Source organism: Rana temporaria, chromosome 1 (genome assembly GCF_905171775.1).
Source record: "Rana temporaria chromosome 1, aRanTem1.1, whole genome shotgun sequence".
Classification (NCBI taxonomy): domain Eukaryota; kingdom Metazoa; phylum Chordata; class Amphibia; order Anura; family Ranidae; genus Rana; species Rana temporaria.
The window spans coordinates 250,804,585-250,948,763 of NC_053489.1; the positions used below are offsets into that span (position 1 = coordinate 250,804,585).

The following is a 144,179-nucleotide window of genomic DNA, read 5'->3' on the forward strand; positions in this document are numbered from 1 at the left end:
ATTCCACCCTAAATGTAACATGTTCCAAAGGTGAACTTAGCCTTAAAAACTTAATGGGTTGTTTTACAAGGTATGGGTTCACATATACTTTAATCCCTTTGTGGATAAGGGTAAAAAAAATCTTAATGCCTAAGCCCAATTTTGCAACTTTGACATGTGATAGTAAAACCACACATATCATCACAAATACTTTGTGCATCCAGGTAGATTATACCTTGTTTTTTTTTTTCAGGACAAATTTAACTTTCATTTGGTGGTAAATGGTAATGGATATATCCTGATTTATTTTTTATTTTTTTATTGTTATGAAAGGAAAATAGGCCCAAAATAGTAAAACAATTTTTTTTTTTAAATGTAGCTGTTTATTTCTTGCTACTACCATAACCTATCACCAAAGAACAACCCAAAATAAAGTCTCCTTCTTCTAACGATTGCAGCGATACCACGCGTGTATATAATTTGTGGTTAGTACCCGTAATACAGCCCAGAAACCTGTCCAAAAAAAAAAGATCCTGACTATTACCTAAACACTAACCCTGCCACAAACCTTGATGTAGGTGTTTTTTTTTATTAATATTATTTATTTAAGTATTGATTTTTTTTTTCTTTCTCTGCAAGGACAGAGAAAGATACAATGCATCTTTTTTATTCATTCACATAGACACGAGGGCGGGCTTCTCTGTGACTGATCACTGCTATAGGCAATCAGAGGCTATCACAGCGATCAGATGACCTGGGAATCTTGAATTCCATGTTCTGATTGTTGTTACGGGGTCCAGAGTTTCATGGTGAGACCCCAGTCTCTGTGCTGGTAGCGCATTGTGCAGCACGCTCCTGACACAAAGGGAGAAAGGCAAGTGTGCACTGTGCAGCCCCACAGAAAAAAAGCCCAGTCAATATTTGTGTGACATCAGTGCCAAGGGGATAACGCATCCAGAAGTGATCTATGAATGGAGGATGGCTGATGATTGCGAGTCTACCATACATAAATTATGTTTCATTCATAGAAACTTTAGTACAGATTATATGAATGAAGAAGCTTAGCAAAATGGACTGGCATAGTCAGGCATAGTCACTTGATGAGAGCCTGTGACAGCTCCCTCAGTTCTTTTAACCCCTACCACACTAAAATATCATGGTAGTGGGGGTGGAGGGGCATCAAAGGAGGAAGATTTCACCTAAACTAGGACACAGCAGTAGTAACATTCCTTGTGCTGAATGTTTATTTATTTTTACTAAACCTAAGCTGCTCCAACACACCAAAATTAACATGTTATGCAGCATTTACATGTGACCCTGGGGGTATTTACTAAAGCCAAATCCAGTTTGCAATACAAGTGCAAACTACAAGTGCAAAGTGCACTTGAAATTGCACTGAAAGTGCACTTGGAAGTGCAGTCGCTGTAGATCGAAGGAGGACATGCATGGAAAATAAAAAACAGCATTTTAGCTTGCACATGATTGGATAATAAAATCAGCAGAGCTTCCCCTCATTTCAGATCTATCGTGACTGCACTTCCAAGGGCACTTTCAGTGCAATTTCAAGTGCACTTTGCACTTGTAGTTTGCACTTGTAGTGCAAAGTGAATTTACCTTTCATAAATAACTCCCCCTGCATACCCATTATTTTTTTATAGCTTTGCCAGTGGACAAAAAAAAAACACACAGTTACATGGGCATTGAATGCAGGCCATGTATATAAGCCCAGTAGTTTTTTATAGTCCTGTAATTCTGTACCTCTTCATTTGACAGATTTCTGCTTAAAAATTGCTTAAAATTCCTTTTTTTCTATGTGAAAATTCCACAATTTCAGTGCTCTCTGCTGGCATAGCTGAGTGACAGCCACACCCCTCACCAGTAGTGTATTTATATAGATTTGCATCTCAGGGAAATACAGGGGTGTCTCTGACCAGGCAAGTTCCTGGGGGTGATTACTGAGTGCTGTGGATGGAACTTTTACTGTAAAACCATATTTGGACAACCTGCACAACTACTGTAAAAGGAAAGTCTAAGAAAATAGAGGTCGTACGTAAGCTGCCTGTCTGTCACGTATCTATTTCTGTGACTTCAGTTGAACTTAAAAATGTTGATGGCACTTTTGGCTGCATTTAATTCAGAGAGTGTTCTAAACCACTAACCTCTTCCTTTCACAAGGATACAACGTTTATGTTAAATGATACATAGCTGTGTAACAGCAAGCTCACTTTTGGAAAAGGAACAAAACTAACTGTTCAACCAGGTAAGATCCAGTCACCACATGTTTGTATAGATATACAAATTTATGTAAGCAGAAATAACACTTTTGGGTATAATATAGCAGTGTTTTTGTATGTTATCAAACTATATCAATGACCCTTTGTTATAGCAAACATTTACCACTTACCTCCTGGTGGTATGTTTATCTCAAGTTCTTGTATAGAAACTGCCATGTGTCTCTGTACTTTTCAAGAATTTCCTTTTTTTTTAAATAACATTTCAATTAAAAAACTTAATGTTATACTGAGTTTGGCATGCCAAAAGAGAAGCAGGCTTGGGGGGTATACAAGCAGCATATGTTGATAATATTATATTAGTCCCTAATATTAAGGACTTAGTGCAAGAGTTTAATATTATATTAAATATTATATTAGTCCTTAATATAAAAAAATATTGTATTAGCCCTTATTGCAGCTTACTTTTATATTAGTGATAACTACAGCTTCCCTGTACTGACTGTTTTATAAGTAATGTTTAGAAAATGTTAAAGCAGTGAGGTATTGTTAAATTTAATTTGTTACATTTGTATTATTATTCCATAATTTACACAATGTATTATATCTTGCAAGCTTGTACAGAATGCCATAAGAATTTAAACATATGTGCAATGATTTCTACTTTGCTTACTAGCCCTGTTTTCATCCTATCTTTTACCGTTGATGGTTTTAACACTGATTAATACTGAGTATTAGAAGACCAGTAAAGTACTATGGGGGTTATCCACAAAGCCTTGGCGCAACGTAACTTTTCTGATTTAAGTTACTCCGCCGCAAAATTCCCAAGTTAGGTGCCGATCCACAAAGCACTTACCTGGAATTTTGCGGCGCTGTAACTTAAATCCGTCCGGCGCAAGGCGTTCCTATTCAAATGGGCGAGTCCCATTTAAATTAGGCGCGCTCCCGCGCCGGACGTACTGCGCATGCTCCGTCGGGTAAATTACCCGACGTGCATTGCGCTAACTGACGTCGCTCCGACGTCATTTGCTTAGACGTTAACGTAAATGGCGTCCAGCGCCATTCACGGACGTCTTACGCAAACGACGTAGAATTTAAAATTCGACGCGGGAACGACGGCCATACTTAACATGGCTTAGGACAACTAGGGCTTAGCCCTAGTTTTACGCGGCGGAACTCGACGTAAACGACGTAGATTTAGAGCGTCGGGCCCGTCGGAGCGTTCGTGGATCGCCGTAACTGGTCATTTGCATATTCTACGCCGGCCTCAATGGCCTCGCCACCTAGCGGCCGGCCTAGAATTGCATCCTTAAGATCCGACAGTGTAATTCAATTACACATGTCGGATCTTCGTCCTAACTATGGGAAACTGAGTCTGTGGATCAGTTCCATAGTTAGGACCAGGGATACGACGGCGTAACAGCAGTTACGCCGCCGTATCTCTTTTGAGGATCTGGCCCTATATATTTAGGGAAATAGAGCTATTCTAATAGCATATGCTAGATGTGTTGTTTTCAACTTTTAGCAGTTACTAGGATATATGGTATATGCTATGCCGTAGTATAATCATTATAGATATTTATCAAAAACATTTATTTGGCTCTGCCCATCTATGCAGTGCTTTTCATACTGTACATTCAATCAGTCCCTGCCCTCAAAGAGCGTACAATCTAAAGTCATCTGCAAATAAATATGTAATTTGATGACCTACTTATTAATTAAATTAATTCAGCTTAAAATTTGACAGTACATGACATGCAATAAGTATGAAAATTACAAGTGTTTGCACCAGTTCCAATATACCAGAAATTCTGTATTTTATTTGAAAGTAATAGCCTTGTATAATTCTTGTTGACTATCCACAAATACATTCATTTAAACAACAAGAGAATGTATTAAAGAGAAAAAAGTTATTGCAGATAATAGTGGTTGGAGTACAGTGTTTTTGCTCTGTGTCTGTATTCTGATGCTTTAACTTTCGGAGCTGGAACAAAGCTATCCATTGTAGCTGGTAAGTAAAGATTCTCAAAACCACATGCCAATCAACATGGTACTGCAAAATATAATTATAATAATATGAAAAACAATATACAAGAGTTATATATACTGTATTTATTGGCGTATAACACTCACTTTTTTACCCTGAAAATAGAGGATATACTGTGCCTGCTTGTTATACGTAGGGGTCTGTGGAAAGCTTTTTTTCCCTGAAACTTTCCTCTTAAAGTTAGGGTGCGTGTTATACGCCAAAAAAACTGTACTTTTTAATATAAATTATGAATCCTACTGTACAATTGAGACCTAAACATGAAAAATAACCTACACTATGCAATATTATATTGCCTCAAGCTAAACAATTTCAGATTATTTATACTACTATTTGCAATGTACTATTATTATTTTAAGTCATTTGTATGCCACTAAGCAGATCTTTTCTGTAGCTGTCTTATCCATTAATTCTTCTAATTCTCAGGTGTCTTCTAATTTCTACAGTTACAATATTGATTACAGGCATACCCCACTTTTAAATACACAATGGGGTTTACAGGCATACCCCGCTTTTAAGTACACAATGGGGTTTATTTACTAAAGCTGGAAAGTGCAAAATCAGGCTCACTTCTGCATAGAAACCAATGAGCTTCCAGGTTTTATTACCAGACTTAATTGAACAAGCTGGGGTTAGAAGCTCATTGGTTTCTATGTAGAAGTGAGCCTGATTTTGCACTTTCCAGCGTTAGTAAATAAACCCAATTGTGTACTTAAACGTGGGGTATACCTGTATTTACTAAAGCTGGAAAGCACAAAATCAGGCTCACTTCTGCATAGAAACCAATGAGCTTCTAACCCAGCTTGTTCAATTAAGCCTGGTAATAATACCTGGAAGCTCATTGGTTTTTATGCAAAAGTGAGCCTGCATTTGCCCTTTCCATCTTTAGTAAATAAATCCCATTGTGTACTTAAAAGTGGGGTATGCCTGTATGTGTTTTATAATTTCTTTTTAGCAGTAGTGTAGCAATTTATTCAAAAGGACCAGCAGCCACGGCAAAATACTGCATTTGATGGTATCTTGACATTTCGTCTTCTTCCGGTAGGTAAAAGGGATCCTTCCACTCCCTCTGTATTTCTGTTAACATCTACAAAAGTCTCTTCAACATCCTGCCTTGCAAAGGATTTCTACCCCAAGGATGTGGAGTTCTACATCAAATCCAACAAGTCAGAGGCCAGTACTGTTGAGGTGAATCCGATCCTGACTAACAAAGGCCTTTACAATGCTGTCATTGTAAAGAATACACAATCAACAGAGTGCCGAATTAAACACCAAGGAAAATGGGTGACAAGCCAGAAAAGTTTACTAGCCGGTGAGGATATCTATCACCTTCTTATTTCAAATATGAGTTTAATTGCTTTTTTTTTTTTATTATTTGTATTTAACTGACATTACTATTAGTCTTTTATCCATTGGTAGCGTGGCACTGTTTTGTTATTTACATCATGATTATACTTTTACTTTTACTACAGTAAACTAAGAAAGAATAGCTTTTTATGGCTAATAAACTTTTTTTTTATACTGCATTTTGCAATGTCTTATATAACAAACCCTGATTTGTGTGTAATTTGGATAAAAACCGAAAACATTTGGAGAGTAATGTAAGATGGAAAGGACTTACTGACCATGCTGGAAAATATGTTGATTAGTTGATTAGTCACATAACATGACAGAGGTCCATGCTGATCTGTGCTCAAATAAACTGCATGACTAAATCACCTCCAAAGAGTAATCAATATATTTTCTGCACATCTTTTTAAATCCTTTTTTGTCGTTTTAAAAATATTTTCATATTTCTTTATGTTCACTTTGCATATGTACAGTAAAAATATGGTGAATTGTACATTGAAAAATTAAGCATTAGGGAGACATGGAATAGTTTAATACTTTTTCTGCTTTGTTGAAAAATAGTTTTTACAATATTACGCCATTACCTGATCTGTGCATCAATTCATATCTGTTTATAACAGATAAAAAAATAAAACAACACATTTATTTCTTAAAGAAGCGGATCATGACATTCAAGCCACTGGAATAGAAACTACTTATGTCGATGATGAGAACTGCATAGAACAACCTGCTGCAGTGACTGGTAAGTGTGTTAACCATTTGGTATCAGTATCTGCTGTATTATGTTGTTCTTGTGTTTTGTTTTTTTGCTATAACATTGGAACAGGTATACTTTAAGACAAAGTAAAAACTTGTAGTAGTGGTCTGATCTTATTTAGTATATGAATTAAGACTAAGCTCTTGCAAAGAGTTACAATTTCCTTGAAAAACAATCAAAATAAGTTTACTATAAGTTATTTTTATATTTATTAACTACCACTTCAATTGTAATGTAATACAAGCCTTATCTTAATAAATAGTGATGTCTGAATGAGTTTTTAGGCTACCAAGGCACCAACTTAGTTTACTAGCATCACATGTGTATGTGTAAAATCCAGTTAAACAATTTAGTGTTTGGTACCGCTGACAGATCAATATTGCTAAAGTGTAGACTAGAGTGAAAATTCCTGACATTTATTAGAACAAGTGCTTACACAAGCCCACAAATGCCCTCAGATAGCATTAGTCCATCTAAAATATATCACACTCTACATGGTATCAGTCTACACATACTGTACTAGAAAGCCATTATTGATTAGTAGACAACCCTGTGTTTAGTATACAGGCATACCCCACTTTTAAGTACACAATAGGGTTTATTTACTAAAGCTGAAAAACGCAAAATCAGGCTCACTTCTGCATAGAAACCAATGCGCTTCTAACCCAGCTTGTTCAATTAAGCTTTGGTAATAAAACCTGGAAGCTTGTTGGTTTTGTGCAGAAGTGAGCCAGATTTTGCTCTTTCCAGGTTTAGTAATTAAACCCCATTGTGTACTTAAAAGTGGGGTATACCTGTATAGGACAAGTATTCTTAACATTCTGAAATTGTTACAAATGTCACACTGTGTTCTGTTTTACAGATACTAATATTAATTCTCTTTCTCTGACTGTGCTGGGAATGAGAGTGCTGTTTATCAAATTATTGGTCTTCAACTTTTTACTGAGTGTAACAGTGATTTATCTATAAGGTGAGTGCTTTTAACATTTTAGTCCTGCTAGTGATCTTTAAATAATTGCTCACAAAATTATGAATTTCCAGTGCTTGTTTCCCCTGCATCATTAAAGATGTGTACTCTTCACTCTTCCAGTTTCTCTGAATTGGTGAAATGTAGCGCAGAAAACATGTGATTAGAAATTCACAAATCTTGCTAAAGTCTATGATGCAGGGGCAAATCTTTTAATTTAATTCTGTTCATCTGTGGAGCTCATGAGTACGCTATTGTCAATGAAAAGGCATGGAAAGCCAGGCACTGTCATGAATTTTTTTCTCTCTCTCTCTAAAAATAATTTTTAGCTCACCATAACGGCTCAACACATACTAACAAAATGGCTGCTGTGAGCTCATAGTTTTCTAGAAAGTTGGCTGAGTTTTATATCCTTTTAAAAGAGGATATGCAATACATTATATGTTGTTTCTTATTTCTGTTGGAAAACCTGCAAACTTTGCAAATCCCAGGGATTCACCAAAAATCTGAACCCTCGTCTCTACATTGGTAAAAAGGGTCTTTATTTCATTATTCTGAATAATAGTGTTTTCAGCCCTTTACAGCTCTAGAAGGGGCAGCTCTCAGCTAGGACACATTTGGGTAGTCGGGAGTAGATAATTTTACTTTAGGAGACAAGGCTTCATAGACATTCCTTTTTAATAATGTAATACTGAAACCATATATTAAAGATAAACTTCAATAGCATGCACTGCACACTGTCTTCTTCATATGTTTATGGTGTTAAATGTGTTCCTTATTGCAGATACTATACAAGAAGGATGCTGTATCTCAAGACCTTGTGTTTTTTTAGTAACAGTCTCAAGTCTGATACTGTTTTATAAAAAACAAATCTTTGCTCAATTCTTTTACTGCACTGTCTGCATCCACAATGTGTTAAAACAAACAATATATAGGAGTTCAAACATTAAATGCAAGAACTATATAATATAAATGAGCAATAACTAAGATCCTGTTATGTAGGTATTTGTTGTATATTATGTTTGCTTAAATTGTTCATATATATTTTCTTTAATTGCATTGCATATTTGCTTAAATTGTTAATATATATTTTCTTTAATTGTATCACATATTTGCTTAAATTGTTAATAAATAATGAATTGTGAAGTGATGTCTCTATACTTTCTTTATATTCATTTCTTATTAACCTCTGTACCTATACATACCAGAGAAAGATGGTTCAAAAATACAGCAGGGCAAAAAAATAAAAATGCAAGCATTTTTTTTTCCACACTGAAAACTTCAACAACTTTGTCAATTTTGTAATACTTGCTCTATTAATCTCAGTTTTCAGAAGTTAACATGGTAACATGCTTATGAATAATGTCACTTCTCTTTTACAACAAGAAGATGTGCCATGAGAAGCAAAGAGAAGGGAGGTGGGTGCCCATAATCGTACAAGATCGTGGGCTCAACTACTTCCCATTGTAAAAAATATGGTCCCAGGTTCATCATAACATGTACTGTTAAAAGAGATAAGACCTTGCAGTATTTATAATTAATAAATAGCTGCGCAAAAATAATGTTCAATTTTACTAAATTCAAAAATATACAGAAAATGAACACCAGCAAACATGTACGAAATGAGGAAACCTATTACGATGGAGTGCAATAATATACGGGATAGAATGCACCATGTATCAAATGTTAACACCAATAACTGAGTGGAAAAACAAATGATGCAAATAGTCCCACTATAAGATGGAAATCAAGCAAACTTCATAGTTAAAAAGATGGATGCCAGCATATCAAAAACTTGCAGCAAGCAGAGCACACGTTTTCACCCTGAAGGTGGGAAACGCTTAGTCACTAGAATATCGCTTTTATAATTCACGGTATATTGCAAAAGTCACGCAGAAGCATCACTGCATTGTGATCTCTATTACTTACATAGATCTTGGAACTTTTCAGTATACACCCATCTGCACACCAGTATCACCTGCTCCCTATCCAGAGTAGGGCTTATATATATATATAATTTTTATTTTTTACAATACATTTTTTATTGGGTTACGCTATGTTGGTTTCTATCCTTTCTCAATGGGCCAATACCACATTGTCTATCCTGTGAGAGGAACTGGTGATATACATGGATCGATTGCAGACATCTGCCAGCGGCATATAGAGACCAAGGCTGGAATACATCTTGCGAACATCGATCCCCTACAGGGATCTTAGTTTCTGGTAAGCGGCAGTGGTTTTAGAGGTGGATGATCCATTTTCTATCCTAACAACACTGTTCTTGGATGAATTGCGGCTTGATGTCACCAGACTATCCTTAGGAAGACTCCATGTTTTTGATATACTGGCATCCATCTTTTTAACTATGAAGTTTGCTTGATTTCCATCTTATAGTAGGACTATAGTGGGACTATTTGCATCATTTGTTTTTCCACTCAGTGATTGGTGTTAACATTTGATACATGGTGCATTCTATCCTGTATATTATTGCACTCCATCGTAATAGGTTTCATAATTTCATACATGTTTGCTGGTGTTCATTTTCTGTATATTTTTGAATTTAGTAACATTGAGCATTATTTTTGCGCAGCTATTTATTAATTATATGTCCTTATTGTGTGTGTCTCACATGTTAGTTGCAGCACTTTGTTCACCTATTCAATCCTTTTTAGGATTGTTTCAATTGACAGCGCAGTACTACACATTTTTTCTTGCAGTATTTATGCTCTTTCATAAAAGCTGTATTTTACTGGATCTGCGAGCAATGACAGAGGAAACAGAGGAAGTATTTCTTCTACTTACTCTTGAAACACTTTTTCTCCACTCTACCTACTATCACCACCTCTTTGCTAGTGAAGCAGGGGAGGAGATATTTTACACCACGGACCAGTTAAGTGTATTTATATGGTAGGTGAATTACTGTATATGGCGTTTTTTACATAATATATATATATATATATATATATATATATATATATATATATATATATATATATATATATATATATATATATTATAGTATATTATACAGATAAACTGTATGAAGAGAGAAAAAACAGGAAACATATACCCATATACTTTATGGTAAAAACAGGAAACATACACATCACAGATACTGGATAGAAAGAGAAAATACAGGAAACATCGTGCAACTGTACAGTGATGCTTCAAGATAGTGGTTTCCATACAGACTGAAAGACCGTAACATGAGGTTTTCCGCTGGTTTATTGCTTCTAAGTTGAGGTTTACCACATTTACAAACATAGGTGTGCACAGCCTATTGAATTAGGGTTTGCACACCAAAGCTCAAACACACATGCATGTACTGTATATGTGTGTATATATATATATATATATATATATATATATATATACACACACATATACACACTCATGTGCTTCTATAAAGAAATGTAAACAAACATTTAAATGTATTAAAACATGTTTTAATTGAATAAACACTTATCAATGTAACAAAATAAAAAATAAGAAACTTTAAAATGTATTAAAACATTTAATTGTTCACACTAGCAGTTTTTGGTGCAGTAAAACCCTGCTGTTGAGCCGTGCTTTTACCACCTCTTGACCACTACCATCGTTTAGCTGTAGAGGCAGTAGCTGGACATCTTCACATGCTGCAGCTGCAATTATAGCTCCTGTTGCTTTCTGCAGGTGTAGCACCCACTTACCGTGACCCATTCAAGTGAAAGGCGGTATCTTTCATGCAGCGTGGAGTTCAAGGGATTTAAGCAGTTTGTGTGGAGGTAATGCAACTCTCAAATGCTCTCTGCATGCACAGGAATGACGTCATCATGCCTCCAGCCACTCATACAGCTGGAGGCCCGCAAACCTGGAAGGAAGACAGGGGAAAGAGGTAAGCCCTGTCAGAGTGCTTCATTTTAAGGCAAGTTTTTTTATAATGTGCTAGTATGCAATGCATACTATCACATTATGTAACTGCCTTACAGGAGAAAAGGGGGACTTTTTTTTACTGCCGCAGTTTACAACCGCTTTAAGTTTTTATACATGCACAGGTTTTTGTTCAGATTGCCACCTGACAGGTTCTTTCTTCTACACAAGCGATGTGGGTGCAGGAATACCCCCTTGCTAGGACATTGTATTCTGGCAGCGGGGACTCTCCACCTGCAAACCTGCAATGTTTCCAGCAGTACTGTTTAAGAGAAGCTGATATAATGATTGGCTTCTGTCTTACAGGGAGGCCTACACATAGACTGAAATTGTGCCAGTCTCTGCTGAACTGAACAAATCTGTGTGTACCCAACATTACCTTATTCCTTTCTGTAAGTTACTGGCTGTGGTCATACTCCAGCCTCCCCATCAGACAGGGTAATATCCTTGTTTAATGTCCCTGTATGTTATGTGCTGTCAAGGGTTTGGGTGAATAAAGAGAGCTTGGAATCAGGTAAGTGAAAGAGGATATACCCCCCCCCCCCACTCACACTAACACACACTGCAAGGGTGGACTTTTTTTACTTTCCTGAAGTTGGGCTATATTATGGAATTCTAGATCAGATCAGTGCCCCATTGTAGAGATTCCCTTCACTTCCTGTCCCATAGCCAAACAGGAAGTGAGAGGAAATCCCTGCAAATTAAGGGAGTTACTTGGGGACCCCCAGGTCACTATAACTAATGTCCCCATTGGAAGATTTCCCCCCTATTACTTTTCTGGGGACAACCCAAATGTTGGGATCTTCCTAATAGGGGCACAGACAGCATTAAAAACCTGACAAGTGTTCTAATCCCTCTCCACGCTATCCAAAACTGAAAAAATTGCCTTTAGTTCTACTTTAAGAATTACTGGGTCTTCTGAATTGCTACATGGATGTATTGCACATATATACTATATCTTATTAAAAAAAATATGATTTTAATACGTTTTAATGTGTATGTTGATTACATGTATGACGTAGAAAGATAATACTGCGCTGTATGAGGTGGAAATAGGTGAAAATTGCTGTATGCACCATATTAGAATGTGAGGTGGTGGTCGGTCAACCAAAATAAATAGTAAACATATGCAAAATAAGTAAATCCTAAAATAAATGGACTCTAAAAGTGAATAACACTCCAAAGTGAATAAAATCCAAAGTGGATAAAAACTTTTCAGAGAAGTAAAGTGCTAAGTGCAAAATGTGATATAATGCAAACGTGCACTGTTGACAAAAGTCCTCAAAAAATGTTGCCTCAAAAAACAAAGTGGCTAAGTACAAGATAAATATGATATACAAAAAATAAATAAAACGTTGATCAGTGTTCATGTGCAAACAACATAAGTAGCTGATTGGAGCAATATAAATGTAAGTGCTGGTGCTTGTGCCAGGTTTCCAACGTGAAGTGTTGTTATTAGAGGAATGGGAGAAGATTCCTGTTTCCAATGTAATTGATGATGAGGGTGTCCCCTTACCTTACTGCTGTAAGAAAACAGCATATAGAGATCTCTCTGGGTGAATCCAACGTATATTCCGGACGCTTCCTGATATGGCGTCTCCTAGTGTTATCTGACCTCTGTCTGAAAACAGAATCTCCCTAATGAGCCTCACAGAAGGGAGATGAATGCGCCAATAGTGTAGTATGTATATAAATATTTATTGGCATAAACACAAATAAGGGTACTCACATAAAATGCATAAAAAACAGCATATAAAAACGAGCAGCGAACTCGCACGTGTCATCTCTGTATTTTTTGCTAGAAAATTACTTAAAACCCCCCAACATTATATATATTTTTTAGCAGAGACCCTAGAGAATAAAACTGCGATTGTTGCAATATTTTATATCACACAGTATTTGCGCAGTGGTCTTTTAACCACTTCAATACAGGGCATTTTCACCTCCTTCCTGCCCAGGGCAATTTTCAGTTTTCAGCGCTTTTGCACTTTGAATGACAATTGTGCGGTCATGCAACACTGTACCACAAATAGAGCTTTATTTTGGTGGTATTTGATCACCTCTGATCAGCGTTTACAAAATAGGGGATATATTTATGTAATTTTTATTATTATTTTTTTTACTAGTAATGGCAGCGATCTGCAATTTTTATCAAGACCCTGACATTGCAGCGGACATATCGGACACTTTTGACACTATTTTGGGACCATTCACATTTATACAGCGATCAGTGATATAAAAATGCACTGATTACTGTATACATGTGACTGGCAGGGAAGGAGTTAACACTTGGGGGCGATCAAGGGGTTAAATGTGTTACCTAGGGAGTGATTCTAACTGTAGGGGGAGGGAACTCACAAGGGGAGGAGACCGATCAGTGTTCCTCTGTACTGGATATATAGAGATAAGAATGAAGCTTGACCAGTAAAGCAGCAATTCCAATTTTGGCCAATCACATCCCGGATAAATTGAAAGAATGAAGAAGGAATGCCCCTGGGATTGTGCGGATTGGACTTTAGTAATATGGAATGCCAAGCAAGTATATAAAAAATAGAAAAATATTTTATTGGTTACAAAAATAAACATATCATAGAAATAGAAAATAATATTCATTAAAACTAACATACAATTGAAATTGCCATAATACAAAAAGACAAACACCAATGTTGACACCGAGTCAGTATACATGGGAGTTTATTAAAATATCGACATGTTTCGGAGAACTGAATTCGTTGTACAGCACATATATATAGCTCCTTCCTCAGGATTGTGTATAGGCAATAGACAATAAGATTTTTCTATTAAGAAAGAGAAATTGTATATAGAAATTATACACAATATACACAATTTCTCTTTTCTTTCTTAATAGAAAAATCTTTCATACGGTCGGTGCAAAGGGGTTAAGCTTTGTTTTGTGGAAACATAGGGCATAGGATTGTGGGCTCTGGTAACCACTAACTTCTGTGAGCACTGCAGCCCCCAGCTATGGCGAAAGCAGGCAGGATCTATCCCATGCTGCCTCTAAAGTTTCATCTACAGCATCCCTGAGAGCAGATGGCGGGTTGGTTTTTAGCTGTCAGGGATGCTGTAGCCGGAACTACAGAGGAAGCATCAGAAAATGCCTGCACACACCGTGCGCATGTCTATGTTTACAAATATGTGAGTATTTGAATGATGTAACACTGTTAAAACATTGATAAAATGTTAGGAATCCTTATGTTGCCACAGAAGGTTTACAATCTGCTAGAACAAGCATGAAGAAACATTACTGCATTGCAAGATGTAAATTTCCAAATATTTTATGGTCCTGGAGATGTTCTGTCAATAGCATTTTACACAGTTGTAGTGTTAATTTTTCTAAAGCCCTCTGTAACATAGTTGTATTACCTGTTGATCCTGCAAGCAGATTGATTGATTTTCCACTTGATGTAACAGTGTGACAAAGGTACTTGAACAGTGTAATAATCACCTTGTGCACCATTTGTCTTAGATGGATATGTAGGTTTGGATGGACTTTAACTTACCAATAAACAAACTAAATCCTAACACCAACCAACATGGAAATAGCACAGATGAACCTGGAAATCAAGGGCACCTACATCCCAAATAGTACATATAAGATTGATTTGTAAACAAAGGGACTTTAAAGGTGCCAGAATACACATATGATACAAAACTATTTCTTTATTATATATTGGTATAAAAAACAGCATACAAATACAGTTAAATTTGCTAAAACCAACAAGGAATATCCAAGTAAGGTTTAATATGCAGTTCAAATTTGCTCTTTGCTCAACATGTTTCACTAAAATAGGCTTCTTCAGGAGCTTCAAAACACTACACATTGATACAAAAAGGAAATCCAGGGTTATGATCATCAGCAATCACAGCAAGCCATTCGAACCCCCACGCCCACCGGCAGATATTAACCACTTAAGGACCGAGCCTCTTTCTGAGATTTGTTGTTTACAATTTTTGCTAGAAAATTACTTAAAACCCCAAACATTATAAAAAAATTCTAACACCCTAGAGAATAAAATGGCGGTCATTGCAATACTTTATGTCAATCCGTATTTGCGCAGCGGTCTTACAGGCACACTTTTTTGGGAACAAATTCACTTATTTTAATTAAAAAATATGACAACAGTAAAGTTAGCCCAATTTGTTTTATATTGTGAAAGATAATGTCACGCTTCAAAATTGCGCCCACTCGTGGAATGGTGACAAACTTGTACCCTTACAAATCTCCATAGGCGACGTTTAAAAAAATGTACAGGTTTCATGTTTTGACTTACAGAGGAGGTCTAGGGCTAGAACTATTTCTCTCACTCTACCAATCACGGCAATACCTCATATGTGTGGTTTAAACACCGTTTTCATATGTGTGCGCTGCTCACGTATTCGTTCGCTTCTGTACACGAGTTTGGCGGACTGTCAGACACTTAATCCTGTCCAGGAAGAGAGGGAGTTAGCTTGGGCCCCCTTCCCTGAACCATACCGGGTCACATGCCCTCAACATGGGGAGGTGCCTTGTTGATGAGGACAAGGGCCTCTTCCCCAGAACCCTTGCCCCGTGTTTGTTGGGGGCCTGCGGGTGGAGATCTTTCTAGAATCAGGAATCCCCCTTTAATAGTAGGGGGCCCTCGATACAAACCACCCCCCCACCTCCCATGTGAATGGGTATAGGTTACATATTACCCCTACTCATTCACAAAAAAAGAAATTGTAACCTAGAAATAAAGACCCTCAAAGATTTATATAAAAAAAATGTCCCTCACTGTCAATGCCCATATTTGGGCAGTGGTGTCATGGCTATTCCCACCCCTTTGCTTAAAAGTAGTTGGGATTCCTTGTTGTGATGTCAGTTGTTCTTAGTGGTTGGATACCAGTGACAGCAGGAAGCTGTCATAAATAAAAGTAGTAGACATAACGTTTCTATATATTTGATGCATGGCTTCCACCAAGCAGCGGGCTGAATAGGCTAAAGTTCAGGTGTCCGTTTGCATCCCCACTGGCCCAGCTGTGACCAGAAAATTCCCCAACCTGCAGCTGCACATAAACATAAGGTTTGGGATGCTCATGACATCACTGGATAAGTGGCCATCTTAGGTCAATGTGACATGCAGTTGCAGGGCAGAGAATGGGAAGGTGGATGAGCATTCATGTGACAGCTTCCCACAAGTTTGGAACAAACCCAGCTTATTACTGGTCCCAACCCTAAAACTGCCAATTTTGGCCCGTTAAAGGAAGTGAATACAAATAGATTTTCTGTGAGCCCAACAGGTAATAAAACTGGTACAGCAGGAAAAATATATGCATCATTTTTATGATAATTTTAAATGGGTCCCTAGCACATAAAATATTTGACAATTTCCATCTTGCAATGCATTAATGTGGCTTGGTGTTTATTGTAGTAGATTGTAATTCTGTACTGGGGTGGTGTGCCTCCTAAAGTGGTAATAAAGGCTGTTTTATAAAAAAAAACTATGGAATGGAATTGTACAGAGTGGCCCCGAACCTCTTTTTCTGGGGTCCACCGCCGGTGCTCTCTGCTCTTCTACTTTTGCATCTGCAACCAAAGCAAGCCGTTTTCTATGGGGCAGACATTCAGGCTCCCTCCTGAGTCATGCTGTGTATCCATTAGACATGTGCATACTGAAATATTTTGTTTCGGAATTTCGTTTTCGTCCGAAAAATACATTTATTTAGTTACTCCCGAAATTTGTTTTTATTTATTTTGTTTTTCGTAAAAAATGGCATTAATTAACCCCCTTAGCGGTATCCCCGAGCGTGACTCTGGGTTGTTTTTCTATGCTAAGATCGGTACCCCAGAGTCACGCTCGGGGTAGATGTGCAGAGCGTGCAGCGGCGCGTCTTACCTTTCGCAGCATCCACAGACAAGTTACTCACCTTGTCCCTGGATCCTGCGATGCCTCCCCGCTGTGTGAGCAAGCGGGACCTCGCTCGATTCACAGTGTCCCCGTGTGCCGCCGATCTCCGTTCCCTGCGACGTTACGACGCACGAGGGCGGAGAACAGCGCCAAATTCAAAAAAGTAAACAAACACATTACATACAGTATACTGTAATCTTATAGATTACAGTACTGTATGTAAAAAAATACACAACCCCCTTGTCCCTGGTGGTCTGCCTAGTGCCCTACATGTTCTTTTATATAATAAAAACTGTTCTTTCTGACTGCAAACTGCAGATTGTCTAAAAGTGTCCCTTTATGTCAAAAATGGTTTTATAGCAGCTAGAAAACAGCGATAATAAATTATAATCACTTGCAGAATTGAGCGATAGCGATTTGTGGGGAAATTCGTCATAAAAAAATAAAAGTAATGACTGCGACAATTCTGCAACTGAGCAAATTTCAGTGATTTTGAGTTGATTACATTATTCAATAATTTTTATTATAATTATATTATTATTTGTTATAATTATTTATAATTATTTATTATATTATAATTTATAATTTTGTTTTTAAAAAAAATTCATACCCGGGATGCCTACTAGACTCTTGTTTGGTCAGATTTAAATGAGTTATTCCTAAGAATTGCAGGCCTACAGTATAAAACGCCAAATTTCCTTGCAAAATAATTGTACCGCTTTTGGTACACAATTCCAGACAGAATCATACCGCCAGGAAGGTTAAGGTAGACTCTGTCATTGAAGGCTTATGGTGTCTGTCGAATGTTCAAAGAAGATTTGACGGGGCAGCTAAACTGTTCGACGCCATAATCGTACATTTCCTGTCGAATGTTCAAGCTACAAGCTAACTATAGTAGAATTCTAATGTTGTATGATTGACTAGTAATAATTATATTTATTAATTATTATTACTAGTCAACCAACATTAGAATTTTTCTATAGCCTATGAGCGTCGTAGAGTTTAGCTGCTTGTCAAATCTTCTTAGAACTTTCGACAGACACCATAAGCCTTCAATGACAGATTCAACGTTTGTATGTTTTTCACTGCTTTGTCAAATCTTTGTTGTTCATGTTGAGTAGCAATCGTAAGTGAAAGAAGTTGGCTCTACATGTGTACTCAGTTCTAGCTATTTTACTGTTCCTCCTTTTTGGTTACAATCAGCCAATAACATTCATCATCATCATTATTTTGTATTTTACTTACCCCACCCAATTCCAGCAGCGATCTTTTGTCTCTATGTCGAATCTTTTCTCTCTATGTCGAATCTTTTCTCTCTATGTAGAATAATCTCGGACTAATAGAGTTAAGGTTAGGCACATTCAACCACATGTTTGATAGACACAGATTGTTATTGTCAGCGTCATGTCGAATCTCCTATCTATATCGAACTGTTGTCGCAACAAAAATGAAAATAAAGCATTTGTTTATGTCGGATCTTTCGGTTTTCGGATTCTGCGCTTTCGTTATCGTTTGTTAAAACGATAACGAAAATACCTGAAATTCGGACGAAAATGCATTCAGATGAAAACTAATGCACATGTCTAGTATCCATAGACACGCACCCATAATGTAGCTTGGCCCCACTCTCCGCTCACAGGGTTTTACTGACAGAAGCAGGAATCATTGGCCTCCCTGTCTTGTTAAAGCAGGGAGAGAGGAGAGAGCTAATACAGGCAGGCACGGTGCTGGATCGAGTGGTGATTCAGGTAAGTATTCATGGAGAAGAAGGCATACTGCTACTGAGACATTTTTTTACCTTAATGCAGGGAATGCATTAAGGTAAACAATGTTATGTGTTTAGAACCACTTTAAATGATGTGGGGAAAAAACGATCTCCTGTCATATTACCAGGTGGTAATCTCACAAGATGACTCGGAAAAACAAAAACTGCTCTGTTAATTCCAGTGACAGACTGAATAATAGATACTATGCATATTAGATCACTTATATTGAGTAGTTACAATTTAATCCTGTTTACATGGAACATGTGGGAAAAGGATCAATCCTTCTAATATTTATCTGTATGGCATAAGGGGACCACATGCTCCTGGATACCAAATTAGGTATACTCCTCCTTTAAATAATAATACTTCCTTGTATTTGTTTTGTACTTAGCAGAAACAAAACATCTATCCAATACAGCTTGATAATATGATTGAATTCAGATATCAGTAAAAAAAAATAAAGAATCAAAACTTCTTTCTTACATGACAAATTTGAAAAAGTAATTCTCCTATTAGTCACTTTTTGGAGAAATGCTAACATTTAGCGCCACCTAGTGAAACTGGTTAATAAGGAGATAAGCATGAGGGAAACATTCAATGAAACTTGTGCTGAGCGAAACATGTCTGTTCTTTACCTTCTAAACATTCTAACTGGCTTCATTGCAGATCCACTTCAATATTTTGTATCACTGTTACATTTATGCATATAAGATCTGATTTTACTTCATTGGCTGTATACCTCTTGTTTAGTGGCTCAGAAAGTGTTAAAACGCTCAAGCAACTAACATTTCTTAAAGTAATTACGCTGTTTGGGGCTCTGTGTTATCCATATCCAATACATTTTTTGGGTTAATGCTTTTCTGTACTTACCATCATATGTAGTTCTTTCTTGTGTTTGTATGTTGTAACAATATTACAAGTTGCATATTGTTTGTTTCCTTAAAATATGCTGTTTATTGTAAGTCTCTAACTCGGTTCAAGCTCAGGAATATGGGGCCAGATCCACAGCCAGCCGCCGTAACTTAAATATTGCCATTTAAGTTACACTGCCGCAAAATTTCTACCTAAGTGCCCGATCCACAAAACACTTACCTAGAAATTTTCGGCTGTGTAACTTAAATCCGGCCGGCGCAAGGCGTTCCTATTCAAATGGGGCGAGTCCCATTTAAATTAGGCGCGCTCCCGCGCCGGCCGTACTGTGCATGCTCACGGCGTCATTTTCCCGACGTGCTTAGCGCGGTTTTACGTTGCGCCGGGTTTTGAGAATTGCGACGGGCGTAAAAAAAAAATACGAGTTGCGTCGGGAAAAAAAAAATTTGAAAAAAAAGACGGCGACGCGGGATAGAAGGGTCTACTTTTACAAGGCCTAAACAGTTTAGGCCTTGTAAAAGCAGCCCTAATTTTACGATTGCAAACTAATACTTACGGAGAAAAAACAAAGCGTAAAAGCTTTGTGGATCTCCGTAAGTGCTAATTTGCATACCCGAAGCGGCATTTCGACTCGAAATGCCCCCAGCGGCGGATGCAGTACTGCATCCTAAGATCCGACAGTGTAAGTCCCTTACAAATGTCGGATCTTCTCCCTATCTTTTGGAAACTGATTCTATGGATCAGTTCCAAAGATAGAAACAGGGATACAACGGCATATCAGTAGATACGCCGTCGTATCCCTTTTGTGGATCTGGCCCATGGATCCTTTTTATGGTTTTCTCGAGTCAGGAATGTATACCTTTCTCTGTATATGAACCCTACCATTGAACCATTGTATACTCTATAAGAAAGTTACAATACATTTGCAACGTGTACCAATATGTTTTGTAAGTATTTCTTTCACGTTGTTTCCTATTCTATAAATCCTTTATCTGATAATCTGTAAACCTTTAATAAAAAAGAGATTATACATAAAGTGTAAGTGTATTTACTGTATGATGCACTAATGCTTAGTGTGCTTCCCCCCTCTACACCATCATTTTTGTCAATGCAGATGTCTGAGAAGGTTCTTACTTATCATTTACCATCATAGCAGATGCTAACCTGTAACCCCATTTAAGGGTTCTATAGATGTCAGATTGTAGTAACAAAAATGATAGAGGAGTTTTATCATGTTTTTTTATTAGTCCTTTCTTGTATAGAAATGTGTGTGTTACCTTAAGGCCGAGTACTCACGACCAAACATGTTCGCTCGAAATGTCCGACGGGCTGTTTCCGGCGTACAAGGCTGTTTTTTCATTTGGCCCGCTGGCTTGTACACACCAGCGGACCATATTTCCCTGCGGACCTGAACGCGTGCACGTAATCCATGTTTGACGTCACTATAAAGGGAAAGGCCAAAGTCAATGGCGACGCCCTCTGTTCCGCTTTTGCTAGTTACGGCTTTGCTCGTGTTAGTGAAGGTTTGGTTAGAGCTGATTCGCGCTTCTCGGTCTCCAGGCTTTAGCAGGTAGTATTTTCTCGTTCAGTGCGTGTGCTTGTGGGTACGTAGTTGGCATTCGGGTACAGGCGTGCAGTTCGTTCTGCTTTGCAGATTCGTACTGTGCGTTCGTATCTGTGTGTCGTGCGTTCTTTGCAGGTACCGCTGGATTTGATTGTGCTTTCTGTTGGAGTGTGTTCTTGACTGACCAGCCGGCCGGTTTGAAGCCATGATGGAGCAGCAGCGTCAATTTTCGCGAGTTGGTGCTGTTTATGGGATGGCTGCTGGATATGTTCATTATTCCAGTACTTTGGCCAGAAACAGGGGGCGGAGGCGTTTCTGGACCAAGAATTGGTTGCGCCAGCGTGACCAGTTCTCACATATGCCTCTGCTTAGGGAAATCCAGGAGAATAATCCTAATGACTATAGGAATTTTCTCCGCATGACGGACCCCGTATTCAACAGTCTGCTGGAACTTCTGTCCCCCTATATCACGAGGCAGGACACTGTGATGCGCCAAGCCATCACGGCCGAGCAGAGGCTTATTGCCACGTTGTGGTACCTGGCGACTGGGAGGAGCCTGCAGGACCTCAGGTGCTTGGGGTCATCATACCGGACACGTGTGCTGCCATCATTAAAGTTATGCACGAGGAGTATATGAAGGTAAGTTTCCTCATTTTAACCTCACAATGTGTCTTTAATAATGTGGCAAACTAACTTTTTATTTTATTTCCCAGATATGCTGTGTGTTTAACTAACGTTCCCTTTTCTCCCTATGCATGTTGATATCAGCTTTTACATGTTCTTGTTATTTTGGCCTACCTGCATATTTTGATCTTACCCAATATTAACCTGTCCAGCATGCTATCTTCGGGCCAACCCCCACCTTGCCACTTTTTTTTTGTTTTTTTGTTTTCTAAAAACAGTTTAAACACCCCCCACCCCCCCTTCAAAGTGTTTTTGTCCCCATCAGAGGGCTGTGGAGTGTCTTATTAATTAAGTGGGCCTATATATTTGTGCCCCGAAATTCTCCCTTCATAATTTGAAAATGCTATTTTAAAAATGTAAAGTTGCACAAGGATGCTTGTAGGATTATGTTTGCAATGTTTATGTGCCAAAGTACTAAATCTCTTTTTTTGTTTGTCCCCACAGCTACCCTCCACACCACAGGAATGGCAGTCTGTGGCTTCCCAATTTGCCGAGCGGTGGGATTTTCCTAACTGCGGTGGAGCAATAGATGGGAAACACGTCCGCATTGTGCCCCCACCCCACTCGGGGTCCTACTATTATAATTACAAGGGTTATCATAGTATTGTGTTGATGGCGGTGGTGTCGGCACAGTATGAGTTTCTATATGTGGACGTGGGGAAGAATGGCCGGATGTCAGATGGGGGAGTGTTCGCACGGACTGATTTCTATGATCGTCTCCAAACTGGTGGTCTGGCATTGCCACCAGATGAAGATAATGTGGAAGGACTTCCGTTTGTGTTCCTAGCGGACGAGGCTTTCGGGCTTGGACCTCACCTAATGCGGCCTTTTCCCCAGAGGACCCTCACCTTAGAGAGGAAGGTGTTCAATTTTCGGTTGTCCAGGGCTCGGAGGGTAGTCGAGAATGCCTTTGGGATCCTCAGCAACCGGTTCCGCCTGTTCCTGACATCGATACATTTGGCGGAATATAAATTGAACACCATTATATTTGCCTGCTGCATTTTGCACAATTTTCTACGCAGGCACTCCCAGACGTACCTAGCCTCCATGGGCTCTGAGGCAGGACTACCCTCAGAGAACATTCCTGGCCTGGACACTGGTCGCGCTGGCTTGGCCCCCCAATCTGCTCGTGAGGTACGCGACAAATATGTTGAGTACTTCATGGGTCGGGGGGCCATTGCTATGCCAGATCATATTTCTTTCTAATTCGGCCCCCCAAAGAAAGGAATATTCTCACAACTAATAAATAATTAGACCATTGGACTTTATACAGTTGTTTGTCATTACTGCTTTTTCTCTATTTTTCTGTCTTCCAGGTTCTCTACAAAAATAGTGCACTTCTAGTGCCAAATTTACTTACTCAGATGTATTAACTAACCACATTTGCACATTATTCACTCATCTACTAACTGGGTATTCAGTCTAGAAATAAGAAGCCACTCATTTTGCTGCTTTTGATGTCACAATTAAATTTTTTTATTTTAGTCATTTTTCAACAAGAAATGTGTATTTTTTTGCTGAAAACATTTCCTGCAAATTTTTGGTACAAAATATTGGCTTTGAATTATTTATTTTTTTGTCTTTATTGACAGTGATTAGCAATAATACTGATCGAAACACAATGTAACAATAATTTCACTGAAACTATACGCCAGAATTTTTGGGCTTGTCTCCTATATATCTATCTCTAGAGATATATATATATATATATATATATATATATATATATATATATATATATATACACACTTCTAAACATAAGTTTTTTAGACTTTGGTTCAAAATTAAAGTTATTATTTAGTTTGGTTTTCAATAACCCAGAATAATTTCTGTAGAAATTTTTTTGGTTATTTTTTAATGTTTTTATTTTTTTTTATTTTATTTGTTTCGAAGACATTTATTTACATTTAGAAATGTTTGGGTATTGTTTTTATACAAAACATTTTTTGGCTTTTTATTTGTTTGTGTCTAATTTTTTCTAAAAGATTTTAACACAACAAAAATTTTTTTTTTTTTTAAAGAAAATTCGTTAACTTATTTCTTTAGGTGAGATTTCTTGTTCGTTTTGTGATCTGAAACTGTAAACATTTACAAACCAAAAAAGATCAACACCAAACAAAAAATTAAAAAAAGAACAGCAGTCAGTCATGGATGGTGTGCTTTCACACTGGAACACGCCAAAATTTCTAAATGCACACATTCAGTGAAAAATCGCCAAATGTCATTGGTTAAACAGACAAATGGCCACATGTGCTATCTGACATCATGGGTGATCAATGTCTGTGTTTTGTGGGAGCAAACCCTTCTTCCTCTCAACTACTTGAGGATCGAGGAGGGGTTTGTACCCACAAAGCACAGATAATAGATAGTCTGTGATGGCAGATAGCACATATTGGCACACTGTGTGTGCATTTAGAAATTTTGGCGTATTATAAAGTACAAAAATTAAAAAGGGTTTTGTGGGCGGGGGATGGGCGGGGGATGGGCTTCTGTGGTTCAGTCTTTGACACGGCCCATCATGTCAATGATATTTTTGTAATTCTGTTCGATGACTAGCATCCTTTGGCGCATGTTGTCCATTTCCGTGCTACACTCTGAAATGACATTTCGCACATTCTGCTCCATGACTAGCATCCTTTCCCGCATATTGTCCATTTCCGTGCTGCACTCCATTACTTGCTGTACAATTATAGAAGCACTTGCACGTGAAAAATGTGCTACACCATCTTCATCCCCTAAAAAAAAACAAATTGGCATTCAAAATATGTAAATAGTTTCCAGCCTATCTGCATATGTTTGGCCCTATTAATATAGGGGTGACACTGACCTGATGGCCTGATAATTTCCACATCCCCAATTTCTTCATCTTCTATCACTCCTCCTTCTTCCACCACCTCCCCATCATCTTCTATCACTCCTCCTTCTTCCACCACCTCCCCATCATCTTCGACTCCTCCTTCATCCATCAATCCACCTTCTTTCAATTCGCCAAATTGTTCTTCCGCCACTTGCCCTTCATCTGCTATAAATTCTAAGTCCAAAATTACTTCTTCCTCCTCTCTTCCTTCCTCCTTTCTTCCTTCCTCTTCTCCTTCCACATCCTCTTCTCCTTCCACATCCTCTTCTCCTTCCACATCCTCTTCTCCTTCCTCTTCTCCTTCCTCTTCTCCTTCCACATCCTCTTCTCCTTCCACATCCTCCTCTCTTCCTTCCACAGCCTCCTCCTCCTCAACATGTGGAGGTGTTTGATTTTGTGGGTGTCTGGCCCTCTCTGCCTCCTCCAATTGCTGGCGTCTTCTTTCCCCTATAAGAAATAAGGAAAAACAAAAGGTATACTCATCAGCACACAGATATTGGATATCATAAATCGCACACATTGCATAGACGATACATTTATGATGATTTTTGTTTGTTTATTCTTTCAGCAATCCTCCATTTTTGGCGTAGTTCTAGGCCAAGCTCTGATCCTGCCCCTTTTTTGCAAAGAAGTGACACACATGGATGTCCCCCCAAAACATTAATTCTCGTCGACCCTCCAAATAAATATACTTTGATTATTGAGACACAGGTGCTTTGCATTTCCAGATGTTAAAACATCAGCTTTATTTGCATTTTGGAGAATGAATCTTGTTTGCCTGTCACATGCACTCAATTTAATTTCGGTGATTTTGCTATTCAACAATGTTGGAAAACCAAGTTTGGGGCCAGTCAGCCATGTCCAGGTGTGTTGTTCCTGGAGTAACGTCGCATTTTTGCAAAACAATGTCATATTACGCGTGTTTACTATTTCACGAAATTTGGTAATGGTTGTTATTTGACATAAACACAATACAGTATCTACACGTGTTCAAAAGTACAAGCAGGCCAAGGAGGCAGATGTGAAAAAATACATGTCAACACATTATTGCAGACATTCCCCCCCCCCCCTTAAATAATATGGACTTACTTTTACGCAGAATTTTGAGGATCTTCTTCATGTGATGTGGCTCCCTCAATTTTAAATCGGACCAACGCTTCCGGAGTTGCTCCTTTGACCTGGTGACACCAAACATTCTCCTCATTCTCCTTGCCACCTTGTCCATTATGTGAGACTTTCTACGGTTCGGTGTTTTGTAGGGCCCACATTCACCATCATAATCCTTCCTCCTCATGATGTAAACCAACTCCACCATTTCTTCAAACGCCATATTAGTGGCTTTATATCTTTTAGGCCTGGATCGGGACGGTCCTGCCTCTGTCCCTTCACTTGCGCCATGAGAGCTCCGTGCCCGCTCGTGTGACATCGCCATCTTTCCTTCCCACAGAGATTAGGGGCGTGGAAATGAGGAAATGTCCCGTCAGAGTCGGAGATGAGGGCGGGGATTCTTGCATATGCGGAGTGTCGCGAATGCCAACAACGTATTGACGTAGGTTACGCGGAGAATATTCGCGGGATTCCAGAACATACACAGTTAACGCCATATTTACTTTTTCAATTGATTAGGGGCATGGCAAAGGTGACGAGGGCGGCGTTTCATACATACGCGGAGTGGATAAAAGGCGCTTGACGTGATTACGTAGGTTACGTGTTAATTCAGCGAGCGTAACAAACGAGGATTTTGAGAGAGGCAGGTAAGAAATTTAAACATGGGATCAGCAGCGGGCTCTAAAATGTAGAGCCATGGGATGGGGGTTTGGTCTGTTGGTTGCACAGTTTTATTAAGCTATTATGTCTCTTGGATACCAGAATGTGATTTTCGTAACCAAATGCTTTTGTAGACATCACAAAATAGAGAGGTCAAAAATGCTGTGACTCATTATCAATTATGTAGGGTGTATTCAGATCAGGCCAAGTATTGTTCTGTGTTGGTTGGACAGAGGTCATTAGGAAGTTTCTTTCATGTAATCAATGCTGAGGGGCAGGATATCTACACATGCAATAGTGCCTTGATGAATGCTGTCATTTGTAATAATTGTGTATGGTTCTAGATTTCAATTATTTACTGCAATGTAACCAAAGGGGCGGCATGTATAAAAATAATGTTAGCTACAACCAACCAATGGGGCCAAGCTGGCCAGCATTTTCTAAACAAGAGACACTGTGTTTGTATTTCTATATAGGTACTACTTTTTAAACAACATATTCTATCAATGTAAATGCTGAGGCTTTTTTTAATTGTGTTTTTGGTTTCTTTTTATTTTTTCAATCTAGAATAAAAATCATTAAATCATCATTTCCCAATGGATCTCCTGCAGACCCAAGAGATTATCCAGCACTTGCTGGATAAATTTAGGGAAATGCCCATCCTGTGGGATTCAAAGCAGCCCACCTACCATAACAAGGACGTACGAGCGGCAGCACTTGAACAGCTAGCAGCATACATGAGGACATGGGTGCCAGAATGCAGTGCCAACATGGTGAAGGATAAACTTGCCAACCTCAGGGGCACATATAGGAGAGCGTACAAAGCTCACCAAAAGCAGCTAAGATCTGGAGCAGCAGCAAGACCACCAAAGGAACCCAAGCTGTGGTATTACAGCCAGATGTCATTTTTGCGGGATCAACTGGAAGGCAGGCCATCAATGTCAAGTCTGAATCCCAACCTTCCCTCCACGCTACCTCCCAGCGGGACTTCCCCAGATCACAACAGCCCTGCAGAGTCGGATGAAGAGGGCCTGGCTGACAGAGAGGCAGATCTGCGCCTCTACGATGATGAGGTATAGTAGTTTCATAACTATTTATGTAATAATATTAATTATTGTTTGATTCTTGACTTGATATTGGTTAATAAAATACAAGCTGGGAAGTAAAAATCTAAAGTCGTGGGCAAACAAATAGGTGTCAGGGATGACAACTGCAGGGGTCAGAGGGTGAGTCTGTTTTCAAGTTTAAATTCAAGGCAAAAAATAAGATTCAAGCATGAAAATGTGAGTGATTATATTCCTAAATATATTACAACATGTCCCTTTTTTTAACACAGGAAGAAGAGACCAGCCAGGAGGTGGCAGATCCTCTCCTCACTGACAGCCAGGCCGAAGGGGTCAGTGGCAGCCAGGAGGAGGCCGGGCCCAGTGGCGTTCAGCAGCTCCCCAGGACAAGCACCACCAGCCAGGCTCCTCCCCTTTATATTAGGCCACCAGGCCGTAAGAAGAAATTGGGGGCAGTGGAGGAAGCCAGCCTCCAAATGATTAGGGAGGCGAGTGCCATCATGAGGGCCCCCCTCAACCCCACTGAGGCCTACAGTGCCTCCGTGGCACATGATCTCAATAAAGGCACGGAGGAGCAGAGGCAATTGGCCAAGGGCATCATCAACCAGGCCCTTTGGTGGATGCAGAGGGAGCTGCTGACCCCAGACACTGGGCTATGTGACCCGGCCCGGCTTGCTGAACATCATACTCCTGCTGCCACATCATCCCCACCTGCAAGGGCCCAGGGAAGACCCGCTGGAAGGCAGCCTGGAAGGAAGGTTGCAAGGAAGAGGAGACGTTGATGCCCTGCCTTCCATTTGATCCCCCACAAATGGCATCTTGTTTGGACTACCACAGCTTGGGTTCCTTTGGTTATGTGCTGCTGCTTCAGATTTTAGTTCGTGTGCCTCCTGAGGTTGGCTAGTTTAGCCTTCACCATGTTTGAAATGCAAGTTTGCATGTATTTTGCTAGCTGTTCAAGTGCTGCCATTCTGTTTTTGTTCCTTTTTATAATTTGCTAAAATAAAAGCCTTTTTGTTGATTTGAAAAACGTGCCTATTGTTTGTAATACTGTGGGTATTATTTTAGGCATCAAACATTACAAACAAATAAAATGTTTAATCTAAAATATTCACTAACTCATGGGGGGGGGGGGGGGCATTTGGTGTGCCAACATGGTAGACAATTTAAACAACCTTCAAAATAATCCAGTTAAATATACAAACAAAAGCAAAATCAAAACTATTTCCTATTACAATATTCTAAATGGTGACATAACTATAAACACATAAATAAAGTGGGAAAGATAAACATTAAACATTAAAAGCAAAAAATGAGACATGTGGAGGACCACTAAAAATATGATACGTCGGGCCAAGAAAAGATTGCTAAAATCTTACTACATCACAGCTAACAAATTTCACTTTTCAGTATGGAACAACTCAGTTGAAATAACATGAGCTAAATAACTGATTATTTATAGCAAGAGAAGAATGAATAAAACGACGGCATCAAGCGTTGTTTATTGTGTGGTTTGCTTCAGTGTTCTATTGCTAGAATTAATGGGGGTTATCCTCAAAAGAGATACTCCGACTTAACTGCTGTTCAGTCTGTGTGTAACTTTGGAAACGATCCTCAAAAGGCTTTTTCCAAAGTTACACAGAAGATCCGGCATGTGTAATTGAATTACACTGCCTAATTTTAGGATGCAGTACCGCATCCGCCGCTGGGGGCATTTCGAGTCGAAATGCCGTTGCTAGTATGCAAATTAGCACTTAAGGCGATCCACAAAGCTTTCTAGCTTCCTTTTTGCGCCGTAAGTGTTATTTTGCAAGTGTAAAATTAGGGCTCGTTTTACAAAGTGTAAAGTTAGTCACACCTTGTAAAGGCCCATTCCAGCGACGGCATTTGGTATGCTTTCCCGAGGGAGAACTCCACGTCAATTTGTAAAAAACAAAACCGGCATGGGTTCCCCCCCAGGAGCATACCAGGCCCTTAGGTCTGGTATGGGTTGTAAGGGGACCCCCCCTACGCCGAAAAATCGACGTAGGGGGTCCCCTACAATCCATACCAGACCCGTATCCAAAGCACGCTACCCGGCCAGCCAGGAAGGGAGTGGGGACGAGCGAGCGCCCCCCCCCCTCCTGAGCCGTGCCAGGCCGCATGCCCTCAACATGGGGGGGTTGGGTGCTCTGGGGCAGGGGGGCGCACTGCGGGCCCCCCCACCCCAGAGCACCCTGTCCCCATGTTGATGAGGACAGGACCTCTTCCCGACAACCCTTGCCATTGGTTGTCGGGGTATGCGGGCGGGGGCTTATCGGAATCTGGGAGTCCCCTTTAATAAGGGGGCCCCCAGATACCGGCCCCCCACCCTAAGTGAATGGATATGGGGTACATCGTACCCCTATCCATTCACCTGGAGGCAAAAAGTAAAAGTTAATAAACACACAACACAAGGCTTTTTAAAATATTTTATTATTCTGCTCCGGACGCCCCCCCTGTCTTCGTTATTAGCTCAATTACCAGGGGGGGCTTCTTCTTCCACTCTCCGGGGGTCTTCCGCTCTCCGGGGGTCTTCCGCTCTCCGGGGGGGCTTCTCCGGACTCCGGGGGGGCTTCTCCGGACTCCGGGGGGCTTCTTCCATCTTCTCCCCTCTTCCGCTCTTGACTCGGCGAACCCCGGTTCTTCTGCAGCTCTCCGGTGCCTTCTTCTTCAGCGCTGGCTGCCTGCTATGTTTGTGTGTTAGCTCGATTTCAAACAGGCAGCCGGCGCGGTCTTCTGTGACGCCAGGGTCTTCTGTTCTTCCGATGTTGCCTCGTCGCCTGTTGTCGCTGTAATGATGGAAGCGCGCCTTGCATCACATTTATATAGGCATCACCGTCCCATCATGCTCCGGTAGGTACCCACGTGGTGGGTGCACGTGGGTAGGCACCCACCACGTGGGTACCTGCCGGAGCATGATGGGACGGTGATGCCTATATAAATGTGATGCAAGGCGCGCTTCCATCATTACAGCGACAACAGGCGACGAGGCAACATCGGAAGACCAGAAGACCCTGGCGTCACAGAAGACCGCGCCGGCTGCCTGTTTGAAATCGAGCTAACACACAAACATAGCAGGCAGCCAGCGCTGAAGAAGAAGGCACCGGAGAGCTGCAGAAGAACCGGGGTTCGCCGAGTCAAGAGCGGAAGAGGGGAGAAGATGGAAGAAGCCCCCCGGAGTCCGGAGAAGCCCCCCCGGAGTCCGGAGAAGCCCCCCCGGAGAGCGGAAGACCCCCGGAGAGCGGAAGACCCCCGGAGAGCGGAAGACCCCCGGAGAGTGGAAGAAGAAGCCCCCCCTGGTAATTGAGCTAATAACGAAGACAGGGGGGGCGTCCGGAGCAGAATAATAAAATATTTTAAAAAGCCTTGTGTTGTGTGTTTATTAACTTTTACTTTTTGCCTCCAGGTGAATGGATAGGGGTACGATGTACCCCATATCCATTCACTTAGGGTGGGGGGCCGGTATCTGGGGGCCCCCTTATTAAAGGGGACTCCCAGATTCCGATAAGCCCCCGCCCGCATACCCCGACAACCAATGGCAAGGGTTGTCGGGAAGAGGTCCTGTCCTCATCAACATGGGGACAGGGTGCTCTGGGGTGGGGGGGCCCGCAGTGCGCCCCCCTGCCCCAGAGCACCCAACCCCCCCATGTTGAGGGCATGCGGCCTGGCACGGCTCAGGAGGGGGGGGGGGGCGCTCGCTCGTCCCCACTCCCTTCCTGGCTGGCCGGGTAGCGTGCTTTGGATACGGGTCTGGTATGGATTGTAGGGGACCCCTACGTCGATTTTTCGGCGTAGGGGGGGTCCCCTTACAACCCATACCAGACCTAAGGGCCTGGTATGCTCCTGGGGGGGAACCCATGCCGTTTTTTTCTTTGAAAATGGGCATGGAGTTCTCCCTCAGGAATGCATGCCGCTGTCATTTTTTTTATCCCCGACGCAACTTTAAGCCGTCGCGATCCTCAAAACTCGGCGTAACGTAACTTCGCGCATGCGCAGTACGGCCGGCGCGCATGCGCAGTACGGCCGGCGCGGGAGCGTGCCTCATTTAAATGGGACTCGCCCCATTTGAATAGGAACGCCTTGCGCTGGCGGAATTTTAGTTACACAGCCTGAAATTTCTAGATAAGTGCTTTGTGGATCAGGCACTTAGGTAGAAACTTTAAGGCAGTGTAACTTAAATTGGATTTTTTAAGTTACGTCAGGTTTTTGTGGATCTGGCCCAATCTTTCTATTGACGAATGTGCCATATCCCAAACAAACTTGAGTTTTACCTGAACGAGCGCTCCCGTGGCCTCATTTAGTCTGAGCATGCGCGGGGTTTTTGTACGTTGGTTTTGTGTACTCACCACCAAACATGTCCGTTCGGACAGGATTTGAGCGGACGGTTTTAAAACAAGTTTGCAAATAAATGTCTGCTGAAAAACGGCCCGGCGGGCAAATGTACGGTGAAATTCTGTACGCTCGTAACTACACACGACCAAACATGTCTGCTGAAACTGGTCCGCGGGCCAGTTTCAGCAGACATGTTTGGTCGTGAGTATGGGGCCTTAGGCTCCTTTCACACTTGTGCGACCTAAAAGTTGCACAATTTTGGCACGATTTTGCAGAGATTTTGGCAGGATTTTGCTGCAACTTTGATGCAACTCGAAGCAATGCTTTTGTAATCTTGAGGTCTATGGACCTCAAGTCGCATCAAAGTCCGACCAAAGTCGCTGCGGCTTGAAGACGCACAGATATGAATGGTACTAATTGTAAATCAAGGGGTACGACTTGTCATGCAACTTTGCAGTCAAGTCTCAGGACAAGTTGCACAAGTGTGAATGGGGCTTATCTGTGCTTATGTACTTCCCTCACCCATGAAAATGTTTCCATATTTTCTCAGGATAAATTTAGGCTGAAACAGGGCCAAATAGCCTATATTGGGGCATATTTCTCTGCCTGGTAGTGACAGCTAGTGGTTCATACAGCCGCAATGACAGGTTGGCTAAAGTCAGGACCATATAGGTATATACACAAATCCCATTGTCTAACGCCGACCCTTTGCATTCTGGACAGTATGTAAGTACCAGTACATAAGAAAAACATTAGGAGTTTTGTATATACCTATACAGCCACCAAGGTCACCAGAACTTGTTTCCCTATTGGAACATCACCCCCCTATTCCTTTTCTGCTGACCACTAAAAATTTGGGATTTTCTTTCTGTTTTGGTGATAAGGGTCACCAGGACTAATCCCCTTTCACTTCATCTAAAACTAAAAAAAAAGTTTTGCCTGCAGTATTTAAGACAAACGTACAATAGCATCTATGTGAAAATGGCTGCATTTGTTCCTGTAAGAGGGATGATTACAGGGGTAGAGAGGATACTATAAATTTCAAATTTCTGGATCATAAAATAATGTGATGTATTTATATTTAACCTCCCTGGCGGTATGATTCTTTCTGAAAAAAGGTGCTGAAAGCGGTACCATTATTTTGCATGGAAATTTGGCGTTTTAGATTGCAGGCCTGCAATTCTTAGGAATAACTCACCTAAATCTGTCCAAACCAGAGTCTCTAATAGACTATGACAAAGTTTGAAACACAAAATCATAAATTATAATATAATAAATAATAACAAATAATAATTTAATAATAACAATAGTTTTTATTCAATAAATTTTAACAAATAATATATTCAGATACTCTGATTTTTTGGGGGGTCAAACAGGGGTGCAAAATGATAATTCAATAAATGTCTCGGGTGTGGAAATCCTTAAAGCACGGTATGGCGCAAAGTCCAACATCACAGTCGAGACAACAGTAGCGCGTTTCTTTGCGAATTTTCCTTCCACTGGCGTCGCGCTTGGAGCAGCAAACCACACACATCCGTGTGGGTGCTGCTTTTTTTGGAGTGGGTGGTACATATTCCAAAAAATGACGACCAGTTAGTCGCTCTGGATTTACAACCCCAGAAGCCCGTCGTCCAGAACGGTTTACCGCCGTTGGTGTTTGGTTTTTGAGGAAAATTTGTTCAGCCACCTTCCACATAAAGTCCGCATGGACGATAGACCTGACATTTTTTTTTTTGAGCAGGATGAAAGAGTTCCAAAGACATTGCTCCAAAAGATGTCGGAAAATCTTTTTATAATATTTTTTTTGCTGCTTTCTCATTGCAGGGTAAAAAGTCATGGCCTGGTCAGCCCTGTCCACACCTCCCATCGTGTGGTTGTAGTCCAACACCACCTGTGGCTTTAGAACGTCTTTCCCACCTTTGGTATGGACCATGGTGGTCGAGGTGTTGTGGACCGTGCTCAAAAGGGAAACGTCCTTTTTGTCCCGCCACTTCAGAGCCAACATTTTCCCCTTTTGCCATGCAGCTACTTGTCCTTTCCCGAGCTTTTTGTTTGGAAATCTTGACGGCATGTCACGCCGGTTAGGCCTCACAGTCCCATAAGCGTCTGTCCTATTCAGAAGTAGGAACTTGTATAGTTCTGGGGACGTATAGAAATTGTCCGTAGTGATACAGTAGCCCTGGTTGAGCAAGGGCTCTATCAATGAAAGCACTGACGCGGTTGCCATCCCAAAATCACTGAATCTCGGGGAGAATTTGGTCCCTTTGCCAGTATAAAGTACTGAGTTCCAAATATATCCCGAGCTGGACTCACATAACATAAAGGATTTTATCCCAAAGCGAGCGTGCTTAGACGCAATGAATTGAATCCAGCTTAGGCGACCTTTGTAGGCCATGAGACTTTCGTCTATTGAAATGTCCCTCTCAGGTATGTAGGTCCGCTGGAAATTCTGCAGGACCATTTGGTAAATATCCCAAATTTTTTTAAGCTTTTGAGCTGGATGAGACCGTTCGTCAAATTCCTCATTATTTGCAAAGTGCAAATATTTCAATATTCGGACATTACTGTTCCAAAAAAAGGTGTGGCCAATAATTTATTTGTGGTCCAGTACCACTTTTGGAGTGGTTTTCCCACCACTCCCTGCAAAATTAGGAGGCCAAGGAATTTCCATATATCCTCGCTGGTCACAGGCTCCCATTTTCTGCGTCTTGAAAATAACTGCTGGGTAGCAGATTGCTGTTCTTCATACCGATTGGTCTCCAAAACAATTTTGTCGATCACCTCATCGGTCAAAAATAGTCGGAGTTATTCTAAGGGATTGTCATCCTCTATGTCCACTTTTATTCCAGGTGATCCTGTGAACGGAAACCTAGGGGGCGCTACGTGCTCCGTAGCGCAATCAATTGCGCACCAGGTCCGCACGTCGCTGGGCACAGGTGCAGGATCGTCAACCACATCACTTTCTGCATCCGACGATGAACTTTCCCACGCGTCGCTGTCGCTCAGCTCCTCCGCAATGGATTCGGCATCGCTGTCGCTGTTTGGCAGCAAGTCGCATAATAAGTTTGATGCAGAGGCGCGCTTTGCCATTATTGCTGTGCAATATACAGACACTGATACAGTAATTCTGCAGACAGGGCACTGGAAAGCACTGGGGGGGCAATCAAAGGTCACTGTATTTTTTTAAAATTTTATCCAATGATATCAGTGTGTTTTTACTGTGTTTTACTTTGTTTTACTTTTTATACGTTTGAATTTCCCGCCGCCCCCCCCTCCTTCCGCCCCCTGCATCGCGACGCTCGCAGGGAAGGGAATCAGGGGAACACACAGCATCGAGCGGACATCCGCCCGCCGTGCACTGCGAGGATTCAACGCTGGATCGCGGAGAAAAGGTAAGAAAACCTTTTTTCTGCATCGAGCGAGGCATGCCCGAGTGTGACTCGGGGTAACCATTCGCAGCCTGAAAATCTCACCCCGAGTCACACTCGGGAAGACCGCCAGGCAGGTTAACTAATATTTTAAAAATTTTATGAACTTGTAATGAATAATACAATTGAGAGGAAAATACATATTGATAAAAAAAGTACTTTAATTAGGACCGATTTCCAACAAAGTAGGGTGTGTTCACTTTGGAAACTCAATGTTCGTTTTATTGATTCAATCATGTCCAAGAAAAAACGATTTTTTCAAGCTTTCTTTGCAAATGATTAAAAGTCAACATATCTTCATCTTATTCACAAAGATAAGTGAATATGCTGTACACGTTTAGTGTTTAGTGTTAATGTGTTGGCATTGCCTGCTTAGATTTTGGGTAACATTCTTCTGCTTGGTCTTCTCCTAACCGAACTTTGTCAATTTTTTCCATCTTATGCCGTATACACACTGCCGTTTTTCTTGTCCTAGAAAAAACGATGTTTTTCTTGACGTGATTCTTGTCAAGCCAGCCTTGCCTACACATGATCGTAAAAAAAAAAATGCTGGAGCAAAGTGCGGTGACGTACAACACGTACGATGGCACATAAGGGGGAAGTTCCATTCGGATGGCGCCATCCTTTGGGCTGCTTTTGCTGATTTTGTGTTAGTAAAAGTTTGATGAGAGACGATTCCTGCTTTACAGTCTTCATGCTTTTCAGTCTGTTACAGCGTGACAAATGTGCTATCTCCATTAAAAACGCTTGTTTTACCAGGAACGAGTGCTCCCGTCTCATAACTTGCTTCTGAGCATGCGTGTTCTTTTCCCGTCATTAAAGCCTACACACGAACATTTTTCACGACGTGAAAAATTACAACGTGAAAAACGATGCGAAAATTTAGAGCATGTTCTAAATTTTTAATGGCCATTTTTCACATCGAGAAAAATGCTCTGATGGCCACACACGATCGTTTTTAATGACATTAAAAAAAATGGCATTTTTCACGTCATGAAAAATGGTTGTGTGTACGCGGCATTAGTGTACCTGTTTAAATCAGAGAAAATGCAAAGGCATTACTTTCCCTGATTCATCCAGTGTTCAGGATCATTTAAAGACTAGAACACAGCTTTAACAGTAGTAACTAATACTTATTTCTCTATATTTTGCTGCCCTCTGCTGACAAGTTTTGTTATTAACAGATGAAGATGCATGGCACTTGAAAGTAGGTCATTCATTTGCTTTGATATAGCTGTGGGTACGTTTCTAGCAGAATACTGTTCTCATAGGCATTATGTTTTTGGACGGGTGTGTAACACAGTGGTCTGCCCTGGAAGAGAAATGTGTGCTCAGAAATGGATATAACCCATGGTACCAAGTAAGTTGCCTTTTTGGACTTATTTTCTTGTAATATACAGTATATTACTACAGTATAGCTAAAACTGGATCAAAATGTGGTTATTATATCAGTCACTGTTATAGAAAACTGTAGATGCACAGAGTACTCCATTACACAGTTTATTGTGTACAAGAAATATTGAAAAGAGTCACAACCAATTTATAATATAGGATGCAGAAAGTCTATTTTCTCACATTCATGGAGAAAAAAGCTGTAACTAGTACATCATTAGGTCAACGTACAAATAATAGAAGTTGAATGTGTATGTACTTGGCTGTAACATAAATACCTAGAATTATAGTAACTACCGGTATATATTTATTTGGGCTGCTTTTGTGTTTTGTGTCTATAAATAATATCTCATAAACATTGACTATTTTATACATTGGACTTAATATACATAATCATTTTTAGGAGTTTCAGGATACATGCAAACAATATGCCACAATAAATGTAGTTTCAGGATGCCGACAAAATTCAACTTGACCGATGTATCCAAAAATAGACTTTCAAGTAACTAGAGCATATGCAAACATTTTACCTGATATTCTAATAATTAACGATAACCTGCCCCTAAAGAAGAATGATGAAGCAGGTAACAAGTTGCTAATTATACAAAGAAACACAGTCTGACCATATCCTGATTCAATGTAATAGTAGACTCACACTACAGAATAATAGTTGTCGGTGTCCAGGCACATGGTGCAGCGTGTATGCAGCTGTTTTCTACAACTGTGTCAGAGATAAAAATAATAAAGTTCCACATCCACTGATATTTTATCTCTGATTACTCATCAATGCCAGTGTAAATTTAAAAGGGAAATCAGTTTCTGCTTTGCCCTAGCCAGTTTCACATGATCTCAGCTAATCCTTCATGGATTCATTTTAAATGTAATGAAATAATGTTGCATGTTCTTTGACATTATTCTGCCTTTTATTTGTCATCGGGCTCTATTATTGAATTTCAGCCACTTTTGCCACTTTTATGAGAGGTTTGGTAGGAAATAAGCATATAATACAGTATGTACAGTATTTATATTTGTCCGGTTTTGAAATGTTTTCAGTTTTGGACCAAAAAATGGTTATGGTTAAACTTTTTAGTTTGGTTCTGTACAACCTATACAGTTACAGTACTGTATAGAGTACAGTAAAATGAATTATCACATGCAATATGAGATCCATTGTGAGGGTCTGTCCAGTTACATTTTTTGATGGTTGATGCTACTGGGTTGAATCAAGTACTTTCTAAATGTCTCTGGGACTTCAGCATCAAGGGCACTACTTTAAATATCCTGGCTTCTCACTCCCCTGCAATCAAATTTCTTCTGTTACATTCACTGTACTGTAATATCAATACATTTTGTAGAAGGGCTGGTGTTATCCTATGTGCTGCCAGACAGGCAGAACTTAAAACTAAAATGCAGACACCTTTTAACAGTATTTCAATAAGAAGTCAAGGCTTTGGCTGCACTGACCCTTTAATATATTTGTAATTGCATGCTGTATGTGATCATGTCACAAGACATTAACACAAACTGTAAATATTGTTTATGTTGCTTGAATGGAGTTAGCGTAGCAATCATCTTACTATCTGGGGCAGGATATACGTATATATCACGTTGCTCTATTCAGGTTTTTGTAAGAGCACAATTCACTGTGTGATGAGCGGGATCTCTGATAAATTCACATTTGGAGATGGAGTTAAAGTCATAGTTGGAAAAGGTAAGTGACATTTAATATCTATTTGCTCAAATATGCAAATGCTGGAAACTGATTACATTTTGCACTGCGCCCACCATGAAAATTGTGTTTTTGAAATTGTTTACTGGTTATTTATATAAGCTTAAATTACTTTACTGTTTCAATACATGTCTTTTAGGAAATAGATTAAATTGATATGTTTTCCCTTTTCTAGTTCAAGAAAGGAAATTTTAAATATAAATATTCCATGTTTACAAGCGTTCATTTAATTTAAAATTGAATTAAAAGTTAAATATTGTCAGAGGAAGGAATAAATTGACACAAGACAGTAATGAATATTATATAATGTATTAAAAATGCAGGACATCAAATGATTTTATTATGATTTGATCTAGATCACAGTCTCTCATTCAGTGGTGTGCAACCCTCTAGGAGTACTGTTAAGGAATGAATTGACACAAAACAGAAATGCATAGTATATAATGTATTAAAAATGAAGCAGATCAAATGATTTTATTATGATTTGATCTAGATCATAGTATCTCAATCAGTGGTATGTAAACCTCTAGGACAGGGATATGCAATTAGCGGACCTCCAGATGTTGCTAAACTACAAGTCCCATCATGCCTCTGCCTTTGGGTGCATGCTTGTGGCTGTCAGAGTCTTACTATGCCTCATGGGACTTGTAGTTCTGCAACAGCTGGAGGTCCGCTAATTGCATATCCCTGCTCTAGGAGTACTTCTATCTGTTAAGCTATAGGCATTAGATGGCAGTCTACAAAGGCCAGATCGACCAATGTTCTAATGTCTATGACTGACCAACAGTCACCGCTAGTTGAGGCTTCTAAGCGATGTAGATATTAGACAGGTTGAATATCTTTGCCCTATTGCTATGGATTTCCTCTGAAAAGCCAGTGCTGAAGGTGTCTACAGTGTGCCTATTTTGCTTGTGTTCATTAGCCTACATGTGAACAGTCTAACATATGTTTGTAAGTATCAGATCATGCCTATAAATTCACTTGCCTTCTTGTATCTGTAAGCACCTTTAGATTATTTTCAGAATAATAATTAAAAAAACCCTTAGAAGAATACTTGTAATATGATGGAAGATAGCAGGTGGTACTTAGTAAACACGGGTCATTTGTGAAGGTCCTCAATAATCCTGCTCATGGTACAATTCAACAATAATTAGTAATATTCAACTAAACAAGGTCTATAATATAGTAAATGTTTTTTTCAACGTATCCCAGCTTGCTTCTTGGATGCTAAAGAGTAAACTAGGATAGAATAGGAGAACTGTTTCATTAAAAAATATATTACTTGGCTAAACAGAAGTGATTATAAAGGGATAGACTCTTTAGTAAGAAAATACATTATTGTTCTAGATATTAGAACATACAATGTAGAGATTGTTATTATTGTTATTATTATTATTATTATTATTATTATTAATAAAAATAATACAATTAGTACGCCCCACACATAAAGAAGGTATTAATATGATCTGTAATTTATACCACTAAAAAAACAAAAATCATAAATGATCCATTAAATAATTAATGAGAAAAAAATTATAAAAACAAACCACATTTATCCAATGTATTGGTTTGCTTAACATCCTCTTCTAACAATAATTTGAGGTAGCAAGAATTCATACAGAAATTATTTAATTTTTATTGGCCAAATGTTAGTAAATAATATCTACAAGCAGTAATTTAAATTCAACTGAGCTAAAATATTACAGAACTAGTCCAGTTGAATGTGACTAAAACTACTAACTATACCATGACCTGCATAAGAACATGTGCATACATGTTACTAAATGATGATTGCAGTCAAATGTTTTTGTGATGGAACCTTTCGCTGTGTATGATTCCAGTGGAAGAAGACTGATATTTGGAGAAGGCTCAAAACTAAATATTATACTTAGTAAGTGTAAGCTTTGCTCTTGTACTTTAGTTATCAGTGTTCGATGATCTAGAACATGAATATATTATGCTTCGGCCTTACCATTTCCTAGGAAGCACTCTAATTTCAGGAGTGCTGCTTTTTAGGAAATATAACTGTTAAAAAGTGGAGGTAATCATGTTTACTGCTTTGGATTATTATGATGCGTTCCTGTCATTTTAATTATCTGTATAACCAGAAAGGATCAGGAGATTTGTTCCCCCTATTTTTTCTTTAGAAAATTGATATGACATCAGCTAACAGCAAACATATTCAGCACAGTATGTACAAAGTGACAAATATGTGTTCAGTGATATTTGAAACAATTAAAAGATTTTTTATTTCATAAAGGAACATTTAATTATAAAAATTAACTGCTTAGGTTTTATTATACAGTGATAATCAATGACATCTAATCCTAAGGAAATTATCTGGCCAGTGGCTACCAATAAAAACCTTTTTTGGTCAATGACCACATAATCATGCTATCTTATCAGCCAGTATTGAATTGACTTTAACACTGTTTGTTAAAGTGGGGCTTATTTACTAAGGGAGTACAGAGTGTTCACGTAGCAAAGAGAATATTCACTTAGCTTAGTGAAAAAGGTGATGCTGTATTCACTTTAACCTTTTCTAGCAAAATAGTTTTTCCAATATCCCTTACACCTAATTAGGCATTCAGAGTGAACACATGTTTACGTTATTTACTAACAATAACGTTGGAAAGTGTAAATTGAAAGGTATATAATCCATGTGCAAATCAGCCCTATTGCTTATGTAGAGGGTGCTGAAATGTCTACTCTGCCCAGTGTAGAATTTTTAAATTATGTTGTCCCATGTTAGTTCAAAACCTAGGAATACTGGTATTCTCCTTTGCGACATGTAGAAACAGCTTAAAGGTGTGTATGTGTGTGTGAATATTACATAAGTATCTGCTAACTGTGAACAGCTGTAGTTATAATTCAACCTAGACCATATCAATGAACAATACTGAGTAGGGCTCCATGCAAAACTTAAAAAGTAGAACCAATTTTACTATTTACTATTACATTTTTTATCTTGCTACCCTTTCCCATTTCACAGAGCCAAATTTGTCACATAAATGGAGTTATACATTTAATCTGAAAGGGTATCCCCTAGTGGTACCCATTTCTAGGAAAACTACTATTACATGTTTGACACAAGCAAAATATAAACAAAACACTGTATTATCTTCTTCTAACAGAATTATTTAGTTTATAACAAATATGTGTTGTAAGTTGTTGGCTCTGCAGAAAGTATATTGAATCATACTAGAGGCTAGCACATTGGAAAACTGTGACACTACCATTAGTAAGCATGGCCTGCGAGCCATGAGCTACACATTTCACTGGCCTGATCAGTCAGCCTTGCAGTAAAAGCTAGAGATGAATTGCTGCCATTTTTAATAACACAGAGGAAGCACAATGTGCGTGTTGCAAAAACTGTACAATAGACATATACAATATAAAACTACACCATAAAGTCCATAATTAGTTGTCTATACTACAGATTTTGCTAATGTTATTCATATAGTAAATAGAGTTTTAAATGCTACTTAAAATATCATAAGGCCACCTTATCCAATGCTGTCTTAGGCATACACACCAACATTTTGTAAAGCTTTGAATTAGTGTGTAATATTAACAATAAACTCATTTTATTGTTGGGAAATAAAATATTGGGAAAAGAAACCAAACTTTCTGTAAATACAAGTAGGTGTTTCTCCCTAATACTCTATCAAAGATATGTACTTTACATGACTATTATATTAGACTGGACAGTTAAATCTGTAGGAAAATGTAAAAAAATACTGCCTAATGCCATCCCTGTTGGAGGTTTTATATTATGCCACTATGTAAGGTAAGATACTGTTATCGTTGCATCATCCACAAAAGCGTGAATGTGTTTGCTAGTTATTCATTTATTTATTTTTCTGATAAATTCTGGATGATTGGCTTCATCTTTGTTGCGATCATGGTTTCATGTACCTAACAGAGGCAATGTGAGTTATTGTTATGCCATGAAGTACTGTGATAATAACCATGACAAATATACATTTGGGGCAGGGACACGCATATCTGTATTACCCAGTAAGTATTGTATTTAAATTTTTAATATACATTTATTACTGACAAAGTGATAACTAGGAGCAGTTAAAAATTTACTTGAATTGATGTGTATGGAGGCTTTAAAAAGTATTTATAATATGCTTTTAAGAGAAACTTGTCACATGTAAAGCATGTAAAGCAAGATTGTTGAGTGGCGGAGCAAACCTAAACAATGCAGAATTGTCTTTTATTTCCTTTACATGTGCAATGCCACAGTTGCTTTGGCACTTTTTATTTTAATATCACACTAAAATTTAGTGTGATATAGCAAATTATTTATTTGAATGTCTGCACCCATTAAAAGATTAATCCCGATTTTTTCAACATTTGGCTGAAACACGTTACTTAAAGTTCATCTATAACCTTTATTTTTTATTATTATTTTTATTATTTTAAATAGAGCAGGGAGGGGTTAGCACTAATTTATGGTTTTAAATGCTCTCCATCAAAAAAAAATCACTTTTAGAGAATGCCCAAGCACTTTTCTTTTTAACAGTCACATTTTTTTTTTTTTTATCAATAACAGTTTTATTCAGAAAATTTTCAATACACGTATACATGCAGGACCATCTCGAAAGCAACATCTAGAGGAGTGGTCATTAACATATTTGACAATGTCTAAATGTCTGTTTGACCAGTTACGTGTCAAGGTGGCGAACCGTTCGTACCGAGTATCAGCTACAGAAAACAGTCACATTTTAAAGTGTTTTACCCATACTGCTTAGGCATTGCACCAATAGTGTTAATGGTGGCAAATCACTATTACCATTACTATGTGTAATACATTTATAATAATAATTAATAATTCATGTTGAAATAGTATATCACAGCCTGATTTCATAAATATGTATACTTTTTCATTTAAGCTAATTTAGTAATAAAATGTTAACTTGATATTTTTGCTGCAATCTTTTTTACACTACGTACTATAACCATGTATCCTTTAGTAGTACACTGTGGTGCTTTGATAGTTTTAGTTTTTGCCACTAGCAATGTCACTGTGGTCTTATGGATCTTCAGCCAATAAACTCACATTTGGCAGTGGAACCACTTTAGCTGTGAAACCTAGTAAGTATTATTCTAAATATTCATGTTTCAAATGCAATAACAAATCAGCTTTTCATTTTCTTGTGGTGGAGGATAACTAAAGACAATTAGAGGGTGACTTACTGGTTTTACAATGCCTCTAAAGCATGTATTTAATTTAATATATCACATGAATGTATTGGGATTTTTTTTTGCCCAATCTCTCTTTGATTTAGTTGAATCTCTAAAGATTGAACAAGCTTATTGTTGTACATTACTTAGTTTTACAGTTTTTTTAAGCCCATTTGAACAGGAACATTATGGAAAATTTGCAGCAGCAGCTGTTACTACCCAGATTCATTTTGCAGCAGCAGCTGTTACTACCCAGATTCATTTTACAATGTAACAAGATTCAAATAAAATATATCAACAATCTGATGTTAAAGCAATGAAAAAGTAAAAGAAAGTTCCACATTATTTCAAAACAGTCTGCAACTCTGCAACATAGAAGCTCTGCAATACTAATTTAAATACATTTGAAAAAAAATTACACAATATTTATAAAAAGTATGTAGCCTTATACTGGTAAAATAAGAGAATTGATTATTGTAGATAAAAATGTGTGTAAACAGAGTAATGCTTCAAAAATAGCCTGTGCATCTGTTTGCGTACTTGTGGGATTTAGAATTTTTGTTATGAGACTTAGCATTGTGATAATAATGATCGCAAATACATTTTTGGGCAAGGAACAAGACTTACTGTTACCAAAGATAAGATTTTTTTTTGTAATACTGTCTATTTAGAGCTTTGACATGATTGTTTGTAGAATGTTTAATACATTTTTAAGTAAAAACATAGAACAGACAAATGAACTGTGCATATGTACTACAGTATGGCCTATTGATAATAAAGTTGATTGTGTGATATTTATTACAGGTACTTATTACCAGGTATCTATTATCAGGTGATATCCTCCCACTACACCATAGATCAGGAAAATGCAATTAGCGGACCTCCAGCTGTTGCAAAACTATCATGTCCCATCATGCCTTTGCCTCTTGGTGTCATGCTTGTGGCTGTCAGAGTCTTGCTATGCCTCATGGGACGTGTAGTTCTGCAACAGCTGGAGGTCCGCTAATTGCATATCCCTGCCATAGATGCTTACATTTTTTGTTTAAAGATAGTGGGATGCAAACCAAAGAGTGCACAGCAACTAACTTAATAATATGGAGAGGTACAATATTTACACTATAACAGCTGTAACGAACTGTATTTCCACATCTAGAATATTGAGTGTTGAGGTTATGACATTAGAACATTTCATATTACTGAAAAATTGTAGTTCTTCTTTTCATGAATGAACATTATACAGTACCAAAGGAACATCTAAAACCCTGAAATGAGACTCTACTACTAAATGTTATATAAATACAATAATTAAACCTGTCTCTCTCCATTGTTTGCAGTATCTCAGATTGATAAAAAAAATCAACTAATAATATACAATTTAGTTTATTTATAGTGATACATTTCATAACATATGTTTGTACCTATGGTGAACCTTCAAGGTGCCTTTACTTACTGGTAATAACAGCATATCCGATTCTAAATTGCTCATGTTTTTATATATATATATATATATATATATATATATATATATATATAAAGAAACTGGTTTACTAAAGCAGCCTTTTGTATTTGACCCAGGATGGAGTTAAAGGGAAATTTCACTTTAATTATCAGATCAGCCCCCTTATTTTAGTTAATAACATTTGGAAATACCTTCTAGAAAATGTGGATATCAGACTGTACAGGCCAGAAAGGAGCATGCACTAATGTTATATAAAAAAATTACATATTTTATTGAAGTATCACAAATTTTAAAACAGATATAATGCACAAGGCATATATCTAAATATTAAAAGAATATTAGGGTCTAGATATGGCAGTTTGCTGCATGTGGTTAAGTGACAAGAAATAGAGTACTAGAAATAAAGTAAACACGGATGTTGGCCATGAGTGTCACAAAAAAAAATATACAAATAAATAGCGCTCCCAAAACACCCCTGCCCATTGCAATGAAAGAGCTTTGAAAGCTTTGAAAGCACAGAAAAACTGGACTTTTTACCTTTTCTTAAAGTAAAAATCCGCCCCGCTAGTGGCCGAAAAGCACTAAAGCACCGCAAAAATTACTGGCGCTTTGGCGCTGTTTTAGCGGCGCTCCAGTGTGAAAGGGGTCTTATTTTAGAAAAGGAAAATGTCACATAAGATAGCATTAAGGCACGTCCATTTTTGTAAAGCTTCTAATCACTGTGGTATTGCAGGAGGTTTTACACTTACATTTGGAAAGGGCACGCAACTTTATGTTACTCCAAGTAAGTGTGTCAAATGCACCTCTCATACTTTTGTAAATGACTATAAAGTAAATAATTTTTTTTCTTGAGCAATATATCTGTAGGGCTACAATAGGGGATATATATATGTGGGATATATATATCCCACATTGGTGTATTGATTTTAGAAAACATAGCATAAGTCCCTTGGATGTTTAGACTAATCTGTGATTTTGCCAGGTTAATAAATGATAAATGGGATTCCTGTCTATCTACAATAACATTTAAACAAGATTTTCTAAAATATTGCATGCTATATTGTACTGCATATCATGCTAACTTACTGTATTTGCCCAGGAATTCAATGTAGTGATCCAGATTTAATGTTAAAGAAAAAGGTCCTGAAGCTTTTAAAGAACCTTTGTTCAGATGTAGAAGTTTTCATTAATTTAATAAGGGAGTTTGTTTTGTAAGCAGGTAAAAAGTGATCCTCTAGTATACCATAGGGATCTTCTGTGGTATAACCTGGTCTTTGTTCAGTATTTTTGTAAGAAACCACTTATGTATGATTGTTGGTTCACGTTATGGTTTGAATCGCTGTGTGTATAGTGGCACGGGTGGTTTCAAATATGTGTTTGGCCAAGGCACAAAGCTTCAAATTATACCAAGTAAGAACATATTTTCATAACATATTATGGATGTGAAGGACACTTGCTGATGACCATGTTTGTTCTTAGGAGTGTCAATATGGCATTCAGCAATATTTTTTCGAAGCACGTTTCTAATATACTCATTAGCAAAGCTATAGTAATGATGAATACTATAATATATTACTATATCAGTTAAAACGATCAGCACTGTAGTGATAATGTGTACAGTATAGTTATGCATAACAGGCAGTCATTAATCATTTAAAAAAAATATATATTTTTTTTTATAGTAATAAGGTTAGCGTTAAATGTTAATAGTCACAGTATAAGTCAGAATTAAACAATGTATTTTGATGTCTGTATGTTATGTCTTATAAGATTAATAAGGAGAGAATATATATAAAAAAAAAACGTGCATATTGCAGGCATAAACCAGATATCACACTATTTATAGTCTGATAATTCCTTAGACTTTTAATACATTAAATTACTTACTGTTGATGTACTAAAGGAGTGGTTATGTTCACTATGGGTTTGGTAAATAAAATAAATTTCATAACATCAATAATATCATATCAAAAACCCTGTTTTTTTTTTTCTTGCACTTGATGACACATTCAATGTAAACATATGTTATACCTTTTTAACTAACAATCACTTTGAAATGTGAATATACACATTTCAACGTAAACACATTTTTTTTTTTTATTTGAACAGCCTTTAAACCTTTAGTAAATCATCTTCACTGTAAATGTAATTTATTATACTGAACTCATGAGTCTTTAGAATTACATTTTTGTACTGTTAAGCTATAAAATAGTGAAGAACCTTATGTTGGCTTAAAATATAACTGTATGTAATGCAACATATATATTTTTGCTAAGGAGTAGCACACTGTGGCTGTGTCAGGAACCTATAAACTCACATTTGGTAGTGGTACTAAGCTAACAGTGAATTCAAGTAAGTAAATGTATAGTGTGTGTCCATGTGTCCCAATATTTATACAAATATATATATATATATATATATATATATATATATATATATATATATATATATATATATATATATATATACACACATACACGTATATATACATACATTTATATATATTTGTAGAATAAAGAGCACCAGCACAGTGGTCAGCTCGAATGGATGAATAGGGGTATGAAATATATATGTTTGCATAATATGGCACAGATAGATGTTGAAAGTAGATGGTGAAAAGTTGGGAAGTCAGAAAAGTTCACAAAAAATGTCCTTTTAGCTGTTACACTGTTGGAATGAAGTAATTGTTAGGACAGCTAAGGCTTTATGCAAAGGTTTCAGTTAGTGTGGTACTTCTGGTACATTAGGAAAACTGACATTTGGAGGTGGCACACAGCTAAATGTTATTCCAAGTAAGTTAGTATTCTATGCCTATTCATTTTCATATTCATTATGCTATAATTACATTTAAAGGAATTAAATAATATATATATATATATATATATATATATATATATATATATATATATATATATATATATATATATATATATATATATATATATATTCATTTAGGTAGTGTAACCAGTACTAAGATACTGGGTATGCAGTGGTCAACTTAAGTGAATGAATTGGAGATGATCCTATGAATAATTTGTGTATTGTGGTAACGACACATTTGAGTACTGAATGTGCCACTTTGTATTTGTTCTAACAGTTTTTCAAGGTACACTTTTCAGGAGATCAAATACGATCTTCTGGTCCAAGCAGAAAAATGTTACTCCATAAGAAATTAGTAGATAGTAGATATCTGGAAAAAAATTACCGTACCTGTTAGTGCACATGAAAAAGTATTACAAACAGTACTGAACTATGTTGTTACAAGTGCACTATTATAACTACAATCATCTTTCATGTATAATATAGTAAACAATTAAAAAAAAACTGGGATTATTACTAAAAAATGATATTTACATATTATTATACATTTTATTGTAAGTTAAAAATATCAACAATATATATATATATATATATATATATATATATATATATATATATATATATATATATATATATATACATATAAGGGAATAGATGGGTAGATTTAAGGACCAACATTTTTTATTTATCATTGTCAGGCAGCTAAGGCAGTGTTCCTCAACTCCAGTCCTTAAGGCACCCCAACAGGTCATGTTTTCAGGCTTTCCATTATTTTGCACTGCCTTAATAATTACCACAGCTGTTTCATCTGAGGAAAATCCTGAAAACATGACCTGTTGGGGTGCCTTGAGGACTGGAGTTGAGAAACACTACTGAGCTAAGGTATAATTTAAAGGGTTGCATTATAAGGGTTGTAATGTTGGTACCTTGCAAAAACTTTTATTTGGTGAAAGAACACAGCTAAATATTATTCCAAGTCAGTTAGTAAATTGCATTCATATTCTTGTTTATACTCCTAAAGTTATTATTCCTTTTGGAACATGAACGTGTAAATTGTTATACATTTTTCAGATAAATTATGTAACATGACAGACATCTGTTGTAGCCTACTACATATCTTAATTGTACAAGTTCCAACGAATCTGTCACTTGAAACTAACTAATTTTTGTATTATATATAATACAATAGCAGCTATAGGGCATAAACTTTTTTATCTGTTTGAGCACTGGGATCAGTAACACTCAGTGCAACTGATATTTCTTTAGTAACTAATTCTTGTGTTGGTTGCTAAGCTCACCATCAGATGAGTCACAGTAGCTCTACCTGCATTTCTATTTATTTCAGCAGTATAATTCTAGTAAGTTTACCCCAATTTTTTTTTTTTTTTTTTGTTAAATGCAGAAATAAGGGTACCGATTAAATTATTTAATATTATTTGTGCAGTGTACTGAAATAGTACATACATAAATACATTGCACTATACATCAGTGGGCTTAATTCACAAAGATAATTGCAAGGATAAGAACGTTTATTTTATTTTCAACCCCATGACTTTAATTTTCATATCTCTTGGCAGTCATCTTAAAATCACTTATTCGTATTCCAGTGTGTTAGCTTTGTGAATTCTCAATGTTAAAAATAAAAATATTAAACATAGAATTAGGTAGAAATCTAAAATCATATGCATTTGTGTTAGAAAAACTTTGGTCTAGATAAAATAGAGTAACCTAGTTTTTGTTAAGACATAATGCAATGTGACTACTACTGGATTAAATAGACTCACATTTGGAAAAGGGACCATGCTTACTGTGGTGCCAAGTAAGTATGTGTTTATATCCCAGTAACGATTAAACAATGTATAAACATAAACCATGTGAATTTGAGCTAATATAATGGCGACTAAAGCATTTAGTACATCATTTAAATTTTTTTGTTAAGACATAAAGCTACGTGACTATGTTTGGAATTGATAGACTTATATTTGGAAAAGGAACCTTGCTTAATGTGGTAGCAAGTAAGTAAACCTTTCCTTGGGGTTTATTTATAGAGATAAGAAAGGGTTTATTATGCACAGTGGGGGTTCACCTAACTTAATGAGTAAGGTGAAGCTATGGACGTGTCAATCATTTATAAATATAAATATTTATAAGAATCATTTGTCTCATGTTGTTCTAAATTAAAAATAATAAAGTAGGGATGTACTGTATTCTGAGACATTTTTTAAATAATAACATATACTGATCTCAGGATGGGTGCTAAGTGCCACCTAAAAAGCTGATAGCAAAGCTGTATATAGGATAATGCTTTATATGAGTTATTTGGTGCTACAGTAGTCAATACGACTCCTTGGATTTAAGTTTAGTTTTTTTAAATGAATGTGTATACAATAATATTAAGAACATCTGGTACTTTTATGATGAATCTACAGCTACCCCAACATTTTTGTAACTCCTAACATTGCTCTCCATCAAACATTTTTAAATGGTATATATCTTCACAGGGTGCTTTTTTTTACTGTAATTAAGGGCCCCTCTAAAGGGATTTATGATCTGGGGCTGGTTATGTCTTAAATGCTACTTGAGTGACAGTCCTAACAAGTGGAACCACAGTTAATGCCAGTGGTGGTGTATCTATATATAGACAACATATGTTGTCTACATGTAGAGATAGTTTGTGGTTAGTAGAAAATTCTAAATAACTCTGCCGATGGAAGTACTTTTTTTTCCTAAGGATGTTTTTACTGCGATAATACTGACTTCAAACATGTTTTTGGTTCAAGAACACAACTATCTGTTTGTGCAAGTAGTATGCCTCATTTTTAACCTCCCTGGCGGTATGATTCTTTCAGAAAAAACATGCTGAAAGCGGTACCATTATTTGCAAGGAAATTTGGCGTTTTATATTGTAGGTCTGTAATTTTTAGAAATAACTCACTTAAATCTGACCAAACAAGATTCTAATAGGCATCCCGTGTATTACATTTTTTTAAAAACAAAATTATAAATTATAATATAATAAATAATTATAAATAATTATAACAAATAATAATATAATTATAATAAAAATTATTCAATAATGTAATCAAATTAAAATCACTGAAATTTGCTCAGTTGCAGAATTGTCGCTGTCATTATTTTTTTTTTTATGACGAATTTCCCCACAAATCGCTATCGCACAATTCTGCAAGTGATTATAATTTATTATCGCTGTTTTTTAGCTGATCTAAAACTATTTTTGACATAAAGGGACACTTTTGGTTGCTATGGACAATCTACAGTTTGCAGGGAGAAAAAAAGGTTTTTATTATATAAAATGACATGCAGGACACTGGGCAGACCACTAGGGACAAGGGGGGTGTGTTTTTTTTACATACAGTACTGTAATCTATAAGATTACAGTATACTGTGTGTATAGTGTTTGTTTACGTTTTTGAATTTGGCGCCGTTCTCCGTCCCCGTGCGTCGTAACGTCGCAGGGAACGGAGATCGGCGTCACACGGAGGCACTATGTGAATCGAGCGAGGTCCCGCTCGCTCACACAGCGCGGTGGCATCGCTGGATCCAGGGACAAGGTAAGTAAAAAGTGCCTGTGGATTCAGCGAGGCGAGCCGAGACTGACTCGGGGTTACCGATAGTAGCAGGAAAATCTAACCCCGAGTCAGTCTCGGGAAGACCGCCAGGGAGGTTAAAAAAATATATATTCATTTTTCAAAATTAGATTGACTGGATGTCTTCTGGTATTTTGCAAACAATCTTCTTAATTATTGATTATAATATTACCTGGAAACTTCTCTAATAAGTTGTTTAGTACTGTACACCATATTTATGATTGTCAGTTTTTGTTATGGTGTGAATTTTTGTGTGTAATGTATAGTGGAGCAAGCTATAAAATCATCTTTGGGCAAGGCACAAAGCTTCAAATTATACCAAGTAAGAACATATCTCTCAAGTATATTTTATCTCTGATCATGGAAGTGAAGGATGTTTATTTATATTCGTGATTGTTCTAAAAACTGAGGGCCTGATCCACAAAAACCGGCCGTAACTTAACTTTTGCCATTTAAGTTAAACCGCCGCAAAATCTCTACCTAAGTGCCTGATCCACAAAGCACTTACCTATAAATTTTCAGGGGTGTAACTTTAATCTAATGGGGCGAGTCCCATTTAAATTAGGCGCGCTCCCGCGCCGGACGTACTGCGCATGCTCCCGACGTTATTTTCCCGACGTGCTTTGCGCGGATTTACGTTGCGCCGGGTTTTGAGAATCGCAACGGGCGTAAAAAAAAAAAAAAAGAGTTGCGGTGGGAAAAAAATAAAAATTACAGCGACGCGGGATAGAAGGGTATACTTTTACAAGGTGTAAAAAGTTTACACTTTGTAAAAGCAGCCCTAATTTTGCGACGGCAAACTAATACTTATGGAGAAAAAACGAAGCGAAAAAGCTTTGTGGATCTCCGTAAGTGCTAATTTGCATACCCGACGCTGAATTTCGACGAGAAATGCCCCCAGCGGCGGCCGCGGTACTGCATCCTAAGATCCGACAGTGTAAGTCCCTTACACATGTCGGATCTTCTGCCTATCTATGAGAAACTGATTCTGTGGATCAGTTCCATAGATAGAAACAGGGATACGACGGCGTATCAGTAGATACGCCGGCGTATCCCTTTTGTGGATCAGGCCCTGAGATCTTTTATTTGTTTATTTGCATAAAAGTAACATACAGAGTAACCTATCTTGTAATATATAAATTAATTGAATGCATCTCTAGCAGAATTTATTTATATAATATCTGTTATTATGCTATCATTGACATGGAAATTGTAATAGTCAACAACAACCAATGATAAATCTGTAAGGTTACATTTACATGGGTGTAAAAATGTTAATGATCTTATTTCATGTTTTTCCTCAAGCACAAAAATTGCTGCTTAATGATCAGTAAATACTTGCATAAAATTGTCCTGTTTTTCCCCAATACCTGCATCTGGCATACGTGTATACATATGACCTCAGATGCAGATTTCTGGATTTTGTGTTAGAAATCTGAACGCAGTGCATGTTTACACACCTGTGTAAATGTCTCCATTGAAAACAATGCAGCCGCATTTAGATCTATAATTAAAACATGCTTGTAAATGCATTTTTTATTAAAGCCATGTGAATGAAGCCTTATAGAAGATGAAAGTATGCCACTGGACTTATTAAGTAAGGCAAACTGCAAAGTGTAAAATACAGAAACCCGCACCAAACACTCTTTGAGCTATATTGAACACCTAAATTGGGATGCTTATTTCTAGGGCAATAAACACTGTAAAAGTAGTGTACTATTGTTGCCTTAAACTAGGCAACAATATGAACATGTATAGTGTTGTAGTACTTATTTCTGTTCTGTATTTCTGACAGATTATTAATTTTGTTTTATTATACAACTAAAGGATGTTTGGTATAATTTTTTTAACAAATTGTCATATACAGCAACTATGAATAATCTACTACTATACAGAAAGCAACTCAAGAGAATGAATCGAGAATTCCAATAATATATGCACGGTTATTGTGGTAGACATTAGATAAAGGTATAAAATGGATCATTTATAATAGCAAGAAACAGATTTTTCAGAGAGAATTGTTGAAAGTTTTTGAAACAAATCCAGATTTGATTGGTGGATTGGAGAACTGACAGTCTCAGGCCTCGTACACACGGCCGAGTTTCTCATCAAAAACCAGCAAGGAACTTGCTGGGAGATTTTTTTTCCCGAGGAAACCGGTCGTGTGTACATTTTCGTCGAGGAAACTGTCGAGTAACTCGTCAAAAAGAGAGCAAGTTCTCTATTTCCTTGACGGGAATGGAGAAACTTGCCTAACAAGGAACTCGACTAGGAAAACGATGTGTTTCGCCCGTTGAGTTCCTCGGTCGTGTGTACGAGGCTTAAGTAATCATTGCGAGGTAGTTAAAGGATAGAATAAAGAGCTGAGTTAGCGTGCTACTTCTGGTGGCTGGGGAAAACTTGTATTTGGAGGAGGCACACAGCTAAATGTTATTCCAAGTAAGTTAGTAAATTAAATTAATATTTTTGACAGTACTTCTAAAATATAAAGTGCAACATGGCGCAAAAAGATGACGTCTGACTATCTGCACAGTTTTGTATAATACCCAAATAGCTAATTTTGCTGTAGCATTATTAAAGGACGAGAAAAAAAAAACACAAGTTTTTGTTAAGACATAAAGCATTGTGACTACATCTGGAGTCAATAGACTCATATTTGGAAAAGGGACCATGCTTACTGTGTTATCAAGTAAGTCTGTGCTTCTTTATCTCTCAGTAAAATAAAAGTAATCTATAAGCAAACATATCCATACATTTATATTTGTTTCAAACATGAAATATACTTTTGAAATGGTTCAAGGCTCACTAAAGCTGCAGTTACATCTCTTTTTCTCATGCTGTGCAGTTGCAGTGCGTGAGTTGTAGGTGCTTTTCACATGCATTCACTATGGAAAATTTTTTTTTTATCAAAAATAGAGCAAACAGGATTTTTAAAGCACTGCACTAAGATGTACATATGAGAACATAGCCTTGGGTAATTTTTGCCTAGGACCAGTTATATTTTAGGGCTGCCATGATAGATCAATGCTTTTATTTTAATATTTGACTTGGAGCCAAATCAAAAACAACCAGTTGAAAAGGCACATACTACATAGCCTAACTGCAAAAAGTAATTATTTTTATCAATAATAATAATAAATGGCATCCTGATTCATCTGAATTTATCTTATGCCCTGTACACACGATCAGTTCGTCTGATGAAAACGGACTGATGGTTCGTTTTCATCAGACGAACCGATCGTGTGTGGGCCCCATCGTTTTTTTACCATCAGTGAAAAAAAATAGAACCTATTTTAAATTTTTCTTATGGTTAAAAAACCGATAGAAAAAAACGATCATCTGTGGTGAAATCCATCGGTCAGAAATCCATGCATGCTCAGAATCAAGTCGACGCATGCTCGGAAGCATTGAACTTAATTTTACTCAGCACGTCGTTGTGTTATATGTCACCGCATTGGACACGATCGGATTTTTAACCGATGGTGTGTAGGCAAGACTAATGAAAATCAGCTTCATCGGGTATCTGATGAAAAAATCCATCGGTCCGTTTTCATCAGACGAACCGATCGTGTGAACAGGGCATTACAGTGCATGTTTAACCACTTTAGCCCCGGGCCTGTTTTTCAGAGTCGGTGTTTACGAGACAAAACCATTTTTTTTTGCTAGAAAATTACTTAAAACCCCCAAACATTATATATTTTTTTTTCTAACACATCATTGCAATACTTTTTGTCACACCGTATTTGCGCAGCGGTCTTACAAGCGCACTTTTTTTGGAAAAAATTCACTTTTTTAAATGAAAAAATAAGACAACAATAAATTTGGCCCAATTTTTTTATATATTGTGAAAGATAATGTTACGCCGAGTAAAATGATACCCAACATGTCACGCTTAAAAATTGCGCCCGCTCGTGGCATGGCGTCAAACTTTTACCCTTAAAAATCTTGATAGGCGACGTTTAAAAAATTCTACAGGTTGCTTTTTTGAGTTACAGAGTAGGCCTAAGGCTAAAATTAATGCTCTCGCTCTAACGATCGCGGCGATACCTCACTTGTGTGGTTTGAATACCGTTTTCATATGTCGGCGCTACTCGCGTATACGTTCGCTTCTACGCGCGAGCTCGTCGGGACGGGGCGCTTTAAAAAAATTTTTTATTGCTTTTCGCATTTATTTTTATTTCTTTTAGAATTTTTAACACTGAAAAAAAAAAAAAAAATATCACTTTTATTCCTATTACAAGGAATGTAAACATCCCTTGTAATAGAAAAAAGCATGACAGGTCCTCTTAAATATGAGATCTGGGGTCAAAAAGACCTCAGATCTCATATTTGGGCTTAAATGCAAAAAAAAAAAAAAAAAAATTTGGAAATGTCATTTTTTAAAATGACAAAAAAAAAAAATGTTTCTTTAAGACGCTGGGCGGGACTGACGTTTTGACGTCACTTCTGCCCAGCGGAGCTATGGGGACGGGCGAAGGAGATTTTTCCTTCAGTCTCGTCCCCGCTCAGCTTACCGACGGCTACGGTAAGCGGCGGAGGGCGCGGGACAGCGGCGGGAGGGGGGGGGCCCCTCTCCCGCCACCGATAACGGCGATCTCGCGGCGAATTCGCCGCGGAGACCGCCATTATCGTTAACACGGCCGCCCACAGAAGAGATGAATATCTCGATTGTGGCAGCAGCTGCTGCCGTTACCGAGATATTCATCTCTAAAGTGAGGACGTATAACGACGGTGGGCGGTCGGCAAGTAGTTAAAGACATATGTCTGTAGGCCAAAAATACAATGCACAATGCGGTAGACATTAAATGGGAATAGAGATCATAAAAACTATGATGTTTTGTGATAGTTTTTTGGAAGTATAGTTTGTGTATTGGTGTGTATGACTGTGCTTATACTGGAGCCAGGGATAAACTGATATTTGGTAGTGGAACAAAGCTAGCTATCTTGCAAAGTAAGTAAAACATTATTTTTTTCAGTTTATAAATATTTAACAAGTTGTTCATATTCATAATATTTATTTTCTAAATACAGCATATTGTGCGGCTTATGTCATTGGTGACTTTGATTAGATATACGTTTAAATAGCAAACACATGATTTTGTGGGGAAAAACGGCATACATGTGGAGTCAAGAATCTTCACACAATAAATTGTGGGAATATTCTCTTTAACTATTTAAAAATGTGTATTTATATCATCTGCACGATATTGGAAAGTATTAAATATTTGAACAATGTATTATGTGAAGATTCTCAGATCCTTTAGTAAATCAGCCCAAATGTCTCTTTGAATGTTTAGGTGCACCTTATAGCCAGGGGCAATGAGGCTAATTTACTAAACTAATTGAGAATGTTCACTAAAGTTATAAGTGGAGGTTAATTTTATTTAGTATGTATTCTTGTGAAAAGAAAATTCTGTTTATTTCATCTGTACATGATTGAATAATTGTAGTCAATTTTCACTTTTTTACAGTGATCATTTTCAACTCATTTGGTTAATCAGCCACAATGAGGCTTTTTACTAAAGAAGTTTAGAGTGTCCACACAATAAATATTAGTGAATATTCAGTTCAAATGACCAGTCAAGTGAAAAGCAAATTCTTGTTTGTTTATTTCATCATTTATTTCACATAATTGCGTAATTGAATGGAACCTTTATACAACTAAATATGTTTAAATATTTACACATTTAAATATTAAAATGTTTAAATAATATTAAAATGTTTAAATAATATTAAAATGTTTAAATATTCATTAGTATATCAGAATCAATGCATACATTATTTGTATATGCATTCGGAATAACTGTTTTGAGGAAGGCATGGTAGTTTTTGGTTAAGGTTCTCATACTGTGATAATGCCAACAAGTATACTTTTGGGTCAGGGACAAAACTTTCTGTTATTCCAAGTAAGTTTTTGGTTTCTTTTTAAACATTCCAATTTTTCAAAATTATCATTTCATGTCAGTTTTGTATTTACAAACAATAGTTGGCTGGATTGTGTGCCTGCCATTGAAATTTTAAAACCATAAGCAGTTTTTAATGTACTTCAATATTGCACCACTGAGACTCATATTTTATAATAGGTTAATAATATTTTTTCTTAGATTTTGTAATTTCTGTTGTAATGGATGTAGAGATGGCAGATGATGAGCTATGCCTTCAAGCACAGTGTACCAGTGAAGAAGCATATAGATGGTATTTGTTCTGTTCCCATATTGTTAGTTTACCTTGCTTGTCATGTCATGTTTCCAGATTTCCAGCTAATAGAAAAGAGATATAAATATGTTACAATTTAAATGAGCAGTATTTATTTCACCTGTGAATGAAAATATGTGCTGGTAAAGCATTGTGATGGCAAGCATTTACTGCTTTACACTTCTATAGTTAGGTCTGGTTTTTGTTAATGAGGTTGTCACAGTGGGGTAGTAGTAGCTTGAACAAGCTCATATTTGGAAGTGGAACGATATTATCTGTAACACCAAGTAAGTGAATTATGTCTTGGTGATTTATCAATATATTGCAAACATGTATAATAATACTATGACATTTCTGTTTGCAGCACAATGATTTCCCCTTTATATTATTGTACATCCTTAAATTCATACAAGATCTTTTTATTTAAACAGAAAAATCTTAACCTAAACAGGTGTAAGATATTTGTTATGTACATAATATTTTACTAAAGGATTTCCAAACCAAATGTCCTAATTTCCAACACTTAACCAAGTTAAACACCGAACTTAAACTAAGGTTTCCTGTTTTTACCTGAAAAAAAAAAGAAGAAAAAGCTTGCTATTCTGAAGAACTTTTAAAACAAGCTTCAACAACTAAAGGCGACAAGCCATAGTATTAACGGTTAAAGTCATAAGCATATGGGCGTATTTTGTAGCTTTGTTACTAGAATCACTAATGAGTAATTCCTAATAGGTGTTCTAAATGTGTGTGATAATTCACTATTTTATGCAATCACGTGCTACTCATGTAACTTAGAGCAAACTAACCCATTCAACCTTGGTTATTAATAGCTAGTAATTGATTTTATTTATTAGAACCAAAAGCAAACATTTATTATATTGCAGCTTGGTCAATTTTACATGTGGTAGCTGTATTAGTTTTCTCTCTTAGGCTTTCTTTCTCTTATTCTACATGGTGATCCTAATAGGAAGTCTGTTGTTTTTCAACAAAACAAGCTGTCCTGCCAACATAGCAGCTGGAGGGTTGAGACAAACCACTTAACCCAGACAGGGGTGACTACAAATGTCAGCTTTTATTTATGTATGTACAACCTTTATGCCAAAGGAAGCAAAGCTGTTGCTGTAACTGCTGAAATAAATGTTCTCTGGAATTTGGCTGCAATTTATTTAGTGAATCTAAATCTGCTAGTGCATCTAACACCTCCTCCCAGACTGACAATGCTGTTGTTCAAAGGAGTCTCTGTTGTTCCTTCATCCAGAGTGGGGGCACTCTAATACATTACAGTGTTACTAGCCAGATTACCAGGTGAAAACGGGAGGAAAAAAAGCCTAACAAAAAGAAAATTAATGCAGCCACCATGTCTAAGGATTGGTAAGCTGAAACACATTACATTTTTGGTTTTGGGTTTAATAGCAATTTGAAAAAAACAGTCTTCTCTGGCCATAACCTTGGAGCATAGTTTGGACATTCTGAAAATATTTTAGTAGTGACAAACTTTAATATGTAAAATATATTGTAAAAAATGTGGACCTGCTGTGATACATTGTATATATATTGGATATATTGTTTATTATATCAAATATGATTTGATATTACCAGACAATAAAATAGTAAATAATATGTGTCTCAGCTACTACACAATATTTAAATTGTCACAGAAAAGTGATGCTGACTACAATACATACAACTGTAATCTTTTTGTTGTGGTCTGTATCATTGTGGTAATAACAACAACTTTAACCTTGTGTTTGGGAGTGGAACAAAGCTACAGGTTTTATCAAGTAAGTTATCTTATTGTTTATTTAATTAACCTAAATGTGCGAGAAGATCAGATATATATAAAAACAAGTACCGGTAGTTATCACTAAATACAGGTTTATTTGTATATAACTTAATTTTTGTATGATGTCAGCAGTTTTTATTTTAGGAAGCTCTTCTGATGTGCTGTATATTCTGCTATTCTGATGACTGTATATTATGTGTGGTAACTTTCCTACTGAATTAATCAAATATTTTTTGCTAGCTAAATGAGTATTCTGGATCATCTGTGCATTAATCCAATTTCATGTTGAATCTCCTAAAAGTTCCATATGATACAAGATACCATGTTTTATATTTTGTTTATATTTTTTGCTCACTCTAAACAAGCATCCTGCAGTATATACATGTTTCATGCATGTGAGAGGGTGGGCAGTTTAGGAGAATTAATTTGATAATTTAAATATATTGATTCTCTTATTGGTCTGCATTGTTTTTTTGTTTTTTTATTTCAGTTTTGGAAATGTCCCTTTATCCTTAATTGGAGCTAGACACAAACACAGTTATGCTAAACTAATGTAAATGGGTGCCTTATTTATTATATTACATAATCGTTGTTTAGTTCTGCAGAACAAACTGTTTAATATACCATGTATATGGATATTGGTTCTTGGTATGGTGTGAAACATTGTGTGTATAGTGGCTCAGGAGGATTTAAACTCATCTTTGGCCAAGGCACAAAGCTTCAAATCATACCAAGTAAGATCATATTATGCCCTCACTTTGGTAATAAAGATTGGTGAAGATTGTTCAAGGAAGAGATGTATACTGATATTTATGTTTGTTCATAGAACTAAAAATGATGTTCACATCTAACTCTATTTCAGTAAGCACATGTGTTCATTTGCAGATTCTAGAGCGATATACAAAGTCAAGTTCTGCTTTATCATTTCAAAACATGTGTTTGTATACAAATGCAACAATTTACTGAGCCATGATTCATTTTTTAAATATGATGATGATGATGATGATGATGATGATGATGATAATAATTATGATGATGCTGATGTGGCAAATGTAAGATCCAATTAAAAAAAATACTTTTTAATAGTCCTGATGATGAATAGTAATACACTATCGACTCATTCAGAAAGGCAAACAGCAATTGGCAAATTATAATGACACATAGAGAACAATCAAAAATCATTAATCTGACTGCTACTAATTAGTATGGTGTTCTGCAGATTGTTGCTGGTCTTTGCAATGACTTATAGAATTCAAAAATAAGGGGGGGGGATATGACTTATAGAATAACTTTGGATAGTTTGGTTAGTCTGAATTTATAATGCTGTACTTTTAATGTTTTAACAGTTGAAGAATACAATGATAAAAGTGTAACCAATGAGGTGAACATTATTTTACCCAAAATTAAGCCCCTCTAATGATTAGCTGTAGCTGCATAGGATAAAATAAGTTATCAAATAAATAAAATATGTCTGCATGTAACCAAACACACATATTTTTTGCAAAGGACTAGTACACTGTGGCTAGTACAAATACCTACAAACTCATATTTGGCAGTGGCACTAAGTTAACAGTGACTCCAAGTAAGTAAATAAGTATTTTTTTTATTGATTTATTCAAGTTGTTCAATAAGTCATTGCAAAAAAACAGTAATAATCAAATATTCTCTTTTTTTCATACATTTTTGTAGAGTTACAATGATAATATATCTGATTTTCAGAGGCCAGCTCTACAAAACCGATAAGATTCCATTATCACATATTGTGCATTCTAGCAAACATTACAAAATTGTATACTGGGGCTGACTTATAAAAAAATTAAAAAGTAAACATTATTTTTCCCTAGTAGGTAAAACAAAATGTGTCAAAAATATTTAAAGGAAAATTTAAATTTCAGAAGATAGCAAGTTGGATTGTGGACTGGCAATCTCTCAGTATAATTGTGACATTACATAGCTGTGATGCTAGCTAGAGGATAATGCAAAGGGTTGAGTTGGTGTGTTAATAATGGTGCTGCTAGAAATCTTGTATTTGGAGGAGGCACTCAGCTTATTGTCATTCCAAGTAAGTTAGTAAAAATAATACTTCTGCCTGTAATAGTATCAGTCTTATCAGTCTTATCATTAAACAAAATGGAATTTGGACACTCCTTTCATATGCACTAGTGAAATAATGTAGCTGTATAGAAGTGTAGTATAGCCCATTACACAAATAATATATTTATTGTACTTCTACATAATAATGATGACTGGTTTAACCCTACAGATCCTATGACAACTAATCTGAAATTCAGAAATCATTGCAGTGTTGTACTATCTGTGCAGTGCTTTACTTGCAAACTCATAACAAATTTGCCATGTGATAGAAACGAATGATGGATACATTTTTTTTAACAAATTTGGTCCATTGTTGAATTAAAAATATATAGAAAGATAGCATTAAGCATGAAGAAATTGAAATAATGGCATTATTGCAGTGATGGTAAAGTTGATAGAACCAGCATGAAGGCTAATTTACTAAAACAGTTGAGGATATTCACATAATAAACTGTGTGGATATTTACTTGGATTATCCAATCATGTGAAAACAAATTCACTGTTTCATCATTTATCTGTGCATGACTGTATAATTGAAGTGAATAGTCACACAATTTATTGCGTGAACAGTCTCAATGCCTTTAGTAAATCAGCCTCATTGTTTTTGTTAAGACATTGAGCACTGTGACTAGCTCTGGTGCTGACAAGCTCATATTTGGAAAAGGGACCGTGCTTACTGTTATACAACGTAAGTGCCTTTTTATTTGTCATCCCTGAACAAATAGTACATAAGAATTTAGATATACGTTTAAGATCATAATAATTTTCATAAGATACAACATTGGCTTTAGTAATTAGATTAAGGAAAGCACCCTCGTTTTTGCTAAGACGTAGAGCAATGTGACTACGTCTGGGTTCACTAAACTAATTTTTGGAAAAGGAACTATGCTTACTGTTCTTCCAAGTAAGTATTTGTTTTAAATATTTCAAAACCAGTATATACATAGGCAGGAAAAACACATTTTATTTCAAATAATCATCATTTACACAAATATGCTTTGGAAATTTGGTTTTCCATCAAATTATAAATTTATCATTTTTTATGTTCTATGTAGCATTACATAAGTAAGATAATGTGAAGTTGTGTTCACAACATCCATATCATGTCCAGGATATTTTCTTTCTAATTTCCCTACATGTGACTGGACCTTTGGTGTTTGTATATTAGACAACAATACCAGAGATTATCAGGATGTTAGAGGTCACTGCCAGTTCCAGTTACTAAATTATGTACAATAACAGTGTGGTATGGCAAATATTATAACATAAGTTCTTGTGATTTAAGTCTCTGATTCCATAGATACATTACCTGCATTTATTTCTTGTTATAGATAGAAAAAGTATAAAGGGCAGTGAAATCTTTATTAATTCAGACACATTTGAAATATAAACATAAATAGTGACACTTCTATTTGTTTCCTAACAATGATGGCTTTTTGCTAAGGAGTAGCATACTGTGGCTACTGCAAATAACTATAAACTCATATTTGGCAGTGGCACCAAGCTAGCAATGATTCCAAGTAAGTAAACTAACATTAATTGCAAATAATTATTATTTCACACGCTAATGTGTATTAATTAGTGCTAATATACAAGGTGAATCACACAGTTACTTCTAGAATAGAATAATACAAACTGAGAACTGGGTTGTTTTATTTAAATAGCAGAAGAAACATTTGCTCAAGCACCGCCAGCATAGGGGGCTCACCCATAGATTTACAAACAAAGGTTGCTTAAAAGCTTATTCCTTACCTTACTGCTGCTCTAGAGGTCAAACAATCTCCATGTTTAAGAGCTTTCAGTGGTCAGCTTATTAAATCAATTGCACCTTAAGAATTCGTAATTTAGAAAAAAAATACTGTAGTACACCATTAAAACATTAAATATCTTCCTAATGACATTTTTAAAAATCTAGCTTTAATCCTAATATAGCTGTAATATTAATGTTATTTGTTTGGACTGCGAACCCCAAAAAAATAATATTATTATGACATTCAGGTTCCCACTAAAAAGATTTTTGTTCTGGACTTACTTATGTCTTCAAAAAGACTTGTCTGCTTAAAACATTTGAGGCCACTTTCATTTGCAGACAGCCTACATGTTTAGATAAAGAATTCTGAAATCTTGCCACTGAGGTCGCGTACACACGATCGGTCAAAACCGATGAAAACGGACTGAAGGACCTTTTCATTGGTCCAAACCGATCGTGTGTGGGCCCCATCAGTCAGTTAACCTTTGGTCAAAAAATTTAGAACTTGCATTAAAATTTATCCGATGGACTGATAACCGATAGGTCAAAACCGATGGTTAGTATGCAAAAGCATTGGTTAAAAACCTGCGCATGCTCAGAATCAAGTCGACGCATGCTTGGAAGCATTGAACTTCGTTTTTTTCTGCACGTCGTTGTGTTTTACGTCACCGCGTTCTGACACGATCGTTTTTTTAACTGATGGTGTGTAGGCACATCAGACCGTTCTCATTGGATGGACTGATCGTGTGTACGTGGCCTGAAAGAAGAGTTGTTTTTGTTAAGGGTGTTCCTACTGTGATAATAATAACAACTACAAATACAGCTTTGGTTCAGGGACACGACTGTCTATCATTCCCAGTAAGTTGTTTTGTTTGTATTTGATTCACATTCAGCTTTGACATTTTAAGCAATGGATGATTGGATTTGGCTTTTTTTGCATTGACATTTTCAGACCTTACCTAATATATAACACATTAGAATATATGTTAGGAGTATTTATTTCAGATAGATAATTATATCATAGTTGCAGGAATGTGTATACAGATGCTGATCGAAAAATTGCATTGCATCTACAAGATGGGGCTCATTGTCTATCTATCATTGTCTATCAGAAAAAGCTTATAGATATCTCTTATATATGCACTAAGCTAACCTCTTTTTTTTGGTCATCAGGGACAACTAGCACATGCTTTCCAATATTCCTGAAAATAGTGCTAGGACAGTTTTCTGCAAAAATTTGTGGTGCATTTTGCACAAGTTATTTTCTGTCCCCTGCCTGGTGGGGTATCATGCATGAAATATAGATCCTAAAGTGTATTTAAACCCAAGAACAAAAATGTATTTATTGGAGCTTATTATTCCTTAGATGTGACAACTAAATGTGTTTTATTTTGCTTTTTCACCTTTTCTTTTTTATTTTCACCTGTTGATCTTGCTAGGAACACACCTCCTGTTCTAGGGTGACAATCTATCTATGAGAATTGCATTGTCACCTTATGTAGGGAATGTGTTGGGACCTCCCTCTCTCCCCAATATAGCAGGAGGTGTTTTAAAGTCAATAGAGATGACTGAGAACAATGCTAATTGATAAATGTCCACAGAAGAAGAGAGGACGGGAAGTTATGAACTCAAAAGATTTCTGGTTGTTGAACAGATGTAGGAAAATGCCTTTAATGGTAGTTTTGGAAGACCATAAGGTAGTAAACAAATGTAATGTAATGTTAGAGTTTAATATACTTTAAAACTATTTACAAATAAAGAGGGGGGTAGGGGTGTTGCCCTTCAAAAATGTGGGATTCATTTACTTAAGGGGAGGGGCTGTTCACATGGTGAATGGTCGCTTAGCCTAGTAAATCCCATACAAGGCTAATAAAAAAAAAATAAGAGAGGATTTTTCTTGCCCAAAATTAAATATTTGTACATAGCCTAACTTTGTTCACTAAACTATTTGAACACTTGCATTACTTAAAAAATTATGGCTGATTAAACTGAGCAAACATGCAAGTTTTTGAAGAGACCTGGAAAATGTGCTGCTAGTTCTATAGTTACAACTGGTTATTGTAAATGAGGTTGTCACTGTGTGGTACTGGGAACATAAACAAACTCATATTTGGACAAGGAACAGTCTTATTTGTCATGCCAAGTAAGCAAAATATGTTTTTACATTCATAACAATGTGTTTTTTACATAAAAATAAATTATGTGATGTGGCTGTGGCACACTGAAGAAAGTCAAGCCATTGATGTTTATTATTACATATCTTTAGAAGTGGGAAGTAATTAGGCTTTCCAAACCATGAACCACAAGATTACTATATAGATTAATTTAAAAAAACATAATCTTCCCTTTCAGTACATAAAGAAACCTCAGTAAATCACTCCCTTAATCTGAAGCTGATAGTGTACAATTGGTTAGTTTAGAATATAATTTGCTGATCCTTTAAATGTTCTAGCAGTATGAAACCTGAGTGATTAAAAATGTTTGTCCTACAATATGTAGCACAATGAGTCAAATAAAAAATGTTTTCCCCAAAAATCATATATAAAAAGAAAGGAGATGCTGAGAGTAGTATATAAAACAGTAATGTTTTTGTTGTGTTATGTATCAGTGTGCCAATAACAACCTTAAAGTTACATTTGGGAGTGGAACAAAGCTAGAGGTTTTACCAAGTAAGTGTGTTCTATTTTTATATGTAGAACATATCAGACTTATAAACATATATTTTTCATGTTAGAAAATGTCAACTGCATGTTATTGCATTCTTAGAGAAAGCTTTAAGAGAAAATGTAGATGTCTGTCTTTGGAACTATATTTTAAGATTTGTTGTTTTCTACATTTTATAAAGCAATTCGAGTTCACAACATATTTATTGAACCTCCAGATACAGGATACATCTTTTATTATTTCAACTCACTCTAACCCCTGCATATTATACACCCCCATAAGTGTAAATGGACAATAGAATTTGTTCTGATTTTATTCAAACAGAGTAACAGTAAAGGATCCTTACTAACAGGCAATAAAAAATTAAGGAATGGTCTATGAGTTGCGATAATATTCTTAAAAAGCCCCAATCAAAAATGTAACAGTAATAATAAATAATATGTGCACAGTGTGCAATACTATACAGTATATCCTCACAGTTTTTTTCACCTAATTTACAAACGGGTAACTCTGTTTAAAGGCAGCATGGAAACATCTTTGAAAGCACAGGGAAATATTTACTATTTAATTCTATTGCACATGATAGGGTGTTGGAAGTGAACATATGGAGGCTAATTTACTAAAGGAGTTCAGAATCTTCACAATATTCAATCACATCAGAGCATATTACTATTTACTGATTTAATCAGCACATAATTGGATAATTGAAGTGAATATTCACACAATGTTTATTTATTTATAATTTATTTCAGGTACTTGTATAGCGCCATCAATTTACGCAGCGCTTTTACATGTACATTGTACATTCATCAGTCCCTACCCTTAAGGATCTTACAATCTAAGGTTCCTAACTCACATTTATACATACACATACTAGGGACAACTTAGAAAGGATCCAATTATGTTATATTTATTGGCATAATAATCAATTAAAATGACAACTCCAGTAAATTACAGCCCACATATTTTCTTGTCATCTAACTGCTTTCTCTATCAAGACAAGAATCGGACATTCATGGAAAAATTATGCATATGAGATGTTGATGATATTTTATAAGAACCCATATGATATATTGGAATCTTCATTCCAATGCAATTTATACTAACACATTTATTGTAAAGGCACATATCACTGTGTCTTGGAAACATAGATAAACTGCAGTTTGGACCAGGAACAACACTTGTTGTAAAGCCAAGTAGGTATTAAATCAAGCATTTTGAGATATATTTTTTAAAGGAGCAGAGTCTCTTCATCTGTGTAAGGCCCCATACACACGAGAGGATTTATCCGCAGATACGGTCCAGCGGACCGTATCCGCGGATAAATCCTCTCGAGGATTTCAGAAGATTTCTATGCGATGGCGTGTACACACCATCGCATTGAAATCCGCGCTGAAATCCTCTGGCGATGACGTGTCGCGCCGTCGCCACGATTATGACGCGGCGACGGCGCGACGCTGTCATATAAGGAATTCCACGCATGCGTCAAATCATTACGACGCGTGCGGGGAATCCCTTTGGACGGATGGATCCGGTAAGTCTGTACAGACGAGCGGATCCATCCGTTGGAATGGATTCCAGCAGATGGATTTGTTGTGCATGTCAGCAAATATCCGATCTGCTGGAATCCATCCCAGAGGAGATTTCTCCGCGGAAACAGATCCGCTGGCGTGTACACACCATAGGATCTATCCGCAGAAACCCATTTGCTGGGATTTATCTGCGGATGGATTCTATCGTGTGTATGGGGCCTAAGTTTAATTGCAAAGCTAATATTAGAAAAGCTGCATTCACTTAGCATACCAATTGGTGTACAGGTGAGATACAAGATTTTGCCAGCACAGAAAGTAAATACAGCTTCATCTTATTTACTAAGCTAAGTGACTAGACTGTACTCATTTAATAAATAAACTCATTTTATAGTGATGAAAAAAGAGAAAATTACCCCTAGGGGCTTTGAGTTGCAGCAAATTATAAATAATATACAAGTTAGTAAAAAAGTAGAAATTTTATTTAATAGAATGTTTAAAAAGAGAGCCCCAAATAGAAGACTCAGGATATGAGCTTGACAGAAATAAATCAATCAAGGACAAAAATCACACAATAAATATCAAATACAGATTAAACAGTACTGTGTACATATAAACACTATGGGCGAAAAAGCCCCTACGCGGTTCGACCTTAATAGTAGCGGTCTTCTTCAGGGAGAAATAATTTAAACGCAGCCATAGATTCTATAAAAAAATACATACAAATAAGTAAATCATGTAACAAAAAAACACACAAGGAGGACCCATCTACCCCAACCATAAGTATAGATAACGGGGTGTAGGTAGTCCTCCTGCATGGATATAATACATTTTTTGGTTACACCATTGTGTATTATATCCATGCAGGAGGACTACCTACACCCCGTTATCTATACTTATGGTTGGGGTAGATGGGTCCTCCTTGTGTGTTTTTTTGTTACATGATTTACTTATTTGTATGTATTTTCTTTATAGAATCTATGGCTGCGTTTAAATTATTTCTCCCTGAAGAAGACCGGTTTGACCTTAATAGTAGCGGTCTTCTTCAGGGAGAAATAATTTAAACGCAGCCATAGATTCTATAAAGAAAATACATACAAATAAGTAAACCTTAATAGTAGCGGTCTTCTTCAGGGAGAAATAATTTAAACGCAGCCATAGATTCTATAAAGAAAATACATACAAATAAGTAAAACATGTAACAAAAAAACACACAAGGAGGACCCATCTACCCCAACCATAAGTATAGATAACGGGGTGTAGGTTGTCCTCCTGCATGGATATAATACACAATGGTGTAACCAAAAAATGCCACTTACCAAGACACGTGTCGAAGAGCAGACCGGGACCGGGCACCAAGCCACACCATCAGAATACAACTCTAGACTTTTTTTTATAGTGATGAGCCATTTGTACTGAAAGATCCTGTTTATACTTCTAGCAATGTATCAATTTCCTCATCAGCCTGTTAGGTAGGTAAAATGTATATCCAACTAATTCTACTCATCAATTAGTGTGCCATGTATCACATAAAGTATAACTTCCTATACACATGCAAGATTAGGAAGTGTGTGAATGGACTGTCAAAATGAGTTTTATATGATTTTATTGAAGTTATTTCTGAATATAAAAAGCAACTTTTTCTTGAATGCACACAAATAGGCTTAAGGCTAAGTACATATCAATACATTTTATATTAGTATATTAGTATCTCTACTCACTTTTTCAAATATATATATATATATATATATATATATATATATATATATATATATATATATACTTAAATTATATTTAGGTCAATAAAATGTTTTGATAAATGATCAAGCTTTTAGATACAGTTTTATAAGGTTTAGTATTTTATACATAAACAACATAATAATACTTTATGTTTTTTCTTACAAATTAACATTTTAATGTATAACCCACTGGGCCTAAAGAGCATTTAGATATATATTTTTAGGACCTGCCACTCATTGGGAGACCTGTTACTCAATAGTGAGTACAGTTCCTGCAAGTGGTTTTGCTACATTTTTGAGCTGCCATCTAACACTGTGCTAATACTGGTTACAACAAACTGATCTTTGGAGCGGGAACAAAGGTCACTGTAACTACAAGTAAGTATATATTCTGTGACTTTAGTAGTTCAACTGTGCATTTGTTTTGAAAAAATAGCATAAAATATATTTTCAAACCCATAATTTAAATTCTATTTTTTTGGTCATGCAGATTAAAAAAATTAAGCTATATGTAAGGTTCAAATTCTCACTTTTTGGATCAAAACATGCATAAGTAACTTCAATATTGAGTAATGTTTTGCACAAGATAAGGGGGTGCATTTATGAAAAAATTAACAGTTTAACTATATTTCCCATTGGTTTCCAGTTCTAAAATTCTCCTATTCATCAATAATGAGGGTCTCAATACATTGCTTGGTCAGATCTGGCCAACTCCACTACCTTCTATGAGTGGATTCTAATAAATTAAGAAAATGTTTCACTCGTTTTAGTAGCAGGAACTATTAATACGAACACGTTTTCTTCATAAATACACATGTTGTTATATATATTTCCCTAATCAACTATTTTAAATGGAACAGTGAAAAGTAGGCCAGACATTTGTTTTTTGATAATTTGCAATGATCCAAGATATATTAAATAATAGTCACCAGTTCCAGTAAAATACAATTTGGCATGTTAAATGCAGCATAAACACGTGTATAGATAGATAGACGCGAATATAAACAGATACAAGCATTAAACATTGCTGTCTCTACTCTGCATCTAAATGTAATTTTTCAAAATAAATACTGTAAGTGGTTGCATATATTAAAATCAGTAATATCAGTAACAATGCCACACTCAGAAATAGTAAACAAAATAAACTCTAGGTTGCCATCTATCAAATAAGTCAAACATTAAATCATGACTATTTTCATGACAGCTGTTGGAATTTGTAACAAAAGGTGCACACATCTGTTATGTGATATCCTGGCTGGGTTGTTGATATTACATGAAGCACTGTGTGCTAATAGCTTTGGGAACAAGCTCATATTTGGAGTTGGCACTAGACTACATGTTATACCAAGTAAGTTTTTCTCTGTGGCTTAGGCTGATATTCATGTACTGTTTAAAAAATGTGTATGCAATTGTACGGCCAGTCGTATAGCATAACAATCTCTGTCTGGTAATAATCAGTATGTACTCATAGCCTTCTGCAGGATGAAAAGTTAAGTCCTATGATTACTACACCTATCAGTTATGAGGTTGTTGCAAACATATCTTTTTAGATGTTATCTATCCAGTCCTCTAGCTATGTGTATGTATGGCAGCTGGCTACTATAGTGCCTGATCATCTTCTTTTGCTTTACCTATTGTTTAAATGTGGTCTTGTTAACATTGACTTTTGGCATTGTGTGGGTGATTTAGATGAAAATGTTTATACATTTTTACCCACATAGTACATTACAGGCATACCCCACTTTTAAGTACACAAAAGAGTTTATTTACTATTGCTGGAAGGTGCAAAATAGGCTCACGTCTGCATAGAAACCAAGGAGTTTCCAGGTTTTATTACCAAAGCTTTATTGAACAAGCTGGGGTTAGAAGCTCATTGTTTTTTATGCAGAAATTAGCCTGATTTTGCACTCTCCAGCCATAGTAAATAAACCACATTGTGTACTTAAAAGTGGGGTATGCCTGTAGTATGCATAAGCAATGTTGTTTGGCCCTGAGCAATAAAAAATATGTAAAACAATAATAGTTGACTGGGGAAAATGAAAATTGGTGAAAGGGCTACATGATTTCTGGGATGTGTTATAGTTTTCTATGCATCACAGCATTTTTCAGCTTTTTGTTGTTTAAATGTTTTCCTTTACAATGGTTAGTCCACTTTTCGGATGCAGGGAACAGACACATTTAGCATACTATTAGAGAAAGGCAAACGGGAGATGTTTTACCACTGCAGCTGGTGTCATCTACGTGGGCTAACAATTAATCCTATGTCTATGGCCTGTTCCAGACAACCCCAGCTGAAAGATCTTGGGAAAGATTATGATGATTTTTGTTGACGTGATCACTATTGTTTCCTCCAAGACAAATTCACACCAGAAGCGTCTGGCAGTGGCTTCCACATGCACCCTCAGATAATCTGAGCATGCTTCTATGTACTTGCTGACCATTTGGTCAGATGACTTTCCAATGTCTATGATCAGTCCAAGGCTTTGCACATGTGCATAGCTGAAGTTCAATCACTGGAGCCTGTAAGTGCTCACCTTTGATGTCCAAATCAGATATTCTCTTTTTATTTAGGACGTTTCTTGTATAAGGTGACTACTTCTACATCATGGAAAACAATTGTGATGATTAACTATACAGGGAAAGCTGGGGAAGTTTTTTTTGCCTCTGGCAACTAAAGTTACAAATCTACTGTGCCTTATGATCAAGTGAATGCGAGATGCTAGTATTAATGCAACACTCTTATTAGCACCCTGAGGAGCTGTTGCCTTATGAATTAAGTTTTAAAATATAACTTTTGGTAACAGAGCTATTTAGGAGGCTAGGCAATACAGCCCTAGTGTCCCAAGTGCTGAAACCAGGGTTCAGTTTAGTGCAAAGTGTTGCAAAAAAATATTTTGTGTGCACTCAGAGTTCACAGTACAATTTTATTACATAGAACTACAGTATGGTATAAAATGTACAGTTGTATCTGATTAAAATTAGGATGTGGTGCAAAATGACAACTAAGATTACAACTATGAATGTTTAGTTGTATCCCTGCACTACAATATCTATTTTTTTATGTATTTATTTATTTATTAATGTTAATTATGTACTTTTAAATACCCTTCTTTAAGTCATGTGTATGTGTGCAGTTTGTATTTTTGTAATGGTATTTAGCACTGTGATTATAATACTGGCACCTCTAAACTTACTTTTGGAAAAGGGACAAAACTCCTTGTTAGGCCAAGTAAGTCTATATATAACTTTATTTATATTTATATGCTTCCATGCTTTAGGTAATAAATATGCTTGTAAAACCTGGAATTGGTAGGTTAGCTATGGTGTGTATACAGTAGGTTGTACTATATATCTTGAGCTTGATCAGTTAATATATTGTACTATATATCTTGAGCTTGATCAGTTAAGCTTTGTGAATGAAGGCTAAAAGCTAAATTGTTACCATGCACAACTGTTCTAGTTTTAATAAATTCCCCCTACTGAGGATAATATCTAATTGTGATAATACAGTAACTGTATCTGTATGTAGAGAAATACATGAATGCATTATATTACTTTAGTGAAAATCCTCTGTACATGAAGGTCTAATTACTGGTTTATGTATTGGGGTTTATGACTGTGTTAATACTGGCAACTGGAAGTATGTGTTTGGTCAAGGCACAAAGCTTACTGTTATACCTAGTAAGTGTCTTTTTTTGTTGTTGAACATACTCCTAATGTTATATTATACAGTAGGTAGTATGATGCATAGAAACTGACTGAGACAGGTGTTATGAAGCCTTTTCTGATCTCTATTTTTTTCTCTAAAATAAACTGATGCTGGAGGTATCCTTCCATGTACCATCCACCCTGGTCCTATTACTTGCACATGTGCATTTGGGCAACTCAAATCTACATGTTCCAATAGACTTTCCCTATGCTTGTCTCACAGAAGTATCATTTTGTATCAAGTATCATTTTGCTCTATATGATGCAGTACAAGCTACCTTGAACTGTCGTTGTTTATGTGATTCTCTGAATCATTGAAGCAGCACTCTCCATGTACATTAATCTTGCATTCACAAAGCTGCCATTGTATATTGAAATCTTACTGTCCATAGACTTTGAAGTTTATCTATTTCAGGTTTTGTAAGTGCAGCTCTGCTTCAATGTTAGTGTAAGTGGAGAAAAATTCTAATGGGGTTTAAGTAAATTAGGTGAACTGTGTTTTTTTTTACTAAACAAAAGTTTTTGTGAGTGCCTATAGCCTCATCCAGTATAAGCTGTAAGTGTTAATGAATGAACCCCCGTTCAATTTCTTCAGGGGTAACACATTACTATCTAGTATGTGTACACAGGTAGTCAGTTGTATTTTTGATATGATAGAATAAACAGTGCTACTAGAAGCAATTACAATTTAGTTTTTGGCCATGGAACACAATTAACAGTGATTTTTAGTAAGTATCCTGTATTTAAAGAATGTGTGAACTGTATTTTACAGCAGTAATTTCCCAGTGTGTTCAGTAATATAAGAATAATGCATAAACTATCTATATAGTGCACCTTTAGTAGCAGTTTTTTGTAACATGCAGTGTATGCTAAGTACATGTGAGGGTTAGCGTAGAGCCATAAACCTTGGTGTAATACTGGGTCTGGCTATGGGAAACTCATCTTTGGACAGGGGACACAACTGAAAATAAATTCAAGTAAGTATTTTTTGACTTTAGGACTTTCTCTGAATTCAACTAAACATGATAGCCTATTTTATTCTCTATAGATAATTCATTGCAAATAACTTTTTAATATGTTTTGGAAAAAGTGGCAACATAGAAATGGAGAGCACATAATAACACATTTTTTATAAGCGACTAAACACACTAAATCTAAAATCAACTACATAGAAAATTAGGAGTTAGCCCACACAAAGCTGCCATATCAGTTCTGGGTAGATTGTGATCAGCTGGCTTACCAAAATGGCATATTATATTTCTGTTGGCTTCAGTGGAGAAATATCCCCATCAGAGTTATGCCTCATTAAAAGCATTGAGTCCCACTTCTGCAGTGTAACGGGTCTCAGTAATCCTTCTGATTTCTGCAGAATCTCATAGATTTAGGAGATCTTCCTTTTAATGTGGGTACATCTAGGAACCTACAAACTCTTCAATAGAAAATCCTTAAAAGATTGATATTTACTTGTTTGAAAAAAAAACTCCTCTGATGTGGCAGACCAAAGTAAATTAGCACTTTTAGGCTCCAAAGATATGCATATATGATATTTGTTCCTCCATTATACTTCACGTGACACTCATAATCACTGATCAATAAAGACTAAATATAAATATATGAAGCATTTAGGTTCCTTTTTTTAAAGTACACCAATAAACTTTAACTGGGTGCAGAGAGTTTTTGCAATGCACTCTACCATTGTGATAATATTGGTGTCAACAAGCTTATATTTGGGAAAGGGACCAAGCTTGATGTAAGACCAAGTAAGTCTGAATTATTATTTGATATAGTTTGTGTCTTTAATTTGTGAACTGGAAACCATACCATTAATAAAGGGACAGGTAAAAAAAAATTCAGGACCATCCGGTCAGTTGTATACTTCATTATATGAATAGTTACTGATGGGTGATGTTGGTGTATTATTGGGAATATAGTGATAGGTGTGCTGTTTAAGTTAGTGTAAATATATATGGTGTATGCCAAAGGGAATTTGTTCCAAGAGTATTGCATAAGCCATTTATCCTTTTAAAAGCATCTGACTGATAGCTGCACAGAGTTTGCACATACATGTGGCTCATTCCTGGAATAATAATATACAGTTTTGTCGGTTTTAATGGGATTTGGAACTGTTTATCCCTGAAGTGTTGTTATCAATGGGTACAAGTGAAATAGTATGTGCACATAGTATATGTATTTGCAGCTAATTATATATAAATATGTTTAAATAATACATTTAGTACTTTAATAAAGAGGTGTGAGTTTTCCATTTGTACACAATCCCCAGCAGATGTGTCTCTGTAGTACACAAGTGTTTACTGTAAAGGGGGTGGCTGATGTGTGAATAGTGGCTCTGGCTGGGGAAAGTTAACATTTGGAGCTGGAACACATCTGCATGTCATACCAAGTAAGTAATATTTTCGTGTCCTGTGACTATATATATATATATATATTCAATTTTATTCCTAAAGTAATCCTGTAATCCCCTCGGGATGAACCAGAGTAATATAGATTATAGCTCCCATATATTAATCAGGTTACATGGTGCATTATGGACACCCAGGGCCGTCATCAGGGGGGTACAGGCAGTACAACTGTAAGGGGACCGGAGGTCCTGAGGGGCCCAGTTGGCAACCCCCCCTTTTTTACAAGGGGTCCGGAGGTCCCCAGGGGCCTGGATGGCAACCCCCCCTTTTTTTATTTATTTTTTATAAAAAAAATATATATATATTTTTCTTTCTTTTTTCTTTATTTTTTTAATATATATATATATATATATATATATATATATATATATATATATATATATATATATATATATATATATATATATATATATAGGGCCCCAGATGGAAACCCCCTTTTTTTTTTTTTTTTGTTATAAAAAAAATATTTTTTCTTATATATATTTTTTATTTTTTATTAAAGGGCCCAGAGGTCCCAGGGGCCAGGAGGGCCCCAGGGCCCTTGATGGCAACCCCCCTATTTTTATAACATTTATTTTTTTATATATTTTTGTATTTCTTTTTTTTTTCTTTTTTCTTTTAATTTCTTTTTTTCTTTTTGCCCCAGATGGCAACCCCCCTTTTTTATTTTTATTAAACAAAATTATTTCTTGTTAGTATATATATATATATATATATATATATATATATATATATATATATATATATATTTTATTAAAGGGCCCAGAGATCCCCTTTGCCCAGGATGGCAACCCTCCCTTTTTTTTTTTTAAAACAAGTTTACATTTTTTTTTTTTAATCTATTTATTTCATTAAAGGACCCAGAGGTCCCCAGGGGCCTGGAGGTCCCCAGGGCCCCGGATGGCAACCCCCCTGTTTTTTTTTTACCCCGGTTCTCTGCTCCAGGGGGCCCATGCCTGAAGCTGTGTAAGGGGGCCCCATAATTCCCGATGGTGGCCCTGTGGACAGCTATATGTACATCCATATCCATCAGACTCTATGCATGTATATAAAACATATAAAACATTCTGCATATTATAGGTATTGTAATTGTTCGGCATGAATGAATGAAAACTTATATAGCGCAACACATGCGAACTTAATCGCCTCTGGGCGCTTGTTGTTCCTGTCTCCTTTGGTATTAAAAGAGATGAGTCTTGATCTTTCTCCTGAACGCCAAGTGGTTCTCCTCCAACCGAATGCTGGTTGGTAAAGCGTTCCATAGTCTAGGCCCTTGGACCGCGAATCTCCTTTCTCCTTTGGACTTGTAGTTGGCTTTCGGTATCTGGAGGAGATTTTGATTGGTGGATCGCAGAACGGGATTATGAGCTTTTATTTTTTCGCATAGATAATGGGGAGCATTCATTGAGTGTTCATTGAGGAGTGTGCATTGACTATGTGTGTAATAGATAATCTGCACGTGAATTAGTATGCTTTTAGTATTTTATATGGAGTAAGAATGATGGATATCAAAGAAAGACAGAGGAAGAGCCAAAGAGAAAATGGACAATATAATACAACATATATTAAATATTAAAATATTGCCAACTCCTGAAGTTATGGGGTGGATTAACTAAAGGAGTAGTGCATTTTCACACAGTTAGTGATGAATAATATAAGGCTGCATTCATGTTTAACTCCCAATCATGTGCAAAGGATATTTTAATACAGGATTGTACCTTGTGCATGGATGACTGAAGTGGACTTAGATTTGCTTTTATTCATTAAACTAAGTTAAAAGTTCTATTTATAAGACATGATTTTGCTGTTCACGTTGGCCCCAAGATATAGCAGACTGCCAGCATTTCATATATAGAGTAAAGAACCCTTAAGGTATTTGTCAGGATATATATCAGTGTGCAAATTATGGCAACAAAGTAATATTTGGAACAGGAACCCTGCTAACTGTACTACCTAGTAAGTCAATTCCTATGTTTATTATATAAAGAAAAGTAAAGCTCTACTTTATGCATGCAATATTTACTGAAATAGAAAAACGGTTGTCTGAGAAGACTGGAAGTCTTGATAATATCTGTAGTCATAGACATATTTTAATCTAATTTTATATTTATTAGTGTGATTAGAGTATGTTTATATCATGATCAAATATAGAAGGCAGAATGTGGCATGATTATTTAAAGCGGTATTAACCCCAAAAGCAAACAGTTTGTTTTTTTGGCTTTTTTCACATGGTGATTCTACTAATAAGTTTGTTGTTTTCAACAGAACAAGCTTTTCTTTAGATGTAGCAATTGGAGGGTTAATACAAATAATTTACCACTAACAGGGGAGTTTGCAATGTTTAGCTTTCATTTTGTGTAAACATTTATCCCCCCAAAAAAGAAAAAAAATTGCTGTGTGTTACCAGCCAGATCACCAGGTGAAAACAGAGGGAAAAAAAAGAAAACAAATGCAGCCACCACATCTATTGATTGCAATATATAAAATTTTTGGTTTTGGATTTAATATCGCTTTAAAAAAGGACTTTCTTGAGCATGAACGGATGATTAAAGTGAAAAAAGTGTCATTGAATGCACTAATATTCATTAACCTAGAACATTCTCCCCACTTATATTTACTATGTCAAAACCCCAACAAAAGAAATAATAATACTTTTCATGTTATATATATTATTGCTATAAATGGGATAGAAGGTTTAGACAGTTTCATACTGAAGGTTACCTGTTTACATGCTGTATACACACACCACAAGTCACATAAGTTATTGTATGCATAGGAAGCATTGTGTACTACTGGCTTGAAGTTCATCTTTGGAAGTGGAACTAGATTAGTAGTTAAACAAAGTAAGTGTGATTGCTAATAAATATTCATATCTGTTTTATTAAGACAGCATAGGTTCCAATACAAGTACAAGTACCAGTTTTACTACAAATTATATAATTTTTAGTTACACAGAATGGAGTGCATTTGAATTAGCCAACATTTAACACATATTATTTAATCTAGGTCTAAATGTTATTTTTTTTTAATAAAAAATGACAGTGATATCAAAGTAATCACATTTTTTCTAAGCAGATGATTTTGAAAATCAAACTTTTACATTGAAGGGGCAACATTACATTGCAAATCTTAAAATAGCTCTTTACAAAACATTTAGCACAAGTTATGAATTCAGTAGTGCATACTGCATCCACTAAGATACTTGACCATATAACACCTCAAAAGTCATTAGTAATCCATCCCCCATCTGTGTTGTATATTGAGTTTACTATGTTAAAATCCTGACAGGTGATTCTCATCTTCTCTTACTTTTGGTCTCATAGTGGGGCTACTTACTAAGTTAATTGAGAAAGTAGTAAGTAAGCGAGAGAAGAAGCAAAGTCATTGAAGTTATCCAACCATTTAAAGGGAAATCAAATTATAGTTTATTTTATCTGCACATGATTGGATAATTAAAGTGACTCTTTACATTTTGCAAATTTGCAACTTCTTTGGTAAATCAGCCTCAATGGGGTTGATTTACTAAAACTGGAGAGTGCAAAATCTGCAGTTCTGCACAGAAATCAGCTTTCAGGTTGTTTTGTCGAAACTTAATGAAACAAGCTGAGGTTAGAAGCTGATTGGCTACCATGCAGAGCTGCACCATATTTTGCACTCTCCAGTTTTAGAAAATCAACCCAAATGTGTCATTATTATTTGTATATATTATTGTTATTAACAGGATAGGGGGTTTTATCTGTTTAGAGCCTCTCTCAACCTTTTTTCCTCAGAGGAACCCCTAAAATTGGTATCAGGTCTCAGAAAACCCCTACTAATACCAATTCATTGGGGATCAGTGTGGAAAATGCCCCTTGATAGTGGGAAGAATATAACCCTTACAATAGTGGTAATAATGACACTCTTACAGGTAGAACAATTGATTATTGGTGCCATGCGCTGGTTTTGCCAATCAGCATTGATTCTAGAACTATGCAGGCCCCATCAGATGGGAGGTTAATCAGCCATGGCTCAATGAACCCCTGGACACAACTGGAGAAACCCTAGGGTTCCAAAGAACCCTGGTTGAAAATGGCTGGTTTTGAACATACTTTATACACATCCCAAGTCACAGTAGTTATTGTATACATACAAAGCACTGTGTACTACTGGCTACAAGTTTTTCTTTGGAAGTGGAACAAGATTAGTAATTAAGCCAAGTGAGTGTGATTTCTGTCAAAGGTTGCAAGTATTTCCTCTTTATTCTCTAAATATTTTTATCAAGTACATTTTAATACAAAACAAGAAAAGTTATTTGTAGTTACACAGAATTTTTTTTAAAGTTCACAACAGTTATCACATATTCATTAATTGATGCCAGAACTATATTTTCTGGTATACATTAAGCAAACATGTCATGTATGTTAAAATAATCACATTCTTTGTAATATTTTAGAAAGGTAAAATTAGGCAATACTATTTTACATAAAAAGTGGCTAAAATGTATTGGCAAAATATTAATACAATGCTTTACAAATTCTGAACTCAATGTGGTTGATTTAAAGGCCCAAAGAATGTTTACTTTGCAAAGAGCAATACCAAATTATGTGTATGGCAACCACTTTGTAAAATTAACATATACCTTGGAATGTAAATATCAATTATGCAAAGCAAATAGTCCAATAAATATTCAAATTATCTTTAAATTGACATCAGTGTGATAAACTTGGTAACAAAAAACATATTTTGTGATTTGTAAATGTGTTTATTGAAAATAATGTATTCATCCCAAATCAGTTGATTTGGGAAGGGCAGTTTTTGCTATGTGATGGTTCACTGTGTGATTATGGTAGTGGTGGTAACAAACTTACATTTGGACAAGGCACAGTGTTGACTGTCAATCCAAGTAAGTATGTCTTATTTTCCATCACAGAGTAGTAAATATGAAGTATTAGTGCAAAATTAACAAAGCTGTGGTATATGCTAACCATGTTTTTAGATATTTGTCTGGAACTGCTAGGTCACATTACAAAATGTGGCTCTATGGTAGTGGTTAATAATAATTAATTACATTTCATAATAGCTAGTTACAAAAGTGACCATGTGTTCAGACCCAATTGTATGCAAGGGAATGAAAACTTAAGATTTTTCTACTTGATTGGATATTAGAACCAAAATCTGTTTCACCTGAGTTCAGTATGTTACCTGCGCGACATTACCCTAACATTAATATGGGTGTTTTAAAGACTTTAGAAACATAGGCTGTTATATTATTTTATCATCATGCAAGAAAACAGACTGGTGAATGCATGTTGACATGTTGACCAATGCCCAATGAAAGGGCTCAGGGCTATATGCGTTTTTTGGCCAAATTAGTTAAATGTTTGGGTTCAGTGTGTTTCTCATGCAATGCAATAGTTAAAGGTAGCCAAGAATTGACAATGTTTTAAAAAAATCCTGAACTAAATCATATCCCTGTAATCTCAATGTGTCATCATTATATACTTATAAGCAGGGCTATTCTGGCTCATATATGTATAACACTGTGGCTGATTTAATAAAGGAGTTGAGAATTTTCACTCAATTATCCAATCATGTGATAAAAAAATCTCCATCCTTTATTAAAATCAGCTTCATTGTGTAAATTATTTTTCTATATGGTAAATCTTCTATCAAAGGGTTATTATGGTTATTATTTTCCATCAAACCCTCAGATGGGTTTATCTACACCCATGTTATTGAGCAAGATCTGCTACCAATGACAACATAATTTGTCTGCACAGCCAAATTGCTGCTCTCCTGCTTGTTGCCAGCCTGTGGTTGGGTTTTGTACTTCGCAAGCATTGACCAAAGACTGCATGTCAAATTTGAATAAAAGCTATACTTTCTTATTATTATATTTGTTCCAGATTAGCGACTTAATATATTGAAGCTAATACATCAAACAACCAGTTAGCTAGCATTTTTAAAAGGAAAGGTTAGCAAAGACAGCCTTCATATTTCTCCCATGAGAGTTTTCTTTTAAGTACCATACTGTTTAGTGATGTCACCTATTATACGGCCAATCATTAAATTTTTTCAGAACAAGCTGTTAAGAGACAAACTTGAAAAAGTTATATGTCTCAAAAGTTTGACCTGGAAAAAGTACCCTGGACCAAACAAAGGAAAGTTTTGACTTTCACATTGGAACTGTATTGTATTACTGTACCAATCTGCTATGTTCTTCCTCCTTTACTGTGTTAACTTGTGAAATACATTTAAAAGTGTATTATAAGACATTATATGACAATAATGCATATAAAGAAGAAAGAACTTGTATAGACAAGTTAGTGTAATGCCATATTTTGTTGTGATGATACTGGAGCCAGGAAGGTGATTTTTGGCCAAGGCACAAAGCTGTCTGTTTATCCGAGTAAGTAGCAAGTCTACATTAATCAGAATCAATCTATTGTTTATTTGGGCGATGTATATATGTTTTAAAAGACATTTTAAAAAAAGGATTTCTGGTCTACCAGTGTTTCTGAAATCATTTAAAAGACATTCCTAATGGATTCTGTATCTAGCATTGATTATAAATGGACTAGCATTTAAAATAATACATGCTTTATACAGACTATTAAGCAAAATCCAAGTTTTAAGGGTGCTTTACACTTTTAAAGTAGAGAATAATAGAGAATAGAGAAGTAGAGAATAGTTTTAGCAAAGATCAATAGAATACTGAACACGTCCAATAATGAGTAGTAGTGCTTATGCCCATCTCCGAATGCACGTTTGGGACATTTTTTATGCCCCTAAACACTCCTCCAATATACAAATCTACGTGCCACAATGTCCACAGACAAATTGGCATAAATAGTGCTGCTCTCAGAGGCATGTTCCAGTTAATGACAATAAAATAAGACAATCAAACTATGATGGTTTGATACAGTCTTTACTAAGTATAGTTTGTGTTTTGGTGTGTCTGACTGTGCTTATTCTGGAGTCAGCAATAAACTGATATTTGGAAGTGGGACAAAGCTGTTTGTCCTGCCAAGTAAGTATGACATTGTTTTCTTCAATAATAATAATTAGCCTGACTTCCATAGTCATGATATTTACCCTATAAATATGGTATACAATGTAACATGTATCGTTGGAGCTTTCCAATAAAAGTCCATGAAGGGCAACTAAATATTTTCACATATACACTATTTATGCATTCCAAACAGTATATCAAAGTTAAAAGTTCCTGTTTTCCTGTATTTTTTTTTCGAAAAGTGAAATAATGTAGGCAGCCTGAACTTTCCTGCTTTCTTAATTAGGAGCACATCAACCTTGTCATTCTTAATATAATCATAATTGAACAAACATTGTAAGCTGGTGAATGTTTTAACTCTACTGAGCAGAACATAATATACCCATAAAAGACCCATATAGTAGCAGAAACTAAAGGGGTGGTAATTTATAATGTGCTAAAATATATGTTTTGCTTACAATTTGTATATGTAATAAAATTATTTAAGTATAAATGAATATGGTAATTTTCCAGTTGGCAAGTATAGATGCAGGTAACACAAGCCATCAAGCCATGTTTTATGTAATAGTATGCATGACTGTGCTAATACTGGTGGCAGCTGGAAATTGATTTTGGCACTGGGACCAAGCTGACAGTTTTGCCTAGTAAGTAAACAATGTATCTCAATGTTATGAGAGCATTTCCCATATATTTATATTTTTTTGGGGAAAGATACCAGTTTGTAATAATTTTCAAGGATGCATCATTTGGTGCTATGTAGGTGATTTTTTTTTTACCCTATCCAAACAACCAGTCATTTTTTCCCTAAAATTTCTTTTAGATCCCATTCACACTTTTGCATAGCTGAAATGTGTGTTTCCGCTTGCAGGTTTTTTAGGGGCATTTTTTTGCGTTTCCGCACATCACGCATAGGGCAGCCTATTCACTTGTCATTAGGGAAATCTTTATGCTGCCGTTACTGAACATTTATTGAAAATGCTGTTTGCTTGGCTGTCACATTGTTCAGTCAGTGAGTCACTGATCAAAAAAAGCATAAGGATCAAGAGCTACAAATTCATTGGCCATATAGTTGTTTTAGGTCAGAGACCAGAGGATGAGAATGACAGAAACTAGCATTTGCAGAAAGGGATCACAGATCTTTCTCATGATCAACCATTAAGAAAAAAAATGTTTTTAAATATTTAGAAAACGTTAGAATGTTTTTATTGTTGTCTATGACTCACACTCTATATTTGTCTTGGAACCACTTTTGTTGGTAGAGGAAGTGATGGGAAGAAACAGCAGTTTAGAGATGTCACCAAAACAGGAGATTCGAGTATTTTACTATGAGGACACCAGTTACTGTGAAATTGTCTGAGAGGAGATTTCTCCTCAGCTTGGAAGGATCATTTGCTCTTCCATTTGTGTGTACAGGAATGGCAGTTAAGAGAAATCTCCACAATAGGAGTGAAAAAAAAGCTGATATGGATTTTAACCATTGCCTACCCTATCCAAAGCCAAAAATACGTTTTTGCCTTTTAATATATTCTAAAATGCCCATACCCAGGCTAATGATTGGCAAAAAGGGGAAGTTTAGATATAGTATGCTAATTTGTTAATGACATGTCTCTGTTCACTCCCTAAGTTGTCATTGACATACATACATATTGGAAGGCATGGAAAAACCTATACAACAGCATACACACAAGTACATGTATGTGGTTATCGATGCCACCCCTAAAGGACCAGGAATTGGTCTGGCCATATATTTCTAAAGGCAAATATGTCAGCCTTTGCATGTACAACATAATATATGTGCCAATAGCATGGTGTTTAATCCTGTAAGCCATGTTTTATTTAATTATATTTATCCCTTAAGATCTATCCTAAAATTGGCAGTTTTGCCCTTTGTCTTTGGATTTCTAGGTTAAATGATATTACTAAAATCCTGGAAAAAATGTTTACTTAGCAAAGTAAATGTTCAGCTAGCATTTTGAAAAAAAATAAAGACTATGTTCAGCAATATTCAATAATGTGCAGGAGAATTTAAAAAAAGCAGGGTGTTGCATGTGTTTATATAGTTGAAGAAACCATCTTCACCTATGTTAAGCCAATTTTCTTAGCTATAGTCAAAAACATTATTCTTCTTTTTTCTTTAATCTTTCTTGTTCAAGTATTTTATTAAAGATTATCATAAAACATTAAATGTAATGAGTAAAGAGAAAAACAAATTAAAATAATATAATCTTATTATAGGAAAGTATATCTCTAGTTGCAAATGACATCATATAATTGTTTAGTTAAGAATTAAAAATTAATACAGATCAATGCTGTAAATTAATAGTCTCCTATCTAAACAAGAATCTACCTTATATAAATAAATGTATGTAGAGTAGTTTTTTCCATTTATGGCTGTGTACCTCAGTGTCCCTCTACCATAAAATATTATAAATTGTCAGCATTTCATATATGGAGTAAGGAACTCTTACAATATTTGTCAGGGCACATATCATTGTGCAACTTATGCTGGTGGCAAACTAATATTTGGAAAAGGGACAGTGTTGACAGTCATATCTAGTAAGTAAAATGCCATGTGTTTATTGAAAAAAAAAATCTTGGTAAAGCTCTATTTTATGAGCACATAATTTACTGCAATTGAAAAAAGTTTTTTGAGAACAATGGAAGTCTTTGTTTCCAGGAAAATATTTTTTGTTTGCTATGTGGACCTAAAAAAAACAACATTATTAAAACAATTTGTAATGATAACTTAAGAGTGTGGGAAACATTGGAGTTGATTGATTAAGGACATTCAAAATATGTACTGTGCCTATTGAATAGATCATAGCTTTGTTCTTGTCAATAATATAATCTCATGCAGGGAAAAATCTATTTTTTTCTTAATTTACCCCATGTGATATGATAAGATGTAAGGCATATTGAATATTGAAATACCAGTTACAATTATCCGTGGTTATTAACTATAGATAGTAATGCAGTAATGCAGCTAATTAAGGGGGTAAATGACTAACCATTATAACCATTATGTTAGATGAGACAACCTGCCTCTTAGACATCTAATACGATTAAGGGGAAATACAGAAAATTTACATTTCTTTGTGAATTTAGTTGTTTTAGTCCTTGGAGTATGCATTGGATGAGTGAAAAAAAGCACCTACTATGAATATTATACATGTTTTAGTGTCTAAAACAAGATAAAGATTATAGACTATTATAGACTGACGGATTTCTTGTCTCTCTCAAGATGGTGACATAGGTTGCCCGACTCTCCCCATGGACACAAGTGCATAGTCCATTTAAAAGGAACCAAATAATCAGCCAATCAGACAAAAACAGCTATGAATTTCAGTTATATCAAAAGTAGAATTTCCTATTGCATATAAATTATTTTAGACTGGATAAGGACTTGCTGTAAAATAAAAGTAATCAAATAAAATAAATATACTCTATACACTATGGTCTCTAACAGCTGTGCTAATAAATGTATATTCAGGATTTCCTAATCTCTTTTACAAAAGGGCATACCAACAATTTCCTTGTTAGCTAACGTCAATGGATGACAAAAGTGTAATGGTATTTATCAATGTGCAAATACTGGTGGATTGAAAATGATATTTGGCTCAGGAACCATACTAAATATTAAACCTAGTAAGTCAAAATACATACCGGTATTTGTTTTCATGCAATTCCATTAATTTTATTAAAATAGTTTATACATCTTTTTTTGCTGTTTGGACAAATGGAACATGCAGCATACTTGACAGTGGTGATAATAGTAATAATATTAATAATAATAATGATGATGATAATACAAAATCAATTAGTATCCTACATTTTTAAAAAATAGCATAAGGAATTTGGATTGTCTCTCAAAGCATTACTTGTTATTATACATGCCTGAAAATTTCAAGTCAAACTATCATAGTGATTGATGGTGATGTTTGTGGTTTAAAATCTCATTTTCAGAACATTCCCATATACCCTCCTATATTGAATATAATTTTTTCAGAGAAAGATATATTAAAATAATTTAGAATTTCTGCCATCACTACCTCATGCAATTACACAGCGTATACAAAATCAATATTTGCTTAAACATAACAAAGCAATGCAGAGACACAACAAAAAATATTAATGGAAAGAAGAATCTGCAAGGTTCTAGGAAATATTGAGGATATGTTCCTTCTATGCACCAAAATCTCCAGGGTGGGTGATAAGCTTTTTCCCCAATAAAAGTTTAAAACATAGTAGTCAAAACATATAAATCAGAAGACAAAAGATACACAGTGAAGTGAATTTTAAATTCCTACTTGTCTCAGATGAGTTGAAAAATGAGCCTTAAAAAGAACTCTTGAGGTTTTTATTGATATGCTGTACAGGTAATTAGTACAGAATATATCACTGTGTGATTTTGGTGCTAACAAGCTTACATTTGGATTAGGAACTAGAGTGACTGTGAGACCAAGTGAGTGCTAAAAGTATTACATGAATAAAGCTATTATAGCGTTGTTTTAAGATATTATCGCCACCAAAATAACATACAAATAACATACATGCTGCAAAAATCCCAATACAGTGGTGAAATACAGAAACCAATAGTCAGAAAGCTTTACAAGTCAGTAAAAAAAATATATATATATATATATATATATATAGAGAGAGAGAGAGAGAGAGAGAGAGAGAGAGAGAGAGAGAGAGAGAGAGAGAGAGTTATTAAAACAACAGGTTAATCGTGCAACCAAATAACGTGGTTTTTATTATTATGTGGATGCTCTGAGAAGCACTGCTAACTAGTATAATTACAGCGGGAGGTCATGTAGGCAGAAGATTGGTGCATTTTATATTGTTATCATTATTGTTGTTATTAGCATTCCTTTATTTTCAAAGTATGCTCTATTTCATAAAATGTAATTATTTATAAAACCTGAGCATCCCAAACATTATAGATAACAAATCCTAAAGATGTCCCTAATATAATAATTATATTGGTAAAACGTTATTGATTAACTTAACAATGACTTATGCCCTGTACAAAAAGTCAGACATCATTTTTTAATGGGATATTCTGACCGTGTGTGGGCCCCACCTGACTTATTTCATTGTAGTTTAGAAATAGAACATGTTTTATTTTTTTCCGATGGAAAAATGTCCAGAATCAAGTCGACGCATGCTCGGAAGCATTGAACTTCATTTTTCTTGGCTCGTCATTGTGTTTTACGTCATTGCGTTTTGGATGGTTGCAATATGGTCTGAGGCCTCGTACACACGACTGAGGAACTCGGCGGGCGAAACACATCGTTTTCCTCATCGAGTTCTTGTTAGGCTTGTCGAGGAACTCGACGAGCCAATATTCTCCATTCCCGATGGATTTTCCTCGATGAAAAATGTACACACGACCGGTTTCCTTAGCAAAAAATCTCTCCCACCAAGTTTCTTGATGGATTCTGCCGAGGAAAACGTTTGTGTGTACGAGGCCTGACTGTGTGTATGCAAGACAGCTTGAACGGAATTCCGACGAAAAATTCCATCGGATTTTAGGCCATCAGAAATTCTGATTGTGTGTACGGAGCATTAGTCATTAGTAATTAACAGAATACATTTATAAATTCCATTACCAGATTGTATCATGTGATTATTTGTGATAGTTTGGAAGAACAATGTAGGGATCAAACAACAACTTCAAAAGTGGTTACTGAAAATCCTAAACTCCTGGTGGTTGGATATCAGGCAGATACTGATTAGTCAGGAGAGAACATCATAAACAGGCCAGTTATTAGCAGATTTGGTCTAAAATCGCCTAACCTGATAGGTATGTGCCCTGTTCATAGATCATGTGACATCCTATATAGGTTTAATGTTATAGGTTGTTTCATTGTGATAATACATTTGGGGCAAAGATAACATTTGGATCAGGAACCAAACTCTTGGTTAAACCCAGTAAGTAATCAGCAAAAACAAATGTAGGTTAAAATGTTGGATCTTCATCGAAGTTTAAACTATAATCATGTAATACTGTGTAATACATTTTCTAATATTATGTGATTTCAAAAAATACCCAATATTTCACTGTAAAGTAATCCAGTCTGGTAAATGGTTGTGCCCATAATGAAAACCCCATAATGAGCCCCAGATAACAAGAAAACCTGATTGGGGTTCTAACTTTTTCCTTTTAAACTTAAAACAAAAAAATGGGTATAAATACACTTCAAAACAGATTAAAGTATAAATGTAAAAATGTATATTAAAATAAAAAAAAACTAAATATATAAATACACAAAAAAATAAAATAAAAGTATAGTTAACGCGCTGTCACTACAACAACACTTTGTGATTTAACAGTGAATCTAAATTCTTACCCAGGTTAGGCAGTAATAGTCAGTAGGGAAAGCTATATATTGAAAGAAATGTTTCTCCTTAAGACTGTTCTGCTTTGACAAGCTGAGAGTATGTCAACACTATGCCAGTGTTCCTTTCCATCAATAGTTTACAAGCAAGGTCATTTTTGAACATCAACTAGATAAGATGATACTGCTAGATTTATTTCAAGGACATTAAACTTTGAGGAAGCTCTTTTACAAACCATCTACTATCATGGGAGTTTAAATATCCAATATGTCTTGCAAATGTCTTGATACTAGGATCAAATGTTTGCCCTTAAAAGAAGGAAAAATTAATCAGTATGATGAACTAATATTCTTCACATAGATACATGAAAAAATGGAAGGATGGATGGGTGCATGGATCAAAGTATGGATTGATAGAATACCACTGTAATGTTAGAATTCCCATAGCACGTGTTTTTTTTGCGGCATAATATTTCACGCAGAAATACAGTACTGCTCAACCCCTGAAAAACTGAGATTTTGAAGAAAACATTAGAAAAAATTATAGTTAATATATAATATAATATAAATATAGCTAATTAAAGTTTATTTATGAATGAATGAATGCAAAAGCAAGTTAATATTTTCCTAGCAAAGAGGGGCAGACAAAAAAGGATGTCTGTTCTTGCTATGCCACCTATCACTGTGATAATTCGTATGATAAACTAATATTTGGAAAGGGAACCAAACTTTTTGTGAAGCCAGGTAAGTTTCCATTTTATCAATGATCCTTTCTAATACTGAAAATATTGAAAATTATAGTAAAAAAATAAGTTATTTATCCCTTTCCTCACCCTTTCCCTCTCCCCCCTCTCTCTCTCTCTCTCTCTCTCTCTCTCTCTCTATATATATATATATATATATATATATATATATATATATATATATATATATATATATATATATATATATATATACTGTATGTATATATATATATATTTGACAAAATAGTTGTATTCCAATAGCTACTGTCCCTGAAAATTTTCATAAAGATGTAATGATTCCAGTGGAATCCTGTTGTCTACTAATAGTGCCTGGGTGCTCCTATATTAGACTGATCCGCTTACAAATCCTAAATGTTTTTTTTCTTCTGCATCCTAAAAGAAAATGTAATATTCATTCAGCGAAGGAAACATGATATTGCATCAGTGTTTAGCACTGTGCATAATGGTGTAGCATATGGAAAAAACATTTTTGGCATTGGAACAAAACTGACAGTTATTACAGTTTTATAATACATTTTAAATGTGTACAATATATCAATATATATATATATATATATATATATATATATATATATATATATATACAGAATATATAGTTCATAATAGAGGTGAGCTGCACAGGCACAATAATATATCCAGTGTGTTCAAAGCATACCTGTGCTTTTTTATCTAATCGAGTACATTTCAGCCAATCCATTATGACACTGTATTTGTCAGGCTGTACAAATCTTTAGTGGGCACTAGCTGTTGTTTCCACACTTCCAAGTAGCAGCATATGTTATAAAGTTCTCAGTGATTTTGTCACCTGTGGTTCTATGAGTGAGCTTTTGTCCTTGAGGAATGATGTAGCAAACACTAATATATATAATAAACTGGATACAGAGATAATTGAATGAGTACATATATACATATACACAACCTTTAAGATACATGGGCATAAAAATAATTTGCTTTGAGTTCTCACAAAAGTATTTTTCTTAAAACTACTATTAGTCATCATGAGAAATAGAATTTAAAGGAAACCTTCATGAATAAAAATACATTGGCTGTCATCGCTGACCTTTTCTTTTGAGAATTCTAATTGACTCTCTTTTATGAGTTTGTTTTTGAGCCACTAATGTGGCAAAAGTATGCCGATCCGGATTGTTCGAATTTAACTTTACATGGTTAATGTCTCAGAAAATACTGAAGCCAAAAAGAGGCAAGTCAATTAGAATTTTCACAAGAGGGTCAGCAATGGCAGCCCCATACTTCTCTCAGTACAGGTTTTCTTTAATGCATGTGTGTTTAGAACTGAGGGATTATAGCAGTAATAGTAATCTAGTTATTGGTTTAAGAACAAGTGTAAAGGTAAACCTGGAATGCACCTAATTTGTATTGCATTAAATCATCACCCTTTTTGTATGGGCATTAAATCATCCCAAAAATCTATTTAAAATACAAAAAAAACTTGCAATGACACCCCCCCAGCAAGACTCTATTACAAAAGTGGTAGTCCTGGGTAATAGAATATCATTGCATATCATTGCTGTTACAGTAGGTCCAGAGTGTAAGAAAGTGTAACACTGTGATTATGAGGGTCTAAAGAAACACATATTTGCCAGAAGAACTAGTGGCTGGTTCTCTCATATGAGAATTAGTAATGTATTATGCATGTGTCTAAAAATAGTAATATAGTAGCATGTCTTATTATTGTATATGTATATATCTAATTCCGTTGATACACTAAATAATGGTGTACTGGCTTTGAGTGTCACTCTATATGCTTATACCCTAATATTTATGCTGGGGTGGTAAGCACTGTGTTGATTATTGCACTAATAAGGTCACATTTGGCCAAGGAACTACACTGCTAATATTGTCAAGTAAGTGGTAAAGAAATTAGCCACATACACCTTTTCAAGCAATTGTAACCATTTTCAACCAACTATCAATTGCAATAACAACCAAATGGATTGAGGTGGCCTTCCACCAATGTAAACCAATCCAAAAGATCATTTCATGGTGTTGAAAAAAACCTATTGGTAGTAGGTTGCATTTATTCGTTTCTGCAGTGAAAACGCATTGAAATAGGTTGAAGTTGCCAGTGAAGTAATGCTTGCATGGCCAACATTAGAGCTTTGCATAACCCATACCTTAAAGTTATAACTAGTTATATGTGTTTTTTTTATTGCTAATCTAGATTATCAGAATCTGTTTCTGTTCATATCACACATAATACTGTATCCAGATTTTGGATATACCGGCTCATGAGTCAGCGTGACATCTCAGTTTTTGCAGTAGTGGACTTTACCTGCATTTTATTATTTAGAATCTAGGCATGTTCATGGAGAACATATATGAATAAATTGTGTAAGAATAACACTGATTAAGTAAAACATGTGGCAGTGTTGATAATGCTTTATCGGTAAGATGTTTATTAAAGATTAATAGATGTCCTGATAAATTTGAACATGAACTAGATACTAATCTTCATCTTCTTTTTTATTTGCAGAAACAGAGCAGAAAACCCCCTCTGTGTACAAATTGAAATCTCCTAAATCGGTTGACAATCTGACAAATTCTGTGTGCCTTATCACAGATTTTCCAAGCCCCAACAAAACTTTAAACATTGATGGGGAAGTAGTAGATCTGAATGTCGTGGCTGTGTTGGACAATTCAACAAATAATGTCTGGAGATACAGTACAGTCATATGGGATAACAACAACAAAGATGTTGCCTGTAATGGGAAATATGATGATAAGGATTTCTATGCAAAATCTGACACAGGTAATTAAACCACAGTTCACTTTTGCTAAAAATAAAACAAAACGTACATTCATATAGACTAAGATATCCATTTATAGATACTGGATGTCACCCAGAATTTATTGTCTGCATTATAAATACAAAATTAGTATAACATTTATTATAATTCACTCATGTCCAATTTCTAATCACAGGTAAAGGGGTTACTAAAGTGTAACTCCTGGTTGGATCATTGGATAGCCTGAGTCCTGTAGGTTGCTAAATTTTTAGTAAACATTGTCTTAATAAAATAAAACTGTCTGCATCCTACAGACATTAACTAAAGCATTTACTAGCTGATTAGTGAATGTATTCTTAATAAATGTAATATTCAATAATTTAATGTTCAAGGCAAAGAGTCTTTTTTTTACTAACTTTGGACCCTCCATTAACCTCTCTGGAGTGACAGATGTAAATGGACTTTTGTCCATTTTCACTCGCCCACCGCCAATCCGATTTACTAACGAACCAAAAAAAACCCTGAAGGGGTTCCATATCCTTCCATCTGTTTGGATCGGATGGGAGGGCCCACAGAGTAAAGTGGGCTATGTCTGTATATGCAGAGCGGACACAGATCTGTCTTCCTTACGCTCCACTTATTGTGGCCCATGACCTGTTACCAAGTCGCTTAACTGCTTAACTGGTTGCCAACCAGCCGCCGTAACATTTTACGGCGGCAGGTCGGCTCCCCTGCGCGAGAGCCCGTACAATAATGTCGGGTCTCTCTGCGGCGGCGCGCACGCGCCCCCCGCTTGTCCGTGACTCCCGTGCGGGTGCCCGGCGGGCGCGATCGCCGACGTGCACCCGCGATTGCTCATTACAGAGCGGGGACCGGGAGCTGTGTGTGTAAACACACAGATCCCGGTCCTGTCAGGGGGAGAAATGCCTGACCGTCTGTTCATAAAATGTATGAACAGCGATCAGTCATTTCCCCTAGTGAGGCCACCCCCCCTACAGTTAGAACACACCCAGGTAACATACTTAACCCCTTCCCCGCCCCTAGTGTTAACCCCTTCCCTGCCAGTGCCATTTTTATAGTAATCCAATGCATTTTTATAGCACTAATCGCTATAAAAATGCCAATGGTCCCAAAAATGTGTCAAAAAGTATTTTTATATATTTTTTGGGGATATTTATTATAGCAAAAAGTAAAAAATATTATTATTTTTTTTCAAAATTGTCGCTCTATTTTTGTTTATAGCGCAAAAACTAAAAACCGCAGAGGTGATCAAATACCACCAAAAGAAAGCTCTATTTGTGGAGAAAAAAGGACGCTAATTTTGTTTGGGAGCCACGTCGCACGACCGCGCAATTGTCAGTTAAAGCGACGTAGAGCTGAATCGCAAAAAGTTCTCTGGTCTTTGACCAGCAATATGGTCCGGGGGTTAAGTGGTTAAGTGGCCCTCGCTCTTCAAAAGGTTGGGCATGCCTGTTCTACAGCATTACCATAGGGAGCACATAACATTTTTAGGTATCTCACTTAACTATGGGCGTATTTTTTTACGGTGAACTAAAGTAGTAATCATCTAAAATGGTTTATGACTGAGCATTTTTTTGTGTATAGACATGTAGTTTTACTTCCTATGTTGACATCTCTCCCATACTGGCAAGTCAGTATCTGCACAGAAATCAGCCAGTCTTCATAGTTTATGGGAGGAAACACTAGAAGGCATCTTACCAGATCCACATATACAGTATCTCACAAAAGTGAGTACACCCCTCACATTTTTTCAAAAAAACTCAACACACAGCCATTAATGTCTAATGGCGCGTACACGCGGTCGGAATGTCTGCCAGCAAAAGTCCAATTTGAACTTTTGGTTGGAAATTCTGACCGTGTGTATGCTCCATCGGACTTTTGCTGTTGGAACTTCCGCCAGCAAAAGATTGAGAGCAGGTTCTCTATTTTTCCGCCGGAAAAAATTCTGACCGGAAATTCCGATCGTCTGTAGCAACTCTGACGTCCAAAATTCGACGCATGCTCGGAAAAAAATGTACGCATGCTCGGAAGCATTGAACTTTATTTTCTCAGCTTGTCGCAGTGTTGTACATCACTGCGTTCTTGACGGTCGAAGGTTCAGAGAACTTTTGTGTAACCATGTGTATGCAAGCCAAGCTTGAGCGGAATTCCATCGGAAAAAACATCCAAGGTTTTTCCGCCGGAAAATATTATCATGTGTATGGGGCATAAGTGTTGAACAGCAAATTTACACTGTTATACAAGCTATATACTCACTACTTTACATTGTAGCAAAGAGTCATTTCTGCAGTGTTGTCACATGAAAAGATATAATAAAACATTTACTAAAATGTGAGGGGTGTACTCACTTTTGTGAAATACTGTACTTTACATTGCAGCCACCCATATATGTCCAAGTCTAATAAACCAGCTATCTGATAGCCACAAATGTTGTCCTGACCCACACATCAGTCATTTAGAAGGTCTAAAATGATGTTTCTTTGAAAGTAACTTGTGGCTGTAGAGGTCAGAGATATCCCACCAAAGCTATATTATGATAAGTTGGAGCTGTTATGCATATCATTGTGGAATTTTGCTGTTATCTAATAACTTATTTTATTTTTCAGATAACACTGAGGAGACTTGCTCGTCATCAGTCTCCATTGATGAGAATTTCAAAACAAGTAAGTACATTTTTTCACAATAATCTATTGTAGCTCTGTCATTAAAAATGTAATTTAAGCCACTCCTTTTTAACTCTATCGAGAAAACTGTTCTGCGACAGCTCATTTATTATTCATCTATTATTCAAGAATATCAAATATATAATTTTCCTCTAATTTGTAACATTACTGTGCAAGGACAAACATTTCATAGGGTAATATTATGTTTACATCAAAATATTTAATCTTAAAGAGAGTTTGTTACAAGGAATGAAAACATTTAGAAGTTCACTTTTCAGATAAGGTAGCACTAATTTCTGAATCTCTAAAAGCCCTGTTTCACACTGCTGCATTTTGACATGTCAAATCGCATGTAAAATTAGCGAGATTTGCCAGCAATGACACTGTCCTAATCGGTGCAACGCCGCATCTGCGGTGCTGCACCAATTTCAAAAAGTAGTTTATGTACTACTTTTTGCGTTTTCAGCCCGCAATTGACCTGCACAGATGTCTCTGTAATCGTGGCCTAAATCGGGACTGACAAGTGGGAGTGAAGCTGTGCGAGTTCAGCTTAACTCACACGGCTTCACTCCCGCAGCCCAGTGTGAACCTGGGCAAAGTGTAAATTAACCACTTAAGAACCGGACCAATATGCTGCTAAATGACCCAAGCGGTTTTTACAATTCGGCACTGCGTCACTTTAACAGACAATTGCGCGGTCGTGCGACATGGCTCCCAAACAAAATTTGCGTCCTTTTCTTCCCACAAATAGAGCTTTGTTTTGGTGGTATTTGATCCCCTTTGTGATTTTTATTTTTTGCGCTATATACAAAAATAGAGCGTCATTTTTGAAAAAAAAACAATATTTTTTACTTTTTGTTATAGGAAAAATCAAATAAACGAAATTTTAGTCAAACATTTAGGCCAAAATGTATTCAGCCACATGTCTTTAGTAAAAAAAATCGCAATAAAAAAAAAATAGCTACCTAGCGGGAACAGCGACACTAATACAGCGATCAGAAAAATGATCGCTTAGTGACACTGGCAATAGGGAGTGAAAGGGTTAACTAGGGCGGTGATCAAGGGGTTTAAACTTTATTAGAGGGGGTACGGGGGGCTACCCTGGACCTAACACTAACTGCCTGTCACACTGACACTAAATGCAGTGATCAGTACATATATGATCACTGCATTCAGTGACACTGTGACAGGGGGGTGGGGGGTGATCACAAGGGGTTAATGTGCCTGCGTGTACTGGTGTCAGTGTAGTGTTGTGCAGACTCACTGTGTGATGTGATCTCTCCTCAGTGGCGGTTGAAAATACCGCCGAGAGGAGAGATCACATCACTTCCCTCTTCCTGTGTTTACACAGGAAGAGGAAGTGACACGCAGGGGGAGCGCGCGGATTGGCTGAGAGCGATCCGGAGGGGGCGGACAAAAACGAACAGCCGCCCCCCTCATCCAGGATCGCTCGGACAGCCACGGGAGCCACCGCATGTACCGGGGGGGTCCCGATCGGACCCCCGACCCACGTCTAGGCAGGGACGTACAGGTACGCCAATGTGCCTGTACGTGCCATTCTGCCAACGTATATGTACATGCGGCGGTCCGGAAGTGGTTAATTCTGTGACACAAACATGCTTGTTAAAGCTTTAGAGTAAAAATGTGTTTTTCTTTTAACCTTTTTGCTGCAAGAGCTCTTTTTTATTTTTTATATATGTTTAAAAAACATTTTAGCCCTGAAGATTTCATAAACCCCCATATGTTATGTTACATGATATTAGCACAAAGGTCTGGAAATGCAATTTAAGTAAAATATAAAAGAGGAGCGTTAGATTGATACAGGCATACCCCACTTTTAAGTACACAATAGAGTTTATTTACTATCGCTAGAAAGTGCAAAATTAGGCTCACCTCTGCATAGAAACCAATGAGCTTCCGGGTTTTATTACCTAAGCTTAATTGAACAAGCTGGGGTTAGAAGCTCATTGGTTTCTATGCAGAAATGAGCCTGATTTTGCACTCTCCAGCAATAGTAAATAAACCCCATTGTGTACTTAAAAGTGGGGTATGCCTGTAGATACCCAACATGTCAAACCTCAAAAATACATACACCCATGAAATGGCAACAAAATTCAGTAGCCTATATTTTAAAGCCCTTGCAGGTCATCAGTTTAGAGTTACACAGAGTTACCAGAGGACTGGTGCTAAAATTATTGCTCTCTGTCTGACATACATAGGGATATGTGTATCACAATCAATGTTTTCAATTGCAGGCACCCCTGGTGCTTGCGTTTATATTCATATGTGTTTGTGTATAGATGCTCAGAGCCTAGGATACATGGCATGGGCATGCCCACTGCAGAGGGGGGACCATTACCAGGGGGTGTGTGGAAGCAATTGGGTGGCTGCCCAGCTGCTGGATTGCTTTTATCCTACTGAAAGGAGTCAGTTTGTTAAATATACACACACTAGGGTTGATTTACTAAAACTGGAGAGTGCAAAGTCTGGTGCAGCTGTGCATGGTAGCCAATCATAATCTTTGACAAAAAAACCTTGAAGCTGATTGGTTTCTATGCAGAGTTTCACCAGGTTTTCCACTCAGTTTAGTAAATCAACCCCACTGTGTGTGTGTGTGTATAAATTCCCCATAACCCCCCGGTCAAGTTTGTATGACGTATGGACCTGGCGGTAAATGGGTTAATATAATTAAAAAAAGGAATTTTTCAAGTTACAATGTGCTTTCCTCTGTCCCAAATACATTAACAAATTACATTTATAAATGTTGGCATTAAAACATTCATTGTCACAAACAACATAGACTAAGGCACAAAATAAGGTTAACATGGAGGTGTTTCAGTAACAAGAAATAATAAATAGTAAACTGAGGTTTTCATAAAGAAGGATTGGCCCGCCAACCAAAAGGAATATTTCAATTGGAAATGGAATCTTGTTGAGTTACAAATATACTACAAATATGACTGGGAAAGTGAGACCTTTCCAGTATTGCTACAGATGGTATGCAAACTGAAGGAACCCAAACACTGAGCTTTTGAGGCAGGTTAACTAAAGTCGTTTACAATGTTTAAATTGGTAAATATTCACTATAAGTATCCAATCATGTGAACAGCAATTTCATGTTCATATTGAATACCCAATCATGTGCAGATAAAACAAGAAATTCGATTTTCAAATGCGTGGATAATTTTCAACTCCTTTAGAAAATCAGCCTCCTTGCTTCTGGAGGCCACAAGAAAAAAAAATGTAAGAGGCATTCTCACTTTGCCCAGTCAAGACAAAAACTCAGTGTCTGCACAAAGCCAAAATCCAAATCATGAAAAATTATGCAGTCACGCTGACTCAACCCTCCCACTTCTGAACCCTTGTGAATGCAGATGTGTTTTCAGGTATGGAGGAGCAGGTGACTGCCCTTTAAGAAAGCGCTTGTGCCTAAAAAGCCAATCACCGGTCACGTAATTTCTCTGTCTCTGTATAAACTCTAACACCAGTCAACACCAGAGCTATGAAAGTGTGATTGCTCTAGTGGGGAATTGATGAGGAAGCTCTGATTGAGCAAAGTGAATGTGTTTCTTTAAGTGATTTAACATCTAGTATCCACCAAAAACATTACAATGTTATTTTTTTCCTTACAGATCCAAGCTTGAACACAATATCTCTAACAGTGCTTGGATGGAGGTTTTTTACAGCCAAATCTATTGTATTCAATCTCATAATAACCGCACAACTTTGGTCATCATAAGGTAGGTAATACTGTTCCAGACTACTTCATTATTCCATCTATTACCTATTTAGTATATGAGTAAAGATGAAAGAAAATGTTTATATTTGTTTTCAGTGCTGTTCATAGAGGATTACTGATTGACACCAAGCCCTTTTAGAGTTGATTTTGTAAAGGACAGTTCACTTAGCAAAATAATGTTCATTCAGCTTAGTGAATAAGGCAAAGCTGGATTTGCCCTGACTACCAAATCATGTGCTATGGAAATTAAAATATATATATATATATATACTTTTTGCTTGCAATTAATTGGATGATTGTTAACCACTTAACCCCCGGACCATATTGCTGCCCAAAGACCAGAGTACTTTTTGCGATTCGGGACTGCGTCGCTTTAACTGACAATTGCGCGGTCGTGCGACGTGGCTCCCAAACAAAATTGGCGTCCTTTTTTTCCCACAAATAGAGCTTTCTTTTGGTGGTATTTGATCACCTTTGCGGTTTTTATTTTTTGCGCTATAAACAAAAATAGAGCGACAATTTTGAAAAAAAAATTATATTTTTTACTTTTTGCTGTAATAAATATCCCCCAAAAATATATAAAAAAAAACATTTTTTTTCCTCAGTTTAGGCCGATACGTATTCTTCTACATATTTTTCGTAAAAAAAATCGCAATAAGCGTTTATTGATTGGTTTGCGCAAAAGTTATAGCGTTTACTAAATAGGGGGTATTTTTATGGCATTTTTATTAATATATTTTTTTACTAGTAATGGCGGTGATCGGCGATTTTTTTTCGGTACTGCGACATTATGGCGGACACTTCGGACACCTTTGACACATTTTTGGGACCATTGGCATTTTTATAGCGATCAGTGCTGTAAAAATGCATTGGATTACTATAAAAATGCCACTGGCAGTGAAGGGGTTAACACTAGGGGGCTGGGAAGGGGTTAAGTATGTCCCTGGGTGTTATCTTACTGTGGGGGGGGTGGCCTCACTAGGGGAAACACTGATCCTCTGTTCATACATTGTATGAACAGAAGATCAGCATTTCCCCCGCTGACAGGACCGAGAGCTGTGTGTTTACACACACAGCACCCGGTCCCCGCTCTGTAACGAGCAAGCGCGGGTGCCCAGCGGCGATCGAGCCCTGCGGGCACACGCACGGGAGTCGGGGGCGAGCGCCCCCTAGTGGCGGCTCAAAGAGAGGACGTTATACTACATGCTCTCGCCTAGGAGAGCCAACTTGCCGACGTAGAATGGCGGTGCGCGGTCGGCAAGTAGTTAACTCAAATTCATATTATTCACGTTTTCTGCTTACCCAAACGAGTAAGTAATTTAAAAAAAGGATGTTGCACATAATCAGGGTACTGAAGTGAACAGAGTTTTATTGTATTTACCAAGCAAAGTGAACATTCATTTTGGAAAGTTAACATTCTTTAGTACATTTACACTTCCATAAAAAATTTACTTCATAGACCATACATTAAATAATACCATAGATAATATTTTGACATTTTAAACAGAAGTAAATATTAAGTAGTGAATGGAAAAAAATGAATTGTGCTAGCAGATGATTGGTTGATGAATGTAAACATAGCTTCAGCCTATTTACATATATGCCCTTTTGCTAAGGATTACACTTGATAAAAAGAATGTTCACTCAGCCAAAAGAATAGGGTTCCCTCAGAACACTAAATCATGTGCATAAGTAAAAAAAAAAAAACAGGGATTTTGCATTGCACGTGATTGGTTACATTCACTAGCTAACTGAATGTTCTCTTTTTCTTTAGTAAATTGCATGATGTTTAAAATTTGAGTTTATGTGAGTTTATATTTTTATTATGTGAGCTTAGAGATGTATTTTGATTACGTTTATTGTGAGTTTAGTATTATGTGAGCTTAAAGATGTATTTTGATTAAGTTTATTGCGAGTTTCCTATTATGTGAGTTTAAAGATGTATTTTGATTAAGTTTTTTGTGAGTTTCCTATTGTAATCATATGTTCCTGTTCCCTGAATCCCTAACAGGAATTGATCTTCTGGACATATGGACTATCATCTCTTTTCTCAAACTTACTTGAAACATAACTGTAATGTTATGTCTCTATGAACTGGATTTGGATACATGTTTTTATGCTGCACTTGTAATAACTATAGATTTATACATATGTAAATACATCAATGCTATTATTATATGAAAAAATATATACATGGCTTTAGTTTTTGCCAATGGTTCTCCAAGGTACCCCAGCGACCTATAGAGAAATGCACTTTGTGGGAGTTGGGAAGTTAGGCCCAGATCAATAAGTGAAGGCACATACAGATGTTATAGAGAGTAAGCTATTAGGGAAGAATACCTATTGTTTTGATAACATTCATATGCAACAAACAATGTGTTCCTAAAGATGAAAAGTAAACTCTTGTAAATCTTATAACATCAACAAAAAATAAATATGCTTTCAAATGTCACAACAATGAATATATACAGTTCATATTCTTTACATATTCTTATCATATGATAACTTTATTATTCAGAAATGTTTGTTATTTTAAATAGATTGTATGATTACATGTATAGATACTCTTCCATTTATAAATGGATTTTTATAAAATCTCTGTGAGGCCCCGTACACACGTCCGAGGAACTCGACGTGCCAAACACATCGAGTTCCTCGTCGAGTTCAGTGTTGAAGCCGACTTTCCTCATTGAACAACGAGGAAATAGAGAACATGTTCTCTATTCGGCCCGACGAGTTCCTTGTCGGCTTCCTCGCTGAAAAGTGTACACACGACCGAGTTTCTCGGCATAATACAGCTCCAATCGAGTTTCTGGCTGAATTCTGCCGAGAAACTCGGTCGTGTGTACGGGGCCTGAATCTCAGTTATTTTATTTTACCAGTTCCATGTCAGCCATCAGTTAATATTGCTATCAAAAAGCAATTTGTGTATTTTTTTCTCAGCTTCATGATTCACTTGACTAAAATGAATGTTAAATGTATGTTTGTGGTATTATGCATGTAAAGTTTGTACCATGTAAACATAGCTGTCAAATATTTCATAAAATTATGTTTATTTACTCTGTTACAAATAAATGTTCTATTTAAAAGAAAAAAGCCCTTAGTTTGTTATTACCTTTCATCTTATTACATTATTAAGCATTACCACAAGCAGGCTATCATAATGACTTATTCAATAATACAGTGCAAGGACTATGGTGATAAATGCAAAGTGCAAGGCCATGGTTACTAAGACTATATCTTATAGTCTATTTTTAATAAAGTAAACTCTTATTGTTTTATTGCTTTACTGTTAACATATTCACACATTGTTGAATATGTAAGTGCCTGAATATGTAAATGCCTGAATTTCCTAGTCATATCACTACCAAGACTCCTGGATGATTGATTGATGTGAACATGTTCCTCTATATTCTCTAAAATCAGTAAATATTCATTTTGCAAAGTAAAGCCGCTATAACTTTAGTAAATCAACCCTAAGGCATGCTCTGTGGGAGCACTCACTTCAGGGACCAGACTGCACAAAGGAGTCTCAAGTCTGGAAGGACAAATTAGGAACCATTCTTTGGGTGCTTGGCGTGATTAGTCAAAAGAGGAAAACCCGGGGAAAACATCCTACTTTGTTACAGTAATGCACTTTCTTTCTATCTGCCTGCAGCAATAACTTTTCTTATTTCCAGAGCAGATACAAGGACCAGTGTTACAGGCAAAATTGTGTGAAAAGAGAAAAATTACATTAAAAACAACATTTTATTCGTAGCTCTGATTACTGGCATATGGTCATGGAAGGGTGAATATTTTACTATGTATGGACACCTAGATCCTGACATAAGTTTAAGCAACATGTGGTGCATGCACAAACAGTGTAAGCTTTATTTATTTTCTCAAAAAAGCTTTTACACCTCACTCAGTGTTCTGGATTGACTTATGTTATCAATGTTATCCTTTTTTGGGAGGTAATCTTCACTGTTTAATTAATAAAGTAGGCTAAATTCACAAAGCTTTAACACAAGGATAAGTATCTAAGGCATGGTGCTAATTTCTTTCCTGCAGCCACAGGTTTCCCCATCAATACAGACAGCGCTGACAGGGGAATCAGAAATTGTCTTCCTCCCAGAAGGGGGGCCAGTGTGGGCAGCAGAAGCTGTCCTCGCTGGGAGAAGACAGCATATATCAATATGCGGCTACAGCAGCTGCTTGCGATAATCAGAAAGGAACTTGGTACATTTAGCCTGCCAAATCTCGGCCAGTTTCTGCTGAACCAGCCGAGATTCGAACTGTGTATGGCCCCGTACACACGACCAGTTTCCTCGGCAGAATTCAGCTTCCGACCGAGTTTCTGGCTGAATTCTGCCGAGAAACCCGGCCGTGTGTACAATTTCGCCGAGGAAGCCGACGAGGAGCTCGACGAGGAAATAGAGAACATGTTCTCTATTTCCTCGTTGTTCTATGGGAGCTCTCGGCCCGCCGAGCTCCTCGGCGGCTTCAGGGCTGAACTGGCCGAGGAACTCGATGTGTTTGGCACGTCGAGTTCCTCGGCCGTGTGTACGGGGCCTATGGCTGGCCTTAGTTTTATTTTTTTTGTACAGCATGTGAGTAGCATGTGAGTAGCACTGGAGTCTTTTATTTGGAAAATGCAAAAGACATTTGCAAATGAGCAATTTTATTAAGAATGTTTTAATGCTTTGCAGGTTAAAGCATTGAAAATAGCTTGTGATAAAGCCAAACCCCTTTTAATCTAAAAATCTATACACATATTTTTCAACCATACACTAGTATCACATGTATGATATACACAATACTGGTATGGTTAAAAAATAATGTGTACATCTTATATACTTAAGGTTTCAAAATCTATACAAATATGGAGTCCTTACAAACTGGATAATTAGAGGAATATATTATAATAAAAATATTATTTTTTAAATGTTTTTCCTATTTTTCTGATAATTTTGATTATATTACGAACATTTATTAAAACAATCTACCAAATAAAAGCATCCTAAAAAAGTCTTGAAAAAATGCATGAAAAAAAATTTGGTATGCAAAAAGAATAAATTGGTATTATTAGGAACTCAACACATAGCAAAATGCACCAACTGCTTACAAAGGTTTTAAATACATTACATGCAACAGGTTCCTGAAAAACATCTAATAAACAAAAAATGCCGGCAACACAAATGCTTCTTCTTATATTTCTTTATTGAGCACTAACAGCAGGGCTACATGTGAAATGCTAACGCGTTTCAGACAAAATCGTCCTCATAGCAAAACATCTCACTGTATTAATAAGTGTTTCATTACAGTAAGATATCTGTTGAATGGCTGGCAGCCTGCTTCAAAGCAATAAGGTGCCCTTGTATTTTAGTGGTGATCCTGACAAAAATGGTGGAGGACCAAAAACCAAACTGTCTTTTTAAACTTCCTTGGATTACCTAGATATCCACAGAGTGCACCTAGGTCAGTAGTTACATAGCTAGGCAGGTTAAAAAATAACACAAATCCATCTAGTTTAATCAAAAAAGAGAAAAAATATTATGAAAACCTCCATACATGGAGTCTTTTACTCTCAGTTTATGCAGAGAAAGGCAAACAAAAATTAAAGGATGGTCTAATTTGCTCCAGCATAGGAATAAGATTCCTTATTCATCCCCTAAGGTATTTGGATGTTCCCAGGATTGACAACCTTAGGTTTTATTACTTGTAAATGTTAACAGCCAGTTACAGTCTGTGCATCCTGCATTATTTTAAAACAATTAACTTAGCTGGCTAGAACTAGATCCTGAGGAAATCCATTCCACATTTTCACAGATATTACTGTGAAGAAGCCTTTCCATATGATGATTTTAAGCAACCTCATTGACCTCAATTCACCTGGCATATCTAGCTTTGTTCTGCTGTGATCTGCTTTTCGACTGGCACTGCTCAGGTTCCATGCCGCCATCTTCTTGATTGACATTATGTTCTGTTATTAAAATGATGTGAAAGTGACTATCAAACAATCAGTTCTTAACTACTTCCCTACCGGGTCAATTCTGGCACTTCTCTCCTACATGTAAAAATCCTTTTTTTTGCTAGAAAATTACCCAGAATCCCCCAAACATTATATATATATATATATATATATATATATATATATATATATATATATATCAAGTATAAAAGATGATGTTATGAAGAATAGATACCTAACAACGCCATGCTTTAAAATTGCGCACACTCGTGGAATGGCACCAAACTACGATCCTTAAAAATCTCCATAGAGTGAGTGAGTGAGTAACTTGTATAGCGCAACAAATGCAAACTTAATCACCTCAAGGCGCTTTGCATTTTAATTTTCTTTACAGGTTACCATTTTAGAGTTACAGAGGAGGTTTAATGCTAGATTTTTTGCTTTTGCTCGAACGTTCCTGGGGATACCTCAAATGTGTGGTACTAACACCCTTTACATATGCAGGTGCAACCTATGTATGCTTTTGCTTCTGCACACAAGCATGAGGGGACGGGGGTGCTTTAAAAAAAAAATGTAATTATTATATATTTACTTTTATTTACACTGTCACTTTTCCTATCACAAGAAATGTAAACATCCCTTGGGATAGAAATAAGGCATGGCAGGTCCTCTTTATGGAAAAAGATCCCAAATTTCTCCTCTATCCTGATAAAAAAAAAAAAACATTGATCTCTACTTTCCATAAAAAAATTGTGTTTAGCTCTGGCAAAACTGGAAGTGCCATCATGACGTCGCTTCCGGTCTCCCAGTACCATAAAGATGGCTGGGGACCAGTTGGCCTATAGCTAGCTTTATGTTAACTCAGCAGAAGTGCTGGATTGCATACCAGGCTCCTTGATCACACAGGAGAACACACAGAGGCACCGGAGGGCTGTGGAAATGTGCCTGTAAAAGCAATCCAGTGGCTAATCAGCCACTTGGATGAATTTTACAAAAAAAGGAATTGCTGGCTGAAAAAAGACACCAGGATAATGCCTATAGCTTCAGGCATCATCCCGGTATAACCACTTCAACCTAAGGACCTCCATGGATGTCCTTTTGTGCGGGAAGTGAGTAAGCACTTTCAGCAGCTGGTTTAATCACTTACTGAGTATGCAGCGTCTTCATCTTTTATTCCCTGCTTATGTTTCTGCTTAGGCTCTGAGGAAGAAGATACCCCTTTGAAACATGTCAGCAAGCAAAGGCCCTGATGTCTTCTCCTTTGCCATCTGGAGATTGTTGGTTTCAGGAATGATTGCCATGATTTGGTGGCCTTACAAGCAATATTTATCCACATGTTTGTGAGTAGTTTTTAACTTTGTTTTTATCAATAAATATACTTGGGATAAGGCACTAGGCTGGTGCGCCCTATTGTCTTTGTTTTTTCTGTGACTATTAGGATATCCCCTATCCTGGGCAGCAAAGCCAGAGAAATCATCCTTTGAGTAATAGACCACCCTGACATTACACTTATGCACAAGAGTTTTTGTTTGCTGTTATCAAGCTTCTGCCACGGTTGCTGCTCCAGCTTTCCTGTTTCAGCACTGAAAGTTGTAGCTTATAGGGGAATGTTTATTTTTTGTGCTCAATGTGTTAAGCTAAAAAAAACTAAGGGTTCAATAATGCTTTAAGTCTATGATTTATTAGAAAACACAGGACTTTCTCAGTCACTGAGTACCCCAGTTATACCCATCCTAAATTGAATGAGGCATTTATGTTTTTAGGTCCCAAGTGCATACCTTTACATTTGTCAGCATCAAAGCTGGACTCCTGGGATGATTTTTATTGCATGGTTACATTTGTCTCGATGAGACCAATGTAAGTAAACATATTCCATACCCATGGGACTGCTGTGGAAGTAGGGAACCACTGAAATAGTTGCCCCTAATACAGTGATCACTGCAGTGTTCCAGGTCACTTGCTTGGAATGGCTGCCATTCACAGAATGCCTTGTATAATTTTCAAATAATATATGGCATGCTCTGATTGGATAAGGTTGAAATGCAGGGCAGTGATGTCACAACCTCCATTTAGAGGACTGCGGCGATCACTGTAGTAGCAGTGACTACTATAGTCTTTCTTTGTTTCCACAGAAGCCCCACAGGTATGAAATATGCACACTTATAGTGGTCCAATCTGGACCAATGTAACTATGCACTAAAAACCATACCTAGTTGAGCTTTAAACCTCATTTGCCACCTAATTGTCAGTGCATTCAGGTACACATTTTTTAAGCTTTTATTGAACTACATAGTTGGTGCCACCACACAGAACACAGAAATAGAACTTTTAATTCCAAACACTATATAATTCATAAATAGGTTAAAACATAAATACTGAACTTTGCTGTACACCACTAATAACCTTAGGCTATTCAGAGTATGAATCATTAATCACTACTCTCAATTGACTGTTTTCTATACATTTACAGGCTGAATTTTCTAAGCCTATAGCCCTTAACGTACAAATCAGCCGTTGGTGAGGAACTGTGTCAAACACGCTTGCAAAATCCAAGTATACTATATCCACAGCCATTTCTTTGTCTTAGTTTTTGCTTACCTACTCATTAAAAGAAAACAGATTTATTAATCACTGGTGTATGTTTGGGACGCTATACATCTGCTCATACACTAATTTTTATGTCATCCTAAGGACTGATGTCCTATTGGTGCAGTTTACTTTTTTGTTTACTTATATGTTGTGTGTATCCCATATTTAAGCTGCTGCCTTTATTCTGTATATCTGTCTAGCGCAGTTTTTCTTTTTCCAGATTTATTTGACAATTTCGATCTTTCCTCAATCCATGCTAACTTTTGGTTAGAATGTTGTCTTCTAGCGAAAACTCTTTTATGTGGTCTTTTATCAAACTCTTGAGTATCATCCTGCCTAAAACCAATGGTAGCGAAAAACAAACACTCCTGCGCATGAGTACACTATGTGTCATTATGGTACATGTCACTGGCCTTGCTGCCCTCAGGGATAGGGGTATCCTAGCAGTAAATGAGAAGAAGAAAAAGGGCACACCAGTCATTGTCATTTGGATACATTTTATTTAAAATTATTAAAAGGAAAACTACTCAACACAAACGTAGGTGAAAGGCACACAATGTAAATAGTCTCCAAAGGTAGCAGCAACAAGTCGGATCCAAATTGACTCCAGATGGTCACAGAGGAAATGATAAGAACTGCTGGCTGACGCGTTTCGAAGGAGTACCTTCTTCCTCAGAGCCTACTAAACCAAATGGGTCTGTAGTTACTTGGTAAATACTTTGATACCTTTTTTTTAAAATAGAGGCCCAGCATTGGCCTTAATCCAATTCATTGTTACTACACCATTTATTAAAAATGACTCATGTGGTAAAATATTGGGGAAAATTTATAAAAACTGAAGCAGACAAAATCTGGAGCAGCTGTGCATGGCAACCAGTCAGCTTCTATCTTCAGCTTGTCCAGTTGAGCATTGAAAAATCACCAATGTTCTCCTGCGATAACCTTGGAGCATATTTTGGAGATTCTAAAAATGTTTTAGCAGTATGAAATTTTAATATGAAAAATATATTGTAAAAAAAATAGACCTGCTGTGATACATATTGTTTCCTATATAAAATATGATTTGATATTATGCAGGCAATATCATAGTAAATAATATGTATCTCAGCTACTACACAATAATTCAATTGTCACAGAAAAGTGATGCCGACTAAAATACATACCACAGTAATCTTTTTGTTGTGGTACGTATCACTGTGATAGTAACAACAACGTTAAACTTGTGTTTGGGAGTGGAACAAAGCTACAGGTTTTATCAAGTAAGTTTTCTTATTGTTTATTTAAGTAACTTAAATGTGTGAGAAGAGTAAAAGTAGTTATCACTAAATACAGGTTTAATTGTACATAACTTAATTTTACATTGCATGATGTCAGTTATTTTTATTTTAGGAATGATGTTTTAGTATATTCTGCTATTCTGATGACTGTATATTATGTGTGGTAACTATCTCACTGAATTTGAGAATCAAATATTTTTCTGCTAGAAAAATGAGTATTCTGGATCATCTGTGTATTTATCCAACTTCATTTTTAAGCCCTTAAAAGGTAAAGTTTCATATGGTACAAGCCGAAAAAATTGTATACGTTTTGCTTACTCTAAACAAGCCCCCTGTAGTGTATACAGTTTTCCTGCATGTAAGAGGTACAGCAGTTCAAGCAGAGGAGAATCAGGGCTACTTTGATGATTTCAAAATATGAATTTTCCTATTTGCCTACATTGTTGTTTTTTTTATAATTTTTGAAAATGTCCATTTATCCTTACTTGGAGCTAGACAAAATCTCAGCTATGCAAGCTAATGTAAATGTGTGCTTTATTCATATACCATGAATTCTGCATTGTAGTATTACATGATCAGTGTTTAGTTTTGCAGAACAAACGGTTCAATATACCATGTGTATGGAAATTGGTTCTTGTTATGGTGTGAACTGCTGTGTGTGTATAGTGGCTCAGGATATAAACTCATCTTTGGCCATGGGACAAAGCTTCAAATCATTCCAAGTAAGATCATTTTGTGCTCTTACTTTTTAATATAGATTGGTGATTATTTTTTAAGGAAGAGGTGTATACTGATGCTTATGTTTGTTCTTAAAACGAAAAATGATGTTCACAAATAACTCTGTTTCAATAGGCACATTCATCTGCAGATTCTAGAGCAATACACAGAGTAAAGTTCTACTTTATCACTTATATTCAAGACGCATTTGTATACAAATGCAACAAGTTGCTGAGCACTGATTCATTTTTAAAATATGATGATGATTATAATGATGATGTGATAAATGCAACAACCAATTGAAAAATAACTTTTCAATAGTCCTGATGATGAATAGTCTACACTATAGACTTATTCAGGCAAATACCAATTTTTAAATGACAGTGACCAATAGAGAACGATCAGAATTATGACTGCTGATAATTAGTATGGTGCTATGTAAAATATTGCTGGTCTTTGCAATGACTTATTGAATAACTTGAATAGTTTGGTTAGTCCTAGATTCCCAGTGTATCATACACTGTAAGGCCCCGTACACACGGCCGAGGAACTCGACGTGCCAAACACATCGAGTTCCTCGGCCAGTTCAGCCCTGAAGCCGCCGAGGAGCTCGGCGGGCCGAGAGCTCCCATAGAACAACGAGGAAATAGAGAACATGTTCTCTATTTCCTCGTCGAGCTCCTCGTCGGCTTCCTCGGCCGAAAGTGTACACACGGCCGGGTTTCTCGGCAGAATTCAGCCAGAAACTCGGTCGGAAGCTGAATTCTGCCGAGGAAACTGGTCGTGTGTACGGGGCCTAAGACTATTAAAATATACTGAAATTATAATACGGTACATAACATTTTTGATCAGTTGAAGAATGATGAAAGTGGAACCAATGAGTTAAACATTATATTACCCAAAATGAAACCCCTCTAACCGATCAGCTCTAGCTGCATAGGATAAAATAAATGATGAAATAAATAAAGTATGAATAAAATATGTCTGCATGTAGTCAGCCACACATATTTCTGCAAAGGAATAGTACACTGTGGCTAGTACAAATACCAACAAACTCATATTTGGCAGTGGCACTAAGCTAACAGTGATTCCAAGTAAGTAAATAAGTCACTGTACTTATTTATTTATTTGTTTATTTATTTTTTCCAGGTTATTTAATAAATCATTGCAAAAAGCAGTACTAATCAAATATTCCCTTTTCATATATATATGTAGAGCTATAGTACTAATATATCAGATTTGCAGAGGTCAGTTCTACAAAACAAATAATATTTCATTATCACATATTGTGCATTATGGCAAACAATATAAATTATATATTGTGACTGACTTGTAAAAAATAAAAACAAAAATATCTAAAGCAAAATCAAAATTTCAGAAAATAGCAAGATGGATTTGTGGACTGACAATCTCTCAGTATAATTGTGACATTTCATAGCTGTGATGCTAGCTAGAGGATAATGCAAAGGGTTGAACTGGTGTGTTAAAACTGGTACTGGTAGAAAACTTGTATTTGGAGGAGGTACTCAGCTTACTGTCATTCCAAGTAAGTTAGTAAATGTAATACTTTTGTCTGTAGTTAAAATAGTATCAGTCTTATCGTTGCACAAAAGACAATTCTGAGACTGCAAATGTAATAAATATCACAGCTGGCCACTATTCACCTTTCAATATATATGTACTAGTGAAAAAGTGTAGGTGGATAGAAAAACAGTATAGACTTCTAAAAACACAATATATTTATTGTACAATATCCTATTTATCTACATTGTGTGGCAGCAATGCATGGTTCTATTTGTACGATTGAATGTTCAGAGATAGACAACAGCAGTAGTTTCTTTCCAAATGCACGGTGTCCAATCGTTTTCATTGATTTCTACAAAATAATGTCCTTTGACAACTAATCTGAAATTTAGAAATCATTGTTGTACTATCTGTGCAGTGCTTTAGACATAGAACCTGCAAACTGATAACAATGTTGCAATGTGATAGAAACAAATGATGGATGCAATTTTTAAACAATTATGGTCTGTTGTTAAATTAAACATATTTAGAAAGGTAGTATTAAACCTGCAGAAATCTAAATAATGGCATTATTGAAGTGATGGGAAATGTAATTAGGTGATAGAAAGCAGCATGAGGGATAATTTACTAAAGCAGCTGAGAATATTCACATAATAAACTGTGTGACTATTTACTTTATAGTCCAATCTTTTGAAAATCACATCACTGTTTTATTATTTCACTTGTGCATGATTGGATAAATTAAGTGAATATTCACACAATTTATAGTGTGAACATTCTCAACCAAATCGTTTGTGCTAAGGCATTGAGCACTGTGACTACATCTGGTGTTGACAAACTCATATTTGGAAAAGGGACCGTGCTTACTGTGGTACCACGTAAGTACCATGTGTGCGTTTTTATTCATCATCAGTGAAAGTACAGTGTATAACAATGTAGGTATAATTTTAGGATCACAGTGCTGTTCATATTTATAGCATTGGTTTTAGTAATTAGTTTAAAGAAAGTGTCTTCATTTGTGTTAAGACATAGAGGTATGTGACTACATCAGGATTCAGTAAACTCATTTTTGGATTGGGAACCATGCTTGCTGTCCTTCCAAGTGAGTATTTGTTCAAAAACAGTATATACATAGGCAGGCAAAACACAATTATATTATTTCAAATAATCATAATTAACATTTGAGTATACTCTGGAAATACATTTTTCATCAAATTATTTTTTTACTTATCGGTTATCATGTTCTATGTAGTGGGATAATAAGTGGGATAATGTGAATCTGTGTTCACAACATTCATATCCTGTCCAGGATTGGACTTTTGGTGTTTGTATATTAGACAGCAACTCCAAAGATTATCAAGATGTTAGAAGTCTCCACCTTCCAGTGACTAAATATGCACAATAAAATTGTGGTATGGCAAATATTATAACATACGTTCTTGTGATTTAAGTGATTTCATAGATACATTACCTGCAAATATGTCGTATTGCTATAGATAGAGTATAAAGGGCAGTGAAACCTTTATTAATTCAGACGCATTTGAAATATAAACACGAATAGTGACACTTCTATTTGTTTACAAACAATAGTAGTTTTTTTTCTAGAATACTGTGGCTACTGCAAATAGCTATAAACTCATATTTGGCAGTGGCTCTAAGCTAGTAGGGATTCCAAATAAGTAGACTCATATTAAGTACAATTACGGTAATTCTTTTTTCACACGCTACTGTATATTAACCAGTGCTAATATACAAGGTGAATCACAAAAAAATATATAGTACAGTAAACTTGGTATATAGTACATCATGAAACTAAAATGTGATATTAATGTTATTTGTTTGAACTTCAAACCCACAAAAATTACTATTACCATGACATTCAGGTTCTCACTAAAGGGATTTTTGTTCTAGACCTACTTATGTCTTAAAAAAATACTTGATTTAGAGTCTGCTTAAAACATTTGAGGCCACTTTCATTTGCAGACAGCCTGCATGCTTAGTTAAATAATTCAGAAATCTTGCTACTGAAAGAAAAGTAGTTTTTGTTAAGGGTGTTCTTAGTGTGATAATACTAACTACAAATACATCTTTGGTTCAGGGACACGGCTGTCTATTATTCCCAGTAAGTTGTTTTGTTTGTAATTGATTCACATTCAGCTTTGAAATTATAAGCAATGGATGATTGGATTTGGCTTTTTTGCATTGACATTTTCAGACCTTACTTAATGTATAAGACATTTAACTATATGTTTGGAGTATTTATTTCAGATAGATCATTTTATTATAGTTGCAGGAATGACAAATTGCTGAGGGGCTGAATGACAAATCGCATCTGCAAGATGTGGCTCATTGTCCAGCAGACAAAGATTATAGATATCTCTTATATATGCACTAGGCTAGTCTATCAGTTTTTTTTTTTGTTTCATTTTTTGATCCTCAGGCACAACTTTCCAATATTCCTGAAAAAATTGTTAGGACAGGTTTATGCACTAGGAATAATTAGTGGAGCATCCTAAAGTGTATTTAAACCTAAGAACAAAACTGAATGTATTGCAGATTATTATTCTTAGATGTGGCAATTGAATTTGTTTTCTTTTTCTTTCTCACCTATTCTTTATTTTCACCTGGAGATCCTGCCAGGGGAAAATACACAGTTCTACGGTGAAAACCATACTGTATCTAGGAGAATTGCCATGTCACCTTAGGAAGGGAATACGTTGGGACTATATACCTCTCTCCGTAATATAGGGGGAGATGTTTTAAAGTCAATAGAGATGGCTGGGAACAATGCTAACTGATAACTGTCCACTGAAGAAGAGAGGAGGGGACGTTTTAAGCTCCAAAGGTTTCTGTTTGGATGATCAACTTTTTTTTTTTTGCACTTGTCAAACTGACAAGAAAATGCTTTTAATGGTAGATTTAACAGACCATAAGGGAGCAAATAAAAGAAATGTAATGTTAAAGTTTAGTACACTTTAACAAAAACATAGATAGGTGACACAAGGCATGTGTCAACAATGAAACCATCCAGATAAGACCCTGTGGGACTAATTTACTTAAAGAGAGGGGCTGTACACGAATGCCCTGTATACACGATAGGTTAGTCTGATGAAAACGGTCTGATGGGTTTTTCCATCAGTTATCCGATGAAGCTGATTGATGATCAGTGCCTACACACCATCAGTTAAAAAAACAATCGTGTCAGAATGCGGTGACGTAAAACACAACGACGTGCTGAAAAAAATGAATTCAATGCTTCCAAGCATGCGTCGACTTGATTCTGAGCATGCGCAGATTTTTAACCAACGGGCGTACCCACAGACGATCGTTTTTTTCTATAGGTTTTTTATCCATCAGATAATTTTAAAACAAGTTCCTATTTTTTTAACCTATGGATAAATAACTGATGGGGCCCACACACGATTGGTTTGGTCCGATGAAAACGGCCCATCAGACCGTTTTCATCAGACTAACCTATCGTGTGTACGCAGCATTAGTGAATGAGCACTTAGCCTAGTATGTCCCATACAAAGCAAATACAAATAAAAAAGATTTTTCCTTGCCAAAAATTGAATATTTGGATATAGATTCACTTTATTCACTAAACTGTTTGAACACTTACTTTGCTATGTGCTAACTAAAACATTATAGTTGATTAAAAGGAACAAACATGTGAGTTTTTGAAGAGGCCTGGTTTTTGTTAATGAGGTTGTCACTGTGTGGTACTGGGAACTTTAACAAACTCATATTTGGAAGAGGAACAGTCTTGTCTGTCACACCAAGTAAGCAAAAAATGCTTTGACCTTTATTTCAAAGTGTTTATTACATAAACATGTATTATTTGATGTAGCTATCTGTGGCACACTGAAGAAAGTCAATCCATTTAATTGTTTTTTTTATAATTGCATATCTTTAAAAGTAGAATGTAATTAATTAATGTCTTTCCAAAATTTAAACCACAAGGTTACTGTGGATTTGGCACTACTTCAATACCTAAAAAATGCTGTGTAAACCAATATATAGATCATAAATACACCATGTGCAAAAAAAAGGTTGTGGTTCACTCGTCAGTTGCAAACACCAAATAAATGTTTTCACGGCAACACCATAAGAAGGACTTTTTGTATGGACATATGTTTTTTGGAATATTGCACTGAGGATGCAATAACTAGTTTGGTTGATACTCAAAGATTCATCATTTGAAGCACTGGTCACTTTATATGAGCTTTGTTGTTTCTTTAATCGCACAAGGATTTAATGTTTTATAGCACTGGTTACTTTATATCCAATATTGTTTTTCAGCACTGATCAAATAGCATTTATTTACATGCAGAATTAGTTTAATAGCATAAATTTTATAAGCACTAATTATTTCAATTGCTAATCACTTTTTATGCTTTTTTTTTAACATGGTGTATTTATGATCTATACATTGGTTTACACAGCATTTTTTCGATATTGAAGCAGCACCATATCCATTTTCATGCCCACATATCATCTCTGCTAAATTTTTGAGCTACCATCTAACATTGTGCTAATACTGGCTACACAAAACTGATCTTTGGAGCTGGAACAAAGGTCACTGTAACCACAAGTAAGTACATATTCTGTGGCTTTAGTAGTTCTACTGTGCATTTGTTTTAAAACATAGTATAACATATCATTTTTAAACCCCCTACATATAAACGTTTAACTTGCAAGCTTTCAAAGATGCAAACATGTGTTTGCATGATTTTTTTCTTTCAACCCAGCAGGCTGAAAGTAAAAAACTGACAGATAGCTGTACCAACACAAGCAATGTTGGTGCGGTGATCTCCCCTGCTGTGCTATTGTGTTCTGACAGGGGGACTCCCCTGCCAGAACACAATGATCAGTGCTCACAGCCTTTTTCTGCTAGCTTTGTTGGACTTACGATCAAGTTGGAGCTATGAATGAGCTCCCAGAACTAGACTCGTTCTTATGTAGGGGACGTACTGTATTTCCTATTGTTTTCCAGTTCTCAAATTCTCCTATTGATTGCAATGATCCAAGATACCTTAAATAACAGTCACCAGTTCCAGTAAAGTACAATTTGGCAGATGTTAAATGCAGAGTGTATAGATATATTTGTGAGTATACACAGATACAAGTATTAAACATTTCTATCTCTACGCTGCATCTAAATGTAATTTGTGAAAATAAATAAGTGGTTGCCTATATAAAAATACCAAACATCTATTGTTTTGGGAATATCAGTAACAATGCCACATTCAGAAATAGTAAATAAAATAAACTCTATTTTGCCATCTATCAAATAATTCAAACATTAAATGATGACTATTGAAAGCTGTTGAAATAGTAGTACATGGTACAAGGTGCACACATCTGTTATGTGATATCCTGGCTGGGTTATTGATATTACATGAAGCACTGTGTGGTAATACCGCTGGGAATAAGCTCATATTTGGAGTTGGCACTAGACTACATGTTATACCAAGTAAGTTTTTCTCTGTGGCTTAGGCTGATATTCATTTATTGTTTATAAATGTGTATGCAACCAACTAGACATTAGAATAATGTGCCTAATGTATCTCAGTGATGTGTTTTGGTTTTCTATGCATCTCTGCATTTTTCAGCTCTTCGTTGTTCTTTGTACTGCCTCATGAAACCAGACTGAAAGTGTGAACATGGTTTTACCTGGCTGATAATATGAATCCATTGCCTTCAATACTTTGTGAGTCCCTGACCTGCAATCACATATGCAGATCAGGAGTTTCTAATCTACATGCTTGTTCTGAATTAGTGACTCAGGAGGTATCAGAGACAGTCAGGCAACCACCATTCTTAGAAGTCAGTAATGGCAGAACTGGACTACTTCCAGTGTATATCTATTAAAGAAGATTTGTATTTCTTTATTTTTTAGCTAAAGAGAACCTTTTAAATGTTTTCCTTTACAATGATTAGTCTATCTTAGGATGCAGAGAAAGCACAAATTGTTCATACTATTAGAGAAAGGGAAACAGGAAACCTTTTACCACGACAGCTGGTGTCATCTACATGGGCTGACAATTAATCCTATGTCTATGGCCTGTTCCAGACAACTCCAGGGACCTTGGGAAAGATTGTGATCATTTTTGTTGGAGTCATCACTATTGTTTCCTCCAAGACAAATTCACACCAGGAGTGTCTTGCAGTGGCTTCCGCATGCCCCCTTAGAGAATATAACCATGCCTCTATGTGCTTGCTGACCATTTGGTCAGATGATACTCCAATGTTTATGATCAGTCCAAGTTTTTTTTACCTGTGCAGAGCACTGAAGTCTGTAAGTGCATAACCTTTGATGTCAAAATCAAAATCCCTCTGTTTGAATATTCTCATTTCTACTATTTCTACAACATGGAAAATAATTGTGATGATTAACTATACAGTGTTTTTTATTGTTGGGTACACTGCTGGATTCTCCTACTAGCTATGTCATCATGACATACTAAGTGGACCTATTTTACATTTGTGACCTTAATAAAGTGATTTTTCTATACTATATACCATGGTTGATCCTCCCTACTGCTAATTTGGGACATCTCTTTGTCCCACCGCCATAAATGTTTCATATAGATTTGTTTGAGCTTTGGAGGTATCCCGTCAAATTGACGAATCGGTAATAGTAATTATATAAGTTGATTTTTGCAACCTATGGAAAGTGGATTCTTTGTTTGTTTTAAACTTTTCAAAGCTGTATTTTTGCCTCTGGCACCTAAAGTTACAAGTCCACTGTGCCTTATGGTTAGGTGAATGCTAGATGCTAGTATTAATGCGACACTCGTACTAGCACCCTGAGGAGCTATTTAGGAGACTAGGCAGTACAGCTCCAGTGTCCCAAGTGCTGAAATTAGGGTTCAGTTTAGTGCAATGTGCTGTAAAAAGTGTTGCACAAAATATTTTGTCTGCACTCAGATCTCACACTTTTTTTTTACATAGAACTCCAGTATGGTGAAAATTCACAGTTTTACCTGATTAAATAAAAGGATGTGGTACAGAATGACAACTTTAAGATTACCACTATGGATGTTTAGTTGTATCCCTACACTACAGTATATAGTTTAAAAAGTATTTATTAGTGTACTTGTGTACTTTTATATACCCTTCTTCAAGTCATATGTATGCGTGTAGCTTGTATTTTTGTAATGGTATTTAGCACTGTGATTATAGTTCTGGCATCTCAAAACTTACATTTGGAGAAGGGACCAAACTCCTTGTTAGGCCAAGTAAGTCTATATATTACTTTATTTATATTGATATACTAAATAAATAATTTCCTAAAGCCTGGAATTGTCAGGTCAGCTATGATGTGTGTGGGTTGTGCTACATCTATTAGAAGCATTAATAAACACAATTTCTCGCTACATTTATTTCTATAAAAATATATTTTCTATTGTGTACCAAGCTCAGATACATTGTATATGTTGTTCATGTACTTAAGTTTTTTTTCTTTATGATTCCTTTCATTACCTGGTTGCCAGTGTTATCATAGCAAATGTGTTATTGTAGTGAGATATAGCAGTGTGCTTATGGAGGCAACGACAAGCTAATATTCGGAACTGGGACCACCCTAACTGTTACGCCAAGTAAGACACCTTCAACATTTACATTTAATATTAGTTTCGGTCTATAAGACCACTTGTAATAATAATAATAACTATAATAATAATAATGATAATAACAAATACTGACAACTATTATGAATAGCCTTTGTCAAAAATAAGAAATGCATACTTTTTAAGTTTCAGGTAAAATCCAATGTGGGTGTTGATTTACTAATGGAAACTTCTTCCAACCAAGCCTGTGTGGACAAATACAGATTTCTCCTGAATCTGAGAAGATTTTGGAAGAGGCTAGGATGAATACAACTCCATTATTAAATCAACTCCATGTAATGAAAAACACAATGAGCAAATTTATCAAAGCTGGAACAGGCAGAATCTGGACCGGCAGACAACTAATCATTTCTATCTTGTGAATGAAGGATACAAGTTAAATGGTTGTCATGTACAACTGCTCCAGTTTTAATACATTCCCCTCATTGGGTATAATATCTAATTATGATAATGCAGTAAATGTATCTGTATGTAGAGATCTACATGAATGTATTATATTAGTCAGTTAAATCCTCTGCATATGAAGGTCTGGTTACTGGTTAATGTATTTGGGTTTATGTGTTAATACTGGAAACTGGAAGTATGTCTTTGGTCAAGGTACAAAGCTTACTGTTAGGCCTCGTACACACAACCGTTTTCCTCGACAGAATCCATCAAGATTGGTCAAGGTCCAATCCATTGGTGGGAGAGCTTTTTTGCCGAGGAAACTGGTCGTGTGTTCAGTAATATTAGAATAATGCCTATACTATCTATATAGTGCACCTTTAGTAGCAGTTCTTTGTAAAATGCATTGTATGCTAAGTACATGTAAAGGTTAGTGTAGAGCCATAAACCTTGGTGTACTACTGGGGCTGGCTATGGGAAACTCATCTTTGGACAGGGGACACAACTGAAAATTAATCCAAGTAAGTATTTTTAACTTTAGAAATTTCCCTGAATTTAACCAAACACGATAGCCTTTTTTATTCTGTATAGACAATTCATTGCAAATACCTTTTTAATATGTCTTGGAAAAAGTGACAACATAGAAATGGAGAGCACATAATAACACATCTGCTATAAGAGGCTGAAGACACTAAATCTAAAATCAACTACATAAAAAAAATATTTTGTAGTTTGTTATTGTGCAAAATTATATATATATATATATATATATATATATATATATATATATATATATATATATATATATATAGATCTATATAGATATAGATATATACTGTATATATCTATATATATATATATATATATATATATCTATATATATATATATATATATATATATATATATATATATATATATATATAAATATATATAGATCTATATAGATCTATATAGATCTATATATATATATATTATGTACAATTGTAGTGTTTGGACTTATTTCCTGAAATTTTGCAAAACTAGCTAATCTGGCTAATCTGTGTTCATGTAAACAATTACCATACTGCATTAAGGGTCAGCCCACACAATGCTGCCATCTCAGTTATGGGTAGATTGTGGTCAGCTGGCTTACTGAAGTGGCATATCATATTTCTTTTGGCTTCAGTGGAGAAATATTCCCATCAGAGTTCCCAGCTATGCCTCATTAAAAGCAGAGTCTTACTTCTGCACTTCCCAGTCATCCTTTGGATTTCTGCAGGATGTAAAAGATACAATCTCAAAGATGCATGAGACCTTCTTTTTAATGTGGCTAAATCTAGGAGCATACGTTTATTCTGGGATGACCAACTCTTTAGTAGGAAATCATTAAACGATTGATCCTGCTCCTATATTAATTTGTTTGCCTGCTCGTTTTCAAAAAAACTCCTTTGATGTGGCAAGCCAAAGTAAATTAGCACTTTAATGCCCCAAAGATATGCATATACAATATTTGTTCCTCTATTATACTTCATGTGACACTCATGATCACTAATCCAATAATGCTTTTATACAGTACACTATAAAATTATAACAGGGTGCAGAGAGTTTTTGCAATGCACTCTACCATTGTGATAATATTGGTGCCAGCAAGCTTATATTTGGGAAAGGCACCAAGCTTGATGTAAGACCAAGTAAGTTTGAGTTATTATTAATTATAGTCTGTGTCTTTAAATAATATGTGAACGGTAAACTTTACCATTGATGAAGTGACAGCTAAAGCAAACTCAATTTTTCATATTAGTAGATTGACTTAGGTCCACCCAGTCAGTCATATACTTGACTATATGAATAGTTACTATGGATGATATATTATGTATTCATCCATTTTATACAGTATAGTGATGTTAGTGGATTATATGGATTATGATGATAGGTATACTGTTTAAATTAGTGTAAATTTCTATGATTTGCACATATGTGTGGCTTATCCCTGGAATAATAATATACTGTTTTGGCAGTTTTAATGGGATTTTAAACTGTTCATCCCTGAAGTGTTATCAATGAGTACAAGTGAAATAGTATGTGCATTTGAAGTCAACAATTTATAAATATGTTTAAATAATAACTTTAGTACTTTAATAAAGAGGTTTCACGTGTACACAATCCCCAGCAGATGTTGCTCTGTAGTACACAAGAGTTTAATGTAAAGGGGGTGGCTGGTGTGTGAATAGCGGCTCTGGTTGGGGGAAGTTAACATTTGGAGCTGGAACACAACTGCATGTCACACCAAGTAAGTAATAATTGTGTGCTATTACTATATATATATATATATATATATATATATATATATATATATATAGTCCTTTTTGTTCCTAAAGTAATCCTGAATCCTGCAAACCACCCAGGATGAATCAGAGTGATACAAATCTTGACCCATGCCATAGCCTTTTTTAAATAATCACTGTATATAGATCAATAGTGCTAATGTGTAATTATTGCTGCACAATATCTAACATTGTGTGTAAGTAGCAACTGGTAAAGACTACTGCCTTTTTTTTCTACTACAGATTGCAGTAGTATGAACATTCATAGCAGTGGGGTAAATTTACTAAAACTGGAGAATGCAAAGTTTAGTGTAGCTGTGCATGGTAGCCAATCAGCTTCTAACTTCAGCTTTATTGGTTGGTTGGAAAGTTGATTGGTTTGCACCAGAGCTGCACCAGATTTTGCCCCCCCCCCCCCCTCAGTTTTAGTAAATCGACCCCACCGTGTATTTCAGACTTTATGCATGTATATAAAACATGCTGCATGTTATATGGCACAGTGGATTCATAGAGGCAAGTGTGTTGAATATATATATATATATATATATATATATATATATATATGTGTGTGTGTGTGTGTGTGAAAAATGTATCCTTATTACTCTGGTGTTATAATTTTAGAAGCATAATCTGCATGTGAATTTGTATGCTTATTGGTATTGTATATGCACAACAAAAATAGAGACAGAGTTAGAATGGTGGATTTTAAAAAACACAAAGACAGAGAACCAAGTGATGGGGTTGATTAACCAAAGGAGTAGTGAATGTTTACACAGTTAGTGATGAACTCTATAAGACAGCATTCCCGTTGAACACCCAAGGGACCTAAGGGATATTTTAATACAGGATTGTACCTTGAGCATGGATAACTGAAGTGGGCACAGATTTGTTTTGTTCAAAAATCTAAGTGACAATTTTTATCTAAAAGACTTGATATTGCTGTGCACCTTCACCCAGACTGCCTTTATATACAGAGGAAAGAACCCTTAAAGTATTTGTCAGGGTATTTATCAGTGTGCAAATTATGCCGATAAAGTAATATTTGGAACAGGAACTCTGCTAACAGTACTGCCTAGTAAGTAAATTGCTATGTTTATTATATAATGTCAGAGTAAAGCTCTTCTTTATGTATGCAATATTCACAGAGATAGAAAAACAGTTGTCTGAGAAGACTGGAAGTATTGGTAATATCTGTAGTTATATACATATTTTATTCTTATTTTATATTTCGGTATCATTTATCAGTGTGATTAGAATATGTCTATATCATGATCAAATATAGACGGCAGAATGCAGCAAATTTTCACAGTTCATAATAAAGTGTTTGTGATTTTTTAAATCAGAAATAACCCGAAGAGCAAACATTTCTTTTTCTGCAGCTTGAAAATTGTAAGCTGGAGTTTGGCTTCAGTTTGTTAGTGTATCTAAATCTGCTTGTACATCTAATACTCCCCTTCCCCCCAGACTAACAATGCTGCTTCCCAAAGGTGTCTATGTTTCTCCTTCATCCAGAGTAGTGTCACTCTAATACATCAGGTGTGTTACTGGCCAGATTACTAGGTAAAAACAGAGGGGGAAAAGCATAAAAAATAAAACTAATGTGGTCACCACATCTAATGATTGGTAAGCTGCAATATATTACATTTTGGTTTGGGGGTTTAAAGAGGAAGTAAATCTAATCCTGCAAGAGAAAGGCATAATGAGCTAGTATGCATAGCATACTAGCTCATTATGTTGCTACTTACCTGAAATCGAAGCCCCCGAAGTGCTCCTCGTTCGCCGCCGCCATGTCCCCTCGCAGATTCTTTTTGTTTTTGCCGCTCCGACGCTGTGATTGGCCGGAGCGGCGATGACGTCACTCCCGCGCATGCGCGCGGGACCGGCAGATCCCTGCGCATGCGCGGGAATAGGACATTAACCCAAGTTATGCCATTCAGAAAAACACCACGCTCAGTGCGCCTGCGCCGTTGTCTATGGAGCGCATGCACTGTAGACATCGGCGCCTGTCATTATTGTAAATATCTCATAAACCGTCCAGATTTAGGAGATATTTCTTGCACCTACAGGTAAGCCTTAATCTAGGCTTACCTGTAGGTGCAAGTTGTGTGGTTGGGTTTACAACCACTTTAATACCGCTTAAAAAAATGACTTTTATGAGCACAATCAAATGTTTAAAGTGAACAAAGATTAATTAATGCCAAAATCATAGCAGAGAAATAATAATACTTTTATTCTCATAGTGTGTCATTAATATTCTTACATATTATTGTTATCAATGGGATAGACGTTTTAGACCAGGGCTTCTCAACCAGGGTTCCATGGAACCCTAGGGTTCTTCCAGAAGTTACTAGGGGTTCCTTGAGCAATGAGCAATAGTTCCCTATGACACCATTGATTTTTTTAGTGATCTGTCAGGGGATAATTCTTCCCAGTGACCACAATGTAAGGGGCATTCTTCCCACTGACCTTCACACTAATGTATCATGAGTTGTAGATATAGTAATTTTTAGCAGGGGTTCCCTGAGACTGGAAGTGTATTTCAAGGGTTCCTCTGTGTTGAAAAGGTTGACAAAGGCTGGTTTAGACCGTTTCATACTGAAGGTTATCTGTTGACATGCTGTATACACATCACAAGTGACAGAAGTTATTGTATGCATACAAAGCACTGTGTACTACTGGCTTTAAGTTCATCTTTGGAAGTGGAACTAGATTAGTAGTTAAACAAAGTAAGTGCGATTTCTAATATATATTCATATCTGTTTTATTGAGACACCATAGTTTCCAATACAAATACAAGACAGGTGTGTGCCAGTTTTTCAGAAAATTATATAATTTGAAGTTACACAAAATGAATTGGCCAACATTTAACACATATTCTTTAATTTAGGTATAATGACAAAATGACAGTGATATCAAAGTAATAACATTCTTTCTAAACAGATGATTTTGAAAATCCAATTATCTTTTACATTGAAGGGGCAACATTACATTGCAAATCTTAACAGAGCTCTTTACAAAACATTTCACACAAGTTATGAATTCAGTAGTGCATATAAGATACTTGACCACATTACACCTCAAAGTTCATTAGTAATCCATCCCGATCTCTGTTGTATATTGAGTTTACTATGTTAAAATCCTAACAGACGATTCTAATATTCTCTTACTTTTTGGTCTTATAGTGGGGCTACTTACTAAGCTATTTGAGAATAATAACTCATAAAAGTTAAGTAATTTCAGTTTTCCAACCATGTGTTTATTTTAACTGCACATGATTGGATAATTAAAGAGACTCTTTACATTTTTGAGAGAACATTCTTAACTCCTTTGGTAAATCAGTCTTAATGGGGTTGATTTACTAAAACTGGAGAGTTCAAAATCTGGTGCAGCTCTGCATAGAAACTAATTAGCTTGTGGGATTGTCAAAGCTTAATTGAACAAGCTGAATTTAGAAGCTGATTTTCTGCCATGGACAGCTGCACCAGATTTTACACACCAGTTTTAGCAAATCAACCCCAATGTGTCATTATTATTTTTATATATTATTGTTATTCACAGGATAGGTAATTTCTTTTCTGTTTTTGTCACTTTCTCAGCCTTTTTACCCCAGAGGAACCCCCTAAAATGTATATCAGGTCTCAGAGTATCCTTGCTAAAACCAATTCATTTGAGATCAGTGTGAAAAATGCCCCTTGGTGGTTAGTTGGAAGAATATAACCCTTACAATGGTGGTGAGAATGACACTCTTAGGCCCCGTACACACGACCAGTTTCCTCGGCAGAATTCAGCTTCCGACCGAGTTTCTGGCTGAATTCTGCCGAGGAAACTGGTCGTGTGTACACTTTCAGCCGAGGAAGCCGACGAGGAGCTCGACGAGGAAATAGAGAACATGTTCTCTATTTCCTCGTTGTTCTATGGGAGCTCTCGTCCCGCCGAGCTCCTCGGCGGCTTCAGTGCTGAACTGGCCGAGGAACTCGATGTGTTTGGCACGTCGAGTTCCTCGGCCGTGTGTACGAGGCTTCACAGGTTGAACAATTGATTACTGTTTCCATGTGCTAACATTGATAAGTGGCTTTGACCCTAGAACTATGCAGGCCCCATCAGATGGGGGGTAAATTACCCACACAGCTCAAGAAACCCCTGGACACAACTAGAGGAACCCTAGGGTTCCACAGAACTGTGGTTGAGAATGCCTGGTTTAGAACATACTTTATACACATCACAAGTCACAGTAGTTATTGTATACATACAAAGCACTGTGTACTACTGGCTACACGTTTTTCTTTGGAAGTGGAACAAGATTAGTAATTAAGCCAAGTGAGTGGGATTTCTGTCAAAGGTTGCAAGTATTTCTGCTTTACTTTCTAAATATTTTTATCATTTTCATTCACACTGAGTAAATTATAATACAAAAACAAGAAAAAATGCATACATTACAATCAGCACCAAATTCACAAGAAAAAAAAAACATTATTTGTAGTTACACAAATGGGATTTTTTTTTAAAGTTACCAACATTTATCACATAGTCTTTAATTTATGCCTGAACTATCTTTTCTGGTTTACATTAAGCAAAATGGCAAGTATGTCAAAATAATCACATTTGTTAGAAGATTTTGGAAAGATAAAATTCGAAAATAACATTTTACATTAAAAAGGGCTAAAATGGCTTGGAAAAATATTACTAAAAATTCTTTACAACACTCCTCATATTCATAATTCAATGTGGTTAATTTAAAGAACCAAATAATGTTTACTTTGCAAAGAGCAATACCAAATTATGTGCATGGCTACCACTTTGTAAAATTAACATATACTTTGGAATGCAAGTATACATTTTGCAAAGTGAATAGTCCAATAAATATCCAGACTAGTTTTAAAAGCACAACTGTGTGATAAACTTGGCAACAACAACATATGTCGTGATTTATAAACGTGTCTATTGGAAATAATGTATTCATTCCAGTCAGTTGATTTGGGAAGTGCAGTATTTGCTATGTGATAGTTCACTGTGTGATTATAGTAGTGGTGGTTACAAACTTACATTTGGACAAGGCACAGTGTTGACTGTCAATCCCAGTAAGTATGTCTTATTTTTCATCACAGACTAATAAATATATAGTATTTGTGCAAAATTAACAAATCTTCTATCAAAGGGTTATTATGGGTATTATTTTCCTTCAAACCCTCAGATGGGTTTATCTACACCCTTGTTGTAGTGCAAGTTCTGCTACCAATGACAAAAATAGTTGACTGCACGGCCAAATTTCTGCCTTCCTGCTTGTTGCCTGTCTGTGGTTGGGTTTCGTACTTCAAAGTCATTGACCAAGGACAGCAAGTAAAATTTGAATAAAAGCTATACTTTCGTATTATTATTATATTTGTTCCAGGTTAGTGGCTAGTGAACAGCCAGTTAGTTAGCATTTGCAAAAGGAAAGGTCAGCAAAGACAGCCTTCATATTTCTCTCATGAGAGATTTCTTTTAAGTACCAAACTGTTTAAAGATGTCACTTATTATATGGCCAATCAGTAATTTTTTTCAGAACAAGCTGTCATGTCAAGAGACAAACTTGAAAAAGTTATATGTCTCAAAGCTTGACCTGACAAAAGTACCCTGGACCAAACAAAGAAAAGTTTTAACATTCACACTGGAACTGTATTACTATGTTAACTTGTGAAATTCATTCAAAAGTGCTTTTTTTAAAAAAAATTAAGACATTACATGACTATAATGTATATAAAGAAGAAAGAACTTGTATAAACAAGTTAGTGTAATGCCATATTTTGCTGTGATGATTCTGGTGCCAGGAAGTTGATATTTGGCCAAGGCACAAAGCTGACTGTTTATCCGAGTAAGTAACAAGTCTATATTAATCAGAATCAATCTATTGATTGCTTGGGCAATATATATGTGTTAAAAGACATTTAAAAAAATATTTCTGGTCTACTAGTGCTTCTGAAATTATTTTAAAGGAATTCCTAATAGATATTTTGCATTGATTATGAATGTCAGGGACTCGTTTTAAAATAATAAATGTTTTTAACAGAATATTAAGCACAATTCAACTTTTGAGGATGCTTTACTTTTTTTACAGTAGAGAATAGTTTTAGCAAAGATCAATAGTTTACTAAACACATCCAATAAGGAGTAATATTGGTTATGATTATTTCTTAGGTAGACTCTGGTAAATATGTTATTTAGGTCAGAAATAGGACTAAACATATCTATATTGTAATAAAATAAAACAATAGTGCAGCGCTCCAGTGTTAAATTAATAAAGCAATTGTACAGCAATAGTCCATAGAGAAACAAAGTAATCCAAGAAATCCCAAATGAAAATAAACTTCAGTGATCCCACAGCCCTGATGGAAATAGGAATATCAAAGTAAGCCCAGTGAAACCGTTTACTATCTTGCTCTGCTTACTAAAAAGAAATGTGACCCCCTGATAAGAGTGGTCAACACACACTCTTTAAACATAGCCAATCCTGCATCCCACAGGCAGGAGGGTCCCTTTCCGGGTGGTAATCCAGCAGCTTCAGAACTCAAGCCGCAGCAATACAGGCATATATCCGTTCCAAAACCTCAGGTCTAACAGATTCCTCCTGTCTACTCCCCAGAGTCTGCTGTGGCTTGAGTGCTGAAGTTGCTGGATCACCACTCTGAAAGGGACCCTCTTGCCTGTGGGATACGGGAATGGCTATATTTAAGAGCGTGTGTTGACCACTCTTATAAGGGGGTCACAATCCTTCCAGTAAGCAGAGCATGAGCGTGAATGGTGTCACCGGGCTTTCTTTGAGATTCATATTTCCATCATGAATGTGGGATCACTATCTTTATTAATTTATGCTAGCGCTATGCACTTTTTATGTATATCTATATTGTAAACATTCAGTCATACAAAAGATCATGTAAAATATACATGAGCAATACGCCATCATTGCTGTTATTGGCATAACATTATTACTCTCAATCATTTTGATATATCAAGTGGATGAATGAGAGGTTTAATATATCTAATTAAAAAACAGTGATAAAAAAGCCACATACACAAAACCCTGGTTTGTGTATAGGCATTCATGACTGTGCTTATACTGGAAGTGGCTGGAAACTCATATTTGGAGCAGGAACTCAGCTGATTGTTAAACCAAGTAAGTGTTCCTGCTTATGTTCTGCAAAAGAATATGGTGTGGACATTGTTATTGATTCTAAATATTTGCACTCTTGTCATTACTTTAGATTTTCTTGCTGATTGTTACCAAAAAGGGAATCCTAATCAAAGCAGAGGTGATGCCTTTGTTTTTTTATGATTTTTGCTGATTTATTAACTATAGGGGAAGTTTAAGTTGTGTTGAGATTAGACTAAAGTCAATTTAACAAGACAGACTCGGCAAAACCCATTATTTCCCATGGTATTTTTAGGAACAACTGGGTAATTTACCCTATAATTGAAAAGTCAATGAAGTGTTTATTGTTGAGTTATCAGTGCCCTGTTTTCCTTACCTTTTCTGATGCAAACTGCTTCAGGTGTTTACAGGCAAACCAGATGGCATATTCCCCTATGTTTGAAACCATAATAAAAAAAAAAATATATGCTTCTCTTATTGAGAGAAATGTTTGTCTTGCCAGTATTCACTCCTCTACTTCTGAAAACACTTGCTGCTTGCTTATTTGTAAAATCAATATGTTCTGAGTAACCAGAATAAGCATGCATAAAGTAAAGTGAGAACACCTGATCTGCATGCTTGTTTTATGGTATAGACTTAGAAAGAAAAATTGTCAGTGGGGTCAGCAGGGTGGACAGGCAACTATGGGGTCAGCAGGGTGGACAGGCAACTAGGGCATATAGTGAATAAGAGATGATGGGGAATGTTTGGAAATCTGTATAGAGTGTCTGTGACTAAGGCAATAATTGTTGAAACTGTTAAAATGTCAATCAATGTTAAGACATTGAGCATCTAGGACCTCATGCACCTGGGAACATTAAAATACTCCTATGCACACTGGGTCTTTCTGCCAGAAAAATTCAGCATAAAAAATTGCTTGTTTTGACATGTAGCTACACGTTTTCGTTGTTTTCATACATGTTGCATGTAAGTAAGCTCCTCTTCAAATGTAGATTTGGGGGCATTTTTTTTATGTTCTGAAACGCTGCTCTAAAATATGAGTTTGAATGTCACAGTATGCATGGACACTTTTTTAATATTTAACCAGGAATCAAATAGAAAACAGCAGTTGAAGAGGTACATACAGCATAGGATAACTGCAGAGTGTAATTATTCTTTAAATTTTTAATACAGTTTTATCTACATCATACTAGATATGGGTCTTATAAGAATATCCTCCATACAGCATATTTTGTTTTTACATATTTCTGTATACAAAAATGCAATACATGATGTTTTATGTAATACATTGGAAAAGAGATTATCAAACTATGATGGATGGGTATAGTCTTTAGGAACATAGTTTGTGTATTGGTGTGTCTGACTGTGCTTATTATGGAGCTAGCGATAAACTGATATTCGGAAGTGGGACAAAGCTGGCTGTCCTGCCAAGTAAGTATGATGTTATTTTCTTTAGTATTTAAATATTTAAATGTATTTCCATAGTCATGATATTTACCTAATAAATATAGCATATAGTGTAACATGTGTCATTGGAGATTTTCAATAGCATTCACAGGAGTGTAGAACGAAGTGCACTCCGGTGATCCATAGAAGATGTAGGGCCAAAATAGATTTAGCCATACTTTTTCTTTTAAAATTGTACCAAATAGCAAGCCCATCAGACAAAACATCTATGAATTTCAGTTAATTTATTACATTAAAACTAAAATTCCCTGTGGATTATTAAGCCTTTAAGCTGCGGGGAAAAGGGTCCTGTGCGAGTTTGATCCCTGTGTGATGCGAATTCAGCTCTATAGACTGTGATTCCCTGAAACTTAGGCCGTGAATCGCGGCAAAATCAACGCAAATTTTTAATTTGCAGCAGTGTGAACCTAGCCTGAAACTAAATACGAATTCACTGTAAAATAAAAGTACTGTAATCTAATACAATCTATAAAACACTATGGTCACTTGCAACTGTACTACTAAATCTGTTTTTACAAAAGTGTATTTCAACCATTTCATTGTTAGCTAACATCAATGGGTAGCTGAAGTGTAATGGCATGTATCAGTGTGCAAGCACTAGTGGATGGAAATTGATATTTGGCTCAGGAACTATGCTAAATATTAAACCTAGTAAGTCAATATACATTTGTTTTTTTTCATACATTTTATTACAATCCCATTTCTGCCTACAGTATATATTTATTTTTTGCTGTTTAGATACATGCAACACACAGCATATGTAGCATGACAAAACTTAACAGTGGTGATAATGGTAATGATAATAATAAAACATAAATAAAATAGCATCCTACATTTAAAAAAAATTATGTATTTAAATATTTCAAGTCAAACTATTACAGTGTTTGATGCTGATGTCTGTGGTTTAAAATCCCATGTTTAGATTACCAATATACCCTCCAATTGTAATGTTGGATATCATTCTTTCAGAGAAATATATTTCGTCAGGATGGACAGGCAACTAGGACTTATATTGTAGAAGAGATGATGGGGAATATTTGGGAGTCTGCATAGAGTGTCAGTGGCTAAGGCAATAATTGTTGAAGTTGTTGAAATCTCAAGGATCAGACATTAGGCATCTAAGACATTATGCAGGCAATATTAAAATACACCTATGCATGTTGGGTCTCTCTGCCAGGAGCTGGCAGAAAAATACAGCATAAAAAATGGTTGTTTTGAAATGTAATTACACGCTTTGCATGTTTACAGGGATATTAGAAGCGTATATTAATTTATTCTAGCCACTGTTTATACATATAAATCATACAAGTAAACACTTCTTCATATGTAGGTTTGGCCATTTTTTATGTCCTGAAATGCTGCTGTAAAATATGAATCTGAATGCCACAATGTGTATGGGCACATTGGCTAAAATAGCGCTATTTTCAGAGGCATAAAAAAACACCTTTAAAAGCAGTGTTTTTTTATTCCATGTACATAAGGCCTAAAGTTAAAGAAGACTGTTTTAATATCTAACTAGGAATCAAATGGAAAACAGCAGTTGCAGAGGTACATACAGCATAGGATAACTGCAGAGAGTAATTATTCTTTATATTTTCAATAAACTGATACCATCATACTTGATATGGGTCTTATAAGTATATACTCTATATGACAGTGTATGTTTTTTACATATTTCTGAATACAAAAATGCAATACATGATGTATATTGTATGCCAATGTATTAAACTGGAAAAGAGATCATCAAATTATGATAGATAGATATAGTATTTAGGAAGTATAGTTTATGTATTAGTATGTCTGACTGTGCTTATTATGGAGCCAGCAATAAACTGATATTCGGAAGTGGGACAAAGCTAGCTGTCCTGCAAAGTAAGTATGATGTTATTTTCCTAAGTATTTAAATATTTAATGATTTTTGTAGTCAAGATATTTACCTAATAAATACAGCATGTAGTGTAACATGTGTCATTGTAGATTTTCAATAATCTATGAAGGGCACACATATCATTTCACACATACACAACATATAGTGCGAAGATATGCATTCCAAACAGTATATAAAAGTTACATTACATACACATGAAAGCTGAGATTTTATCCAGATTATTTACATTTCCTTATCAGCTGAATTGAAATTTGACAATAGCTTATTTATTTATTTTTGTAAATTAACATAATATATTTCTGCTAAAAAGAGCAAACTCCAGGCAGCCAGAATTGTCCTGCCTGCTTTATTATGAGTGCATCACCTTGTCTTTTTTAATATAATCAAAATTCAACTAATTTTGTAAGCTGGTGAATGTTTCAACTCTAGTGAGAAGAACATAACATACTCATAAAGAACCCATATACGTAGCAGACATTATAAATGTATTGTAATTTTTTAATACCCTGGAATATACATTTTTCTTAAAATAAGCTTAAGTAATAAAATGAGTTAAGTATAAATGAAGTATAAGTATAAATGAATATGGTCATTTTACAGTTGCCAAGTATAGATGCAGGTAACACAAGCCATCAAACAGACATGTTTTATGCAGAAGGGTGCATGACTGTGCTAATACTGCTGGCAGCTGGAAACTCATTTTTGGCACTGGGACCAAGTTGACAGTTTTGCCTAGTAAGTAAACAACATACCTCAATAATATGAAAGCATTTCCCACATATTTATCAATTTTTTGGAAGGATACCAATTTGTAATCATTCTTAAGAATGTTTAAGTTAATGCTATGGCAATATTTATTTATTGTTATCCCACCCTAAGTTCATGTCAATTTTTTTATGTGAAGGCAAATGAGTATCAATTGACAGCTGATTTTGTGAAATTTATTTTAGAATTTTTAAAGCTTTGAATATGATAACATTTACACTTAGATTAAACTAAATGTTTAATGATGGTAAATGTAAGGTAAAGAAATCTTGTCATTAGGGAAATTGCTTTGCTACCGTTTCTGAATCTTTATTGAAAAAAATGCTATTTGCTTGGCTGCCTAATTGTTCTTCACAAGTAAGTTAGTCACTGATCAAAAATGGCACAATGACTGAGAGATACAAATTCATTAGCCCTGTAGTTGTATTTGCAGAGAGGCATCACAGTTATCTTTTTCATGACAAAGAACAATTAAGATAAAAATAATCGAAAAAATGAATATGCCGTATACATGTTAAAAAACGTGGATAAAACTTAAGCATTGGCTGTAACACATTTTGCATAAGTATGTATCACTGTGATACTGGAAGTTATGGGAAGCTGTTTTTTGGCTTTGGAACAAAACTGGTGGTTAAACCTGGTAAGGCTTTCAAAGAGAATAATATACGGTAAATCATGAACTATTTATTGGGGAATGTTTTTTCTTCTTAAAGTAATATTTCAAATAATTCAAGTAAGATAAAAGAATCAAGCAAACATTTATATTAACGCTTCTAATATGGTGTGTTCTATCCAACAAAGGCAATGCAGTCTTAGTTGGATCTATTATGACATCTAGTATGGTTAAGGGAAAATATAGAAGATTGAAATTTCTTTGTGAATTTAGTTGATTTATTTTGGTGTGAGCAGTGGCTAAGTCAAATAGCACATATTTTGACTGTGAGGCTTGTATGAAAAATGCACCGACATTGGTAGCTTATGTCGCATTAAGTGTGAAAATCAATGTTTTCCTATGGGAGCTGTTTTAACGGGTCCAACACAAGTCAGTCCGACTTTGAAAATGCTCCCTGCACTACTTTGGTCCAACTTTGGTCCTACTTCAGCCCATTGTATATCATTGAAGTTGGATCAAAGAAGGATCCTTGTCCTAACCATCTGATTTGTGACATCCAACATGGTGATTACAGCAGCAGTAAAAATAATAGTTAATCACTATACATACATTTTTTCATAAAACAGTTTTCATACATTTTATTACAATCCTATTTCTGCTTATAGTGTATATGTTTTTTGCTGTTTGGATAAATAAAACACATCGCATAATATAAATAACAACAGGCTTAACAGTCAAGATAATTGTAAAAATAATGATAAAACATAAATAAAATAGCATCCTATATTGAAAAATGTATAGAATAAGGAATTTAGATCGTTCAAGTCAAACTATAACAGTGATTAATGCTGATGGCTGTGGTTTAAAATCCCAAATTTAGAGCTTACCCATATATCCTCTAATTGTAGTGTTGGATATCACTCTTTCAGAGAAAAATATTTTCCTTACATTGATGTTTGAAATAATTAAGGATTTCAGACATCATTACCTCATGCAATTCGACAGTTTATACAAAATAAGTATTTTCTTGAATATAACAAGCAGTGGAGGATCATACATCTGCAGGGTTCTAATAAATATTGGGGATCAGTTTCTACTATACAGCCAAATCTCCAGGGTGAGTGGTTACGTTTTTTTTCTCCATACAATTTTAAAACACAGTGGTTCGAAAATGTAAATTAATAGACAAAAACACACAGTGATGTGAATTTCAAATTCCTACTTGTCACAGATGAGTTGGAAAATCTGTTTTAGCAAGAAATCAGCTTGAGGTTTACATTGGTATAATGTACAGGTAAATGATACAGAATCTATCACTGTGTGATTCTGGTGGTTACAAGCTTATATTTGGAACAGGAACTGAAGTGACCGTGAGACCAAGTGAGTAATACTGGAATAAAGCTATTATAGCTTTGTTTGAAATATTGTCTCCACCAAAATATTATACAAATAACATATATTCTTCAAAATCCCAGTACATGGTGTAATACAGAAACCAATAGTCAGAGAGTTCCACAAATCAAATCAGTAACTTATATTAAGTAATGATGTCAATAACTTTTACAATTTGTCTCTTATCTACTAATGCCAGATTTAGGTTACCATGTTTGGGTTAGAGACACACTAAAATTATCAAAAATGCTTTGCATGCAAAGCATAATATATTTTCTGATAACAAACCTGCACTTTAAGTTTCATTTAGTTATAGTTATTCTTAAAAGGTTGCCCCATAATTCACAGCTTTGCCCTTTGGCTTTCTAAGTTAAATGATATTACTGGAATCCTAAAAAAATATGCTTACCAGTAAATGTTCAGCTAGCTTTGGGAATAAAGTGAGACTATGTTTGCCAATACCCAATCATATACAAGATAATTAAATTAAATAAAACAGGATTTTACTTTGCATATGTTTATATAGTGGAAGTCAATATTTTAATGCATAATAGTCTAAGTAAGTGTTTATTTTGCTAAGTGAAAATTCTTTACTCTTTAAGTAAAGCAACCCTAATATGTTTTTATAATGGGATAGTTTATTAATATTATACATATTAATAACTTCTCTTAGTTATAGTAAAAAAAAATCCTATTTTTTCCATAATCCTAAGTCACCACAGAGTACATCTGTCATAAATTACTGTAAATTGCCAGCATTGTATATGCAGAGGAAGAAACTCTGAGTAACTCGTCGGGCGAGACACATCGTTTTCCTTGACGAGTTCCTTGTTAGGCTTGTCGAGGAACTTAACAAGCTTGCTTTGCGTACAAAGCTTTTGCGTACAAAATCTCCTCATTCTCAAATGCGGTGACGTACAACAATTACAACGGCAGGGGAAGTTTGATTCCACTTGCACAACTCCTGGGGCTGCTTTTGCTAATCTCATGTGTTTGCGTGTTAAGTAAAAGTTTGGTAAGAGACGATTTGCACTTTACAGTCTGTTACAGCTTGAAAAATGTGTTATCTCCATTACAAATGCTACTTTTACTCCTGTCTCATACTTTATTCTGAGCAAGCGTGGGTTTCTTAGCATACACACGCTCAAGTTTCTCATTGAAAATTAGCCCGACGAGGAACACAATGAGGAAGTTGAGACTCCCGTCGAGGAAAAAAAGAAAAGAACTTGCTCTCTTTTTTCCTCGTCGAGTGGATTCTGTCGAGTTTCTCGGTCGTGTGTACGAGGTCTCACATTATTTGTCAGGCCACATATCATTGTGCAAATTTTGCTGGTGACAAACTAATATTTGGAACAGGGACAGTACTGACAGTCATGCCTAGTAAGTAAAATAATATATGTTTATTAAACAATTTCTTAGTAAAGCTTTATTTTATGCACACATAATTTATTTCAATTGAAAAAAGTATTTTGAGAACAATGGAGGTCTTTGTTGCCATACACATGTGTAATGTTTATGCATTGGTTTGCATTCTGGACCTAAAACAACATTATTATAACAAATTGTAATGATAACTTAAGGGTCTAAAAAACATTGGAGTTGATTGACTAAGGGAATACAAAAATATTTTATGAGCTTATTGAATAAAACACAGCTGTATTCTTGACAATCCAATCTCACGCAAGGCAAAATAAAAAAAATCTTGATTCCCCACATTGGCTATTCAAAGGGAACATGGCTTAATTATATTCACGTTGTTATTTCATTTTCTTAGATACTGCTCTCTACTCCTCTATCATTCCCAATTTTTGAAACCGGAGAAATAACTTATGTTCTTGGGAAAACATATGTGCTTTATACAGTAGGTATACTAGGTACCTGCATAAATGATAGCTGTTACGTTTGACCTTAAAGATGTAATGCATATTTGGGTTGATTTACTAAAACTGGAGAGTGCAAAATCTGGTGCAGCTGTGCATAGAAACCAGTCAGCTTCCAGTTTTTTTGTCAAAGCTTAATTGATCAATCTGAAGTTAGAAGCTGATTGGCTACAATGCAGAGCTGCACAAGATGTTGCACTCTCTGGTTTTAATAAATTAACCCCATTCAATATTGAAATACCAGTGGTATCACAATTAACCCACAGTTATTAACTATACATAATAAAGCAGCTAACTTAGGGGGTAAAAGCAAATACAAGCATTATGTTAGATGAGAAAATCCAGGCCTTGAGCATCCAGTATGGTGAGGAAAAAATTAAGAAAATTTTTATTTATTTTTGTATTTAGTTGTTTTAGTCTTTGGAGGCTGTGTCAAAGCAAATAACGCATATTATGACTATACTATGTTTTAGTGTCTAAATTTGGGTATAGATTAGTGGTCAGTTGAAATAAAATCCAACCTGCCTGATTTTTTTTGTCTCATGACATAGGTTCCTGACTCTCCCCATGGACATGAGGCCCACAGTCCATTCAAAATAACCAAATAACCAGCCGATCAAAACAAAAATAGCTATGGACTTGAGTTAATTTAACACATTAAAAGTAAACTCCCCTATTGATTATTAAGCCTTTTTAACTAGTTAAGAACTTACAGTAAAATATACAGCTGTACTACTAAATGCATATTAAGGATTTCTAAATCTCTTTCACAAAAGGGCATACCAACCATTTCCTTGTTAGCTAACATCAATGGGTAGCTGAACTGTAATGGCATGTATCAGTGTGCAAATACTGGTGGATGGAAAGTGATATTTGGCTCAGGAACTATGCTAAATATTAAACCTAGTAAGTCATTATACATATATTTTTGTATACAACAATTTGCATACATTACAATGCTATTTCTCCTCATAAATTATATTTATTTGTTTGCTGTTTGGATATCACACAGTATATTATAAATAACAATAAACTTCAAAGTGGTGATAATAGTTATAATAACAATAATAATGATAAACCATAAACAAAATAGCATCCTATATTAAAACAATAATAGAATAAGGAATGTGGATTGTTCCTCAATGCATTTACTTGCTATTATGCATGCCTTAAACTTCAAACATAGGTCTTTCGAGTCAAACTATCCCAGGTTCAGAACACCCTCCGATTGTAACGTTGGATATCATTCTTTCAGAGAAAGGTATTTTCTTTAAATTGATGCTCAAAGTAATTAAGGATTTGTAACATCACTTCCTCATGAAATTCCACAGTTTATAAAAAATAAATATAACATAGCGATGGAGGGTTATAAATACAATTTTTTTTTTATCAAAGGAACGAAGAATCAGCAGATTCTTAGAAATAGGATCAGTTTCTACTATGCAGCCAAATCTTCTGGGTGGGTGGTAAGTTTAAAACATAGCACGCTTTTGAAAAACAAAAGACAAAAGGCACACAGTGATGTGAATTTAAGTCTTATTTATCACAGATGAGTTGAAAAATTAGGCATATTAAGATCTCAGCTTGAGTTTTACATTGATATGATGTAAAGGTAATTGCCATAGAATCTATCACTGTGTGATTTTGGTAGTTACAAGCTTATATTTGGATCCGGAACCAAAGTAACCGTGAGAGCAAGTGAGTATTAAAAGGTATTACTGGAATATAGCTATTATAACTGTGTTTAAGATATATCCACCAAAATAATATACAAATAACATACAGGCTTCAAAATCCCAATACAGTGGTATAATACAGAAACCAATAGTCAGAGAGTTCTACAAATCAAATCAGTAATTTAAATTAAGTAATTATCGCCATAAATTTTACCATTTCGCTGTTATCAATGGATGTCAGATTTAGGTTGCCATGTTTGGATTGGAGACACACATAAATGATCAAAAAATGTATTGCCGGAATTTCTACTACTATACAGAGAATTCCACAATTTTAGAAAAAAACTTGTAAAGATTAAAACAAAAGGTTAGGCATCCAGCATAATAATATTCCTTTTAATTCTGCAGACACTATGAGAGGCACCGCTAACTAGTATAACTTGTCAGGTCAGAAGAACATTAGAGCATTTTAAAAAGTAACTTTATATTATTATTGTTGGTATTATTATTTTTATTATCATGTACTCTCTAATTCACTTAATATCTTTATTTTTCAAACCTAGCATCCCAACCATTATAGATAACAGAACCTAAAGATGGCTCTAAAATATTACCATGTTGGTAAAATGGTATTGATTGACCTAACAAAGGCTTGGTCATGAATAATTAACTGAATACAGTTATAAATCCCATTAACAGATTGAATCACATGATTATTGAATAATTTGGGAGAACAATGTAGGGATGAAAATACTATTTTACAGATAGGCAAAAGTGGTTACTAGAACTCCTGATTTGGAACTCCTGGTGGTTGGATATCAGAGCAGATACTGATCAGACAGGAGATAAAATCATTAACAAGTAATTACCTAGTAGGTAATTGCCCTGTTCATAGATAACAACCTGTGAAGGTTTAATGTTATGGGTTGTTTCAGTGTGATAATACTTTTGGTGCAATGATATTTGGATCAGGAACCAAACTCTTGATTAAGCCCAGTAAGTAATCAGCAAAAATTGTGTTTTGTGGTGATGTAATTAATAAATGAGACTGTTTAGGGTAAAATGTTAGATTGTCGTCAAAGTTATAAACGTAGTCTTTTATTATTGTGTCCACTGCTGTGGTTTACATTTAAATACATATTCAAATATCATATGATTTAAATAACCAATATTTTTCTGTGAATTATTATAATGAATAATTTCTCCTGAACTTTTTTGAACACTAAAAAAAAAAGAGATATCCCATATATTTCATCATTGGGAGTTTTTCTAGTCAAGGCATTTTCTGAGCTCCTGCAGCTTATTGTGTGGCTCTGAAATGAACTTAACTGACTAGATGTGCTTTATTTTATAAAAAATACATGTCAATTTGTTTTCTGAATGCAGTTTGTCCAGGGAAAGTTCTAAAAATCTGATGACTTTAGATTTTTACTTTTGTTTTATACCATCCACTCTGCACACTAGTCTTAAACACCTAGTAAATGTATGTGAGCAAATGCCTGCATTAGAAAGCAACCTTTGGCTGTCCGTTTAAATTTAACAAATATTGTGTTATATATGGACCGGGTCTATGGCTTAGCTTTGGCATATTCTTCACATGGTGTGTACCACTGTGCTTCCAATAACTGGAGGAAGATTATATTTGGAAAAGGGATACATTTATCTGTCATTATTAGTGAGTTACCGTTCTTATACTTAATTAATTATCGTAATTGCTGTAAAATACTTGATCTGGGTACAGAATATAATCACAAGAGATCCTACCCCTGTTTTTTTAGATATTTACCTTTGAGAAAACATAAACCTCACTAGCATATGTTTGAAGCCTTCTAAATATTCCACTGTAAAATGTATGAGCATCAACAATTTTAGGCTAATCGGTAACCTGGCGTTTAATCCTACTGAAAGTGACCTATTTTTGCAGAGGTATTTAGCACAGTGGAGCTTGGGGAACAGGAAACAAGCACATTTTTGGAACTGGAACACAACTGTTGGTAACAAGTAAGACTTTTGGGAAAACCATTACCTTGGCATCTGTAAAAAATTTAAGTTTATCTATACAGGAAACCTTTTTTCAGTTTTGGATATAGAGTGGGGAAGGATCAGAACTTCTGTCAGGTTTAACTGCCCTTAGCTCTGTTATCTGCCTAATAAAACGGTTTGACCCTAGGACAGAACATGAGTGAAAATCTCTTTAACAGCAACACAGGCAGAAGTACAGATACTTGGTTTAAGTTAGGTATGGCAATGTTAGATACCCTTTCAGATTTTTACTGTTTGTCTGTTTCCCTAGTGCAGATTTTACCTCACTTCCTGTCTTTTAAAAGGTTGTCCCCATAATAGAAATCTCTCTAAGGCTCCATCCACACTTGTAGGACTCCAAAGTCACGCATCTTTGGAGTGCAACTTTGATGTAACTTTGACACAACTTTGGATGGGTGCGGCATGGATGTGACTTGTTGTCCCTCTGCAAAGTAAGACCCACTGTTTCACCACTGTTGCATGTAAAACATTCAGGTATAACTTTCATGCAACTTTTGAGGGTTAACATTGATGTCTATGGCCCTCAAGTTGCATGAAAGTCAGACCAAAGTAGTTCACCAACTACTTTGAAGTTGTTGCGACTTTAAATCACATGTATATAAATCGTTATTATTGTACAAGATGGGGTACACAACTTGTCATGCAACTTTGATGTCCAAAGTCGCATGAAAAGTCGCACAAGTGTGAATGGGGTGTAACAGAGCCCTGGATAAAAGTAAAACCTGACTGGGGTTCTAACCTTTTCCAATTCTATCCAAAACGTACAATAATGGGTATAGATACACTTCAAAGAAGAAGAAAGTATAAATATAAAAATGTACCTTAAAAATAAAAATACAAAAAAATAAATTGGATATCGATACACTTCAAAATAGATGAAAGTACAATTACTGAGCTGTCACTGCAATAGCCATTTAAAAGAAGGTTGGGCAAATTTCGGTGGCAATCATACACTAACAACTTAGTAATTTAAAATATTGTCAACTAACTATTGTTAGTTAAAATGTGATTCAAGAATTTAATGTGAAATTAAAGGTCAAAAGTTAAACATTTTAAATGTGGTAAATCTGCCTGAACTATGCTTCAGATGAGGTTTGTGATTTACCAGTAAATCTACATTTTTAACCACTAGAAGAAATGCTTCTCCTTAAGAGTGTTATGCTTCCCTGTTTGACAAGCTGAGAGTTTGTCAACATAGAGTCAATGCTCCTTCCTATCAATAGGTTCCAAGCAAGGTCATTTTTGAACATCATTATTTAGATAAGATGATACTGCGGGAGTTTTCCCAAGCACATCAAGCTGTAAGGAGCCGCTAATAAAAATTAACAACATGGGAAATTACACTTCCAATCTGTGCTGGAAATGTCTTGGAACTACCATAAAGATGTTGACCTTAAAGCCAGGCAAATAGAAAGAAGTATGATGAGCTTACACTCTCCCTATAGATCAATGGATGGATGAAAGGATGGATGATTGGAATGATGGACTGGTGGATGTATGGACAGATGGACAAACAGATGGAAGGGTGGATTGGTGGAATACCACTGCAATATTAATGAGACAAAACAGTTATACTACTAGACTTGTATGCCTATAGCATTTTCTTTTTGGTGGCATATTATTTCCTGCAAAAATACAGTACTGCTCAACAGCCCTTGCAAAACTAAATTGGGATAACCCTAAATTTTGAAGATAACCTTAGAAAAAAATGGCAAAACAAAATGGCAAAAACTGTTTATTTATAATCTGAATGCAAGTAAAAAAAAAATCTAACAAAGCGGTCTGGGACTGAGGGGTAGACAAAGTGGATGGCTCTTCTTGCTATGCTATCTATCACTGTGATAATACTTATGATAAACTGATATTTGGAAAGGGAACCAAACTTGTTGTAAAGCCAGGTAAGTTTCCATCTTATCAATGATCCTTTCTAATATTGAAAATATAGACAAGATTTACAAATCAGACAATGATTATACACTGTAGTAAAAATAAAACAACAGTAGTTGTTGAAAATAATTTTATCCCATTTCAATAATAATTATTTGGGTGACAATCAATAGGCAATGAACATTTTTATTAAGAGAAGGACACAAGTAACTAATTTTCATAATGATGTTCATGAAAGCCTGTTAGCTCCTAAAACGTGTCTGGGGGCTCCAAGACTACACTGATCTGTTTACAGATCCTATTTTATTTTTTTACTTTTGCATCTTAAAAGAGTACATGAAATCGATTCAGTGAAGGATAACATATTATTGCATCAGTGTTTAGCACTGTGTATGATGGTGCAGCATATGGAAAAATAACTTTTGGCATAGGAACAAAACTGACAGTTAATCCAGGTATTTAAGCTTTATAATACATTAAAACTCATATGTGTTAATTGAGGAATTCATTGTTATTCTTTGAATTTCTTCTTATATGCACTTATAACACAGGGTATATGTAAGGAGAAAATCTGGGCACTGCCATTACGGATATGTTTTTGATGGGGCAAAATTTGGGGTTGTCATTCTGATCCTAGCCTAATCCCCTGGTATATTACTGACATTGAATAAATATGCAGGACTTTTCAGACTTTACAAGCTGACTGCATGTTCCAGGGCACTGACTCAGAAGGCAGTTAAGTCAGGATCAACTTACAGACCCAAACCATGAACACTTTAAATAAGCAACTTCGACTGCCATAATCCCATGATCCTATCCGCATTGGTTCCCTTTAATTCACATTAGCTACTACTTAAAACTTGCTTAGGTGAACTTTAGAGTACCAAAGCCCCTTATATACTATCAGTTTAGTCAGTAGTGTTAACAGACTGAGTGAACTTTGCAGTATTACATATTTTTGTATTTCAAATAATGGGAATCGCTAAATATAAAAAAAATTATGTGATACACATAGTAATGTTTTACCTTTCCTAAGCTTGCACGTTCCCTATTACTTCTATATGAAAGTAATAATTAAAAAAATAAGCAATTGTTTTAAGGAAACTACTTTGTGCAAAAGCTGAATTTAAACTCAATTCAAAATGTTTTCTTAGTATATGTGTAAAAAGGTTTTTTTTTCATGTTTATCAGTTTGTACACATACAGTAAGGCTTAATTCACAAAAGCACCAGGATCAATGTACTTATTTTCAAAAAAGTTAGTTTGAGTCACATGGTTGAAAATAAAGATCCTTGTCCTTTTATATCGCTTTGTGAACTGAGGCTTTATTCTTAACAAGAACTAATCATGAGAAGTAGAAAAGTTATGTGAACCAGGTTTCCAATCTAGTCCCAATGAGCAGTTCTGCCATATGTAGGTATGCCAATATGGGTATTCTTGCCAAGCTGTTTATCATAGTGCAAATAATTATGGCAAGCTTATATTTGGACAAGGAGCACAAGTGCTGGTGACATTCGGTAAGTTTGCCTTCAGTAGCAAAGCCTTACTATACATTTTATTCAATACATTGCACATAATCTTATATATGAGTCATGTACGCCAAACTATTCGTATCCAAGCTCAGACATTTGAAAAGAGACCTGTACTGAGTAAATATGATTATCTCTTCTTTTGGAAAACTTTACAAGGTCAGTGTCGGAAAAAAAAATTAAGCCAGAAAGAGGCAAATCAATTAGGTTTTTCAAAAGGAGGTCAGCAATGGCAGCTCCATATTAAACACCACAGGAGAGCACCTCAGAGGACCAGTTGTAGAGCATGGTGGAAGCCTACCATTGAAAATAGCAGTGGTCAATACAGCCAACAACAAAGAATCTTATATCTAACTATTTTAAATGCAATAATCATTAAAAATGTGGTCGTCCTAGGTAATAGAACATCATTATATATAAATTGCTCTTAAGCCCAGAGTGTAATGAAGTATAACACTGTGATTATGAGGGTCTAAGGAAACTAATATTTGCCAGAGGAACTATTCTATCTGTTACCCTAAGTAAGTCTTATGTGGCTAGGTCTCTCATATGGGGGATTAGTTATCTTTATTAAATACTGTGCCCTTTCATTTTATACTGTGAGCAAGATTTATATCATGACATATGAGTCCATGCATGATAGATTATTTTAGAAAAAATAAATAGTAATGTATCTAATATCTTTTCCATTCGCC

At 35.9% G+C, this 144,179-nt stretch overlaps 1 long non-coding RNA gene and 2 gene segments (V, D, J or C); all 3 read left to right on the top strand.

The window, feature by feature from the left end:
- Positions 1 to 1,889: 1,889 nt before the first annotated feature.
- On the top strand, positions 1,890 to 8,477 carry LOC120940615. The gene is made up of 5 exons (XR_005749465.1): positions 1,890 to 2,239; positions 5,303 to 5,569; positions 6,263 to 6,349; positions 7,227 to 7,334; positions 8,116 to 8,477. It is a non-coding gene; the product is annotated as an uncharacterized LOC120940615 (long non-coding RNA).
- A 28,274-nt stretch (positions 8,478 to 36,751) lies between these two features.
- On the top strand, positions 36,752 to 101,484 carry LOC120940619. The segment is given in 5 exon segments: positions 36,752 to 36,844; positions 92,161 to 92,436; positions 95,041 to 95,097; positions 98,730 to 98,837; positions 100,848 to 101,484. Coding segments are annotated over 4 exon segments (450 nt in total).
- A 35,683-nt stretch (positions 101,485 to 137,167) lies between these two features.
- The window catches only part of LOC120940628, an 18,094-nt gene continuing 11,082 nt past the window's right edge, over positions 137,168 to 144,179 (top strand). Inside the window, 1 exon segment of the C gene segment in view lies at positions 137,168 to 137,255. Within this exon segment, the coding sequence occupies positions 137,183 to 137,255 (73 nt within the window).